Source organism: Nelumbo nucifera, chromosome 3 (genome assembly GCF_055504915.1).
Source record: "Nelumbo nucifera cultivar China Antique chromosome 3, China Antique-T2T, whole genome shotgun sequence".
In the NCBI taxonomy this organism is placed as follows: Eukaryota; Viridiplantae; Streptophyta; class Magnoliopsida; order Proteales; family Nelumbonaceae; genus Nelumbo; species Nelumbo nucifera.
The window spans coordinates 22,619,134-22,763,312 of NC_142651.1; the positions used below are offsets into that span (position 1 = coordinate 22,619,134).

The window sequence follows — 144,179 nt, forward strand, 5'->3', positions numbered from 1 at the left end:
GTCATGCCAGGCATAACACAATTGTATGGGTTGTGTCGGGCCTGGGGTTTCAGGTCCATGGGCCGACACAACACGACACAACCCATATGTATAATAATTTTGTAATTATATAATATATTAATATATAATTTTATTTTCAATTTTATTATTGCATATATAAACATTTCCATACATGAAAATTAATATAAAATAAAAATTTAATTTTTTTATTTTTTATCTATTTTGTTAATATACTTAAAATTTTTTGTTTTTTAAAAATATACCTCTCATAGCTTGGCCCAAAAACCAGCCCGACCCATAGCACGGCACAGGCCCACATGGACCATGCTGAGCCAACCCCCTGAAATATCCCAAGGGAGGGAAGCACGACCTGATTTACACCTCTAGTTTTTGGGATGGTTGGTCAAGGTCATTGGTGACTTGGGTATATTTTATTCCATCTTCAACAATGGCGGTGCTTATGGCATGGCCATCTACTTCTCCTTGTGGTCGCACCTCCCTCATTGCCAAACGGATTCTCTCGAATAGAGGTGTTGATGGACCAGTTTTGGATTGGATCCAATCTAATCAAACATTATCAAATCAGATTTGGACAGTCTGCTATAATTATTGGATTGGGCCAATCGAAAATAAATTGGTCCATATTCTTATTCGTCTAAATCGGACCTAAACCATATTCCCAATAATCCGACCATGAGGCCAAACTTTGTCCAATTTGAAAACGATCAAAACTGAATCTAGCATAAAAACACTTCTATGAAAATAATTTTATGAAAGCAACTTTATGAAAACACTTTTACAAAAGCACTTTTATAAAAGTAATTTAATGCAAGTAAAATACTTTTGCAAAAGTACTTTTATAAAATCATTTAAAGTACTTTTGTAAAAGCACTTTTATGAAAGTATTTTTATAAAAGCACTATTATAGAAGTACTTTTGTAAAAACATTTTTTATTAAAGCACTTTTATGAAAGTGTTTTTACAAAAACACTTTTGTTCATTCACTTTGGATTGGATTGGACTCAATCCGATTCATTTGCATTTTAATTGGACTGGATTGAATTGGAACAAGTGTATTGTAATTTTTTTTATATAATTTTCTGAATTTCTCATGTTATTTTGGTGTTTGATTCAATTTGAATTGGATTGGACCCAATCCAGTCCACTTATATTTTATTTGAACTGGTTGGAGTTGATTTGTATGAATTTGGACCAATCCATTTGTAAATAACCAATATTGGATTGGACTGTGTGGCTCTTTAAATTTTCTACCGAACATTTTTTATACAAGCTCTTTGGAAGGATCCCACCTTGTAAAGCCAAAAAGCCACTTGACCTGCAAATGGATCAGATTTAATCCGGTCAGACCTCAAATCTGAATCTAAATCATTTAAGCCGGATTCAGATATTGGTTCAGAAATAATATCATGTTGAATCGGATTGAATTTGAATATTTGTTTAAATTTCTTTGGAATTAAGTAGAATTTGTGATTCAAGATAAATCTATCTTTTATTTAAAGTAGACATATTTTTTTACATTTAATTTTGCAAAGTTTGGTTAATTTTATACAAATTTATTGATATTCTAATTAAATAGGACTTGGATTATTATTGGATCAGATTCGGTTATACCCCTGACCAAATTTGTAGCCCTAACCAAATGTATGCACTTCTTCTACTCCATATATCCTATTCACTTTTAATAGCATGAACAAAGTATCAGACGTTAGGTCATAAAGTAGAGCTGGTCAGATGTATCTGCATGTGCTTAGTGGTTTTGGCCGGATTAATACTATAAATCTGATCTGTACACAATTTGGAATGGACCTGGATCCTTTTAATATGCATTTTCCTTGTACTTAAGGCCTGCTCTGCAATCCAATCTGAAGTTCCAAAAATGTAAATATATCAAGTTCCCCCAGTATCTGGCTCGGATATAGAGTTGGACCCGGACCCAACAAGAACATTATATGGGTTACTTTATTATGGGCATTTTGTGCAATATACAATAATAAGAATCTTAAAAATACTGTCTAAAGGAAAATATTAAAAGCATGCAAAAAATAAAACCGATGATCCTTTTTATTATAAAAAGGGGAAATTACAAAAGAAAATAATTAAAGTGTATGATTTTAATTCTCTATGCCAACTAATTAAAGAGCAAAGATACAGCTAGAAACTGTTTGCACTAACTAATTTTCCCTACTACTACTAGTCCTCCCAATCTAGCACAAATCCCATGTGTTATTTCAATATTTTATCAGTTAAAGCATAAAAGTAAAATGTTAGGAAAAAACAAATTTGCTTTTGTTTGTAGTATAAAGATGTATTCTTATCAAACAACTGCAAAATCCAACAGTAGGAGCACAAACTCACTTTGGTTTTGCATTTGCATTAATTCTTACCAAAAACAGCCTTTACAAAAAAAAGAAAAAAAAAATCATATGAGTCCTATTTTAAAAGATTATCAGGAGTAAAAATCATCTTAAAAAAACTAGCCATCTTAATTATTGTATTTATTTTCGCAGTAGACAAAAGTTTTCTTAAGTCAAATAAATTCTCAACACATGGTTATTGTATTTATTTTGACAGTGGACAAACAAATTCTCAATACATGGTTATTGTGTTCATCATAACACTGCTTTGTTTTACTTCTGAACTTAACCTTTCTAAATATAAATAAAATATAAGGTAAATAAGTTCAGGAAAAAGATGAAATAAAATAGCAGAATACTGTCATACCGATCTGTTCAAATATACTAAAGCACCCTTTGAATTATAATAGTAGAAATCCAAAACTATGAATCTTATATTCCTTAGAAGGAAGGTGATGAGAGTGAGCGCTGGTTCCCCACTGTCAGTGACAACTCGAATAGCACTAGATGAGATTGACAAGTCGGATCTACAAGAAAAAACATGTCAGCAAGGGAGATGATTCAATGAGAGGACTCCGATAGTCAAGTTAGTATCGACCTGACAAGGTAGAAAGAGAGTTAATGGGTAAGAAATCAAAGCAGAGTAAGTGCACAAAGAAGCGAGTATACCTTATGAGGGTGAAGGGTCACCCTTATATAGACCTCGAGAGTGAAGGATCACTCTTATCCACCCATTCTTTACGGTGAATGCCCACACGGCATTGTGGTTGCCCTAATCTAATTCCCCATGAAGCAGAGGGAACTAGGCTTGTCGCTGCTAGATGAGCATCGTATCTACGTGCATTTCAGAGTCGTGAAGTGGTGCGAATAGACAATGGAGAACATGCGTCATAGGTCGAAGTGATCGTTTAGGTCACGCATGGGTTGCCTGCCTAGGTCGGAGGGGTAGGTTGGTGCTCATGGCAGTCAATGGGGACATACGTGGCTAGGTCAAGACTCGTTCATGCTTTATGAGCCGATCAATCAAGGAGTATTCAAGCGAGGTTGTGCCACATATGATGTCGAGGTGTCGTAAGACGGTTCTTGACCACCATGTGTCAGTTAATGATTAGAGGGTCATTTTACTCCTCATCACAGGAGAATAAATAAAATCTTAAGCAAAATTTTGCTTATATTAATAAGTATATAATATCACAACCAAAACATGGTAAGGGATTAAGCTTCTAAAATTATTTGATTCCTTATTTATAATAACTTTTAATTGTAGAGAAGTAATCAAATGTGAACGTTCCCCCTGAGTTGATCCCCTCATCACATGCAAATTGTTAATTATTAAGAACAAATGCATAAGAAGAAGGACAGAAAGAAAGAAAGAAAGAAAGAAAGAAAGAAAAAGATGGTTCTATAATGTAATGTTTCTTTCGGATACATACATACATACATCATACGTTACCCAACTTCAGCAGGTTAGGAATAGGCATTATAAGATGGAAAAATTGACTTATTTGGGACCCATGAAAATAAAGAAATAAATGAAATTAAAGGAAAAGAAAGATAAGAAAAAGAAAAAATGATGATGATCATGATGAAAATGATAAAAGAGAGAACGAAAATTGATAAAGAGAAGAAAATGAAGATTTCCTTATCTGAAAAAAATAATAAAAAGGCATATTTTTTGCTAAGTCACAACTAAAACAAGGTTATAGCAGATTTAATTTCCTCAAGCTTCCGGTGTCAATTGATTCTTCTTTGTATATAGCAACTTTTGAATGCCAAAAAGTCATTAATACATTATCCCTATTGATGTAGGGTCAGGATTTTCTGTCCATGTTTGTTCACATAATATAGAGAATATCTATCTCATCCTCTCACAAAGTATTATATACGATGAGATATTTTCAAATCACGGGAATAATATGTTGGAGGTAGAATTTTTGTGGGCAGGAAATCCGGAATCATCGATGTGATCCTTTCGCCACATGGAAAGTGATAAAGACAAACACAACAAAGAAGATAAAAGAAACAAAAGAGAAAGGAAATGATGTTCATATAGACAAACCCAAAACCCATTAACTTAAAGATCAAATAGGCAAATTGATATTTGTTGTATTAAGGGCGATTTTTTTTATTAGGCGTTGTATACTTGTATTAGGGCTATTTGGAGGTGAGATTGAGATTGGGCCCTCCTCATTCCTTAAAAACATTAATCAGTCAAATAATTTCAATTGACAAACTCACAATGATCATCTCCAAGAGAAACGACAAATTCCTGATTATGTTGCATAGTTCAAGTGAATGATCCAAAACATGTGTCTTCACATGGCCTGAATACCCATTTCTCATTGAACATGTTTGTCAACAAATTGGTCTCTCACGTCACATGAATATGATTGCTGCTTTCCCACGACCACAAGAATTAAGCACGTATTTCTTTGATTCTTTCTAATGCCATACGGGTTTTTTTTTTTTATTTATCCATTCAATATTTTAAGGCTGATTTAACGCATGTCCAAGATTCGGGGACATTGATTGGAAAGCAAGTAAGCAACCCTTGGTTTAAATATTAATAAATATTATTGAATTAGTAAAATAAAGACAATCTTCAATGGTCACAAGGATTAAATACTACCTTTCCTCAACACAATCATGTCCCAAACATCCTCTCATTATCTTTATCTTCATCTTGGGAAGCGGGTTTTCATTCATATTGTCTATGGTATTATGATCTAGTACGCCTCTGTATATAATATTAAAATTAAAAGAAAAATGAGAGAAAATGGATAAATTGTTCATGGCCCAGATATATCCCCTAGATGAGGTGACGACTGACGAGGGAAGGGTAGAGATGGGGGATCTCGGCCTCCCTGTAATATGAGAGGTTGTCCACTGAATCAGAACCCACTCTCCCAGTCCATTAGTCCAACTCTGTGAGAGGGGTTGGGGATTGAAGCCGCGAGAATCACGGTTGGGAGTTTGTCAGGAGATGGCATTTATGTTTCATTTGATGTTAATATGATTCCATGTTTTCATTAAAAAAGAATGTAATCAAAGAGATTTCTCTCTCTTTCTCTCTCTCTCAAGTCTCAAGCCTTGGATATTATTTTCTTGTACATCCTTCAAAGTAATAAAGTCTGTCTAAGGAAGAAAAGAGAAGCCTAAAGTCTCAAGGCTTTAACCAGGTAGGACCTTCGGACTGAACTATCATCACATCTAACCATTACTGTTTACTCGGTTACAGGTTACTCCACAGCATCAAATGCATGGGATGGCCCTTTACCATACTCACCTATTATAAACCCCCACAGTCCAAGCAACTGTCCTCTAAGCCTCTTCAGTCTTCACAGTAAAGATGTTTTCTTCTTCTCCCTGTCCATCACCTCCTCGTCTCCTACCTCATCTTGCTGTCTCTCTTATTCTTCTTCTTCTCTGTGTGAGTGCTCTTGCATCGCCCACTAAGATTGGGCAGGGGTACCGACTAATCTCCATTGAAGAGTCTCCAAATGGGGGTCTTGTGGGTTATTTGCAAGTCAAGCAAAAGACTACCACATATGGTCCTGATATTCCTTATTTGCAGCTCTTTGTCAAGTATATTTTCCTCTTTTTACACTGATTTCTTCTGGTTCTTTTTATGGCCATCTTTTCTTCTTCTTCTTCTTCTTCTTCTTCTTCTTTTTCCTTGGTTTTTTTAACAGACATTGCTGAGAATGAATGCGTTTGCTGTTTGGTTTTCTAGGCATGAAACTCAAGATCGATTGAGGGTTCACATAACTGATGCAGATAAGCAAAGATGGGAGGTTCCGTACAACTTGCTACCAAGAGAACAGCCTCCTCCATTGAAGAAAACTCTTGGCAAGTCCAGAAAACTTCCCTTTGCAGCTTCTGACTACTCCGGAGAGGAGCTTATCTTCAGCTACACGACAGACCCATTTGGCTTTGCAGTGAGGAGGAAATCAAATGGGCAAGTCCTTTTTAATTCAACCATCGATGAGTCAGACCCATATGGGAATTTGGTGTTCAAAGATCAGTATCTTGAAATCTCAACCAAATTGCCTAAAGATGCTTCACTGTACGGGCTTGGAGAGAACACCCAACCAAATGGGATTAAGATTCAGCCCAACGATCCCTACACTCTGTATACCACAGATATATCTGCAATCAATCTCAACATGGACCTATATGGGTCTCATCCGGTGTACATGGATCTTAGAAATGTTGGTGGGGAGGCTTCAGCACATGCAGTTCTGTTGCTGAACAGCAATGGGATGGATGTGTTTTACAGAGAGAGCTCCTTGACTTACAAGATTATTGGGGGTGTGTTGGATTTCTATTTTTTCTCAGGTCCAACCCCTCTGTCTGTTGTTGATCAGTACACAGCCTTGGTGGGTCGTCCTGCTCCAATGCCTTACTGGGCTCTAGGTATGTTCAGCTTCAGCTTTTCTTCTGTGCTATGATACTTATTATGATTCTCCTGCTTATTCTAATTATTACTTTAGCTGAGTGGAAGCTTTTTTTCCCTTTTCTGCTAGTTTGATAAACTGAATTACCAGTAGTCATTATTATCAGTGTCGTACATCATACAGTTATTTATTCCCTATTAGGCTATAAACATAGCTAATGACCTAATTAACCCTCTAATAAACATGGTTGGCTAATTATGCTTCTACATTTCACAAGGCTGTGTTTGGATTTTGGGATTCCCCCATTTTCTGACCCAAACGGAACATAAAAAAGTAGCGGATTCAGGAATACTTTCAGACTTATAATTCAAAGACAGCCTAAAATCAGGATCATTTGATTGGACTTGGACCACCATCCGGGCAGTTGATGATTAATGGTGTGGTCCTCGATTGGGATGAGTAAGGAATTATGAAATGAAGGTTGATAGCGAATGATGCTTATTTTTATACAGACATGGTTGCTGCATTGAACCCAGCTCTATTCATCACTTTCACCATTTTAGCTGGTGTTTCAATTGGTATCTTTTTCTTGAGCATTCAATTTTCCTTTAGAAATACTGGATGAACACTGCACTTCTTATTAAATCCGTGTAGTCTGTAAATAAATATTAGGCTTTAGGCCATCCCTTCGAACCTTTTTAACTAAGGCTGTGTTTGGTTGCAACTTGCAATGCAAATAAATTTGCATTGATGCAAAACTATATCTGTGCAAATGATTTGAGTGTAAATTCTGGTTTATTTTTGTTTCAAATTTTATCTGTGCAAATGATTTGAGTGTAAATTTGCATTGTTTTTTTTATTGCAGTAAAATAACGGGAATTTACATTTTTTTTTTCATTTGTATTCCCATGCATTTGTACTAGTACAAAAAAAATAGATAAAAAAATTGCACTGCATATCTTATCTTTGAGCTCATTTACTTTCAAAAAAAAATCTTTGAGCTCATTTACTTTCACCAAAAAGGGAAAACGAATTCTTTGAGCTCATTCTTGCCCTGCTAGAGCTATCTCCTCCCCTGCATGACGTGGAGATTCAACCAACACAGTTGCAAACTTCCAATATTCACGAGGACCTAAAGGTGGAGGGGAAAAATGATTGCAGCCACTACTTTTGACAAAATAAAAGATAAGTGATATGGGAGTATCCGACTTTTTTATTACATGCAATAATTTGATATTTTTTTGTTATTTTTTATTGCATGCATTAGAAAGAAAAAATACCGATACAATTTGACTTCTATGGTGCTTTTTTTTTGGACTTTTTACTGGGGATATGCCCCATTTATCAACACTGGAATAGTGGAACGTGCCCAAATCTTTTCTATGGATAAAAAGGGTAAATTACATATAACCACCCTATGAATTGCAGCACTTTGCCCCTTGGCCCATTAACAGTGTTAATGGTTAAAAAGTAAAATCACTAAATTGACCATTGGAGACTCTATAGGTTAATAGCAGCAAATGTCAAAATAATAATGATAAAAAAATAGCAATAAATGTCAAAATAATAAAAGAAAACCCTAAAGCACAAAACGTGTTCTCAAGACCATGATGAATCAATTATATTGTTAAGGCATTCTCAAAATGAACTTTGTTGAAAGAAACTTGAAAAAAAAAAAAAACATGTGAGAGTTAGAATTTTAGAAAATCTAATTTAAAAGGACAAAATGGTCTTTGAAATAATATAAGGGTAGTTTGGGATTTTAGAAATATTTAAAAGAATATTCCACTAAATTAACCAATATAATGCTAATAGCAGGGGCAAAGCGCTGGAATCCAGAAGTTCAGTGGTTAAGTGTCATTACTCTGTAAGTATAGAGTGACTTTGTGTAATTAATCCATAAAAAGAAATGGGATGTGCCCTAATCCCTCCTCCCAAAATGAGTTAGCTGTTGGGTGGGGCCCTCGGTTTGGACTTATCCGCACCCCTTCCAAACGACCCACAAACAAAATTGAGCCAATCCTTCTTTTCCCTTATTATGTGTGAAATAAAGATATTTTTCTGTTATATTTTCTTATTGGGGACCGCCGGACCGGGGTGGGGGGATCCCTTGGGTTGTGTTTGGTTCGATGGAAAATAAGATAGAATCAGAAAGTTGAGGAAAAGTTAACAAATTTTGTGAAATTCCTTGAGAAATTTCCGTCCAAACTTTTCGTTTCTCTCTTATTTTCTGTCAAACCAAATATAGCCTAATTAATGCTTAATCAGATGGGATTCTCACATGATACAGTGGATTTAACATTATCTTTATTCTAAACCCTTACCATCCTTGGATTTCACCTTTGACTTTTGCAAAACAAGTCGGTGGATTTCACCTTTGATTGTTCTAAGATAATCACAACTGTCTTGAAACTTGTTTCTGTACTGAAGTTCGTTTCATACCCGTGACCCACTGTTCTGATGGTCCGTCTCATGACTGGCCATACTCTGAAAATCAGATTGACTGGCCACATGTTTCTTGTTCTTGGACCAAATTTCAGCTCCACATAGTATGGTCAACATCCTTGCTTCAGCTCCTATTGATAATTGATATGGTTTTAGTTTCGTCTCATACAGCAATTAATAAAACACAGTGCTGATTAGTCTAGATTGGTGGCAGTGAGTAATGGAACAATAAGTTGCTTACCACAGTTTTTAAATTTTTCCTGTTCCACTCAAACTGAATTTATTTGTTATTACTAGACACCTCCATTGTTATATAGACGTTCACTTCAGCCATGTCCATGGTCCTCCTCCCTTCCACCAAAAACAAACAAAATAAATAAAAAGATATCATCCAAATCATAAAGCTTGCCGAGCTTCTGTTCTCTCTGCTTCATGGTCGTGATCTAGTGATGAGTGAAGGAGATCCATCATCCATGAAATTTTTTTCTTGTTTAGCTGTGTTGTTATTATTCTTATTAATAAGAAGGAAGGGAAGCACTAGCTGTTTTTTGGTGATTAGAAGTTAGAAGCTGGAACACTCTCGATCTCATCATGAATTTATTGTACAGGTTTCCACCAATGCAGGTGGGGTTACCGTAATGTGTCGGTCCTAGAATCTGTTGTTGAGAGGTACAGGAAGGCCCAGATCCCACTCGATGTGATGTGGACGGATGACGATCACATGGACGGGGCCAAGGACTTCACCCTCGACCCCATTAACTTCCCTCGTCCAAAGCTTTCGGCTTTCGTGGAGAAACTACATTCCAGAGGGATGAAATACATTGTGCTCATCGACCCTGGCATCGCAGTCAATTCCTCTTATGGCGTATACCAACGTGGTATGGCGAACGACGTGTTCATCAAGTATGAGGGAAAGCCTTACCTAGCTCAAGTCTGGCCAGGGCCAGTCTATTTCCCAGACTTCCTTAACCCCAAAACTGTGTCCTGGTGGACTGACGAAATCCGACGTTTCCGTGAACTTGTGCCTGTCGATGGCTTATGGATTGACATGAACGAGGCTTCCAATTTCTGCACCGGTAAATGCACGATTCCAAAGAACAGGCCATGTCCTGGCAACCCTGGCTGGGTCTGTTGCTTGGATTGTGAGATCATAAACAAGACCAGGTGGGATGATCCACCTTACAAGATAAATGCATCGGGAGCGCTAGCGCCAATTGGCAACAAAACTATTGCTACAAGTGCTCTTCATTACAATGGAGTGTTGGAGTACGACGCCCACAGTATCTATGGTTTCTCTCATGCCATTGCCACTCATCAGGCGCTCCAAGGACTCATGGGCAAGCGTCCATTTGTGCTATCGCGCTCTACCTTTGTTGGGTCAGGATCGTATGCTGCACACTGGACTGGTGATAACCAGGGCACATGGAACGACCTAAGGTATTCCATTTCCACCATTCTCAATTTTGGTATATTTGGGATACCCATGGTTGGTTCGGATATATGTGGCTTCTACCCACAGCCCACAGAAGAGCTCTGCAACCGATGGATTGAGCTAGGTGCATTCTACCCCTTCTCCAGGGATCATGCCAACTACTATTCCCCAAGCCAGGAGCTCTACGTATGGGACTCTGTGGCAGAGTCAGCCCGAAATGCACTGGGCATGCGCTATAAGCTCCTCCCTTACTTGTATACCTTGAACTATGAAGCCCACACCAGTGGCGCCCCAATGGCCAGGCCGCTGTTCTTCTCATTCCCAAATTTCAGCAAATGTTATGGGTTGAGCACACAGTTCTTGCTAGGCAGCAGTATCATGGTCTCACCGGTACTCGAGCAGGGGAAATCAGAGGTTAAAGCTCTGTTTCCTCCGGGCACTTGGTACAGTTTATTTGATATGACGGAGACTGTTGTATCAGAAGATGGACACTACTTCACGCTTGATGCTCCATTGCATGTCATAAACGTTCATGTGTATCAGAACGCCATCATTCCAATGCAACGGGGCGGTATGACATCCAAAGAAGCGAGAATGACGCCGTTTAGCCTTGTGGTGACACTCCCAGCAGGGGCTGATGATGCAGAGGCCAAAGGAAAGCTTTTCCTTGATGATGATGAGCTTCCAGAGATGAAGCTTGGAAATGGTTACTCCAGTTACATAGATTTGTATGCTAGCGTTAGCCAGCAAAAGGTGAAGGTGTGGTCCGAGGTTCAAGAGGGTAAGTTCGCATTGGCGAATGGGTGGATTATAGAGAAAGTGACTGTGTTGGGGTTGAAAGGAATGGCAGAGGATCTGGCTGTTGAGGTTGATGGACAGCCAATTTCCAGCATCTCAAACGTGGAGATTAGTGCTTCGGACCTGAGGTATTTAGAGGAGGTAGAGGATGGAGGAGATAAACAGAAGACTGTGATGGTTGAGGTTAAAGGTTTGGAATTGCCTCTAGGAAAGAACTTCGCCATGTCATGGCAAATGGGGATCAAAGATTGAAATAAGGCGGAGCCTCCAACTTTTTTTTATCTGCTACAACTGTTGATGTATTAGAATAGTAGTAATGGTTTCAATTGTTGCCATAGGTTGAAAGAAAGAGGATATAAGCAAGAAAACTACTCATTCCTATGGATAACCCTGGTGGCAACAGGATTTAATCCCACGACTCTGCTTCAACGAGTCAGAGATCCTACCAACTGAACCATCTCAATTGGTACTTCCTTTCTATTAAGGTTTCTATATTTGGCTCCAAGTCTTGAAGCTCCAAGCACATTAGTGAAATTGTCAATTTAACTTCAATTCTTAGTAAAATCTTTTTTTTTTTTTTTACTCCAAGCTTTACTCCAACTACCTTAAAATTTTATTAACCATTATCAAAGGGAAAATATAAAGTTACAGGAACGATGTAGCCCACCTTGCCCCTAAACTCAGAGAACAAAACTCTTTTCACGATCTCAACCCCAAGGTTTAAAATATCGATACGTCGGTATGGGTGTATCGGGCGAATCGATACGTATCGGCATAGGGGCATATCGAAAGGGTCCCGAAACAATACGTATCGGCTGATACGTGTTAATACTTTGAACATTGCTAAACCCTACCCTTACAAGCATGCAAAAACAAAGCAAAGAAAAAAGAAATACCATTTTATTCTTGCTGTGGGGAAGGAAGACGATGTCTAGTGCTGGCGAGTAGCTCAGTATTAGTAAGATGCTTGTGACGTTGAGAGTACCCTCCTCAATACCTATATTAGCCAAGGAGTCAGCTGGTTTTATTTACCTCCCTGAAAGCATGAACCAAAGAAACATTCATGATCTTCAGCAGAATGTAATGAAGAGCCCAAGGTACAGAGGAATTGCCATTTAAGACTTCAACCAAAGCTTTGCTGTTGCTCTCTATGATAATGTTAGTTGAGTGAAATTGCTGGCAAAGATACAGCCAAAATTTTGGCTTATGCATAAGTGGCAATGCCATGGGAATTCTATAGTGAAATATAGGGCTTTTTACGAAAAAAATTAACAAAGCTTTATGAATTGACAAAATCCGATATGTTTGAAAACAAATTGCAAAAAGAGTGAGTGGGATAAATAACTTCTTTTGACCGAATTGCCCTTTGTGAAATCACGCCCGAATGAGCCCCGGAAGGCAGAATATTGAAGGGCTCGTCATCGAATCCAACATAGTTAAGAAGCCGATACTGAACCATGATATGGCAGATGGTTGGGGAGAAGTTGCTCATCCCATATTACATGACCCTGGGTATACAGGTGGAGGTGGAGCTTGTGCCGATGACTGGCGAAGGATTAATGGATGAAGGGAGAATTTGCAGGGGTGGTGAAGATGGTAACAGAGATACGATGGAGGAATAGGAGGTGAACAAGGTGGAGGAATAGGATGGTGTGGCCTTTGGACACGAAAGGAAAGATAGCGATATGAAGAGATGACTGGTTAGAAGCCACCTTCTATTACTTCTTGTTTTTCTTACTCGTCACTTTCAGAGATGACTGATATATTTGAGCTTAATGGAGATGACCAAGTTAACTTTTGGTGAAGAACTCCTTCAGAGAATAGAGAAACTGAGGAAGTGCAAGGCAAGATTAAAATGTGCTTAGTGTTAGAGAATAAAACCTATTTAAGGACCTCACTTAAAATTTAAGCTTTTAGGTTGAATGTTTCAAGGACATCAGAGCCACTTTGACCAAGTGGTCTACTATTGGTCACCCCATGTCCCCATTATATATATATAAACAAAGCGGTCAAGAAATTTTCTCTTTTTTTTTAATTTTTTATTTTTTTTATTCCATGTCATTTTTGAAACAACCAACGAGATACACTCTCCCAATAACCTAAATAATCTCTTCTTCTAAATTGTCTCCCCCACTTTCTCCAAAATTATTTATAATTCTTATTTACCTTCTAAATTATCTCTAATTCCTATTTATCTCAAAAATTATATCTAATTTAGTATAGAGTTTCTCTCCTAAATTATCTATAATTCCTATTTATCCTCTCCCCTACTTTTTATCTATATCTATCTAAAGAAAGTTTGGATAAAAAAAATTAAGAATTATTTAAATATTCTAACAAAATTATATAATAACTTTAAAATAATTATTAAAAACACAAAAAATAATTTTAAGTTTTTACAAAATATATCAAAAAATTATGTACTAACAATTTAAATTATGTTTTTCTGGATTATCAATTTAAATGTTTTTCAAATTTTCAAAAATATGTAATCGCTTAATAAAATAAAATTCAAATAACAAAAAAAAAATTAAATATTTTATAGATTTAATAATATTTATCATAACTAGATTTTAAATAGTTTAAATAACGAATTTATGTAATAAACTTTAAAAAATCTTCAAAGTAAAAAAATAATTATAACATAATATTAAAATTAACAATTTAATATATTACAAAATTAATAACGAAATTTTGTAATAATAGTAATAATAGTATAAATTATGATTTTATGGATAATTAAATTCAATAAGTAATTAGTATTTTAAAATTTAAATATTTTACATATTATTTAAGTATCTAAATAACTAATTATTTTAAATAGAAAAATATTTAACAAAACTAGATTTTAAATAGTTAAAATAAAGAAATTATGTAATAAATTTTAAAAAATTCTGAAAAGTTGAAATTATTGAAATTAATAATAATTTAATATTTTTACATAATATTGTAAATAACTAATTTCACTTAAATCAAATAATTTGATAAAATAACTTTCAAAAATATAATATTTATTAATTATAATTTTAATCTCTTAATCTGTATTTATTATATAATTATATATACTAAAAATAATATTTATTGTATTTCAGTAATTATTTATTGTTTTTTGTGATAAATGTATTTTCAATGATTATGTATAAATTTATTTTGTTTTGTTATTTAATAGAAAACTTTCAATAATTATTGGAGATTAAACTACTATTTTTAATTTTTTTTAATTTAATATATTGTACTTATTGTATTTATCGTATTTTTGTTATAACTTATTGATAAATATTTATTAGAAATTAAACTATTATTTGAGATTGTACTATTTATTGACTAAGTTAATATATTTTTAGTACTTATTGTATTTTTTCATTATCATTATATTTTCAATAATTATGTATTTTCGTATTAATTTTTTTATAATTATTGGAGATTAAACTATTATTATTTATGAGAGATAAGACTATTTATTTAGCTGAAATTATGAGTGTTCATTAGTTGGTTCGGTTCGGACGTAGGCTATTTGGCCAACCAAATTGACCTGGTCAGGTTGGAGAGTTGGTCAACTGAAACCGACTGACCTTTTTGTGAAAATCGACCCACTCAAGTTGTATCGGTTTGGGTCGATTTTTTTGTTTGGTCAGTTAGTTCAAAAGATTTAAAGTATAAAATTACAATGCAATTATTAAAAAATAAATTTAAAAATTAGATTTATGATATAAAACATTTTAGACTAAGAAATATGAGAAATTTCCCACTTTTCTATATTAAATTTTATATTTAAAATATAAAATATTAATATATATCCATGGTTAGGTCGTTCGATTTTGGTCAGTTTACAAATGGCCAAAGTGAAACTGATCCAACTTGGTTGAATTGAGAAATTTTTTAACCAAAGCCAACTTAAAATACTAGAAAATTGACCAACTCGAATCGAGTTGATCAGGTTCGTCGGTTTCATCAGTTTGATTAAATAAACCTAACTAAAATTAATCATTATTATTTTTGTATTATAAAAAAAAATTATTAAAAGTAGTATATAAAATATGAATAATTATTAATTATTTAAAAAGTTAAAAATATAAAACAATTGTATAGTCTTATGTGTTTCTATTAGAGTCATTTACTAGAACACACCTTATACTTTTACATATTTACTTAAACTTACCTTATAATTTTCATTTTACTAAAACATCCCATATATTTTACAACTTATTTACTCAATCAACCTTTCATTAAGGAGTGTTTGTTTTGCCATTAGGCCCATGATTTTTTATTTAAAAATACCCTTAACATTTTTTTGTACAGAAAACAAAATTGACCAAATATAGCTAATAGAGTGGTTGTTCGTGTCTTATTAAGGGAAAAATTGTATTTTTATTTTTATTTTCTTTTGATTAAATTTATTTAAATGAACATTAGGGTCAACATTGTCATTTTCACTGTCATCCAATGGAGGATTGATTAAATCCATTGCAAGTTATGAGTGGTGTTTTAGTAAAATACTAACTATATGGTAGATTTTAGTAAATCCATAAAACTATAAGGGGTATTTTAGTAAATGACCATTTCTATTATTTAGTTTTCGCTTAATAAATCCTGTGTATCGCACGGGTCCCCGCTAGCAATTAATTAAGTTTCAGCACAAGGTATAAATGGACTTGTGCTTGTTCACACTTCAAGTCCAATGGGCTTTTATGAGGGGGCATGTTTGAGATTAAAACCTATTCAAGTCAAAGACCTCACTTAACAAGCAACAGCTTAAACTTTTAGGTTGAACGGTTCTTTGAGACTTAGAAGCTCTGTTTCAGAGTTCAATTGTAAGTTCTGTTTTAGGCGGTTTGCTAATGGGAGGGCTTTGGATAGTCAGACATGGCCGGCTTCCCACCTCAACCCAAGACCCAATAGATTCATCTACTGGTGAAAACTGAGTTTGCCTTGTTGTTGTCACCGTCATCTTCTTCCAATGAAGAGGAAAGGGAGGATGAAGAGGAGGAGAAAGCAGCTCTGTATTATGGACTGAGAGAGATCTCACTCAAGTTGTTGAACAACATCACCATTCAGCAATAGTTGTCTTCGTCTTCCTCTTTAGGTTGGACGATGCAACTTTTCAGTGCTTCCTCGATGGAATGTAAGGAAATTTAAGGGCGAGCAATTTGGTAAAAAAAAAACATTTTGTCCCGCTCACTGTTTTTACAGTTTGTTTCTAAACGTATCTCATTTTGTCAATTCATCAAGCTTCGTTAATTTTTATTTTCTTTTTGTAAAAGTCTGTAATCTATGGTGCAGCAGAAGAAAAAAAATTTGAATCAGTGATAGAGCAAAGTTCGAATTGGTAAATCAAGTAATCAACAATGTTGTTACGATGACCTAAGTTTCTTTCAAAATTCTAAGGCTGCGTTTGGAAACGATGCAAATCGAGAGTAAATCCCGATTCAAGGTAAATTTTCACTCTGGTTCATTTTTTGTCGTGTTTGGCAACAATGCATTTATGCATTGACAAATGATAGAAAACATGTTTTTCAATGCATATTTACATTGATAATGAGATGTAAAAGTACATTAATAAAAAAAGAAGTAAATTTGCACTCATGTGGGCTTTTGATAAAAAAGGCATATATTTTATTAGAATTCGTGTTTGCATCCATTACAGCTAAAAGTCTGATTGTTTAAAAATAAACCAACTTTGCAATTTATATAGACCGTTTTACACTCTACATATTTACATTCGCACTTATTTGCATTGTTTCCAAACACAGCCTAAATTGAACTTGAACTCCGGACATCAAGCTATCACTAGTGTAGGCCTTAATTTTATCAGATCTACAGTTGCATAGTGCCCGTTTGGGAGGGTTTTCACACAGTGCTTCTGGCTTTGTGAGGTGAACCCCACACAGGCCATGCAGCTTGAATATAATTATGTTTGGTACCATTGGTGTTTCTACCTGAAACGTTTTTGGTTGATCAGATATGTGTTGTTGGATCATATATATGAGAGTCACTACAGCTACGGTTGCATTTTTAAGGTAGGCCTGTTTCAATTATAAACAGATTCATCAAATAACAGTTGAATGCCAATTATATTGATTAACCCAATATATTTCAGGTAGAAACAGCAATTGTACCAAACAGCAACCTGTATGGGCCTTAAATGGATGCTGGGCCAAAAGGCTCAGCCAAAGCATATCCTAATGTTTTCAATATAGCCCGGCCCCTTTGCAAGCCCATTGAAACAAGATGCATATATCCCAGGTAGATGAAAAATAAGGAACCAAGCTTGAATACCTGGATTGTGTAAGTTGTATGCATGCTCAGCTCAGTTGTTCATGATGGCACAACCCACATCCTATGCAGGGGGCCATGAATGCATCACGTTACATGTTTCTTATTTCAATCTTTCGGCCACCACTTCCCATGGTTTTTCTCTTTTTTTCAGTACTGGTGTTGTAACCCTGTGAGAAGACCACTTATTGAAGCATCAGTTCCAGCTTCCCATGCATTGTATCTGTGGGTACAGGATCACCTTCCTAGATGTACCCTTGTCCCCAAAAGTGAACGTATACACCAACGCTTTCTGTCACCTTTTAACAATCTCCCCTCCGTTTGGACTTGGGACGGCCCCAATAATGAGTTCAGAGTTCTAACCCAATTCCACTGCGGTAGATGCTAAAGTAAACTGGAGCAGCTGCTACTTGATGGGCTTTTTCAAACAGAGCTGAGATCTCCCTGCTTTTTTCGATTCCCCTGGATGATATTGGGTTGGGCTGAACCCCGAGCTAAAGCCGCTCCAGCTTTCTTTGCAGTCCACTAAAGCCTATTACTTGCTTGCAAAAAAAAAAAAAAAAATAGAGAGATTAAAGAGGGGTTAAAGTTGGTTATTTGAATATGATTTCAAATCGAAGCTGCCCTACTACATGGGCCCTTGGTTTGGTCGCCCAGACAAATGTTCAATTGTTATTTTTCTGAACTTTCCCAAATAAAAAGTAAAAACTTGGAACAGACAAGTAGCCAACAGATCAGACTGTGGAAAACAAAGTGAAACCTGTGGATGTCAAGAATGGAGGGCCCTCCTCTCCACATTGGAAGCCCATGGATCATCACATTAAAGAAGCTGAACTTGATACCTTTTCGTCAACAAAGGAGCTGTGACCTGTGAAGGGTCCTACTGAGGATTACCTACTACTCTTTCGCTCTACACTGTCAGATTGAGCTTTGGGCGTCACACACAGGTTCGCAGTTCGTACCCTAAGGAACTAGAGCGTGTACCAACAAAGGACTCCTAATTATTCTCGGCTCTCCTTTAACTTACTCAAGTGGCTATTATACAAAATAAATATACATTGATCAACATTACATGGTTTGAGATAATACCCAGGACCCAGCCAGCCTGGGGTAACTTGGGCCCCGCTTCACAATTTGGCCCAACTTTTTGCATACCCCAAAAGAGGGGGAAAAAAAGAAAATGTCGGCACTTGACCGTGCATTTGAACAGTCAAGCCCACCGTACCTCCATCCTGTCCGAATATCAGTGACAGCTCATGCGTCATGGACAGTACTTCTTTGTAAAATATGTCAATTACGGCATGATACAGTGGTAAACAGAGGATGAGAGAGTGACCATCCAATGGTGGGTCCCATCACGTAAGAGATAATGAGGTATGGACCTTATGGCAACAATGGGTCTCTTTCCCTTGCTTGCTTTACCACGTAAGATATAATGAGGTATGGACCTCGATGTAACGGAGCTGCTTTGCTGCTCTCTGCCTTCCTTGTGAGCGTTCCCGAAAGCTGTGTTTAAAATGTAAGAAAACCTGTACAAATCTTGTATAGTTTTCCGGCCTTTCCCCATCTTTTTCTTTCTTTTCCTACCTTTTCTTTCAAACCAAATACAGATTAAATCACTATGATTTTTCCACGTGGCAAGATGGTTTGCTGGTTGGATTTCTTGATGAGCATCTTTAATTTAATCTGTTAAGGCCAGCATTAACTGCATTACGAGTCTGTCGGTGGTCAGTATTGATTCGAACCCAGGTGCAACCCAAAAGCCCAAGTCAGATGGAATCGTTCAGTAAGACATTCTTGACCTGAAAAATCCAAAAGCCCAAGTCAGATGGAATCGTTCATTCGATTCAGATGTCATATTATTGTTCTCAAGTCTCAATTTTAACAGCTGCTTCATGGATGGATGGCGTAGGGTCAAACCTGAATTGATCTGACCGATCCAATTCTGGTTTGCTGACAGATCTGATCGAACGATTACGTTTGAAAATAGCTGTCCGCCTGTCATTCAATTCGTTGCTGTTGATCTGGTTGAGGGCAATTCTTGGCTGGGCACTGGGCAGTGAGCCCAATTATTTCAATGGTGGATAGCAGATTCTCTGCACGATAGACATGTGGCAATTAAGGGCATAGCTCTGAATTCTTAGGCTGTGTTTGGTTTGATAATAAACTTTTCCTCAAGTTTGTGTTTCCATCTTTAGCCTAGTAAAAAGTAGTGACTAGTGAAGATGTGCTATTTGTTGTTCTTGTTCTTAACAAACCCCACATCAATCCAATCTTAAGTTGGGCCGTATATTACAGGGTGGAGACTGGAGAGCTCAACCCAAGGTCACTGAAGTAGTGAAGCCAGAAAGAAATGACAACTAGGCTGAATTCAATTTGGGAACAGTGTGGGCCGGGTTGGTATTTTGAACCCAAGCCCAAGCTATGTGGCCAAGAACAAGCCCAAACTCAAAAACCTAAAGCTCACGTTGGGTTGGAAGGGAACAGGGCTAGTCCAATCCAAGTCGGACAGCAATTGGTAAACAAGATTTAGCAAAACTAAGAAGAGAAAAAAAAGGGTGATGTACCCATGTCGTCTACTTATAGGTCTTCCCGTGGAAACAGGCAAGCAGCCAATGAATGGGCCCCATTGAGGAGGGCCTTGAGAAAACCACTATCTACAGTCTATTGTTTTGATTGGATGGAGATCCATTGCTCTCCGTCTTCAAGAGTGTTGGAGACACAAAAGTTGACAAAGCGGAAGAAGACGAAAGAAGGTGCGATATGGCAGTGAGTGGGAGAGCTTTTAGAAGATGTAGAGAAACTTCTAAGAAAAAGTTGGCATCCATCACCATTCCCGTAACTGTTCCTAATAACTGATCTATATTAGCTCCTCTTTGGCAATTTCTATTTGCCAACCTCGATGATGAAAAGTCATGGGTTGATTAATAGGAGTGTCCCCTCCAATTCCAAACCTCACCTCATGATCTCAGCACCTCCACAGTCCACAGACCTCGAGCCTTGAACAATCCACCAAACACGGGTGATGAGTTCTAGGCGAGCTCATGGTTAGACCCTAGAACACAACACTAAACGATGCTTGTCTGATCACTACACACAGAAAACTGCTTTATGGGTACATTTGATTTTTTTTTTCTTTCTTTTGAAAAGAAAAAAGTTTAAAATTTTGTAGAACTTTGAATGAGTTAAAGAAAAACATTTGAAATAGTCGTGGTGAGAGAATATCGCTGAGAAAGTATTGCAGCTAATGCCTCGTGAAATGCTCTAAAAGCCCGAATCAGCGCCTCACTTCCTAACTGTTAAAATCGTTTTGGCTTGGTCCAAAGTCAAACAACCAGCCACAGATATGAACCAATGAAATGAGTAGAGTGAGTCATCAACTCAGTTGACTGAAAATAGTATTATTGATTTTTGTTTTTTTTAATCTCAAGGCAATTCATGTCACTTTTGACAGAATCAAATCTTAAATCTGATCGGGTTACCGACCCGCCCACCGTTTCTTCTGTAGGATAGTGATGCGGGTACATCCATTTTTTTATAAATAGGGAATCTTCCAACGAGCCTAAGCTTCTGTATTTCTGGGATATGTCCTGCTTATTAAATATGAAATATATTAAATCAAATTTCTTTTCTTTTTTCCCAGTAACCAAACTCAGTAACTGGCAGTGCAGCAGAGGAAGGGATAGGATGGAGAGAGCGAGAAAATAAATGACAAAAAAGTATTGCATGATCGTCTGGACGGAGACCGGATCTGCTCCTCACAGATGACGGACACCTCACACCGATCTCACGGATATATTTCACCGTATATTATAAACATTTTTCTATACTTATACATTATTATTTACGGGAAATGTTTTTCATGTACGGAGGGATGTGTTTATGAGGCGTGCTGTGCGAGGAGTACATCCCAATTCGTCTGAACGTAAGCATTATAACATTGCGAATAAATCCTCATTTTCTGAGATCAGATCCGCTCTTCATATATGGCGCTTCACACGCACATCCTACCATTAAGAACATTTCCCGTACACGGTGGATGTTCATATGAGGCGCTCATTTGTGAGGAACAGATCCCGCTTTTCATTTTCTCATCGCTACACACTCACACAGCACTAAGCACTAAAAAAAGGGGTGGTCTAGGTCGTCGTGAAGAAGTGATGGTTAATAGATGGAATTACAGTGGAATTCCAACTTCCAAATGGAATTTCCGTAAATTTCCTACGGTCCCTCCCAGTGTGTATGGTCTTCTTCTGTATAATCCTTAGCGTCAGATTGGAATCCATCTGAATAATGCATGTACCAGATTTGTATTGATGTTTACGCCATATACCTCATTTGTCTGACGGCTGAAAAAGAGACAATTCATGGAGACACGGGCTTGATTCTCGGGACTCAGATTGTACACTCCGCTTGAATTCCTACCAATCCAACGGCTAGAGAGCATTCTCCCTAACTAAGCAGGTCATCATCGTAAGGCGTGTGAAAGCGAAGTTACCCCCCCCCACCCAAGACTAAGAGCTGACAACTTCAGCAGAGCAACAGGTCGGCCACCTATAGCCCGGCCCCACGTCATCATTCCTTGAGCTTTCGAATGACATCTGTACTAGAAAATACACGTGTCGAAAACCTGTGAACCGTCGACCGAGAATATAATTCTTTTGGCGGGAAGAATGGGGTGGGCTCCACGTTGGCTTTCCCTCTTTTTGGCGGGAAAAAGAACCCATCCTTCGGAGTTCGGTCCACTCATCTGCAGTTGCGTAATCCACTATCTTACCAAATCCCAACCCGAGACATGCATGTAGAATAGTACGTTATGTTATGATGATGCATGACATAGTATATGCTCCATTATCACCATCATCATCATCAAATAATAATATAATACACCACATGACTTGGACAAATATCTCCACTTTTTCCTTTCTTTGTCTATTTCTGCTTATGTTGATTTTTTTCCCTACTCTAACGTGGCGCTGGCTATGCCTACCAGAATGAGGATTCGTCGAGATAGGGAACGAACTTCTATAATGACACGTGACGTGGAGGAATAATAGCCGTCCAGATTACGGAGATTGCTCTGCGCACAACAAGTGTAAAAGGGAGTAACGTGATAATCCCGAATTTGGAAAAAAAATATACTCGAAGCGTGTGACACGCGTATGAAGCATTGCGTGAAAGTGCGGAGGCCAATCGAGGTAGCACGTGGAACTACAACCTGGTGCCACGTAATTCTGAGTGTTGTGAAAGCTTTGGGAAGAATCTATCTAAATAAAGAAAAAAAACGGTTATGATATTTTGCCAGATACATTGGCTGCACGGATATTCCTTGTTCCTAACCTATCTAATAACCTTTTCCAATCCTATTCTTCCTCGTCTAGCAACCGAATTGGAATCTGCTCCTCACGCAGCAGGCTTCGCTACATCCTTATAGTCACTTCTCATCGTCCACATTTCAATGTGTATTAAAAATATCTTCTTGGGGTGATAAACCGTTAAAAATCGATTCAAATAAATCGAAATTTTAAAAATCAAAATAAAAATATAAAAATCGAACCAAAACCAAATTACAAAAAAACTAAAACCGAAATTTTTGGTTCAGTTTTTAGTTATTTCGGTTAAAAACCGAATTTAATTAATATATATAAAATATTATATATTATAATCTATACTATATAATATGAAATTAAATTTCATTATAATACATTATATATAATATATTAATATATAAATATAAAATATATTATGTATTATATGTTATATATTGTATATTATATATTATATATTACATATTATATAATTACTTTTGGTTTTTTAACTTTTTTGCTTTTTTCAATTAATCGAATTTTTAATTCTAAAAACTAAAATTCCTAAAATCGAACTAACCAAACCGAATTATCTAAAGACTGAAAAAATGAACTAAAAAAATCGAAACCAAAATTTTTGATTTGATATTTCGGTTTTAACCGAATAATGTTCACCCCTAAATAATAACACATAAGTATACAAAATGTTTTCAATATATGGAGGAATATATCTGTAAAATGGTTTGAGACGCCATATGTGAGGAGCAGATTCAGTTCCCCAGCAACCTGCCAAGCCAAGCCCCCACACCCCACATTCCAATTCAAATTGTGAGTTGGATTCGGGTGTACATTTAGTCATAATCGGATCAAATCGAGTTTGAAAATATGATCTTTTTATCACTCGAGCTGAATTCAGATTTCTTGATCTGATCTGATCCAATTATAGGTGGGTATGCAAAATATTATAGGTTTATGTTAATTCTATAAAGATTCATTAATATTTTTAATCAAATCAAATATCTGAATGAATAGATAAATAAATGAATCAAATTCAAATATGTATGGGATTAGATTTAGATAAATACCCCAATCCACAGTGGATTCAATCCTTTGAATTGAAAAAACCATTAATGTAACACATTTTGACAAGAATAAATAGCATTTTGCATGTGGGGGCGGAGAGAGTTTAGATGGAATGGCCAATGATATTAACAGACCATGAAGATATATTTTTTATAAAAGAAAGCAACTTTTTTATTGAAATTTTTTGACCATCATTTTTTCTTAAATAATAACATCTTATGTTTTTAAAAAAAAATAGTAATAGCGACACATAACGGGGCCACCAAATCCCAATTAAAAAAAAAGAGATTGAACATGTCTTTTTCATGGATCCCACCTTATCTATAAGGCGAAGAAAACCAAGAGTTGCACCAGCTGGTTTCCCAGCATTTCTCTACTAGTAAATAGTAATATCCTCCTTTTTTTCAAGGAAAAAAATTAAAATACCCTTTCGGCTTAGTTTTAAGTCTGATTCCACTGAGACTTCTTGATTAATGGATTTGTTTACGGGCTTTCAGAAAAGAAAAAAAAAAAGTAATTTAAACTTGGGATTAAGGTTCAAAGTATCGATATAATATGCTCTATATCGGGCATATCGTATTGTATCTTTTAGTATCAATATACTTATTTATAAATGTTTTGGGATTCCATTTATTTCAATTAAAAAATATTTCCAAAAGTCAAATTTTAAAATAATACTTAAAAAAAACATTAAGCAATTAGTTTTTAGTACCAATACACCCGTGTATCGATACTTTGAACGTTGCTTGAGACAATAATATAATTCTTCAAATTTTAATCTGAATTAAAATACCCTTTATGCATATATACTCATATTTTTCACATATTCCACATATGTTTGAAAATGCATGATTTGTTCCTCTTGTTATTCAAAAAATTTAATAAATAGTAAACGCGTATTTATCTTTAGTACAGCCTTATGCTTATTCAAGGTTGAAAGTATCAATAGATATGAAATTGTCTCGTGTATTATATCATTATCACATGCCTAGGTATTGAGATTATGGGTATTTTAATTGTCTCAAATGTTAATGCTCATCCTGATTCCTGACATGCCTATCTGTGAAACATCATAAAAGAAAAAAAATAGTTTTGTTTAAACTTTGTGCTCAACCAAAGTTTTTGATATACTTTTATTATTAACATACCATATATAAACTTTTATATAAATTATGCATATTTTATATTATATTTAAAATGTCAAATGTACATACCATTTTGTCCTTATAAAGTTCTCCTCTAAACCGTTATTTTCTTTTGCTACTGCAAGTGGAGTAGTCCGCAGAATGGAGTGTGGACCATTAAAAAATGAGCTATAGGTTCCGTTTGAATTTTATATATATACTCTTTTCAAGCTGAGCCATAGGTACTTTGATGATTTATATATAATTTTTGATGTATTATATACAACAAGGGTAGTCCTCCCCAATCCCTTACTCCCCGTGCCCAGGAGTCAACCCAGGTCCCTGCTACAATCAGATAGAGACTTTACCAGCAGGCTACTTTAAATTATGTAGTTAAGACTTAAGAGAGTCAAGATCTGCTCTATATATGCTGTAGCGCTAATAAGAGGCCAGCATTTGTTCTCTCGTGACTCCCTCTATTCCTTTCTTATTCTGCTTGTTTAATCTCTAAGATTGTGTTTGGAAACAATGCAAATAAGTGTGAATGTAAATATGTAGAGCGTAAAATGGTTCATATAAGGCTGAGTTTGGAAGGAGTACAAATGCATATATGTAGAGTGCAAAATTTTATATCTTGTATTATTTTGTATGTATTTATGCTGTATATAGTTGCATTTATACTCTTTCCAAATTGAGCCTAAATTGTAAAATTTGGTTAGTTTTGCACTAACTAATTTATCTTCTTACCAAACAGACTTTTAGCTGTAATGGATACAAACATGAATTCCAATTAAGCATATAGTTTTTTTTTCATCTAAACCCCACTTGAATGCAAATTTACTTCTTCTTTATTGATGTACTTTTACATCTTATTATCAATGTAAATATGTATTGGCCTGTCATTTGTCATGCATAAATGTAATGTTGTCAAACACAGGCAAAAGTGAAGTAGAGTGCAAATTTACTTCGTTACCTTGTTCTTTTTGCTCTTTTCTTTGCTTCTGTTGTGCAGGTAACTTGGTTCAGGGGGTGAACTCTTCAGTCTTTTCTTGTTGGGTGGTGGCCACGATCGCTGCTTTGATTGCCATCCATGCCTGTTTCTCGAATCCCAAATCCATTGTTATATTGGTACAAGGGGTAATTTCTCCACGGTTGCAGTTTTTGGTGGTAGTTGTAGTTTCTTGGTGGCAGTTGCAGTTGCAGATTCTTGGTGGCTATTTTGGTGGCAGTTCCAGTTCACCAACAGGTTCCATAACGAATGCAGTTATTTGGGTTTTGCTGTTTTTTGCGGCTTTCTCAGGTCGTGGTATCCCTGACACTTCGCCCTTTTCTTTGAGTGTCGCTCCTGCCTTTTTTCTCTCTTATTTGGTGGATGGAGTTGCACTAGATTGTTGTTTCTTCTGTTGGTGATTCTTAACTCACCATGTGTCATTTGCATAAGTTCCTTTCTTCTCTTTTATCCACTAATTTTGTATATTTTGTTTTTTCTAAGAATTTGTCTTTGAGCTTTCTCGCTTGGTCCTGTTACCAATTATATGTATTCATACAAGTTTTTTGATTGAATGAAATATACTTTACTGTTGCCTTAAAAACAAAAAAAGAGTGCAAATTTATCCTGAATCAGGATTTACACTCCATTTACATCTTTTTCAAACGTAGCCTAAAAAACTTTTGATTCCATTGTCTTCCATCTTAAAATGGGGAATATGATACTTAATTTATTATCCGCAACAAAATCTTTAAAAAACAAAAATGATGAAATTATTATTGGATTTGATAGGGGTGGATTCACATTCAATTCCATACAATTATAAATGGATTGAATTTGTATCCTGAATTTTGCAGCTCTAAAAATAGTAATTGAGTGCATTTATTGTTATGGAAAAGGACAAAGAAACTTAATGCATACATAGATTTTTTTTAATGCATGTTTCATAAACAGATACATGGACGGGACTAAAGTTTAATATTCTGACAACATTCGTTTCCTCTATTATTTGAATTATCAGCCAAGTAGAGAATTTTCATCAAATACCCACACCTCCAACTCAGATTTTGTGAAGTCACCAGATATTAGTGGGTAGCACACACACAACACATGCTGCATGAATTGTTCTGCATAGAGTTCATAAGTTAGAGCTTCTTCCATGTCAATTAGCCCATTTGTGGTATGTGGATACATCATGCCTAACGATTTGCTGTGATTAAATCAGACATGTAATTAAAAAAAAAAAAAGGAAAATACTACCGTTATCATCATCATCACCATCATCATCATAACCATCATCACAGCCTTTTCTCAAATTCAATTATATGGGACACAACAGCTAGGTTAATCCTGTTTGGCCATTTCAAATGTGATAATCATTGTTAAATTATGAACTCTTAAATCAATCCTTATTCACACCACCCATGTCTTTTTTTTTTTGTGTCTATCCTTGGCTCTTCTAGTTTTATTTAGGGGTATTCAAATTTGGTTATTAAATCGAAAATTGAATTGAACCAAATCATATAAGCCAATTTAGTTTGAGTACTTCAATTTTTAATTCGGTTTGATTTTATGATTTTAGAAATATCAATTTTCAGTTTTGGATTGGTTTGAGAAAAAATCAATCAAACCAAACCAAATTAATCAACTTAAGCAAAATAAATACATATATTTATATTTTAATTATAAATTTTAATGTTAATATGTATTAGCATTACTATTTTTATTAATAATATATAATATATAATATGTATTTTAATTATAAATGTTGATATATTTTAATAATAATTATTAATATAAATATAAATACGTTTATATTTTAACTAACCAAATTAACCGAATCAAAACCAAACCGAACTGATTTGAATTTTGTTCGGTTCGATTTGATTTTCAAATATAATTCGTTTCATGAAAATGATGTACATGACTGAAATGTTGGTTATGTTCTATTTTCAAATCAAACCAAACTGAACCGACCAAATGAACACCCCTAGCTCCATCCACTTGATCAATTCTTTTTCAATTGTTGTGAATGTTGTTTATGCATTTGACAAAACTATCTTAATCCACTTTACCTCATTCTATCATTAAATGTCTTCGGTTCTTTCAAATGAATTCGTTTCTAACTTTGTCACACTTATTTTTTTTTGGACATATTTATTTGTTAACTAATGCACAGTTGCATATATAATATTGTTGGCCTTGAAATCATTTTGTAAAATTTTCATTCTAGCATAAAAGTGATATTTATTTAGCACACAAGACCTTGGATGCACATCTCCATTTTTGCCTATCATTATAGGGGCTTAATTTATGGGGATTTTGAAATTTGAAGGCGTTTTACTGACCAAAATGATGTTGATTGATCTTGTAACAAGTGAGAAAGCGAAAGTTGTGAACTGAAGCATAGTATTAAATGTACTTGTATCTAACATTAATGATTTGCTTGGTTATGGAGAAAACATGTGTGAACAAGGTAAGTTGAGAGAATTTGAATAATTTTTTTATCTATGGTTTTCAAAACTAGACCGGATCAGATGGTTGGATCGAAAAAATTGGGAATTGATCAGGTGATCGGTTTCGGTTTTTCTCAAAAATGGAATTTCCATAAAAACTGTTGATTTTGATCAGCAAATTGTTGACCCAATCGATTAACTGTTCAAATGGTTTTGGTCGATTTTCATTTTTTTTTAATTTTTTGTCAGAATAGGCCGGTCGTTTAGTTCGAATGATCAGACCATTCAACCTGATAAATGGACCCCTGACTGGTTCGATCTCCGAATCGATTTTAAAATCCATGCTTTTAGCACTTTGTCTCGCATGTTTTCAACTTACTCGCTGTTTTTCAAATAAACCAAGAACAGCCCTAGTTATAAAATTTTCTCATTTATTTTCTTTCAATTTATCCCACTCAAATGATGTGGACCTGAGGATCTCTTTAAATAATGTTTGCCTACATCATTTATAAGAGACTCAACAATAACTGATGGTCCAATTGCTGGTTTTAAACCAATGGTTGAAATTATCATAAATAAAAAGAAATTCATAGAAAGGGAAGCTTTGAGAAAATGTGAAAATCTAAAAGCCTACAATGTGCAACTAGAAATATTATTTGTTGTAAATTTACAATTACTGAAAAAAATTGAAACTTGAAAAAGAAAGAAATACAGTTATTATAAGAAATTGGCTTGAAACTTGAATTATCTAGGCCAAACGTCCTCCACCACAATTATTAATTAGTAGACTTCCATATTTGATTCTTCTTCTTCACAAAAATCCCCCCAAAACAAACCTAAAATAAAATAAAATGCAAACAAGCCATTTTTTTCTAGAGCTCAGAAAGGAGTTGCAAGCTTTATCTAGTTTTGTTAGGGCTGTTCATAAGAAGGCCCAACCCGACCAAACCCGAGTCGGTCGGGTTTTCATCAGCATCGGTCGGTTTCGGGTTGGGCAAAATCATAAACCAATATATCGGGTCGGTTTCGGTTTTCTTATGTGAAAACCGAAACCGACCCGAACCAAACCGAATCAATTAGTTTTCTAGTTCGGTAGTTCCTAGTTTCCTACTTAGCTAGTCTTCTACTAGAACTAGAACAGCCCTATTTTCTATTTCCTACTTAACTAAATTGTATCTATCCTAATTTCTCTAGTCTTTTACACCAAATAGGCAACCCATTAGGCAATTACAATTACAATTAGAATTAGGTGTCTTGCTAGTTCTACGCTTCTCTATCATTTTTGTATAGGAGCAAAACCGAAACCGACCCAAACCGACTCAAACCGACCAGGTCAGTTTTACCTTTCAGTGGATCGGTTTTGGTTTCCACCTCATGTACCCGACCAGGTCGGGTCGGTTGGGAAAACCCCTATAAACCGACCCAACCCGACTCGTGAACAGCCCTAATTTTTGTTATTCTTTTTGCTTTTCAAAAAAATAATAATAAAATCCGGGCTATCCCCAAAGGCCCAAAACCCATAATAACCCTCTCAAGCCTGCTTCTGACGGGATTCGATACCAAGTCTCTAACCAACTGAGCCGGTTGGTATCTACGGACTTCAAGCTCAGGTTTGACCTGCAATCTTTCTACTTGTTGCAGTCTAACTGTCAGTCTTGGAGCTTGGCCCAAATATTACAAAATGACGAGGAAGGGAAGGAAAAGAAATCTCAGACTTACACTGACATAGGATGGTTGTGAATTGTGATGATATTTCGTCTTTATTTCTTCTTTTTTTCCTTTTTTCCTTTTTTTTTCTTTTTCTTTTTCCTTTTTTTTTTTTTTTTTGACTTGGACAGTTGGACCTAAAAACGGGTCCACAATCGCTGCATCTCTTCGATGATCCTACGACCAAATGTTATCATATTACTATAGACGAATGGCACAGGAAGCCCATACCGTCAATCACGGCACATTGTGAGCGTGTGATATAAATACATGTTGGGCCGGCTCACCAAAAACAATTAAAAAGATACATGTAACATGTTGGGCCCACTCAGAGTAAAACGATTATGGCTGTTTAGCTGATTATACTTCGCTAGGAACAACTTAGCATTGTCTGTAAGAAAATCTGGTGAAAGCCCAAGATGGCACAATCCACAAAGCAGAGGAGGCCCATGAATGTATTTTTCTTAATAAAGCAAATACTAGGAGGCTAGGAGTAAGAATTGGGGACAAGGGACTTCACTTATATTTTAGCCCTTTTTACAGTCCACTCCACCTCAGAATTATTGGGAAATTATTTTCTCAAATGTATTTATATCTACTCCCCGTGAAGAAGAATAAACTGTTGCCTGAACTCCAACCCTTGGATTCATGGACCTGATAAAGTCAGGCTAACAAACACAAAAAGAAAAAAAAAAAAAAAAGCATTGATTGATTGTATAAATGTAATCTAATGAAAAAAGTCGAAAAGTCGGGGTACTTTTGTCTTTTCAAAGGATGTGCTCCCCATAAAAATGAGATAGCCCCAAATAAGCAAGGGCCACGAGAGGCAATTGAAAATGTGTCCCCCAGAAACCCTCTCTAAGCATAAATCCGAAGATGGAATCGGGAAAGACTGTTTCCGTTTACAAAACTCAGTGGCATTAGCGTAATAAACAAGGGGTTCTAATAAAGACAAATTCGGAGGTGTAAAAGATAGAAAACTTCCACCACGTTCGCGGATCGCGCCACTGCGTTTTCCTTTTGAGAAAACCGTAACAAACTGTACTCCTTCCTTCCTACAGAAGAGCTGCCGCCGAATGGTATGTCATGTCATGTCATGCATGCCATGCAAATGCGATGATGATGGTGGTGAATTATGTATGGGTTGCTAAGACGGAGAGTCATGCATCATGCATGTGCATGCTTCTCCTCCTTATGTCAGCCCATGTCAATTGCCAGCTCATCTGCTTTCCATTTACTTATTTCCTATTATTATTTGACCGCTTGGGAGTCGGGATACTCATCAAGTCATCAGAGAGCCAAACCAAAGAGAAGAGTAGAAACAGAGAGGGAGAAAAGAGCAGTGCAACCGAGCAGAAAGGAAAAAAAAAATCAGAGATTTGCAGTAGACAGAAGCAAACTAGGTATTTATTATTAAGGATTATTTTTTTATTTTCCGGTATTTCTTATTTTCTTGCGTGCTTCTATTGAGATTTGTGTCGCCTCTCTCTCTCTCCCTGCACATCTATTTCTTTGGGCTGTTCTTTCAGTTCTCACAAGTCCATTTCACGTATCTGCAAAAAATCGAAAATAACCCAAAAAAGATCTTTGTCATGTTCTGAGGAGATAAATCGCAGCCATAGATTCGTCATCCTGTTCCCTGTTTTCTTGATCTTTTGTTGCTCTTTTAATGTTTCAGTTGGTTATCGGGTTTCCCTTTCTCGTTACAAGGAGGGGCAGGGGGTTTTGCTGAAGAACAGAGAGGAGAAAAAGGAGGTGGGATTGACGGATTTATGTCGGCTGGTTTTGATCTGTTGATTGGAGCTATTGAGCAGCTCTGGCTTTCTTCTCTGTTCCTTTTGTTCTCAAGCTTCTGCGCTTTCCTCTTCACTCAGTGTCTCTGCATGCGACTTTGGTCCCTCCTTCACTGGTCGAAAAAGGGGCTGCCAAGCGATTCGATGTGCTTGAGGTTAAAACGGTACGTGATGTTCGTAGATGAATCGTTCATATGCAGTTGTTTTTCTTTACTCATTCTGTTTTTTATGACGTGGATTTTTAATGGGTTTTGGGGGTTTTGCAGGACTGGTTCTGGAGTAGAATGCTTTGTGGGTTTTCATATAAAGCGTTGTTTATATCTCTTTTTGTTCTTGAGAGGGGCTCTTACTTGATACTGGGGTTTTGAGAGAGTGATTTCTTTCTATTGTGTTTTTTTCTCTGAAAATTTTTTTGTTCTTTTTTTGTGGAGTTGGGATTTGCGGAAGGTTTTCTTTCGCATTCTTTTAGAAATGCCAGGACCTCAGAGGCCACTCTTGAATCAGGACAAAGTCTGTAAGAAGCAGAAGAAGAAACCCTGCCTAATTAGTGGACTAGAGGACGTAGAAACCAAAACCATGAGAAAAATCCGTGTTATCTATTGCGATCCAGATGCGACCGATTCTTCGTCCAGCGAAGACGAAGCGGGCATGAAGAGGAATGGAAGGGTCCGATGTAAGCGTCTGATTCGGGAGATTCGTGTTCCAGCGGCTCAATTTCAATCTTCTTTTGCTGAAACAGAGAGCTCTTCTCAAGACAGTAATAATGGGGGCAAAACCCTTAACAAGACTGGCAAAAACCCTGGCAGAAGGGTTTTATCGAAGACATCCAGATCCGGTTCTTCCAAGTACAGGGGCGTTCGGCAGAGGAGATGGGGCAAATGGGCTGCTGAGATTCGAGACCCTATTCGAGGGGTTCGAGTCTGGTTGGGTACTTACGGTACTGCTGAAGAGGCTGCTGAGGCCTATGAAGCCGCTTCGAGGAAACTACAGTTAGAAAGTGTATCTCATGCACAGAAGGCTAGCAACAACACATCTTCGTCTTCCGCAGCAGGTTCCATGTCTCAATCTTGTGTCTCGGAAGATTCAGAGAGTCTGTTTTCTCACTCATCCCCTTCTTCGGTCCTCGATGTTTCAACTGCAGTATCACATGTTTTTGGCCCTGGCACCCAAACCAAGGAAGATAAACATTCCACAAGGAATCTCGAGTTGCAGCAGCCTCACCAGCGACAATCTGAAGAGCAAAACCAACAAGCCATCTCTGATTTCTTGGAGGACTCCTTGCCAGTAATTACGTCTCCAATGGTAGAGGATCTTGAGCTGGGGTTCCAACTTGATTCGTTCCTTGTCAATGATTTTGGGCAGGCGTTCGAAGATTTCTGCGATTTCAGTGACATTCCACTGTGTAGATTTGAGGACCGTGACCCCAGTGAACTTCCCAACTTTGACTTCGATCTCAGCACTGAAGAGCTGGCCTGGATCGACGAACCCCTTGGTGTTGCCTGCCCATAAGTTTTGTAGCTAGGAGTTAGAACTATTGTCAATGCAGTTATAGTTTTTCTTTTCTTTTTCTTTTTTATCCGGGTTATGTGAAGAAGTCTCGGGAGCTTGAAGGAAAAAAGCTCTGTGAGAGATTGTTTCGTGGCTGAGTTTGTTTATTTGCTTGTATAGAGAGATGGGTTCACAGAGTTTGAAGAGAGGTCTTGGGTTTTTCTGTGCTTATAGAGCCGTCCCAAGATTTTCAACTCTCCCCGATCAGAGTGATAGAGAGAAGTCAGAGAACCGTTGAAAATTTTGCTCATCCCATCCCTCTGTTTTGATTTTCCGTCATTGAACTCTGTATTTGGATTTTCTATTTTAATATAATATATGGTATATATGCGTAAAGTATTAATGTGGATTTCTATTGTGCTTGTATTAATGTGGTATAATATATGGTATCTATTAGCTAAATTGATGAATTATTACAGGCTTTTCCTTTTCTGAAGTGTTTAAATCCCTGTGAAGGAGATGGTAGAGTTGATTGCTACTGACTACTGGCAATGGCAATCTCTAGTTAAGGCCATTCAGCTATGTCAACTCTGGGTTATGTGTGAGGGAGAACAGCTTTTTGGGGTATTATGAGAGAAGAGGTGGTCGTGCGAGGTACTGAGGTCTGAGGCTGCCTGAGGGTGTACAGAATTGACAGTCATCTGGCTTGGCTGGCCTTGGGGAACTCCTCTGCTCTTTTGACACAGTTGCAGCAGTCTTGCAGATGAGGCACTGCTTTATGGTCGGGTTGGCTTCTTGGGGTGGGGGTGGTGGATCATTCTAGTCTTTATTCCTAGCCGTTCAAATGGATGTACCTATGTTAGTGATAAGATTGGGTGGGGGTGTTGGATGTCTAGGCTGCTGGTTATCTGTCTAATGTGGTTGTGGTTGTGGACCATGGAATGCTTCTTTGTTGAACACCTTTCCACCTCAGCTGCCATGTGTCGAGTTTGTTGTTTTCTATTGAGACCCTTTTTTCTTCCTTAATTAAGCCAGCAGTTGAATTCTTGTGAGACTTTAGAATATGAAATACTTTTGTTAGTTGGTTTGATGATTCATTTCAACCTGTAGGCTGTAGCGTGTCATTGCTTTGAGAAGAGGCAATTCCAAGTTTTCAACGCATGGCCTTGAATCAGTGACTTTTTCTTATTCTTCCTTTGACAGGGCCTCTAACAAATAAATTTCTGGCCTTCTGGGTGGTGGTGAAAGCTCCACCAGTTATCATTGAACTGAGAAAGATATTTAGAGCTGATTTCTGTATCACCTTTTGCTTGTATTTCAGTTCAGGGAGCACTGGGCCAGTATGCTCTGCTCTTCTAATTAAATAATGGAATGTTACTTGTTCATGTGACTCCCTAGTCCCTTGTGAAATGGGTGAAAATTTTTTCATGCCATCTTTACTCCATGGTATTGGTTCACGACTTCACGTCACAAGGAAGATCATCCTCATCAATTTTTTTTTTTTTTTTTTGTTCTCTCTCTCCCTCCCCTATTTCACGTGCAGTTGCACGTGCCATTCAACTAGTTAAGTGTAAAGTGTATGTAATATCAGTATATATAATGGGAAATGGGGATTGGGGGAGGCGCGAGTGGACTGATTTCCAACCAGCATCTGTCCCAGCATTCAATTGTAGAGGAAAAGTCCCAACGTCCGGAAACCAGGGGGGCCCACCGTCTGTCCACCCAAACAGTATAAAGTCGTAAATTCATAAATGTAAAAGAATATTACCGGCGAGCAGTCGTGGACTATTCCGGCAGGGACTCTGGGGCCCTCTTTAATGTGAATCTCGTGAACATGTCGATGATCGGGGAATCAAATCAAGTGGGCGCTAAGACTCCATTGGACATCAGTTGGACCAGAAAATCAACCACAGACAGCTACCTAAGTCTCAACGGTGGAGCAAATTTGTATTAAATCTTTTAATGATGATAACTTTTGCTGTGTACATCTGATCCATCATCGCTTCTTCTAAGTATCCACTGCCTGTGGCCCCAGACGACACAAGTCAGTCCCATTTGTTAAAACGTACCCACTCGAATTTTCCTTGCAACTTCCTTAACAAACAGTACTGTGCATGTGCTTTCGTTGGGTAGAGAGAGAGAGAGAGAGAAAGAGAGCTTGAAAATCAAACACAGAGAAGGGGACATTTGTTGTACTGGTTGGTAGCTACATGGTATCTTCGTTTCTGTGCCAACTTCCACGCTCTGAGAATCCTTAGAATCTTTTTGCTTTGCCGTCTTTTACTATTTACTCAGCTCCCCCGGTCCCCCCCCCCTTCCCTCGTTCCAGTTTGTTAATTATTTTAATCCAAACGTGTGACCCTAATCCTTATTGCTTAGTTTAATTAATTAGGTAATTAATCGCTCTATCACGCCTAATTTGGAAAGCAGAAGGAAAACATCTTACATCTATAGTCATATCATATGGACCACATCCACACCGTTTGGGATGCTGTTAAAATGAAGGGCACATAATATATATCCATCTCCAACGAGGGAACAGTGAGATAACTACGAGTCACCTCACCAGTCACCAGCAGCCTTAATGGTCGGTCGGTCCCAATGGAGTCCGGTTCTGCTGCTTGCCACGCTGTGTCACGACTCACGGGTTACGTAATTAAATCACCAACACAACACGCCATATACATGGGATGGGATCCATACTTGTGTGTATGGAACACTGACGTGTTCACTCATGATTGGTTACACAAATATATCGTGGCGAGCAGCAGATCCCAAGTCGGTCTCATCTCATGCCCCTGACTAAAAAGTAAAAACTAAAGAGGAAGAAGATTATCCGGTTTTGTCCGGTCTGGCCCAGATTGGTATGGCAGGCCATTATTTTGTGGCCCAAAAACGTTCTCAGTCTTATGACTAGCTAGCTAGCTATTCAATATTCTATCATTCTGTGGCTGCTGGGCACGGAGTCGGAGAATTTAGCCCAGGAAAGGACAAACCAATATTACTGGACAATGTATAATTTCAAGGGATATTTTCTAAATGCCGCCTGCATGAAAATAACGTGCTTGGAGTTTGCAGGATTACAGAGATTAGTCTAAATCATGTGCAGGTTGATTATATTTGAGTCAGCATCGCTGTATTAACAATTGAAACGAACCTACATCGATCGTGTAATGTAATAATCCAATTAATAAGAATTTATCTACATATACAATAATTGAAGTGAGCGTGAGAGCCCAAAATGGACAATGTGTAGTGTAGGGCCTCATTTTATGTATATCCATACCAATCGATTGAAACAAGTCAGACTCAATTCAAACTTAGATGTCTGCGGCCCATGACACCCAGGTCTTACCATCCCAGAAACTGAAGCTGACTTTATTCAATAATCCAAAATCATCTCTACATGGACATGGACAGCTTCTTTTATCATCCATTTAATCAGGACTGTTTTGGCTTACTGTTTGGAACAAGCAGACACACGGAATAGGTTGAACCGTTCAATTCAACCAAAGTTTGTTTTGGGCTAGCAGAGTAGCAGATGAATAGAGGATGGCTCCAACGTCCAATCCATACTCTGGGTAAGTGGGCGCCACAAGCACAAGGGAACTCTAGACTCTAGTTAGTGAGCGGTCCTTGTTATGTCTTTCTTTGAATGTGAGAAGGAAGAAAAATGTGTAGAAGATCGCTGTGACTAGTGTTCTTTTCTACTAGCTAGGTATCTACTAGAAATCTAGAGCTCCACTCCAAGGGTGGACTGAATCTGACTGGATTGATGCTAAATCCACGGGCAGAATGCGGTTTATAGGGGGCGGGGGGCTACTAGAGAGTAGGAGGGGGCTGCAAATCAGATTTCCGACTAAATAAAAGGAGAGAAAGAGAGAGCGCTATGTGCTGGACATGCTAACTGCCGTTCAAGACTTTTTGGTTGGTAAACGATTTGACAGGACCAACAGTCCCAGCGTTAGCTTGACGTTGTTGCTCCAGTCAGTGTTCCACCCTATAGGCTATAGCAAATTCTTACCATGGAAGCGGAAAGCTTGGTCTCCACTCTCCACACTCCACAGTCCAAAGCCCTTTGAGCGTGTGCGAATAAGGGGAGGTTAGTGGGTAGGTCAGTTTGACAATTGTAATACTCTACTAGCAAGTGGCAACAAATGCATCCATTGCTAACCTCTTGTTAAGTACACAACTTTCTCTTATGCACTCCAACCCTTACCCAGTAAAAAAAGTAAACAAGAAGACCCATTTGACCAGATTCAGATTCTGATGGTTCACCCCTAAATGCAAATCTTATGTTACAATCCTTATCCTATGCCATGCTCTCTATCCAGGATGTTAAACTTCAAACCTGCAGGCTACTTTCCTCCAGCATATCCAGATGGCGAAGACCACAGATTGTATATATATTTTTTGGATGTGCCAACTCAAGGCCAAAACACAACTATTATCTTGATGCTGACAAATAGAATAACATTTCCTGCATAAATTCCCCAACGATGAAAGCCCTTATATTTCCTCTATTAAGAATGCACCTTACCACGTGGCCAAAGACAACTATGACATCTGTCAGGCAGAGCAAGAACCAGAGAAACCTGGGGGAAAATGAGAAGGGAAAATACCTTTTAACTTCTGCTTATTGTTCCTATAGTAAGTGGAGGAGGTGCAGAGTCGATCTAATTCTAATAGACAGTTTGAAGACACTCCCAGTCCCATATCCTGAACAGAACTTCCATAAAAGTGCAAACTTCGCAATTTTGATAGAACTGTAGTTTACATACTGAAGCTTTCATGGACATGAGACATATTGGTAATTAATCCTGATATCAGATACTGTGACACAGTTTCACTTTGAAGCTTCCGTTAATCCTTGTGTTCGTCTGATGGAAATAAAGTACATAATATACACCTCTTGGGAGTTAGGACTTAGGACCCCTCTCTTTTTTCTGTTACAACAGAAAATGCACCTCTTTAAGTTCTGCCTCTGCTGAAACTGTGTTTTGAGAAGTCTAGATACTCATGACAGTGAATAATTTCAGATTTTAAGAGAAGCCAAACAAATACTGCTGAAACTGTTTTCCTTTTGTGACAACTAAGCACGATGCCTTGACATCATCAAGCATGAGTATTTTGAACGGGTCCATATATAAAAAAATCATAGCAGGTCCAATCAGTCAGAAGTTGGTCATGCATCCTCTGTTAGATATTTTGACAGGATATGCTAATCAAGGCCAATTGCTGTTATCTGCAAATGCCAGTTCACATACCAGAGCAAGGTGATCACTACCCCACTTCTGCAGATAAATAATGTCAAATCCACATGAGAAAAAAAGCAATCTCAAAAGGAAAACAAGAAATTATCTAGGATAAAATATATTAGAGAATTATTTAACTTCGATATAAATGCAAAGAACGCCATTGTCCACTTTTCACATAGATACATCAAATGCTACATGTAGTTATCAAATCATAAATTGAGATAAAGTTAGACCCAGAACTACCTCAATTTCATCCCCATGTATTCTATTTTATTTTGTTTCTTGACAAATTGTTGCATTAATAAAATAAGAATGGAGCTTAGCATATAAGAAGCAAATTTAGCCCACCACTCAAGCCCAACCTTTCACATAATCAGAACCATGAAATCTTTCAAGAAGCTTGGTTTGGGTAATCTATTAAAAAAACATAGCAAAAAGAACTTTCTCGATGCTGTACGATATTAAACACCAAGATATTATAAATGCTATATTGCTATTGCCAGTGGCACTGCTGTCAGGTTGCAACCTCATCTCCCCTCTGGTATTAGTTGAGCCCTTCTCACTAGCGAACTATGAGACAAAGAATCTCTATTAAGCTCCTCGCAAATTCATTATAACACAGACCTCTGAATTCATCAGATGCCAACATCCAAAGATGTAGCATAAAGATACTTGACTCTTTAAAGCTTCAAAGAAGTCTATCCTCCCATGCCTCCCAGGTCACTGCATGAATTATGGTTTTCTAATAAACTAGATCGTTTGAGCCTAATCCCAAAGGTCTCGACCATTGTAGCATTTCTTTTAGACTCCTAGGGGCCACAAATTCCAACCTAACAAGATCCAAGAAAAACTTTCAATGATGTCCACTAATGGTGCAATGCAAGACTAGATATGAGATAGGTTTTTCCTCCCTTAGTCACATAGGATAACTTCAAGGAAGATACAGAAAGGTACTAGCTTCTTCTTGAACAATCTTATCAAGTGTTTTGATATTTTCACAGGTACCCACAAAAAGAATACTCTTGGTGGCACAACAAATGGGAAGATCTGTTTTTTTCTGGGAAGACTATTGGGTCAGAAGATAAACTAGGGAGGAAGAAAGATTTCATTGAGAATACTCAGTGGTCAGTTTCTGGACAAGAGAGAAAGATTTCCTCAAGGGAGTCAAAGAGAATACAGTTTACTTAATTTCAAGGCCTCTTAATGAACTTCTAAGGTTGAGATTCTTATTAACCCCTTAATCCTCCATATGGGTTTTTTATAAAAAAAATAAATATGTTTTTTGAATATGCTCATGAGCAATTAGCAGCATTTGGATACCTAAAGCAAGACATATGTCCCTTTCATAAAATACGCAGTAAACACCTTCTATCATTGTTCAACTGAAATATGAATTACAAAGCCTAGAGAAAAAATACCTCACTTGGGAGCCCTCCAGTTTCTCTCAAAATATTGACTGGTAACGTTTCAATAACTCCTACCGGAATGAGTTCTCGAGAATGCCTGTAAATTATAGAAATAAGAAACAGAATTCCAAATCCACCAATCAAAAAGAAAAGAAATGCTTTTAATGATAATAATTAGGTCACCAAATATAATCAACAGTTCCCATAAACTTGGAATGATATGAAGTTGCCAATGGTTCTTCATTACTGTCTCTTGTTCTGCAACTCCCCTGTATAATGGCAAACATTCTTTTTTGATAAGCAACAGTACTGTGTAATAGTGAACATAATAATACTTAATAAAGGAAAAGTGATCCAGAGTATAGTGACAATTTCTAAGATGAGAAATGGAAAGGGAGGAATTCCTATAACCACAAGTGTTATTACCTGGAAATAACTATTAATAGTCTGTATCATAGTTTTCAAGGCACCAAGGCGAGGCTAGGTGACAGGGGGGCGCCTTGTCGCCTAGTCGCCTAGGCGATGGATTTTTTTTTTTAAGTAAGAATCACATATCCTAGGGTAGTTCCCTAGGTTCCATAACCAACTTCCTTTAATAACTATCCATAATTTTCATAAGAAAATTATAAACTTCATGTTTAAGTCTAGAAAATCAACATATTTATGAGAAGAAAAAGAAGAAAGGAAAGAAAATTCAAAAAATATAGGGGCTGAACCCCTATTTTGTTATAGGAAAAGAAGAAAACAAAAGGTGGAAGAAGAAGATGCGGAAGAAGAAATGTGTTGATTAGACAAAATTTTAAGTTCTTCCCTTACTTATTGGTTCAGATTTTGAAGTCATTGAGGGTTCAATACAGCAGTTAGCAATGCTTGTGTTGATTAAACCCTAACAAATAAGAAAATAATAAAAAGAAATTAGTTTATAAACATAAAAAATGAATAATTTTCTTTAATAATGTCTATTTTATAATTATAATCTCAAAAAATAACAAAATAAAAGTATTTTATTACACAGTATGCAAAACTGCTTGGCGATTGGGTGAGGCGAGCCTCCAAGGGCACCTTGTCGCCTTGACAACTATGGTCTGTATGATAATATTAGGAGAGAGGTGAATTGATCCAAAATATAAGAAAGGTAAAGAATCAACAGATGGGAAAAAATGAGATTCACATGAGCACTTACTGCAACTCCTCTATACACACTGGAGAGCTTTAAATGATGGCGGAGATGAGTGATGCCGTCACAGCCAGTTGCAAGCCGTATTTCTTCTTGGCTCCATCTATATCTCAATGGTCTTAAGATATAGACATTTGAACACCGCCAATATATGTAGATCAACAAAGATAAGTAAGAAACCTGACATGTATTTACTTCATTTTTTTTTTAAATTAGGAAATAAATGAACAGGGAATATTTTCAGCACAGGGGAGTTATAGAGACCTGTATGAATCCTCCCTCTGAGTTTTGAAGTGTTTCAGTCCTATTGGGTATTCAACCTGACCAGAAATTTTTCTGCGATCATGTAATAGGATGTCCAACTGCAATAAATGACAATATCCTTTTTATTCCTCCAGCAAGAATTTTTTAACCTGACATTTTTGGATACCTAAAAAGGAAGATACTGATAGGATAAAGATACAAGCTTCACATGACACTAAGTTACAAATAAAACTTACCTCAGATGAATCCAGAAACCGATATATTGCACTCTGATAAGAAGAAATCACATCTCCAATTGTGTCAGAAATAGTCATATTGGATTTTATAACTTAATCTGAATTTTTTCTGTGGATTGTTAAGTTTGAAGCATTATGAGATACCACCTGTGGTATGCTATTTAGGTCCCCAGCAATTACAACAGGGATGTTGCCCCATTCCTGTGATATTCTGTGGGCATTATCAAGAAATAGTCGGATCTGTGACATTGTGGCATAGATAGTATATAAGTACATGCTACCACCATTTGAATTTGATATAAACAACTGTAGAAAAAATGGAATTCAACGGAAATAAAACGTTCCTGAAGGAGAGACAGCATAAACATTCTAGTACCCTGTTTAGGTTTACATGATAAAGGAAGAGAGCATTGTAGCATGTAATACATTGATTAGAGAAGGTGCACATATGTATTGTCTTGCATCTCATTTGGGCTGCGTGCAAATGCAGGTTCGAGTATGAGAAAAACAAAACTGCCAAAAGTTAGGACCGTATCCAGCCTACCCCTGCCAAGATCCCAGATAGCTGGGACCAACATCGGGTAATGGCCTTTCTAGATTAAGTCAAGGTCCCCCTGACCCCAATGCTGTCTCCTTCCAAATATATGTATGCAAAACATCCATTCAAAATATATGGCCCAAATAACAACTTGGAAGGAGGAATAACAGACTTGGGGATAATTACTGCTAGCCTGGCACAGAAGATCCACCCTCATCGGGGCCAAAAAATTCTGGGTCTGGCTTTAGGTTTTCTGTCTAAGTCTAGCCACCCACATATAAGATGGGACAGGCCTGGGCCTATATTTCAAGCCCAGTGTGTGGGCTGGGTTGTGCCCAGGCTTACACAAGACCCCTTAAACTAGTTGCCAGGTCTAGCCCTGTGGCCCATGATTACCTATGGATCCCAGGGGACCTGATACTGATAAATTCATATGGGACGCCAAGGCTCATATCTATGTAATTAACGTGCTAACTCCTGTGGTCTTCACTACCATTATTAAACATAAGAACAATTTTCCACCAAAATGGGTGGTAATCATTTTGTGGAATGTCTAAAAGATGTGAAGTATATTATTCACAGAGTTCATTAAATTCAAATAGGGAGTTATATCAGTAACCATGCACTGCTAATGTATCTTGTGGAGAAAACATGTGGATCCAAAATCCTATTTGAAACCAAGTGCAAGAATTAGATGACTAGAGATGTGGCATTTCCCAATTATTTGGATGGTCAAAAGAAGAAAGAAAAAGGTAGAAAATACAATATCTACACCCTTTGAATAAGTTCATCCAAATGCTGTGATCTGAACCAAGGTTTAGAATGTCAGTGTCAGTGGAAATATCAAGCATCCAAATATTGGAACTATATTGGAAATGTCAGAAACATCATAAAATATTGTAAAAATTATAGACATTGTGGAAACATTGTGAAACATGCAAAAATCTAGCATGCTATTTTATGTAATGATAAAAGATGCATAGGTAGACCCTTTAAAATATTATCTTCTTCCAAACCATCAAAACTATATGATATAGTGAGTTCAAGCAAAATTTAAACTCATAAGTTGCAATAATTCTAATAAATCAACCAAATAATTTATCATACAACAAAAACTAAGATTTAACTTCATGTTTGAAAATAATTTTCAAGCTGGTTCAAAGTGGTAATCATGTCCGTTAGGTGGAGAATAACATTTTCACATATCTAAAATATTATCAAATATCAACTTATGTTATAATACTATCGCTTGTACTCCACATTGCACCAATAGCTTTCATTGAGGAATATGTCAATTTTAGTAATATTCCGCGTTGGTACCCATGGAAATGGAAATATTTCATGGAAATTTATGGACATTTTAAATCATGGTCTGAGCAAAACATGTTCAGTATAATTGTGCTTATGCCCATGGAAATATTCCGCGTTGGTGCCCATGGCTTGCAAATGAGTAGTCATAGACAATATCATAAAGCGCTTAAAAGAGACTTATCAATTCTTACATCTGAAAGTTAAACACTCCATAAAGAATTTCACAAATTCCAGACAGTAGCTACACCAACTTTTTTTTTATGCACTGCATAGTCCTCTGCATTCTTACTCTCAGATATATATGAGAATATCTGAAACACTAGTTATTGGGAGTATGGAACATGTAGTCTTTTGTAGTTTTCACCAATTCAATGAACAAAGCATAGGAATTAATGTTCCTATCTTTTTTTTTTGTTAAATAGTAATGTCCCTATCATTAGAATTAGCACTAATTCTCCTTCAGTTTTAGGGGCAAAATAATGTAAGATACTATGTATGTTGTTATTTATGGGATTTGGAGGAGATAAATGCTGGGATATTCCAGAACTGAGATGATCCCATGAGAATTGATGTAGAAGATTTTGTTTCCATAAGAGTCATCCAAAGAATCTAAGATTTGGACACTATAGGAGGCATATGACAGATTCTTTACTAAAATGCTGGAAAAATAATTTTTCTAACCTATCTAACCTCATGGGTAATAAGTTTTGAAAGATTACTGAGTTTTTATTTTCATGTTGAAAGTTCAACATTAAATCATTCAGACTTCCCTTGATTATTTAAATCACAAAACACATCTAGATTATAACATATATTCTGCATTACTGCTTGCTGTTATAGCAATTATTATTTATTTGTTTATATGTACATCATGTCCAACTGTCCATGGACCAATATCCAGGCCTAAGCCTCTATATCCTAGGATTTTGTATTTAAAAAGATTCAATTCAGAAAATATACCAGCACTTGATAGATGCACTGGAAGCCATGGAAAATATGTATAAGAGATCAGAAAACATTATACCTGGCCCAGCTTGATATCTCCACGATTTGGATTAAATAGCATGTGTATGTTTCCGACAAGGAGACTTCGAGCAGGTGAAGTCCTATGCAAAATTGAATTCGAATATTGGATCAAAAAAGAATTAGCAATATGAAACTATAGCTCACCAACATAACATAATATCCAACTTAGGTATTTCAATGAGTAGTTCAATTGTTTGAAACTCCTTGAAGTGTAGCAAAAATAGAAAAATAAATCCAAAAGATCATATCGGTTCAAATGTCCAAATCTATTAGACATGCCTAATATGTTGTGAAGTCTGAGGTGATGGGCGGGCAGTCAAGAGATAACATCCAGAAAATGAGTGTATCAGAAATGCAAATGCTAAGATGGATGAATGGAAAAACTAGAAAGGATAGGATCAGAAGTGAAGTCATCCAATATGAACCCAGGAGTAGCTTTAATAGGTGATAAAATGAGAGAGGGTGGACTATGATGGTCTGGTCACATGCATAGAAGACCACTAACAGCTCCAATTAGAAGTGATTTGTTACAAGTTGAAGGGGCTAGAAGATCTAGGGGTAGACCAAAAAGGACATGGATAGAAGTAGTAAGAAATGGTTTAAGCATTAATAATTTAACATGGATTTGGCTTTTAAATAGAACAGATTGGTGAAAGAGGATTCATGTTGCCAAACCCATATAGTTGGGATAAGGCATGATGATGTCTGAGGTGATGGATGCATGACTATATGTATTTTTTTTTTTTTTCTGGATAAGTATGCATGGGCATATGTATAAGATATACATATGGAATGCCATCTTTTATTAAATTATGTTTTATGAATATTTTCTAAACAAATCTATACTTGGAACAAAGGCTTCTCTTTTACTCACTCTGATGCCTGTGCCTCTGACCCATGGTGTGAGCTTGAACAATGGTTATTCATCTGTATTAAAGACCCAAGGAAAGTAAAAGAGAAAAAAAATCAATCTAATTGAGAAAACAACATAGGAGAGAAATGGTATTTTATTACCCTAGAGAAAAATCAATAATTTGAAGCATAATGATTTCCATCTTGCTTTTCTAACAGCAGTTATATGCGTTTATCTTGATGACATATTCTAGGAAAAGGAGAAAACATGGCAGAACAGATATTGGAACTATAGACAACAAATTGTCCACATGGCTAGAATGAAAAAAAAAAATCCATATTCATCCCTCATCCAATCAAGACTAAAAAAATATACCCATAAGATGATAAACATAACAAAAGCTAACAAATGAGATGTACAGTATGGACTTTTTATATGAAAATTATAAACCAATTAAAGAAAAACTCCATGAAAAAAAAACACAACTAAAGGAGCTTAATGTAATTAACAATAACTGGATAAAAACAACTATAATTATATTGAAATAAAGTAACAAGAAATAGTTAAATTTGCAGCATCAACATGCTTCTCTTCCTGCACTTATTTTAATAATCTGCCTTTATTTAATTTCAGCCATTCTGTTTGAAGCTAGAAGATCAACAAAAAGGTCATTGATAATTTACAAGTTGAAGTTGCTACAATAGATATATAGAAATAAAAATGAACACCCAATTATATGGGGTCAGCTACACGAATCCTATTTCACCATTCCATTCTGTTTAATGCTGTATCCATTGTTAAATTATGGGTGCTTAATTCATTTCTTATCACTTCAACCCATGTCTGTTTTGGTCATGGTAAGTAACTTCAATTGATTGGTAATAATCACCCAATTATGTCCTAAGACATGGTACATGCATGGGACATCATGAAGTCACAACAATCTGTACCTTTCATAAATAAATTATTGCTGGTGCATTTTATACTGTATCACGAGATGCTTCAGATTATGCTTGCAACTCATAGTGCATTAGGCATTTCTTGAGAACAGAAACCTCTGGTTGAAAATGTCATGGAGGTCTGCAACTTATCCTTGCCTAGGTGACACAAACAAGAAGAAAACCATACATGATGAAAGGTTAAGCCGTTAAGGTGATGCATAATAATTTGGTAATACATGTATGGTAGGGAAAATTGTAGAAAAAATTGAGACTTAGTTCTCAGAGTCTCAGTTATAAAGAAAAAAATTCCCTTGAAGATTTCATCTTTGTGATAATATCCCAAAGTTCTTTTACCTTTCTTGAAGACACTTCACCTCAAGTTAGGCTAAACCTAGGATTTATTGCCTTCTTTTTGAGCAAAATTAACTGAGAATTTATTCATTAAAAAGGTACATGAGAAGATGTACAAGAGCCAGAGAAGGCTGAGACAAAATTACACAGGTAGAGTTCTATTACTAAACATATTTACTTTATGAACACCAGATTTAGCTAGGCTGTCAGCTGCAGTGTTTAGTTCCCTGGAATCCAAATCAGCTTCACATTCATTGAGTCCATGATATCTCTAGCTTCAGCCACAAAATGGGCCAGCCTCCAAGGCCCACCATCCTTATCCCTAAGCCATTTTATAGAATTGACAAAATCACCTCCAAACCCCTGCGAGTGCAGCCAAGATCTCTGCCTTTGTAGAATCAGAATTCCCTATTGGACCACTGAAAGCCCAACAGATATTCCCCTCTCTTCCCCAGATTACTCCACCATTTCCTGCTGCACCTGTAGTCCCTTAAGGCACTTCCATCAAAGTTTAGTTTCATCACTCCCTCCTCCCTTGAACAATGTCTTGAGTGTAAGAACATGATAGGCCCCCAATTAACTTTACGTATGTCAGGAAGGGGAAAGGTCAGCTTTCGGCTAAGGGGGGAAATAATTGAACATGGGGGCAATTATAGCTGGAGGGAATAAGGAGAGTCTTGAGGCATTTATAGCTCTGTCAGTTAGGAATAAAAAGAGTATGGGCATTTATAACTTGGCCAGCTGGGCATTTATTGAGGGAGTCAGTTATGCTGTGAGAAGAGTATAAGAAGGCACTTTGGGGGATGGGGGAGAGAAGGCTTTTGTTGAATGAAGAATACTGTGAGTGATTGGGAGAGCCGGCAGTCTCTCGAAGAACCAACCAACTGTTAATATTCTTCTTTTCTTCTGAATGAATACCAGTTCCTTTGTTGATGTTCTAGTTGTGTGAATTCTGCTGTGAATCTGAGAACTGTGTGTCAAATTTTGGGACATATCAGAACACTCCCAGGCGAAGAATAGAGGACTTCTACTGGGTTTCTTTGAAGATTATTCAAAGAGATACCTTTGAAATTTCCAGAATTAACTGCCCAAAAGTTACATAAATAGGTAATGAAGGAAATCAGGTCTTCAACATTCCTGGCTTTGTTTTTGTTAGAGTGAGCCGAATAGGGGTAGTTTAGTAATCTCATGTCAGTTAAGTACTTTGCTTATGTGGTTGTTTTATTAGAGCACTCTGCCCCACACTTAAGTGTGGGCAGTTTAGTCTTTGTAAGTGTAATTAGAACCTAATAACATAAGGGGGTCGACTGAATGGGTGACTAATCAGTTTCGACAAAACCCTCCTGTTCTCTCTTTCTCTTGTCTTCTTCCTCATCTTCTTCTTCCTTCTTCACTGGTTCGGATTACTGTAGCTGCTCCAAAACATGGTATCAGAGCGAGGTTTCTGACCTGCTTCCGCTTGCAAAGCATCTCAGCTGTGTTCGTGACACCCTCTTCTTCGTTTCTGGTTAGTTAATGGGGAGAGCTGGTTCGCCCTAGGTCTGATACATCACAGTTCGTTGCTCTCTGCTGCGCACAGTTTTCTTCATCAAGGAAGGTGATTTCAGCAGTGAATGGTTGGCTGATACTCTCAAAGGAAGGTTTGTTATTTAGTCCTTTTGTGTTGCTGGTATTTCTGGGTAGGAACCCTTCAAGAATCAATTAGTACTGATTAGAACCTAGAGAACTAGGTTCATTGTTGCCCTAAGAAGGGCTGTGTGTGCAGTAGCTGAATGGTGTAGGGCTGCTGTGAGTTGTTGAGTGGTGTTAGGGCTGCTGTAGGTGGCCGAGTGGTGTAAGGTGGAATGCAGTGACCTTGCCAAGCTCCTTGTGGTCGTGTAATGCCCTCTTAAGTGTGTTAAACAAATCTGAACTGGGTGTAGCAGTTTGACTGTGTTGTGGTGCTTGTGATGCACAATTTTTTTTATTGTGTGGTTGTAAGAGGGCCTACTGTTGTGTTGTGGTGCTTGTGATGCTTATGTGGGCCGTAGGTGTGTGAAGTCAGCAGTAGTGTGAAGAAGAACAAGTGTGTGCTCCCATTGTTGTGTTTAGGGGCTGCAATAGGTGCTGAAGTATCAAACTGTGAACAACATCAATCAGCTTGTAGCTGAGAAGTAAGGTTAGAGGCAACTGTGAAAGAGTACAATGGCAGCAATAGGAGATGGCTACAATGATCAGAAACCTAATGTGGTAATTTCCTCCGACTACCTAGGGGTACAAATGACCTCAATTAAGCTGAATGGGGAGAACTATGTTCCATGGGCTAAAGCAGTGGAAGTGTTTCTCAAGGCAAAGAAGAAAGTAAAGCATGTAAGAGATGAAAAGCCATCGGAGGACTCTCCAGGGTTTGATGATTGGGAGCAAGAAGATGCTCAAATCATGACTTGGCTGTGGAATAGTATGGAACCCAAAATTAGTGCCAACTTCATGTTTCTTGATACGGCTAAGGATATATGGGAGCATGCTAAGAAGCTATATTCTGGACAAGATAACACAACAAGAGTGTATCAGCTTTATCAGGAGTATTTTGATTTACAACAAGGAACCAAAACTCTAGAAGAGTACTATGCCAGCATGAAGAATATAAGGAATGAACTCAATGTCTATCACCCCCTTACTCCAGATATTAAAGTTCAGCAACAGCAAAGGGAGCAACTAGATGTTACAAGATTTTTAGTGGGGCTGAAGTCGGAATATGAACTAGTTAGAGCCCAAATATTGGGGGAATCTATTCTTCCTACACTTGAGGAAGTATTCTCAAGGCTTCGTAGAATTTCTTTGGGACAGACAGAGAACTCCACACAGTCTGATAGATCAGCACTTGTGACAGCTCGAGGGGTTGGACATAGTATAAGAGGGGGAGGTCATGCTCCCCAAGGGGGCCGTGGCAGTTCCATGATTAGTCGGGGTGGTCGTGACTCAGGGGGAGGCCGTGGCAGAGGGAAGAATAACTCTACAAGGAAATGTACTCATTGTGGTAGAGAGGGACACACAGTGAATTTCTGTTATGATCTACATGGCCCTCCCTCTAAATGGGCTAATCTTGCTGTAGCAGGTGAGGTTGATATCAGTGACAGCAGACCGAACTCCTCCCACATCTACATCTACCTCTGGGAGGGAAATGGTGAGCGTACCGCGTGATGAGTATGAACGGTTCCTTCAAACTACTTCACATCATACCACTGCCACACTTGCCCAATCAGGTATTGCTTGCATGTCATCTAAAACTTCTCCCTGGATTATTGACTCTGGAGCCTCAAATCATATGACCGGGACTCCAGGTGTGTTCTCTTCTCTTTCTGAAACCCCCACATCACAAACTGTTACACTTGCCAATGGGTCCTCATCTCCCATATGTGGTGTTGGTAATGTTGACATGGCTTTTGTGCCCTTATCATCTGTTTTATAAGTCCCTAAGTTTCCATTCAATCTTATGTCTGTTAGTAAAATAACCAAAGCTCTTAACTGTTCTGTTACCTTCTTTCCTTCCACTTGTGTTTTTCAGGATCTCAAGGCGGGGAAGAAGATTGGTGGGGGGCATGAAGCTGGTGGATTGTATTATCTTGACGGTGGTGGATCTTCAATTGCTCTTCAGACTTCACTTACTCCTCTACAATGGCATTGCCGACTGGGACATCCATCTCTCAAGGCTCTCAAGATTTTGGTCCCGTCATTGAGTCATTTGTCAGTTTTGCAATGTGAGTCATGTCAGTTTGGGAAACATCGTCATGTGGCCTTCAGTCCAAGAGTTGAGAGTTGTATGTTGAGTCCTTTTTCTTTGGTTCATTCAGATGTTTGGGGTCCAATCAAAATAGAGTCTTATAATGGGTACAAGTATTTTGTCTCCTTTATTGATGATTGTTCAAGAATGACATTGATTTACTTAATAAAAGAAAGAAGTGAATTGTTTTCCATTTTTCAAAAATTCCATGCTAAAATACGCACACAATTTGGTGTTCCAATCAAAATTCTCCGTTCAAATAATGGTCGTGAATACTTTTTTACTTCATTTCAACAGTATTTAGAACAGCATGGCATTATTCATCAGACATCATGTGCATACACCCCTCAATAAAATGGGGTAGCTGAACGGAAGAACCGTCAGCTTTTTGAAACTGCTCGGTTTATTCTTCACCACATGAATGTTCCTAAACGTTTTTGGAGTGATGCTGTACTCACTGCATGTTTTCTCATTAATCGGATGCCCTCCTTCATCCTTCATGGTCGGTCCCCCTTCTCTATCTTGTTTCCCACTTTATCTCCATTCCCATTAATTCCTCGTGTCTTTGGTTGTGTGTGCTTTGTCCACAATCTGAGCCCTGGAATAGACAAGCTAGATGCACGCTCAATTAAATGTGTCTTCCTTGGCTACTCACGGACTCAAAAAGGGTACAAGTGTTATAATCCCATTACCCGGAAGTGCTATGTCTGCCCTGATGTCACCTTTTTTGAGTCAGTCCCCTTCTTCTCAAGTCCTGAAGCACCTTCGTCTCCACCCGCACTTCCTCTTCCTCTCCATGTCAGTGATCCAGTTCCAAATGTTGTCGTCGGAGTAGACTCATCACCTCATCCCGTGCAGATCACCACCGAACGTCCACCAATCCGGCAAGTGTATACACGTCGAACGACACCGGCCCCTCCTCTAGCTTCTACCTCATCTGCGGATCCTCTCATGGCTCCTATTGTTGAACCTTCAGACCTTGACCTACCCATTGCCTTACGGAAAGGTAAACGCAGTTCTACCCTCCATCCCATTTCCAATTTTGTTTCATTATCTCGTTTTTCTACATCACATCGCCAGTTTGCTTCCCTTTTATCCTCTATTTCCATACCTAACAATGTTCAAGAAGCTCTCAGTTCACCTGATTGGCGGCGGGCAATGGAGGAGGAACTTTCTGCTCTTCAACATACTCAAACGTGGGAACTTACTACTCTCCCACTTGGTAAGCATGCTGTGGGATGTAAATGGGTGTATACTGTGAAATACTTGCCAAATGGTAGTGTGGAGCATCTGAAGGCTAGACTTGTTGCTAAAGGTTACTCACAGTTGTATGGAGTGGACTACATGGAGACATTCTCTCCGGTGGCTAAGATTGGTTTTGTTCGCGTACTAATTTCCCTGGCAGTTATGTATGATTGGCCTCTGTTTCAGCTTGATATAAAGAATGCCTTTCTCCATGGTGATCTTGTGGAGGAGGTATATATGGAGCAACCACCTGGGTTTGTTGCTCAGGGGGAGGATGGTAAGGTATGCAGATTGAAGAAGGCAATTTATGGGCTGAAACAATTGCCGCGTGCTTGGTTTGGGAAGTTCAGTGAAGTGGTGAAGAGTTTTGGAATGAAGCAGTGCCAAGTAGATCACTCAGTGTTCAGCTATGACTCAGAAGCTGGGAAGATTCTATTAGTGGTCTATGTGGATGATATTGTCATTACTGGCAGTGATAAATTGGGGATTGGAAAATTAAAGGTATTTCTGCAAAATCATTTCCAAACAAAGGATCTTGGAACATTGAAATATTTCTTGGGAATAGAGGTTGCCAGGTCAAAACAAGGTGTAAATCTATGCCAAAGAAAATATGTTCTTGATCTATTGGAAGAAACATGATTGTTAAGTGCAAAACCGGCTGAGACCCCTATGGAACCAAATGTTAAGTTGAGCAGTGATACAGGAGAAGTATTTTAAGATCCTGGAAGGTATCAACGACTAGTGGGGAAGCTGAACTATCTGACTATTACGAGACCCGACATATCCTTTGCAGTCAGTGTGGTGAGCCAATTCATACAGGTCCCTCGTATACCTCACTGGGATGCAATTCTTAGAATTGTGAGGTATCTGAAAGGAGCTCCAGGCCATGGACTATTGTATAAACCAGGAGGAAAACTTGAAGTAGTGGGGTATACAGATGCAGATTGGGCAGGCTCAATGAATGATAGAAGATCTACTACGGGCTATTGCACATTTCTTGGAGGAAATCTTGTGACGTGGAAGAGTAAAAAGCAGACGGTTGTGGCCAGAAGTAGTGCTGAAGCTGAGTATAGGGCCATGGCACATACTACCTGTGAGTTAGTGTGGTTGAGGAATCTTCTACAAGAAATTGGGTTTCACATGGATAAACCTATGAGACTGTATTGTGACAACCAAGCTGCACTCCATATCACATCCAATCCTATATTTCATGAGAGAACAAAGCACATAGAGGTTGATTGCCACTTTGTGAGGGAGAAGGTCCTTGCTAGAGAGATAAACACAGAACATGTGGGCTTGAATGATCAATGGGCAGATTTGTTTACAAAAGCTCTAAACTCAGGGAAAGTGAACCATCTATGTAACAAGCTGGGATTATATGACATATATTCTCCAGCTTGAGGGGGAGTGTTAGAGTGAGCCGAATAGGGGTAGTTTAGTAATTTCATGTCAGTTAAGTACTTTGCTTATGTGGCTGTTTTATTAGAGCACTCTGCCCCACACTTAAGTGTGGGCAGTTTAGTCTTTGTAAGTGTAATTAGAACCTAATAAACATAAGGGGGTCGACTGAATGGGTGACTAATCAGTTTCGACAAAACCCTCCTGTTCTCTCTTTCTCTTGTCTTCTTCCTCATCTTCTTCTTCCTTCTTCACTGGTTCGGATTACTGTAGCTGCTCCAAAACAGTTTTCAAATATCCTGTTCCTTTCTTCCCATATGCCCCAAAACACTGCATGAGCCACTGTGCTCCAATAATTTTTTTCCTCTTCTTCCTAAGCCTTTGCCTTGCCATTGTCATAGAAACTCCACAACCTGCTCAGGATATACCCAACTGTAGCCAACTAAATGAGAAAATAACACCAAATCTTCCTAGTTACAAGGCAGTGAAGAAGTAGGTGCTCAGCCGTCTCATCATTACTGAGGCAAAGAGTGCAAACATGAGGCAAAATACACAGTCTGCGTTCTTCTGAAGCAGGTCGCAAATGTTTATTTTCTTATGACAAGCCTCCCACACAGAAAAGGAAAGGGATGTGTAAGCACCAAGCCTTCTTAACTAAGAAGTTTGAACCCTGATCATCCAACACTAGAGCCTTGAAAAAAGATTTAGTTGAGAACTTACTGGCAGGAGTAATTATTATTTTTTTTTATCAGTAACAAGATGCTTTATTAAATAATAAAATTTGTGAAACTTCAAGTACAAGAAAGGGGAGATAAACTATCTTAACTCCCCCACAACAAGGAACAAAGAAGAAAGCTAAAAATTAGCACAAAACATAGATTCCTTAAGCGCCCCTTGCTTGGCTAACCCATCAGCCATTGAGTTAGCGCTTCTCTTCACCCAACTGTACTTCACCTCAATATCCCTACTCAGCCATTTAAATTTTTTCTTTTCATTTCTGTAGCTCCAATTGGGGGTAGAGCAGTTAATCATTGAAGGGGATTCCAAGGTGGTGGTGGGCTGGCTGAAAAACCCCGAGGGTACTATATGGTGCTACAAGAATGAAGTTAAAAAATTTAATTGGCTGACAAGGAATATGCTGGTCTCTATACAGTGGGTGGGGAGATCAGCAAACGCTTTGGCTGATGTGTTAGACAAACAAGGGGCAAATAGGGAAGAACTGTTTTGGGCTCAGCTGTGATTTATGTAATTTATTACTAATTTACTTGGAAGCTATTGGGAGAGGCTGCAGCTCGTGCCTCTCCATGGGATGTTGTATGAAATTACAATTTTAAATCAGTTTCTGAATTAATAAAATTTCTATTATTCATAAAAAAAAAAAAAAAAAAAAAAAACTTAAGTTTCCAAGTCCTCTGGTCAGGGGTAGCAGGAAAGATGTAACCTCACTAAGAGAGTTTAACAAGTTTACAATTTCTGCAATCTCTACCTCTCTCAAGGGCTTTATGAGGTTTAGGTTCCAGTTAGTTTCTGAAGGTGGGTGAAGAAATAAAACACAAGGAAACAGTGGCTTCTTGGGTTTGAGAAAGGTTGAAGATTCTAGGGTAAGTGCTAGCTAGGGTACTCTCCCACCAAAGATCAGTCCAAAATTTTATTTTGTTTCCGTTTCCCACCTGATACCTAACAAAATCAATGAAGAGGTCATAGCTAGAAGAGATACCTTTCCAGGGGTTAGACAGTTAATCGCCTTCACCTGGTTCAAGTGGACCTTGCTTTCCCAACCATTGGCATACCTTCTGTACTTGCTGTTAATGATGGTTGTCCAAGTGGCTTCAATCTCAAGAGGGTATCTCCACAACCATTTTCCGAGAAGGGCTAAGTTCCTTTCCAAAATGTGCCCTATACCCAGCCTACCAGCTTCCTTAGGTTTGCATACCTGATTCCAACTAACTAAATGACTTTTCTTCCCACCACCTCCATCGCATGGTATTCTACTTGGAATACAAGCTGAAGTTATCCTTCCGAATCTAAAATGGTTATATTGAAACTTACCTCACTTATGGGTTCAGACTGGATAGAATACGTTAGGCTGCAATCCTGAGATGGTACTCTTATGTGGAAGCATCTTGGCACTGGAATATTCTATTTTGCATCACAGGGCTACTTTCCTGGTAATGAAAGCTAAATAAATTCTATTAGATTACAAGTCCAAATCTAACACTTATAGCCTAAGGAGGATATCATGCATTGTTCTCTTAGAGACATGCCATTACAGCCCAAAAAGAAATAGTATTTGGTCATGGCCCAGTGGCTAGTAATGTATAGGTAAAATGGCCAGAAATTCGAGCTGTTACATGAACTGTACTTTCAAAGTTAGACTAATATGATAATGCTTACCCAAAAACTAGCTTAGTAACTTCATTTAAGAGGTAATGAGGTATTATCCAAAGAAAAGTGTGCCATTGTTATTATCATCTAACCATTACATGGAAGGTAAACTCAGTTTTATTAAAATGCATGTCAATAAGTGCTCTTGCAAGTGCATGGAAAACTGAAATACAGATCCTGTTGCAAGCACATGTGTATAAATGCTCTTGTTCTTTTGAAAAGATGGTATGTTCATTCATTTTGATAAATATTGCTCTAACACTTTTGATTTAACCAGAAGCCAATTTTCATTATTACAAATACTTGTGGAGTTAATTGCATGCCATTTCAACCTAAATACCCACTTATGATAAGTTGGATATACTAGAGTGAGATAAAAGGAAACGTAATTAGTAGGCTTATTTTATAGCTAAAAAAAATACCAATATAGAAAATATATTTCTTTGATTGGTACAAATATAGAAAATATTCTGCATTTAGGAACAATAATTGTTAGGACATCTGCAACTACTAGAACACATGAACACAACCATACTATGGTACTCCACCACATATCTATTAACAATTTGACATCACATATCAGCATTTACAGGATGGTAATTTTAATATCTCAAACTGAGTGAGCTATTTCCTACACTGGAATATTGAAACACTTTAGAACAAAAAGTCCATGACAAACTCAAAAATGAAACATACCTTCAAAACACAAAGCTGTGCAACATTGTCACGAAGGCCAAACTTTTGGAATTCTATGTTCTCTTCATGCAAAAGGGTAAACCTGTATTTACATTTCAAAATAGATAAATGAAGAATAGAAATCGAACTTCAAATCAAACAAGAATGCATTTTAAAATATGTTTTATTGCACCCAATTTGCCAAGTTATTATTTCTGGTCAAACTAAATATAAGACTTCGGCTAAAAGATAAAGTCTATATTGCGGCCTTGAATTCTTTATTGCGGCCTACTCCAAGTTCTGACTCACATTAGTGGAGAAAAACCTGAACGCAAAATTTCGTAGTGGTTTGTGGTGGGAGCAGATGGACCTGATGCATTTTCGGCTTATGAGTCTGACCTGAATATGTTATGTTATGTTCTTGGGGCTTTTTCTCTTTTATGTATCTTTGACTTGCGTGAGAAGATAAGAGCAAGTATTGTGAATAAGAGCTTGGGTGTATTGGGGTGCTTTTTTTTGGAAAAAGGCAACGTAATATTTATTAAATCAAAAGATACGCAAGCAAGCTGAGATCAGTCCCAGAAAGGCCGACTGACCAAATCAGCAATTACATATTCCACCAAGAACTGGAATGAAAATCAACAGACAAATTACAATTTCTGAACTCCTCAGAGACGGACACCCAAGAGAATAATATGCCCACTGCTTTCTGGATTAGCTCTTCTGGACTTAAGGCTTTGTTATAGGAATAGTCTTCCACACTATCTTCCTTTTCTTGTTCAGCCCCTTAACATTCCAGCAACACAAGAGCTCCTTTACCGAACTTGGCATAACCCATCTTAAATTCATAGAGCTGAAGAAATGATTCCACAGCTGAGAAGAAAATGGGCAGTGACTGCACAAATGATCAGTAGTTTCAGAATTGTTCCCACACAAACTGCATGAGATGTCCAAAAGCTGAATGCCCCTTCTCACAAGATTAGCTCTAGCCAGACATTTGTTTAGAACCATAGTCCAAACTAGAAAATTGGCTTTAGATGGGCTAATGGGATTCCACACCTGATGGCAAGGGAAATCAGTGGCACCCAATCTACAAAGTTTAGAAGCCAAAGACTTGACGGAGAAGACACCATCTGAATTCCACTTTCAAAACCACTTATCTCCTGAGCAGAAATCAACCTCTTGGTTCTGAAGAATAGTTAACATGTTCAAAATCTCTTCCAACTCCCAGTCAAAAAGGTTCCTTTTTAAGGAAGGGGACCAAATAACTGAATCTCCAGATAAGCTGCAACACTCAGCAACAGAAGCCTCCTGGTTTGATGCACACTGAAAGAGGAGAGGAAAAGATTCAGCAAGGGGGCCATCCAAGCACCAAGAATCCTTCCAAAACTTTGTCCTACTACCATTGCCGACTTTAATTGAGATCCCAACAGCAAGAGCAGAGAAATGTTCATTATCCCCTTCCACAGAGAGTTTTCCCAACTTGGAGGAGGGTCCCTAGTTCTCCAGTTGCCCCACTCCACTCCATACTTACCGGCAATGAGAGATCTCCACCAGGCATCATTTTCAGCTGCAAATATCCAAATCCACTTACAGAGGAGAGCAGAATTAAAAGATTTCAACTTCCTTATGCCTAAACCACCTTCATCCTTGGGGAGGCAGACTTGATCCCAACTAACCAGATGGATTTTTTTTCTCCTCTTCCCAACCCCTCCAAAGAAAATTCCTTTGAAGTTTTTGAGCTTTCTTGCAACTTTGTTAGGAATAGGGAAAAGGGAGAGGAAATAGGTAGGTAAATTGGAAAGTGTGTTGCACAACATTGTATTACCCATTGCTGATTTTGTAGTGGATTTCTGCTCCTTTGCCCGTGGATGTAGGCTAGCTATAAGCCAGACCACGTAATTTGTGTGTATGTGTGTATGTGTGTGTGTTTTTTTAGTTCCTCTGTTTTGAGTTTTCTTTTTGTTTTCTCTATTCTTTTCCAATCAATTTCGGTCTTGGGTTTGTTTTGTCGTAACAAATAGTTGTAAGGCCTAGCTATGTTGTATGGAGTATTGGGCAATTAAGAAACAAGCAACATGCTAAAAAATGAGTGTGGTAGATATGTGAATGATTAGATGGATGAGTTGTAAAACTAGAAAAGACAAGGTCAGAAATGAAGTCATACAAAGGAACCTATAAGTAACTCTAACAGGTGATAAAATGAGAGAAAGTAGACTGAGATGGCTTGGTCACATGCATAGAACACCATGTACAGCTCCTGTTAAAAGAAGTGATCTATTACTAGTTAAAGGGGATAGAAGAGCTAGGGACAAACTGAAAAGGACTTTAGTGGAAGTAGTATGAAATGATTTAAGCACCCATAATTTAACAATGGATATGGCACTGAACAGAATAGAATGGTGAAGCAGAATTCATGTAGCCAACCCCATATAGCTGGGACAAGGCTTAGATGATGATGAAACTAAACATAAGACTCCTAACAAACCATGCAACAGAAATGAAGCAATTATTTCAGGCAATTTGCCTTACGTTTATTGGCATATTTAGAATTGTAAGAGCATAGACATGCCTTACATAAGACTCCTAACAAACCAATGTTCCAATGCTCATGAGGCGTGATCATGTGTGAATCCAAAACAAACCTTGTCTCTTGGCGTGCGATGACATAATAGTCTCAACAAAATGTAGGATGGTGACAAGTGGGGAGATTGGGAAAACCATGCTGGTTAGTACCTCACATCTTCACTGCAACTATTTATGCTGAGCTGGCTTAACTAACTAAGGAACTGATGATGTGCGATCTGGTCGCTCCCTGCTGGAAGGCAGCTCGGACATCGGACTAGCTACGTGGCTGGGTCGAACTGCAAGGCAAGAAGATCAAAGTGTTCCAGGGTACTTTACCCGGTGTGGGCACTCCGATGCTGAAGTTAGCGAAGGAGGTTTGAGAGAACTGATAGCTTTAGAATAATAGAATGCGAGAGCTAAATCATGTGTACCTTGTGAGGCTGGAGGTGAAGCCTTTATATAGGCAAGCTGCCTTGGACCTCACGATGCGTGTCTGAGATCACTGGCCCGTCTAACCCGGAGTTAGTTCTGCACTCGAAGATGGACTTTGAGTAAGTTGATAAGGCTTATCCAGGTCTGTCCGATTCGATTGGGCTAGAGATAAGATCCGTTGACGTGCGTCGTGATCCCAAGGAGATTGGAGACAGCTGGCTTGCTTCTAGAAGGAGGCTATGTGGCACCTTGGCAGGTCGATGAATGTGGCGAGCTGTTCGGGCCTCGGCCTAGCTGGGTGATCTAAGGTGTCCGAGGTGACTAAAACTGCTGAAGTGTCGCCAAGTCATTGCGTCGCTCCACGTCTCATCACGTCCTTGGACGGGCCAAATTATCCCTCATCAATTGCCCTCACTCCCGAGCCCGACGTAGTCAACTCGGGGCGGGAGTCTCAATGGGCTGAATGGATTTGGCCCGATCTTTGGTTCAGCTGAGGTCCAACCAACGGTTCAAACTTGATCAACTCAATTGGATCGACCTTAAGGGGCGAGATTGCGTCTCAGGCACACATGGACGTCGTGAGAACTATAAACTCCGCGGACGTCAAAAACGTGCTCAGCCGAATTCAGCCTCAGAATATGAACAATCGCAACCTTGGGAGCCATTAGATCTGTTTGATCTGGACCGTCTGTGGTCGTTTAAGGCAGCTATAAATAGGGCACTTTTTACTTCATCCCATTTTGAGCTCTGGTGCGTTTGGAGATCACGGAGCGTGTTGTCGTCAGTGTCTTCAATCCGGTCGACGAGGTCAGTCTTTCCTTCTTGTAGGTGAGTCATCTTCCTTTGCTCGTTTCATTTCTTTTCATTCCTTTCATTATGTCAAGTAGCGAGCCCGATGAGGTAAGGGTGTAGTCCGGTCTAGCCGAGGAGGGGACCTCGGTTCAAGACCAACGAGGTTCCCACAAAGGGGCTTCGTCTTCCCACCAACCATCTAGGCCCAAGATTTCGGACCACTTCGGTCCTACTGAGTTGTCCGCAGAGGAGATCCATAGTCTCGCAGCTCGGTACAGGTTCCCAAACCACTACAGCTACTATCTTGCTATAGGGGGTTTCCCTTGGGAGCATGATGAGGACGAGGTGGTCGTCTTCAAGGAGGCTCTGGAGGCAGGTCTCCAGTTTCCACTTCACCGCTTCACCCCTGCATCCGAACTCCATCCATACCCTGGTCGGTACAATTTCTCTTTTCTTTCACCTCGGCCTTCCCCTTGACATCAAGACCTTTGTCGGCCTCCACCAAATCAAACAGAACCCTGCTAGTACCTCGGGCAAGGTCAGTTACTACCTGTCTTACCGGCCCGGGTACAAACCTCTTCAAGGCTTTCCTTCCAAAGTCCTATCTTGGAAGAGTAAATATTTCTTTCTTAAGTTGTCCGGTGGGTGGCCCTTCCAGACGCACTGGAGAGAGGGAGTGAAGGACGTTAGGGAGGAGTTGAACGAGCAGATGCAGGCCAAGATGCGGAATCTGGTAGACCACCAGCTAAATTTGAATGACTTCAGGTTCGGGTACTTGTCTTCTTTACTTCGTGTTGACTTGACTAATTCTTGGGCTTTTTGTGCAGTAGACATGTCGGGTGTTGCGACTTCGTGGTTCCTCCAAAACATGAGGAAGAGGAAGAAGAGAAACGTAACCCACAAGGATGCACCTCGAGCATCCACTCCTGAACTCGTTGCGCCAACTGTTGTCGAAGTCCCAATGATCGACCTGGTCGGGGAAGATCAGGCGGAAAGGTCTTCACATGAGACCGAGGTGGCCCAAACGTCTGAGGTGCACACTTTGCAACTGAAGGGATGAGAGATCCATCATATGGATGGCCGAACCCTGCAAGAAGGTTGAGCGAAATTTCAAAAATTTCTCTCTCCCATGTGGGAATCACATTCCCTATATTAGAAAACTGCATTTTCAATGATCAACCTTGAAACCAAACCGAACCAAATCTGAAACCAAAAGGGAGTGGAGGGATATACATGATACGAAGTAATAATAACCTCCAATGAAGGTGTTCACGCCCAAGGAAAAATCCAAAGATTGCTTCCACCGAAGATGACACGGTGCAGGATGAAGCAGAATCAGTAGGACGGCTCTTCAGCAAGAACCGAATTCTTCAGCAAGAATGTGATGGAGGGCTAATGAGCATGACTTCAGATTACCTTTTCTACCAAAAGGTAATATCAAGAACCCTTCTTGATCGCTCCCACAGGTGGAGATCGAACTGGTATGGCGGTAAGAGCAGGAGAGAAGGAGACAGTGCAGTCAAACTGTGTTGTCTCTCTCTGGAATTCAGCAGTCTGTTAGATGATCTAAAGGTTCGCCCTGCTCTTCTATTTATAACCTTAAAGAGAGGTTCTCCTAATCCCATTAGGAGTTTCCTAATCCAAATCTTTTATTTGGATCTGGACTCTCTTTAAGAGATAAGGATAATCTCTTATCTTATCTGCAGATAAAGATCAACCTTCCTAATCTAATTAGGAGTTTCCTGATCCAAATCTTTATTTGGATCTGAACTCTTTGAGTGGATAGGGATGATCCCTTATCCTATTTGTTGATCCAAATCCTAGAACCGCCATCTTTTAATTAATCTTATTAAGCCAGTTCGAATTGGGCTTTAGGCCCATTAAGTCTATCTGCTCACTAGCCCCTCAATCTGCTGCCTAGTTAGTTATCCTTGAATGGCGTGGAACCCAAACATTGATCTACACATCAGCCACATGAGTTCAGCCCAACCTCTGTTACAAGGCCTGGCCGAATTCACTGTAGGAGACAATGAACCCCTGAGTCCATCACCATGGGCTCTTAATGGGCCCAACATTTACACTAAATGGTCATTGGGTCAAGCCATCTTATAAAAACCCAAGGACTGTGGGCAGATGCAAGATTAGCCCATCAGGTATTACCCCCAATGGTCTTACACTTAACCTCTCAGCCCATAATAATCAAACACTGCCCGACAAGAGATGACCTCTCCCTCGGTTGCGAGGTACAGTGTTGCACTCTCTACTCACATGGATCCCGGGAATTAAAACCTTTTGCAAACATTTTGAAACCAAAATATATATGTATATCTCTATATAAATATATTTTGCAAAAGAAATTTCAACGGTTGAAATCAACTGCCGACAGTTTAGGTTTCCATCAGAGAGAATGCATCCCCAATCATTCACTTTGTCCGACAAAGGGGTTGATCCTGTCACTATGATCACCCACTCAGATGAATTCTCGGACTGTCCCAACATACCCAAGTTTTGACCCCTTCTGAGGATCTCACTGATTGGCATATCAAAGACAATCCAATCCGACACCTAGTGTAGTATCATAATCGAGTCTAGGGGTCAGGTGTAACATTCCAGTTTTGTCCATCTATCTCCAAGATCTAGGGCAATACTGGAATTCAGGTCCGGTTCAGGCTTTCAAGAAAACCCACACTGCATATACCTCAGGTCTCACCCTGGCAGCTGAGACAAGCCACCCCAACCAACTTGGCGGCACATCAGTGTCAACCTTGGCAGGATAAATCTCCCCAGATCTATCCAATGACTGTGAAGATTCTAAACTAACACGAGTCTCATATGTGTCCAATTTAAGGGTATTATACAGAAGCATACCATAATAACATGAATCAAATATGTACTTTATTCATTTACATTAAATGTCATAATGTACATCATTCTGATTGGAGCTAAGGGCATAAACGTCTAACACTTTGCAACCCAAGGCTCCAACATCCGAGGAAGCTCCAAAGGGGAGGCAGTCCATCATGGACTTCCGGACTACCCTGATCAAAAGCAAGGAGGCTATCTTCTCCGAGGAGGTTTCCGACTTGTCCGAGATGCGGTCCGACCTGAACCCGCTGCACCAGCTGTTGTCGAAGTCCCAATGATTGACCTGGTCGAGGAAGATCAGGTGGAAAGGTCTTCACAGGAGACCGAGGTGGCCCAGACGTCTGAGGTGCACACTTTGCAACCCAGGGCTCCAACACCCGAGGAAGCTCCAAAGGGGAGGCGGTCCATTATGGACTTCCGAACTACCCTGATCAAAAGCAAGGAGGCTATCTTCCCCGAGGAGGTTTCCGACCTGTCCAAGATGCAGTCCGGCGAGCTCGGCACCAAGGCCATGTGTTTCCTCATGATGGTAAGCTTCCGAGTTCCTCAGTGTGCTATTCTCGAGCTATATCTTTTTACTTAGCTTATTCTTTCCTTTGCAGACGAACACCATGGTCCACTCCTTGGTCAAGCAGTCTACGCGGCATCTGGCGAGGGCTGAAAATGTTGAGGCAACGGTTGGTGAGTATCAGTCTCATGTGGAGCAAGCTGTCAGCATCATCGGCAAGTTGAAGGGCAAGTTGGTGAATGAGAGGAACCACATTGGGGAGCTTGAGCTTCACGTCGAGAAGCTCAAGAAGGAGCTTCAGGAGAAGGATGCTCACCTCGTTGAACGCGAGGTCCAAGCTTCCAAGGCATGATAACTACACATCATGCTCCCGTGGTGTGTGCAAATCACACCAACAAGTCAGTCAAGAGAACTACCCTGATACCAAAGATAAGACACAATTGGACAAAATCGTGGCAAGAAGCTTATTTGACAAATAGGAAGGGAAGACCAACTCCAACAATAAGAGGGAGGAGTCCCTAGGGTTTGCCTCCATTACTGCCATTGTTCTTGTGCACAAAGAAAGAGGTACTTATTATCATGAAAAAAAAATGAAAAGATTCAGCAACCACAACCACCTCAACTGCCCAGAAGATAAAGCAAATGCTGGTGTGGATCTGAAAAATAGAGGTCGCAAAGAGGAAATTGCTTAGGAACTTCAACAAACACACAAACAAGTACAAAGATGTAACGGTGAAGGTGACTAACCAATAAATCTCTTAAACATGGGATTTTCTCCCAATGTGCAATCATTACTTTCCCTAAAATACTAAATGCATTAACCTGAAAACAACACTTGGTACCTCCTCACTTGCTGCTATTAGTCCACATGCTGAATATGTTGCATTCCATGTAAAATACATTTTAAATATTCCTTCCAAAGTTCTTAAGCAAGGAAACTATGGTCTGTTGAAACTAAGATTTGCAAAACCTCTAAATTCACATACCCCACACATTTATACTTCAAAACCCAAGACAGGAATCATATTACAAGGACTCACAAACCATAAACCCTTGGGGCTGTTTTCCAAATCTTTAGAGTCTAAAACCCTTGGGGTTGTTCCCTGGGGGCTAATTTTCAAAATTTCTAGGGTATTTACTTAGGGAAAGTTTTCAGAAAATTCTCAGAATTTTGAGGGTTAATTTCACTAAAAAAAATTTGAAACCCTATTTAACAATCAAATAAGCAGCCTTTCTAGGGGTCTAATTTTCAAAGTTCATAAAGTTTGTTCATTTTCAAATGATTTTGAAAACAGTATTTCTATGATTTCGTTTTCAAAATGGGGGCTAATTCTTGAGTATACAGTGCCAAATGTTAGAGTTAGACCCAATCTTAATCAGTTGCTACTCAATAGACAAGCATATCTATTGTTGAGCAAGGGGCTAATGTAGGAGCATAGACATGTCTGACACCACTAGAGCTTACTAAAGTTACCTAGAAAATCCCAATCCTGTGCATGTGGAACCAGCATTCCAATAACCATGACACACAATCATGTACAAATCCAAAACAAACCAATGTTTTAAAGCATGGAAGTGCCACTGCCTGGAGGCATGAGGTATAGTTCAAAACGTAAGAGGCATAAGCCTCCTGTTGAGTTGGGCCTAGTTGTTTTTATTCTTATTTTAAGTTATTTAGTTAGGAAGTTGTTGGGCTTTAGGCCCATTAGTTTATGTTTTTAAGTTGTGACTGTTCAGCTACATTAGTAGTCGCCCTACTAAGGGCATCCTTGTAATATCTCATCCTTTAAGTTAAGTATAAATTATAATGGGGGTTGGCGGCTAGGGTTTATCTAAGAATCCTGGTTGACTTCCTCCTCTTTTCTCCTCCTCTTTTGCTGAAATCTTCATCTTCCTCCTCTTTCCCTTCACAAGAAATTCAACTAAATCTGCAATCAGTGATTTCTACTTGGTATCAGAGCAAGCCAAAGGTTCCTTGAGTTGTTTTCTCATGCAGCCCTAGATCGGCCGACTGCATAGTGATTTAAGAGGCTGATCAAAGATCTCAGGTAAGCCCAGTTTTTGGATCTTTTAGTGGATCTGTTTGCCCTGTAGCTGGTTTAGGGTTTCTCATCAAAATTAGGAAAAACTGGAGAAAGGGGAAGAGTCATGTTTCTGTTGGACTCTTCAATTTTGACCTAGGAAGTGGCGCCCTAATTTTTTAGGGTTCCTTGGAGTTTTCTATAAGGGACGGTTCAAGTCCTGCCTGATTTGGAGGCTTCTAGAGAGAGCGGCTGCCTCTTCTCTCTCTTCTCCTGTCCCGCAGAAAAGGAATCTTTTGTGGGAAGACAGTCTAGGACACCTGAAAGGTGTTGTTGGTTTCAGAAGTGTTTCATTTGATCTTCTTGCATATTTCATTTATTTTCTTTACACTTTTTGAGAAGCATGGAGGGTCACGGAGTTGAAAATAAGCCCGGGAGTGAAATGAGACCAGTGAGAAAAGGTGCTGGAGACCTTTTCGGGACTGGGACCATTACTACAGTTAGGTTGGATGGTGAAAATTACTTAGAATGATCACAATCTACAAAGATGGCCATTGGTGCTCGTGGGAAATTAGGGTATATCACTGGTTAAGAAGTGAAACACGAAACTAGCAACTCCCGGTGGGTACAAGAGAATTATATGGTGATGACTTGGTTGTGTAATTCCATATTGCCCCATATAAGTAAAAAATTTTTATGGGCAAATATAGCTAAGGAAATATGGGATGGGGTTGCGGAAACCTATTCACAGAGGGAGAATGTTGCTAGGGCTTATCAGTTGAGAAATCAAATTATTTTTACAAGGCAGGGAGATAGACCTGTTGCAGCCTATTTTTCAGCCCTTAAAACCCTATGGCAGGAGATTGACCATTTAGAGACATTTGCTTGGGAAACCACTAAGGATGCAACTACCTATCAGAAACATCTAGAGAAGTATAGGGTGTTTGAATTTCTTGTTGGCCTTAATCCTGAGTATGATATTGCAAGACAACATCTTCTTTCCAGGGACAGTGTTACCCTCTCCCAGGCATATGCCTTTGTGTCAGGGGAGGAGAGCAGGAGAGATGTGATGATGAAAACTCCTGTTTCTGATCAGTCTGCCATGGTGAGTACTGTGAAACCTAAACAAAGTGGAGATCGGGGTGGCAGTGAAATCAAGGAAGAAAAAAGAGATTTGATCTGTGACTACTGTAAGAAGCCTAAGCACACAAGAGATACTTGCTGGAAGCTTCATCCACATCTTGTGCCGACTAGACTGAAAAATAAGAAGGGAAATGCTCACATGGCAGTTACTGGAGACATTCCGGCCCCTCCTACTACAGTTGCTCTAGAGTCTGTTGCAACTGTTGTAGTAAGGGCCGAACTTGAGAGGTATGGGCAACTTTTGAACAAGTGGGATACAGCCAATTCCAGTTCAGCAGCAAGCGAACAACAAGGTACAGGTGGTACTAGTGGAGTCCACTCTACTTCCTTTGCTCACACAGGTAGTTCACACGTCACTGCAAATTATGTTTCTACTTCAGGTAAGGAGGGACTTCCTTGGATTATAGATTCTGGAGCCTCAGAGCACATGACCCATAGCTCTACTATTTTTTCTTCTTACCAGCTCTGTTCTGGCAGAGATAGGGTCTCCACAGCTGATAGATCCCATGTTCCCATTGTTGGGAAGGGATCTATCAAGATTAGTGATTCTATTTCTCTACCCTTTGTCCTTCATGTTCCTAGATTGAACACTAATTTGTAATCTATTAGTAGTTTGATTAAGAACCTGAATTGCTCAGTAATTTTTTTCTCCTGGTCATTGTATTTTGCAGAATCTAGATTCAAAGAGGACGATTGGGAGTGGTCGTGAAGTGAATGGAATCTACCTCTTGGATGTGCTTCCTCCTCATCAAAGTCATCATGTCAACAGGGATAGTGAGTCAGGGTCTGTGGGTCAAATTATACTTTGGCATAATCGTTTGGGCCATTTACCTTTTTCTTCTTTGAGTCTTTAGTTTCCAAAACTTTTTGAATCTGTTAGTTTGTCAAGTCTGGAATGTGAAGGTTGTCAACTTGGAAAGCATTGTAGAGATTCATTTAAACCTAGTAATAAAAGGTGTTCTTCTTTTGATGTTATTCATTCTGATGTGTGGGGACCTTACCATGTTCCTTCTATGGGAGGCTATCGATATTTTCTCTTATTTGTGGATAATTTCTCACGATACTCTTGGGTTTACCTAATAAGATCCCGCGATGAAGTACCATCCTTAGTGAGGCAATTTCATCAGATGGTGCTAACACAGTTTGGAACAAGAATAAAGGTGTTCAGGTCAGACAATGCTAGGGAATATTTTGAAAAACACCATGCCTCATATCTATTAGAATATGGTGTTGTCCATCAGAGCAGTTGTCCCTACAGTCCACAGCAGAATGGTGTTGCAGAAAAGAAGAACAGACACATTGTTGAGATTGCAAGAAGCATGATGATCACATCTACAGTTCCAATTCGGTTTTGGGGTGATGCAGTTCTCACAGCAGTATATCTGATTAACAGGGTGCCCTCTCGTATACTTGGATTCAGCACCCCATTCAGTCTCCTCTTTCCTGAGGGGGAGATGCTTCATATTCCTCTCAGGGTGTTTGGGTGTGTCTGCTTTGCACATATCCTTGGTCCTCACCGCTCGAAGCTTGATCCCAAGGCAAAGAAGTGTGTCTTACTTGGATATACAGAAAATCAGAAAGGGTACTGCTGCTATGATCCAGTCTCTGAGAGCCAGTATGTTACCATGGATGTCACCTTTTTTGAATCCACATACTTCTTCTCAAAGAATCCTTCTCAGGGGGAGTGTTTTGGGGAAGTGAGTCAGCAGTCTATTCCTCTCCCAGTTCCAGTCCCTGTGTCTACTCCTGTGCTTGACTCTCCTGTGTCACCTACCTTACCACCTCCTTTGTGTCCTACTTCTCAGCATTACTTACGATAGAGACTTCACAAGGAGGTTGATTCCACTACAGCAGAACTCACATCACTTCCTGTCGGTTCCTTGGAGACTCCAGATTCAACTGACATGGATTCAGGTATTCCTCTTGGTCCCGCTACTGTTTCAGTTCCCATTGATTCTACTAACCCTGTTACAGATAACCTCGATCTTCCTATTGCTCTCAGAAAAGGGAAGAGAAAGTGTACTGCTCATTGTATTTCACAGTATTTATCCTACAATGGACTTTCTCCTTCCTACCGTGCTCTCTTCAAACCTGAGTGGAAGACAGCTATGCAGGAAGAGATGGCAGCTTTGATTAAGAATCAGACATGGGACATTGTGGATCTACCAAAGGGCAAGGAGACAGTTGGATGCAGATGGGTTTACATAGTAAAATATAAGGTAGATGGAAGTATAGAAAGGTACAAGGCAAGACTTGTTGCAAAAGGGTACACACAGACCTATGGCATTGATTACTTAGAGACTTTTGCACCAGTTGCAAAGATGACCTCTGTTCGGATACTTCTTTCTCTTGTTGCTTCATACTCTTGGCCCTTGTTTCAACTTGATGTGAAGAATGCTTTCCTAAATGGGAATCTGCAAGAGGAAGTGTATATGGATCTTCCTGTTGGCTTTTACAGTGATGCTGAAAAGGGAAAGGTATGCAGGCTTAAGAAGTCACTTTATGGCTTGAAACAATCTCCCAGAGCTTGGTTTGACAGATTCAGAAAGGCCTTGATTGGCTACACTCAGACTCAATCCGATCATACCTTGTTTGTAAAGCGAAGGAGATCTTTGGTGTCAATCCTAATTGTTTATGTGGATGATATTGTTGTCACGGGGAATGACCTAAGTGAGACTGATTGTCTGAAAAGGAATCTACATAAAGAATTTGAAATTAAGGATCTTGGAGAACGGAGATATTTCTTAAGCACTGAAGTTGCAAGATCAAAACATGGAATTTTTATCTCTCAAAGGAAGTATGTCTTGGATCTTCTTCAAGAGACAGGGAAGCTGGGAACGAAGGCAATCAGTACCCCTATTGATCAGAATTATAGAATCAATGCATCAGAAGGTGAGCTAGTAAAGGACATAGGGAGATATCAAAGACTTGTGGGTCGGCTGCTATACTTGTATATGACAAGACCAGACATTTCCTATGCAGTAAGTGTGGTAAGTCAATACATGCATGCTCCACGAGTCTAGCATTGGGAGGCAGTTGACAGGATTCTTGCTTATCTGAAGGGACACCCATGGCATATTGTTTACTAATCATGGACAGTTGAAACTAGAGACTTATACAAATGCAAATTGGGCAGGATGCCTCGATGACAGGAGATCAACTTCAGGAGTGTGCACCCTTGTTGGGGGTAACCTTGTCTCGTGAAGAGTAAGAAACAAACAGTGGTGGCAAGATCAAGTGTTGAAGTTGAATACAGGGTCATGGCACATGGAGATTCAGAGCTTCTCTGCATCCGTTCCCTATTAGAAGAAATTGGTGTACAGGTAGAAGAACCTATGATGTTGTACTGTGATAACCAAGCAGCAATTAACATTGCCCATAACCCAGTCCAGCATGACCGAACTAAGCACATTGAAGTGGATAGACATTTTATCAGAGAAGAAGTGACTTCTGGAGAAGTTTGTCTTCCACACATTGCTTCTGATTTGCAGCTCGCTGATGTTCTCACAAAAGGTGTTGCAAAGAACAAGTTGGAGCATGACCTACGCAAGTTGGGAATGTGTGACATTTACTCCCAACTTGAGGGGGAGTGTTGAGTTGGGCCTAGTTGTTTTTATTCTTATTTTAAGTTATTTAGTTAGGAAGTTGTTGGGCTTTAGGCCTTTAAGTTGTGACTGTTCAACTACATTAGTAGCCACCCTACTAAGGGCATCCTTGTAATATCTCATCCTTTAAGTTAAGTTAAATTATAATGAGGGGTTGGCGGCTAGGGTTTATCTAAGAATCTTAGTTGACTTCCTACTCTTTTCTCCTCCTCTTTTCTTCTCTATTGCTGAAATCTTCATCTTCCTCCTCTTTCCCTTCACAAGAAATTCAACTAAATCTGCAATCAATGATTTCTACTCCTCCCAAGCACAAGGAGGAGCAAGCCTCCTTAAGAGGAGGGGGATGGGGAAGGAGGAGGGGGAGGAGAAAGAAGAGGAAGGAGGATTTCACTTTTATTTATTTTTAATAGAAAACTTTTATATTAAAACTCGTATAGCTTTCCTTTCCTTTCTTTTCTTTTCCTTTCCTTTCCTTTCTTTTTTTTTCTTTTCTGCCTTTTTGTATGAGGTGTGCATGAGGTACATGAGGCATACGCCTCAGAGGTATCAAGGTATCAACACCTCTGGCATATGCCCTAGGGCATTTTAGGGGCACCTCACCTAGAGGTGTGCTAGTTAGTACACTGAAACAAAACCTTGTCTCTTGACACATGATGAAATAGTTTTAGCAAAATATAGGATGGTGACATGTGGTGAGATCAGGAGAGTTGCACTAGTTAGTACTAGATTCTCTCACATCTTCACTCGCAGCTACTTATGTTGAGTTGGCTTAATTATCTGAGAGAATATTCTAGAATCCTATCCTAGGATGCACACAGGTTGCATGGTAGCCTTTTCCTATAAATAGGGCACCTGAGCCGACTTTGGGGGTCTTTTCCAAGACATTTGATACCCTTTCTCATATATTCCTGCTCACCCTTCTTGACAACCTTTTTCACTGACTCAGATTCCAAAGCTCCAAACCCTAAACCAGAACCAGTCCATTCCTACCCAACTTTCAGAAGTTCATAGACCAAAGCTGCTCAACAGTCTTACATTAACAACTATTTTATAGCAGTCTAATTCTTTAAAAAGGATCATCACTGTATAGATGAGAATAAATTACTTATTCTCAGAATGAGTCCATGGCACCAAATGACAAACCTGATCAATGCACTCATAAAAGAAGAGCATGTTGTATTTGCATCAAGGGGAGCACACATTGACTCTCCTAATTGGGCATCTGTTTGTATAAACTAGTTTGACAACTAATGGTGAGGCATTTGAGGAAAAACAACCTGTCAAAATTACCAGAAAAATCACACCTGAATAGCTGTCCAACAAGAGGGGGCATGAGTTGCCTTCCACCTGGCTTTGCAATAAGACTACAATTCTTCTAAAAGATTGGCCAAATCCAAGTTTGTCAAAACAGATGCAATCGAAGCAGAGACTAGGGCCCTCCTTGAAGGCCTCAGAATTGCCAAGTAACAGCAGCTAAGTTCCACTGCAGTCAAAGGGGACTCAAGGAATGTCATAAACTGGTCTTCTGGGCAGACCCTTGACCTGTGGAAGCTCTCCCACCTGTTGTTAGAAATCAGGGAGCTTGCCTCTTACTTGCAGTGCCATTTTAGATGGATCCTAGAGAGTTAAATCAAGTGGCTGATAGCCTTGATAAATTTGGGTTGGGAAGGAACTTTTTGTATAGTGCACATACATTGCCAAATTATTAGTGAGCTTTCTTTTTGGTTTTTGTTTTTTTCTGACAAGGCCTTGTACATCCCTCCCTTGATTAATGAAATCAGTTAAAATGGAAAAATTAAAAAGTTTCTCAAAATGGATGTACAAATAGATTGAGAATCCTTACAGTTCTTCTTTCCAAAATAAAGCACAGCCATCACATGCTTCTCCTGTACGAGCCTAGAGACAAGGTGCTCAGTGATTCATCAGTCATCAATAAAGAAAGAAAAAGAAAAGAATATAGTTCTTCCAATCCCTAGTACTTAAAATAGAAGATTTCATAAACACCTTATAAACACCCCTGAAACCATCTTTTTGAAGAAGATCAGATAAATCATTAAAACGGTCAACTTCCTGCAGATAAACCAGTGGCTAATGAGAATGAAATTATAATAAACAATACAAGCAACAAATCTGAGTGATTTAGAAAGTCCTTTAAGAAGGAAATTCACAAAAAATACTGTTTGATACTTAATACAATACTTTACCTTTTCAAAAAAAAAAGATATCAACTTAAATGGACTTGCTACCAAAAAACAAATTCAAAAATACTATATAATTTTATTAATTTCTCTGTTTTGAAACTTTTGGGCAATTATGGGATGATATCTCATGATTGATGAGCAATGAAAAACAAAGCAAGAAGAGATGACTGAAAAGAAAATTTTAAGCTTCAGAAAGCTCACCTAAGACTAATTGACAAAACCTCTCCTGTAGTTTCTTAGATATTAATAACCACCTTTGATATTTAATACTTTTTTCACCATCATCATCCATGCCTTATTTCAACATTTAATACTTTTTTTTTTGATAAATAAATATCTAGTATATAACTTCCCACCACCACAACAAAGGGTGTTTAGTCTCTATCAAAAATTGGTCACTTTTAGTTTTAAGGTACTGAAACAAACAAATGTCACATGATAGAATTTTTAACTACTCTTTTATCCTTAGTTTCATGCTTTAAATTGTAATGATAGACTTTATTTAGTCAATGACCAAAGCAAGCACAGAATTGCCTTTAAAATGTGATTTGATGTTTTTGTCACCTGAAGTGATGAACTTTTAGGAGGGGGAATAACTAGATAATAATATAAAAAAATCAGAGGGGATGGTGACCATTTCAGAAGGATCTCAGATAGACATTGTTACCATGTATTGGCATTCAGCACTCAGCACTCTTGGACAAATTATAAAATACACTACAGCAAGGAACTAATATATAGATTTTACAAATTATTTAATTTTCCTTTTTTACTGTTTTACATGTTAAGTTTCTTATTTTACTAGTTACTTATTTCATCATCATCATCATCCAAGCCTTATCCCAACTATATGGGGTCGGCAACATGAATCCTGTTTTGACATTTCATTCTGTTTAATGTCATATCCATTGTTAAATTATTAGCACTTAGATCAAGGTGATACTGAAGATACTTGAGGAGACCTGAACACTTGGCACCTGTGCCATGTAAACCAAGGTGGTGATACTGCAGAAAGGGAAACTACAAAAAATATAGGCAAGGTTCACAACTTAACAACATCCACAGTCTTGTGATTTGATTACTAGAAGCCTAGAACTGTATAACCCTCCAGAACAACAGACTGAAAATTTCTCTGTCATTGATCATAGATGACCAAATACAGAACCAACCCAGACTTCTTTCGATGCCTAACTGATGTATTAGCAAATATGTGCACCTCTGTAGCAGAAGACCCTTATACTTGCCTGGAGACATACAATGCTGGGCATGTAATGATTAAGCTCTTTCCTTATAAGCTTCTTCCGCCACTCCCAGTTTAAAAATTGGGGTGGGACTTGAGGATATAAGTCAGGATGCTTCAACACATTCTCAACACCTAAAATATTATATGAAACAACAACAACTTTATCTGCAAAATGGAGAAAGATTCAATTTGATTAGAGGGGAGAGATAGACCTTTTTATGAGAGGTAATAATGAAGATATAAATAGTAATTGTAAAAAGAAGAAGATGCAAGAAAAATATCCATGATGGACACCAGATGAATACCTAGAGTCCATCAAATGCTATACACCCAAGGACAAACTTTGGCAATGAGGACCCTTTTTCATATCCTTAGTCTTTTGACCTTCAACCTTGCTAATTTGTCAGCAATAGCATTTAAATTTCTGGGAAACAGCCACACAAGACCCCAAAGACCCCAAAAATAAATCTTATCTCATTCAACTTCTGCAATAATCTCCATGAGCCTTTCCCAAAACCCTTAACACATTTTATGGCAATTGAGGTCAACTTAAATAAATAAAAAACTGAACAATGAAAAAGGCTGCACGCCTACACACATAGATTGTACCCCCATATAATATACTCCTAAGGTAGAGGCAATACAAGCTTTCCAACATAATATTTAAAACTGAGTTGATCAAAATTCATAAAAAAAAAAAAAATGAGTTGGTCAAACAAACCAAGCAGCCAAAAAAAATCACAATGAAAAGCTAGATGGAATATATCAGTTTAGCTGCATTTTCAGATTAATCAGATTAATATAATAAAAATTCTCGGGATAGACATGACTATCATGTTTTCACATGGAATATTGGGCATTCTGTGCTACAACTTCCCATAAAAGTAAACAATTGACACAGGAACAACATTTCCAAAAGTGTTTAAGGCCAACCTCAAGCGAGGTTTAGAGGAGGCACCCAGAAAACAGAAATAAGAAGTATGCCGTGCTCATGAGGCATGAATGAATAATGAGTGGCGTGTGGGCGTGAACTATGCATATCTTCTTTTAGTTAAGCCTAGTTGAGCAAATTATTCTCAAATCCAACGATGATCAATGCAAGTAAAGCCTAGTTGGCTCAATGAAACACAAATGGTCCCATTGAAACTCGAGTGGAAGAGTGTCCAAAGTGGTAACAAATGTCTGAATTATACTCAACTGATAATGCCATCGTCTTGGTAAGATAGCATCGTGAAAAATTAATTACGTATATATTGTTTCGTTAAACAGATAAGTAGTTTGAGAATCGATGTAAACATGAAGATAGTTTCATCATCTATCTTTTACTGAGGGAATTCAAATAACAACGCAAATTTTACCAATTTAGAATTTACAAACTTTAAGTTGTAAATTTACAGTGCATTCTCTCCGCAATATAATTTGGGGTTTTTAAAAACTTCGAATGTGCAAAGAAGAAGCACTTTTTGATATCTAAAAGCAATAATGCAACATTATATCTTCACTGATTTGAGCTCCAGCGAAGGAATTAGACATTATTCCCAACTATTTCGTGATGGGTCATTCCAATTAATGCCGAAACTATTTACAACGAACTTTTTTAGAGAACGGCCAAGAAGAGTACCTTTATAACGTGAGCAATCGTGGGAAGAGAAAACCCATTTGCGATAACCGTCTTTGGTTCGTTTCTTGCTCCTACTGGACCTCCTTTTTCTATTCCTAACCTGCCTTACAGACGAGAGCTTCACGTTTCTGCCACTGGGACTTGGGAGATATTCATCTCTACTCGAAATTTGATGCAAAGAGAGGCAATGAACATGGGCTTCGGATTCTAGGGAAGCTAGTCTCCGCCTCTTTATCCGGCTTATTGGTCTTATGAGGGGAGATCCCTCATGTTTGCTTTGACCGGAGACCGGCCACCGTTCCGTCGACATCGTTTCCTTGGCACCGAATTCGTTGGAACTTCGAAAGCAAAATTGTATCTTCAGTTATGCCAAAAAATATCAAATGCTTGTCCTTAGGAGTTCAGATAACCTGCTAACATGGACATAGCGACACGTAACAAGATGCGAAGGCCAAGGCACGCGTGTAACAGAACGTGCACGGCTTGTTTACCACGGACTTTCTTCTTGGGAGAATGACGGTTCAGCCTTGGATCAAAATACGGCTGGAGCACTTGTTAGTTCGGAATTGGTGTCAATTTTTTAGGGCGGGCATTGGTGTATAGAATGGGGGGTGATGCAGCACAATCCGAGCACTCCTAACTGGCTGCTGATTGGTTTCTTGTTGGCAACGAATGGCACATGAGAATATTAAGAAGAAGGATTCTCGAAGACTTGCCCGACGGGAATACTCTGAAGTTTAAGTTAGAACGCTGGGAAGGAATGAAAGAGAGTATAAAAGGCTAAGAGTGTAGATTGCGTTATATCACTATATCTCGATATTAGCTCGTGAGCAAGTAAGAGTGCAAGTTCAAATCTAATTCAAGAGAGTTCGTCTCTCCGCTTAAAGGGCTTTATAGGGGCGCTCTTGTCAAATCAAGCGTAATCGCCATTGGGCTCCTGTCGCAGTCGTTACCTGCTAGGGCTGCGCAGGTGATCGTTATAATGTACTACCCGCTTAGTTGAGTGACACGTCTTCGAAGGGATAGGCACGCCACCATCTGTTGAGAGACGTGGGGCAGACTGTCAATCGGGCAGGGGCTGCGCCGTCAGTTGAGGGACGTGGCGCAGTCTGACGAGTACGGTCTTGTTAGATGGAAGCTTCCTAAGAGCGTCGCAAGTTACTTCGTAGCGAGCTACTTTGTAGCAAGTTCTTAGGGGTACTTCGGGGTGACCCTTATCAAGATTGGTCTTTGGGACAGTTCTTATGCCAAAGTGTTGGAGCGAGCTAGTTTCCCTAGCTCGCGAGCTGAAATAATTTTGTAGTATTCCCTTCTCAGTAGCTCGGAGGACCTGGAGCTTGCGTTGTGGCGAACTCCCCCTATAGCTATGACGTAGCGAGCTGTTCTACAGACTCATTACTTGGTCGCGGTCAAGCCACGCTGCTGAGCTGTTGCTCGTGCTAAGTCAAGTCCATGTGTCATCATCTCAGTAGGTCGGGTCAAATCATCCTCTATCAAGGGGTTTTGACATTTTGAATGTTTTTAGTTTTGCAATAGAATTCAAAAATATAAATTGGGCCTCTCGTACTTTTTCGCTTTCTTCTTCTCCATTAATGGGGTCCTGGGATCTTTGCGCAGGGGGTGGCTGGGTTCGTTTGATCTTCGAGCTTCAAAAGGTCTTCTCAGAATCCTTTTAAATCCTATAATTCTGTAATTCATCCTTTTTTTTTTGTTTCTTGAATTCAGTTCAGTAACCAAAATAGTTATTGTGAATCGTGATGGATAGGTATCGAGCTGCATTCTTATAGAAAATGTCGTTGATGCAGCCTTCTGCTTCTATTTCTTCGACTTCATCGGCTTTTTTGGGCCAAAGCACCAATAATTCCAGGTTTCTTTTCTAATTTCGATAACAAAAACGTTCCTTAATTTTTGTAGCTGTATGTGTCTATAGCGAGCTAAATTTCAATTTCAGGTCTCTGCGGAGCTTAGAAGATTAGGAGGGTTTAAGTTTTAGTGTTGTGAAAATGCAGGATTTCAAAGGTTTCGGTTCCAGCATCAGCAAAAAAGAATGAGATATTCAAATGTATGGCCACACCCCCATCGGACACAACTGGTATTGTTTCAACTTTTTCCCTTTAATTTCTATGGATTCATTTGCATCAAAAATTAAAAGTTGAAATTCTGATTAATTGGTGTAGGGTAAATTGCAGATTATGACCCTGTACTTTGGGGCTAGTCTCACTTTATTTTCCAAACTTCAAAATGTCAGGATTTTGTCCTCACTCCGTCCTCACAATAATTGCATTCGTGTATTGTAAACATCTCCCCCAAAAAAGTACCGAGATGTTCGGTAAATATGAGTTCTCAAAAAGGGAAAGTTCCTATGTACTTTGGGCCTAGTGTCACTTTGGTCCCTGAACTTTAAAATGCGATAATTCAGTACCCAAACTTTTAAAACATGACAATCCAGTACCTACCGTTAAGTGGCATTTGAAAGACACAAATGCCCTTCAAGTGTTATTTAATTTTCTTTGTCAACCATCTAAACATTGACAAAAAATTAACAGTCCCAAATCTTTGCCTTTTCCATTCAAAAAAGTTGGGGTCATGTTTGAGTGGGCATTTTGGTGACCCCAACTTTCTTGAATAGAAGAGGCAAGGATTTGACACTATTAATTTTTTGTAAATGTTTGGATGGTTGATAAAGAAAATTAGATGACACTCGAAGGTCATTTGTGTCTTTTTCAAATGCCACTTAACGGCTGGTTAACAGCAGGTACTGGATTGTCATGTTTTGAAACTTTGGATACTGAATTATCGCATTTTAAAGTTCGGGGATCAAAGTGGCACTAGGCCCAAAGTACAGGGTACTAATCGAGAATTTTCCCTCCCCAAAACTGTCAATTAAAGTAGGGGTTCTAGCAGTTATTATATTAAAATAATACTTTTAATATAATAACTAAAGTAGGATAACTTTTATGAAAATATATCAAATAAGGGCACTGCAATACAATCCCCTCTTTAAACCCATAGATTGTGTGGCAGAGAGGAGGGTGGTGTAGTGAGAGAGAGAGAGAGAGAGAGAAAGTGGTTTGTCTTTATAGGGGTGCCGGATATGCACTCTGTATACCTCGATGGATTCAATTTAGATGCAAATTCTCAATGGTAGAATATCATTGAAATAAAACCAAAAATGATTGGTTTATTCAGTGGTCTGCCCCAAATACAGAGTGTGATGTTTACTGCAAGTGTAGAAGTGTGATGTTTATGGTAAGTGCAAAGGTGTGATGTTTGGAAGTTGTAGTGTAGTAGATTCACCAATTTGTAGTTGTTTGAATGGATTCATACCCAAATCTACGGAGGAGTGGAGTATGGGAAATTGGTCCAGTAGGTGTGAGAGGAGGACTCAATTACAATGTGAGAGAAATAGCAGCAACAGTGAAAAAGAGAAAGCAGATGGATTCTTGGTATGCCAATGATCATGAGAAGCAGTGTAAAGAGTAGTGTTTAAACAACTATTCTTGTATAGCTTACACTTTTGATGACAACATAAGGTGTATGTCTTGGAGCAAAAATTTGATCAATTTGCAGAAATTATCTACTGGCGGAGTGAACCTTTACATTCGTTTAGCTTATTCAGAACTTGGTGGCAAGATCTGAGACTGGAGGTGGGGGAGGTTTGTCCCGCTGTTCGGTACTTCCAGAAGAGGAAGGAGGTGAACAGTGCGGGTGCCCTTATTTGATATTTTTCAAAAAAAGTTACCGTGTTTTAGAAATTATATTAATAGGGTTATTTTTTATTGATATTAAGGGTAAAAAGTATCCACAGTTAGTTGTACGTCTGTTATCTGTATCAAGTGGCGAAAAAAGGATTATAACAACCGCCTGAAAAAAGGATTATAACGATGGTGGTTTAAATCCCTCTTACCCAATAATGATGTCTTCTTCTCCGGCGACGTTTTTCCATGAAGCTTCTCCAACAGGAATTACTGATTCTTCAGCTGAAAGTTTAGGGCATAAAGTGAACAGTGGTACTCAATTGCAGTGAAAAGAGATTTAAACATTTCCATAAAAAAGGGACTTAAACATGGCTATTTTGGCCATTTCAAAATGTTTCTCTCGCCAATTCAAAACTCGAAGGGTATGGTTAAGGATTTTGGACTAAACTGATAGTTTTTGAGAGTTCAAGTGCTACAATGGCACATTTTGAAGTTCGGGTACTAAAGTTAGACTAGCTCCAAAGTACAGGGTTCTAATCTGCAATTTATCCATTGATTTATTTACAAGAATTTGAGATATTGAATTGATTATATAGCTTGGTGTAGCCTGACTATGATACAGAAAATGCATGATTCTAAAAAAATTGGTAACCAATCAACCAGTAACATAAAAGTGGTAATTGATCAACTGGTATTCATCAAAATTCACGGGAGTTCTGCTTGGTCAAAGTTCCTTGGGTATCACAAACCTCCAGCATCATAGAAATTGCCAACTTGATGAGAAGTTTTAGTGCCCTGCTAAAGTGTTCATGTATGTGGCAGTGACAATGCAAATTTGTAAGGCAATTCTATGGCATGGTTTTGGCATTCTGATATTGAATGGTGTAGTGCCATCAAATTAGACATTGCAATTTCTCTTAGACATTTATTAGGGTTCTATTATCCCTGCTACACAAGCAAATTTATATTAAAGACTATGTAAGTAAAAGAACTGTATGCATAAATATTTATTTTTTGTTTGATGTTTAATGTATACACATCCAAACAGGTAGAGTGCAGTAACCCAAGGAGATTCAAAAACCTTTCCTATTTCACAGATGTTTCTTAGTCTCATTTATGGAGATCTCTTTAGTTATCTGACCATCTACTGAACTAACATTGTCATTCATGTGATGTAAAGTTTACAAAACAAAGGTCTCTCGCAATGCAAACATGGCAAAACTTCAAGCTGGTTATTTATTTCCAGAGGTTAGAAATTTGTACTTTCAATTAGTATTGCTGCACTGCTAGTTGATATTTTCTTTTTCTTTCTTTCTTCTTGTTTTTCGTTGTAAGACATTTTGGTAGCAACAAAAATGCTACTTAGTCATTTTTCAAAATTAAAATGCTGCATTTTACCTAATTGCTTATTTGGATTTGTAAGATTTTCTAATGAAAAGGTAACATATATATACCAATTATCAAACTGCTTGAGTTCATTTAACCTGATTGATAATATCTATGAGAATGGACACAAAGAACAAGATGATTCTAAAGAAGGCATGGTGAAACTCTTTTTTTTAAATGAATAACAATGAAACTCAATTCATTAGACTCAAACAATGAAACTCTTTCTTTTTTTTTTTTTTTTAAATTTTTCCACTCTATTGTTGGGAAAACCAGTGAGATTGGTAGAAGCTTGCCATTATAAAAAAAACATTTATTTATTTCTATCAATAAATAAGATAGTGTATTTCAAAACCAAACAAGAGATAATATAGAGAGCCCCATGAGAAAATAACACATATAAAAAAGACATTCAATAATACAGTTACAATCAGATTATAAACAAAACTACCAGGATAAAGGATCCTGTGTAAGGACTTGTATACTATCATCTCACCATTGCCCAAACCATCAGCTATGGCATTACCCAATGGAAAAGCTGTTTGGCCTGGATGTCAGTATGTTCCTCTCTGATATGGTGGATGGACCTCTCTTCGTCCAATCAATCACCACCTCTACTTTGTCAAGTGCTTTTATTCAGTTATAACCAAATCTTATGACTTTGATATGGGTTAGTAGAGCTTTGTGCAAGTGGGGTATTAGTTTATTTGAAATTGTAAAATCATTTACTGTTTCATGATGATATGGTCAGCCTGTAGATAAGAGGAATCCATTGTATTTGATGTAAGATGCATTCGGGTTCCCAAAAACGAAAAAGAGGAAAAAATGTATCATGTGAAATATTTTCTTATATAACTTATGGCATTACCTTTTTTTTGGTTTGTTTGGTGGTGATTCTGATGTATGCCTGAAAATTATTACTATGGTTTATTTTTACTTCCACTATAACAAAAGATATGGACTATGTAGGTGCAGTATTAAAATTCTGGCAGAACTTTTGAAAAGTTTGTTCTAGTCTGGTAGGAACTAAAACAATATTTATAGACAATAAAGTTTACTTCATTCGAAAACTAGAGAATAAATATGTGAAATCAAGACAAATAAAATAGTAAACAGAGGAAAACAGGATGGATTAAAAAAATAGAATGGGGGAAAATAGGAAAAAAATATAAAAAGCTGGTATTAACATAAACAACAATACCTAAAATCACGAAATATACATGTAAACGTAAGAAGCATCTATACAAAATGAAGGAAAACAAAAAACCAAACGAACTCTACTCTTTACATCAATAAATAGGAATCAAGGAGCATTCTGTTTTCATCAGCTAATAGTAAATGCTTGTAATCGAGGAATGCACCAAAAAAAAATGAACTGGCATAAGTCATTGAGAATCACAATCAAACATGAAATTTATCCAAAAAAATAATGAAAGGAGGAGGTGTCTCTCCCCCACAGCATCTCTAATTTTGGCTATCTCGTCTATTTATGCTTTTACTCTTCTCATTCTGTTTTTATCTCTGCCTATCCATGTGCTAGTTTTGTTTAGACTCTGTGATAATTGGAAATTTATTAGTTGATCCTGAACTTTTCCCTGAAATTAGATTGCCAGAAGAAAGGCAGCACACATGATGAAATACCCTGATGCACAAGTGATAAGCCTTGGAATTGGTGATACAACTGAGCCCATTCCAGAAGTTATAACATCTGCCATGGCACAGGTATTCTTGTTCTTAAAAGGAAGATAATAGAAAATAGATTCATTATGTGGCAGGTTTTTAGTATAAATTCTTAACAACTAAGATCTTTTGAATGTAGCAACAACTATTGAGATAGCCAATTCATTGAGAGCAGTAACATGGTTGACCTTTTATACATGCTCCTACTTTTCCTATCTATTCGTAAATCACCTTTATTTGTCATTTTAGCAAAATGTTATATAAGGTCATGTACATTTCATTTCTTTTCTTCATCTTTTGCATTTCTTTTGAGAAAGGCTTTTTTTTTTTTGGATCAGTAGGTTATTTCAAGGATCAGGTTTCTCTCCAGCCATTTGACATCAATCAAACCATAAATAACCTGAACTGCATGCACAAAAAGATCATCGTAGATTGCACTTTTCTCAATTTCCCACTTTTCTCAATAACCTGAACTGCATGTTTGACTGCTTATGCATCTGAGCATACTTTATATGTAAAATCCCATCAATCATGTATCAGGACACACTCCCACCAAGTATCCAACGTGGGACTAATTGACTAATACTGCCTGTATCTAATATTTATCTTATTTGATATTTGTAGAGATCACATGCATTATCAACATTAGAGGGTTACAGTGGTTATGGAGATGGACAAGGTGATAAAGTATGTATTAACTTTTATTCAGAATTGCTTGTTTCATATATTGATTCAAAGATACCTCTGATTTTATTGGTTTTTTTTCTGTACCGGGATCCACTGTATATTTCTCAGATGCAATAATTCCATAGACATCACTTAAGATGCCTACTCAGGATCTGAATACAGGCAATGGTATTCTCTGAGAAGGATATGACTCTTCAATTTTTGACATTGTGATGTGTACATGATACATTATACAAGTATCAGCCAAATATGTTGATATCATGTTATAAGCTATGAATCTACTTTTAGTGTGTAACTCATGCTGAATATGGTTGTCTGATACTTGCAAGATTTCATTCAACAAGGTTTGGTACTATATATCTTAGGGAAAATTTCTTAAACTACCCCTTAGGTTTAGGAATTTGACTAATTATACCCCTACTGTTTCAGTATTGTCTTAAAGTACCCCTACTGTTTTTGACAATTGACTATATCTTCCTTACCATCAGTGTCTGTTAACAGAAGGATTAAAAAAACTACTTTTCCCATCATTCTTCTTTAAATTTTCAAAATGAAACTTTTGAAACCTTATTGAAAGTAAGAACTTCAAATAAAACTCGTCTGAAGATGTTGGAGACGATGAACCAATTCGAACAAAACTTGTCTCTTGCGACTGGGAACCTTCAGAAGGTGTTGGAAATGATGGACTGCCATAGCTGTTTCAAAGCTGTAACGCTGTTGAGCAGTTGAGCCTCGCCGATCACCCTCTAAGTTGTAAAATTGCGACGTTATAGGTGGAGGCTGCGGTGTTGAAAAAGAACCTGACCGATCCTGTTGACGGCTTTGTCGGCTTCTGTGTCCCCTGGCGACGATTCCATGGAGAAGATGAGTAGAGCTCTGTTGGAGACTGATCTCCGGGAGCTTACGGTGTTGAAAAAGAAGACATTAGGGAGGAAACTACAAAAAGACAGCATAAATTAAAGTGGCAAAAGAGAAGATCTCGGCTCTCGACAATGTTCTTTGATTTGTTTTAATCTCAAGCTGGTCACCTCCTTGTTGTCAGGCTATAAATAATGTAAATCATAGACAGCCATCAACTGAATCCAATCAGCCAAAGAGTAGAAAGTGATTCGTTACAGGACCAAAATGAGATCAAATGCAGTGATTGATGACGGCCGATAAAAACAGAGAAGAGCGTGATCATCCCACACCAATCTCCATTCCAATTTAGAACTGTAAATCCAAATCTATTTGGGAACCTATCTTGGAGAAGGTAGACAAGAAATTAGCCTCTTGGAAGACAAAATATTTATCCAAGGGCAGCGAAGTAACCTTAATTAAAAGTGTGCTGGCCTCCCTCCCAGTTTTCTACTTATCCTTATTCCCTATTCCGGCCAAATGGGCTGCCGTGCTAGAAAAAAAGATGAGGGATTTTTTGTGTAGGGGTTGGAGGGAGGAATCAAAATGCCACTTGGTGAATTGGAAGAAAATATGTTGTTTCAAGACAAATGGGGGCCAAGGGATCAGATCAGTAAGAGAGGTAAACACAGATCTTCTTGGTAAATGGCTGTGGAGGTTTAATGAACAGACAGAAAGTCTATGGAGAAGGCTGATAGTAGCCAAATATGGGCTAAGTAGCCGGGATTGGGAAACAGAGGAGATAAGCTCTCCCTATGGATGCTCAATCTGGAAGGCCATACAAAAAATCCAGCCCCAGTTTATTAGGGGAATAAAATACAAAGTGGGAAATGGTAGGAGGGTTCTCTTTTGGAAGGATAACTGGTGTGAAGAGGGCGCCTTGAAGAATGTTTTTCCGGACCTGTTTGAAATCACCACAAACAAAAATGCAACTGTTGCTGAATGTTTGGAAAGGAAGAATGGTCATTGCTCTTGGAACCCTCAGTTCAGGAGAAATTTAAATTATTGGGAGGTGGCATCCCTAATCAGATTGCTCCAGCTTCTGTATGACTTGAACATATCTGGAATAGGGGAAGACAAAAGAGTGGAGCTTTGAGAAATCAGGTGTGTTCTCTGTAAACTCGTTTTTTAAAGCAGTTTCAAAGGAGGAAGCTATCTCTTTCCCAAGTAAAAGAATATGGGTTAGAACCGTGCTTTCAAAGGTAGCCTTTTTTGTCTGGTCAGCAGTGCTGGATAAGATTCTAACCAAAGACAATTAGTCAAAAGAGGATTAGAAGTGGTAAACATGGCATGTCCCCTATGTATTGGGAACATGGAATCATCTAGTCATCTGCTACTGCAATTTTACTCACTGGATGTGGTTAAGAGTGGTAGAATTTTTTGGTGCTAAGCTATTTTTGCTGGCGGATGTTACAGGACTCATAGAGGCTCGGTGGCTGAGTGGTCTGAGTAAAGCTGGAAAGGTGGCTTGGAGCATTATTCCCGCAGCTGTTCTGTGGGCTGTGTGGAGTGAGAAATAACAGATTATTTGAAGGAATTCAAAACTCAAAAGAAGATGTTTTGAGGAAAATTATGGGGATGATTCTCTCATGGCTGACTGTACACCTGTTGTTTAAAGGCAGACATCCAAGTGCTTTTTTTTTAGTTTAATTTTTTGTTTGTAAGGAGTGAGTAGTTTTTTGTTTGGGGGATTGAGGCTGTATGGGGCTGTTTTTGGTTTTTTGTATATCCTCTATTCATTTCTCTTTTTACAGGGGGTTCTTTAGTTGATTTTCAATGAATCACTTTACAGTTTTCAAAAAAAAAAAAAAAAAAAAGAACTGTGCCCCCCCTTCTCTCTCTCTCTCTCTCTCTCTTCTCATGTTCGTGTATGGGTTTTACGTCCATCACTACCCACCATGCTCCATGGTCATGGAGTATCCGTCTGCATTTCTCATGGGGTGTGTTGCTCCGTCTCCGATGATTGAAGGCTACCACCATACAATTGAATTATCGCTTGGAAGACTTTCTCTCACAAAAAGCTACAGCTGTATCAGCTTCAATCTTCCGTTCTAACAGAGACATTATCGATATCACCTTGGGACAAATAGCCCAGGCTCCAACAATGGATCTATCGAGAGCTGTCTGTGTCTGACTCCCGTTGTCTGAAAAGCGGGACAAATGTCGAGAGTTGGGACCTTCTGTACTTTTTTGTTGCTCTGCAGTTGTCTTACACTTTAATTTGTTCTGTACTTTTTTGTAGTTCCTTGCCTAAGGACATCAAAGCCAATGTTGTGGTGGTGAAAGACAGCAACGGAAACTACAAGACAGTGCAGGAGGCGGTGGCATTAGCACCGGATAATGGGTAGAGAAGACATGTGATATACGTGAAGAAAGGGACTACAAAGAGAATGTACAAGTGTGCTGTCTTCAATTTCTTTGGAGCGGCTACTTTCAAGCTCTAGTTTCAGGAAAGCGGTGGAAGCCATGAACAAGGAGTGATGGTGGCCGGATATGTGGAGTTGGTGGAGGAGGAGGATCAAATGGTTGAGATGGTGTGGTAATTATCAAAGGGTATTTTGGGTATAATTTAAAATTAAATTAATGCGTGAAGTCACATGTAAATGGTCTGTGACGGAGACCTCACGGGAAGGGAGCTGTGCGACAATTGTCAGAAACAGTAGGGGTACTTTAAGACAATACTGAAACAGTAGGGGTATAGTTAGTCAACTAAACCTTAGGGGTAGTTTAAGAAATTTGCCCTATATCTTATATATATTTAGTTCACAAAACAAAAGGAAATTGTTAGGATAAAAAAATAAAAAAAATAATCAATTCTTCAATGGTGTGATAGTGTTGATAGACAACTATAATCTAATATGACTTCAATTTCCAAATTATGCCATGTATGCAGGTACAATTATCAGGTTATCACCCAATATGTTTATAGTATGCTTTAATTATTAGCTTTTTTAATCAGGGATGAGGAGGGTAAAGTGTGCATTATTCTCAGGCCCAGCAGGTGAAGGAGACTCACTAAGAGCGGAAATAATGGCAGTTACGGAAGGAGTGCAAAGGGCTACAACCATGACTGCTAGAAAGCTAATCATTGAAGGGGATTCCAAACTGGTAGTGGCTTGGCTACTGGATGAGGAAAGTAGGATGTGGAAGTATAATAATGAGAAGAAAAAATTCAGATGGATCACAAAGGACATGGAACTGAGAATACAATGGGTGAAAAGAACAGCTAATTCAATGGCTGATGCACTGGCCATGCAAGGGGTTGGGAGAATAAAAACATTTTGGGCACAACTGTAATTGTAATTATAACTAAAGTTAAAGGGGAGAGATAAGAGAGCTTGTCTCTCTCTCACTTTCTCTTGTACACTTTCCTTAAAATTCAATGAAGTAATCAGTTATTCATCAAAAAAAAAATTATTAGCTTTTTTAAGCTGAGAATGTACTTTTAGTATATATTCATGCTGAACATGATGAATGTTCTGATTCTTCAAAGTTACATGCAACAAGATTCGGTGTGGTGCCGGTATATCAATTCTACATTTTTTTAAAGAATAACCAGTAATTCAGTAGTAAATCACAGAATTATGATCTGAAGTTATTCCAATGAATACTAAATCATAGAAACATAATCTAAAATTCTTTCAATTAAAGAACTGTTTTCTTAAAGTTCCGGTACTGAAAAGTTTCTTGGCCATTCATTACTTATATTTATTTTCATGTTAAAACACATTCCATGTACAGTCAGTTACAAATTTAGACATATTATAAGACTACTGAATTTGTTTTTTTTGCAGAAAATGATAAAATTTTGTTGGGTAGTATATATCTTCCATATTTATCTTTACATCCCACAGCCCCCCCCCAATTTTTTCTGCAAAATGGTAAGAATTTGATTAAGTTTGTACTTTTCAAAGAAAAATATCCCTAGAAGTTCTGTTTATCATGCCTACAGGTGTATTTGTGGTTTTCTAATATTTCTTAAAGCCCAGGAATAACACAAATTATATAATTTTGCAGCAACTGAGGGCTGCAATTGCATCAGCATTTTATGGAAAACTTGGCATTGAAGAAAGTGATATATTTGTCTCAGATGGTGCAAAGTGTGACATATCTCGTCTTCAGGTTTTTCATATATCTAATAGGATTCTGTCTTGTTTTATCTTACTGTCCTTTATTTGGCAAACTTGTGCTCATTTAGGAGGGCCTTCTCATGTGGTTTTGGGGATTTCTGAGGTGTGACCGATCTGGAAAACCAACAAGCCCTCATGTGGTGAAGAAAAATACAGAAAGTTGGATCTTTCTTTTTTCCTTTTTCTTTTCATGGAATGTTGAATGCTAGATTTCCTGCTTTATAAAAATGCATCAAACATGATACTTTTCTAGGGTTGTCAATGGGTCGGGTCTGACCCAACAGACCTGATGGACCCGAATGGATTGGGCCAGTTCTGGTTCCAGGAACTAGAACCGATGGGCTGGGTCCAGGTCCTGATATAGTGTCCCGATTATTATCAGTTCAGAACCGGTTCCACCCAGTCCCGAACCGATTCAGACCCGGCCCAAGCTATATATATAATGTATAATATATATAATATTTAATATATATTAAATGTATATATTTATTATAATCGGGTCCGTTGGGTCAGACCCGGTTTTCCCAAGAACCAATCGGTTCAGTTCTGGGTCTAAAAATTACAGATCCTATTGGTCCAGTTTGGTTCCGGGTCCTCGATATTTCATGTTAGGTCGGTTCCGGTTCTAGCTGGTCCTGGCCTAGACCCGACCCATTGACAGCCCTATACTTTTCCATAGTTCTGAGAAAAATGGCTGAGCCTTGAAAAGTGGATTAAGTTAAGCTGAATAACAATAGCCTTCCCAAACAAGGCCTTAGGTTTACTTCTTCGAGCAAGTTCCCATTGAGATTTACATGTACATGTACTGTAGTTTGTTTAACATCCAGCACATGTTAGGAGAAACTCTTGGATGCTTCCTTTCTCAGAAATTGATTTTGACATTGGTTTCCTTTGTGGCAGATATTACTTGGTTCTAGTGTAACAATGGCAGTGCAAGACCCATCATATCCGGTAAATCTTCTGAACTTTATGGATGAGTTTTTCGTTATACCATCTTGATTTGATATTTCCTTTTCATGTATGTTGAAAGCTAAATTACTGTAGACGAAGTAGCAGAAAAGAGAAGAAGAAGAAGAAGAGATGCTGGAATGTCGAACTGCACTGCTCAGTCGACAGTACTATTATTTATATTATGGTGTAGTACAATGATACAGGAAGTTACTAGAATGCCCCTGATTAGTGATGGGACACCCAGACAACTTAAAACATTAAACAGGATTAGGCCCATTAACAAAGGCCCAGTACAGGACAACTTAAACTTAAGTATAGGCTAATAAGAACTCTTATCAGCCGAATACTCGTACATACAAAGACTTCAATCCAACACTCCCCCTCAAGCTAAGCATGGATATCAATCATGTTTAGCTTGCCAAGCATGTCCCTAAACTTTGCTGCTGCCAGCCCTTTAGTCAGTACATCCGCAATTTGCATCTCAGATGGAGTATAAGGCACACAGAGTTCACCCGAGACAATTCTTTCTCTAACAAAGTGCCGATCAATCTCAATATGTTTTGTCCTGTCATGCTGCACGGGATTGTTGGCAATGTTGATGGCAGCTTTATTGTCACAATACAGCCTGAGAGGACCTTCAGCCTTAATGCCAAGTTCATTAAGAAGAGTTTTGAGCCATAAGAGTTCAGCAACCCCGTGGGCCATAGCTCAATACTTTGCTTCTGCACTTGATCTAGCCACTACATTCTGCTTCTTACTGCACCATGTGACCAGGTTTCCTCCCACAAATGTACAGTAACCCGAGGTTGACTTCCTGTCTCCAACAGACCCAGCCCAATCTGCATCAGTGTAGGCTTCAATTTCAATTCTATTGTTTTTCCTGAAGAGAATTCCCTTCCCTGGGCAAGTCTTCAAGTACCTGAGAATCTTTTCAACTGCTTTCATATGAGGAATCTTTGGAGAGTGCATAAATTGACTGACAACATGCACAGCATAAGCAATATCTGGCCGAGTGCGGGATAAGTATATCAACTTCCCTACCAATTTTTGGTATCTCTCTTTATCACAGTAGTCCTCCCCTACTGATTCCTGCAGGCCATGGTTTTGTCCCATTGGAGTATCTGCTGTCCTGCACCCCATCATGCCTGTTTCCTCTAGGAGGTCAAGAACATACTTCCGCTGACATATGTAGATTCCCTCTCTTGACCTGGCAACTTCAATCCCAAGAAAATATCTCAAATGACCCAAGTCTTTGATCTCAAATTCAGAAGCTAGAAACTCCTTCAGTCTTTTTATCTCTTCCAAGTCATTCCCGGTAATTACCATATCATCCACATAAACAATGAGTGCAGTAAGTTTGCTATCCTGTCTCCTTATGAACAAGGTATGGTCTGCACCACTCTGAGTGTACCCCACTTTCTTCATGGCCCCACAGAGCCTCTCAAACCATGCACGGGGAGATTGCTTCAACCCATATAATGCTTTCCTCAGTTTGCACACCTTTCTACTAAAGTCATAGCCTGGTGGAGGTTCCATAAATACCTCTTCATGAAGGTCACCATTTAAGAAGGCATTCTTCACATCCAGCTGATGAAGTTCCCATGAAAAATTTGCTGCTAGTGACAATAGAACCCGAATTGTGTTGAGCTTTGCTACCGGGGCAAAGGTTTCTTTGTAGTCAATCCCTTCTTTCTGAGTAAACCCCTTTGCCACAAGTCTGGCCTTGTACCTTTCAATGGACCCGTCCTCCCTGTGCTTTACAATAAACACCCACTTGCACCCAACAGTGGTCTTCCCCTCTAGCAGATCCACTAATTCCCAAGTTCTTGCTTTCATTAGGGCTTTCATTTCTTCATTCATAGCTTCTTTCCACCTTGGATCAGACACAGCCTCTGAGTACCTAGAAGGAACACGCACAAAGGAAAGAGCAGACACAAAGGAGTGATAGGCAGGAGATAAATGTGAGTAAGAAACAAAATCAGCAATGGGGTGCCGGGTGGTGCAAGAGCGGATAGGCTTACGGAGAGCAATAGGAAGATCCAAATCAGAAGTATGAGAGTTGAAATTACCTTGGATTGTAGAGACAGATTGATCCGAGTCCAACTGGTTGCTGTCATGAGGTTGAGGACCCCTTTTTCTTCTGTTGTATGTATCTCTTTTTGTTGCCTACTGGGGCCTTCAAGAACATCTGCAGCATCAGGAGAGGTAACCGGCACAGTGGGAGCCTCACTGGGTTGACCCGGAATGTCACAACAAGGAGTAGGAGGAGAGGATGGAAGACCCGAGGCAGATAGGGGAACAAAAAAGGAGGGAGAATGAGTATCCTCTTCCATCCCACTAGTCTCCCCCTGAAGAGGATTCTGAGAAGACTGAAAATAGGGTTGAGACTCAAGGAACACCACATCTCTGGTGACATACTTTCTCTTGGAGACAGGGTCATAACACTTGTAACCCTTTTGTGTAGGAGAGTACCCCAAGAATATTCCCTTTGTAGCCTTAGGATCCAGCTTAGTCTTCTTTGGGTCCTTCACATGTATGAAACATATACAGCCAAAGACCCGAGGAGGAAGGGGAAAGTCTGGAAGAGTGGGGCACAAAACAGAGAAAGGGGTTTTCATACCCAACACCTTAGATGGCATCCGGTTTATCAGATATGATGCAGAAAGTACAGCTTGAGACCAGTATTGCTTAGGGACTTTGTGTTGGAATAGTAAGGCTCGAGCTGTCTCCAATAGATGTCTATTCTTGCGCTCAGCAACCCCATTCTGCTGAGGAGTATAAGCACAGGATGACTGATGTAGTATGCCAGCATCTTCCAGGAATAAGTTCAAGGATTTTTCAAAGTATTCAGCAGCATTGTCTGACCTGAATTGCTTAATCTTCTTATTAAACTGTGTTTCAATCATCTTGCAAAATGCCATGGTTATCCGTGGTACTTCATCCCGTCCTTTTAACAGGTAGATCCATGTACAACGAGAGTAGTGGTCAATAAAACTGATAAAGTACCGGAAGCCATCAAAGGAAACAATGGGTGAAGGGCCCCAGACATCAGAATGAACCAAATCAAAAGGAGCACAAATTTCATTGCTGGAAATTGGATACACAGTTCTACATTGTTTTGACATTTGACATACTTCACAGGTTAGACTCTGACTTGGAATGCCCTTAAACAATTCGGGAAACAACATTTCTAATGAGGAGAAAGACACATGACCTAGCCTAGCATGCCAAAGATGCAGCTTAGCTATTGACTCCACACTTTCCGGATTACTAGCAGTAGATGCTTGTAAGGCTGAGCCGATGTCTGCATCAAGGTAGTAGAGGCCTCCATACTCATGACCGCACCCAATCGTTCTCCTTGTCAATCTGTCCTGGAAGACACAATGAGTAGGAAAAAAGGTTATACTACAGTTCAAATTTTTGGTAAGTTTTGAAACAGACAAGAGATTTGAGGTAAGACTGGGAACATGTAAAGCTGATTTAAGAGAGAGGTCCTTGCTTAGGTCAACAATTCCCTTTCCAGAGATAGTGGAGAAAGACCCGCCAGCAACTCTCATCTTATCCTGACCAGACAACAAATGATATGAAGAGAATAGGGAAGACATATGTGTCATATGGTCAGTAGCACCGGAATCAATAACCCAAGAAGTAGAGTCAATAGAGCCAGTGGCACTGAAGGCAGAGGCTGTACCTGATCTAGCAAGAGATGTAGAAGCAAAAGAATTATTTCTTAGACGGGCTAATGCCCTACTAAGGATCTCAACCTCACTAGCAGTGAAGCCCAATGTACCAGTTCTAGAGGAATCAACAACCTGTCCCATAGGAGAAGAAGACACTGTTGGTGTATTTTGTGAGTTGTCATCATTGTTGCTGGCGACAAAATTCCCACTTGCCGCAGGCCTGTTATTTCTAGAAGAAACATCTCTGGGTATTGAAGACATCTTGACTGCAGCCACTGTGTAGGTGACACTGATTGAGACTAGCCGAAGCAGTTCAGAAGGCTCTGAACCAGTTCTGGAGCAGATCTGATTAGCTGAAATGATCACAGCAGGTTCTGACAGCACTCGACACAGTTTCAGACTTGCCGAGACTGTCACAGTTCTGAAACAGTTCAGTTACAACAGCAAGCAAGGAGTTCTGGGCTGGTAACCGACCTGAAGCTAAGGGTTCTCAACTATTGTGCTATGCAGACTCCACTTGAACTTTGAGTACTGCAACTGTAAAGAGAGTGCCCTTCCTTGCGGCCAATACTAGGACTGCTGACATCAGTCCTCAACTAGGGTTCACAGTGCTGAACAATCTGGAGCTGGCAGCTCCCTAGGTAATCTCACAGCAGTGGTGAGGGGTTTCGGACTGATAACCACCCTGAACTTGGAGCTGTTTGCCACATTGCAATGATGGTAGAAGTGTTCACAGTGCTGGTCGAACACTAGATAGACTTCACTTGGGCTGAACAAAAAACTGCAACAGTTCGGGTACAGTAGTGAGTGAACAGTTCGAGGCTGCAACAGTAGCAAGTGAACAGTGGGCTCTGTAGAAGAAGCTAAGTCTGTGCGAGTCTTGCTGGAGCACCGAAGCTGCAACTGTAGAAATAGCTAAGCCCTTTTCAGCTAGTGCTAGGACTGCTGAAATCAGTCCTCAACTAGGTCTGTCCTACACAGACCTCTCTTAGTAGCCAAATAGCTACTATTTGCTGGAAATAACCTAGTAGGACATCTACTTCTGGGTCTTACTTCCCTTGAGTCCTACAACCAAGAGAAACCCTAGGTTCAAACTTGCTTTACTCTCTTACACCCCTAGGTCTTCACTACAGCAACCCAGAAAAGGAAGAGAGAAGATGAAAAGACAGCAAGAGAAGAGAGTGTGTGCCGGCTGAAACCAGGAAGAAGCTAATGCTCTGATACCATGAAAACTAAATTACTGTAGCCGAAGTAGCAGAAAAGAGAAGAAGAAGAAGAAGAGATGCTGGAATGTCGAACTGCACTGCTCAGTCGACAGTACTATTATTTATATTATGGTGTAGTACAATGATACAGGAAGTTACTAGAATGCCCCTGATTAGTGATGGGACACCCAGACAACTTAAAACATTAAACAGGATTAGGTCCATTAATAAAGGCCCAGTACAGGACAACTTAAACTTAAGTATAGGCTAATAAGAACTCTTATCAGCCGAATACTCATACATACAAAGACTTCAATCCAACATATGTTTCTCTGAATGTCCACGTAATGTCAATGGGCAGTATTTGATAACAGACTGCAATATAAAATTCACTTGTCTGTCTACATTTCTGTACATGGCAGATATCCAGGTGGATGTAGTTGATGCATTGACCCCCACTTAGGGAATATCAATAATTAGATCAACTTGGTATTCCTGTCTTGATGGACTCCACATCTTTAAGGAATGTCTATCAGAAGGTCCTGTTATGAAATACCAATAATTTAAGTCCTAATTGACCCATTTTGGGGTTTGGAGAGTATCTTCTGTGCTTCTGGAGGTTCTATACCATTTACATGCATGTATTTTTGGTCCAAGCAGAAATGACAAATGTATGCAGCACTGCAGCTTAATCTACTCATCTTAGATATTTATCTTATCTGCAAATCTAAGGAACATATGTTTCTTGACTAAACAGATAACTTATTCTGCTTCTTTGTTTTTTATTTATTTGAACCAAAAGAATGAAGCTTTTTTTATATATACAGGCATATGTTGATTCAAGTGTTATAATGGGTCAAACTGGTCAGTTCCAAAAGGATGTTGAGAAATATCGTAACATCGAGTATATGAGATGCAGTCCTGAGAATGGCTTCTTTCCGAATTTATCAACTGTTCGGCCAACAGATGTTATCTTTTTCTGTTCACCAAACAATCCTACTGGTTCCGCTGCAACAAGAGAGCAGTTGATACGGCTGGTACAATTTGCCAAGGAAAATGGATCTATCATAGTCTATGACTCTGCATATGCCATGTACATATCAGATGACAGACCTCGGTCTATATTTGAAATTCCTGGAGCAAAAGAGGTAAGGATGAAAATGATTAGTTGAAACCCTCCCAACTGGATCAACTCCTTGGGTTCTTTTTTTCCCATTTCAATTTTATGTTTATCCATCCCATTTACTACAAAAGACCAATCCTAAAGCTGTTTGACAAGGCTAACTTCACTAATTAAAACATTGCATTACCTTGAATGTTAGAGATTAAAATTGAGTCTGGTTTACATAATTGTATGACACTATGACGTGACCAATTACCTGCTTTATATGCTGTAGAGTGGACATATATCAATGTAATGATTAGTCTCATTACGAGGAGTCACCTATACTGAACACTTCCACAGTTACATGTCTTTGCGAGAAAGAACTCTGCTATTAGTGGACATATATAGTTAGAACATAATTCTTATGTTGTATAAACATGGGACACAGGCTTTTAATGTTGAACCTGGTCATAGGAGCTCCAGCAGTACCGTAGTAGTCCATTAAGTATCTTTTCATGTGCATAGGGTTCCTATAATGTAAATATATTTTGGTTTTATTACTGTGGGAGGGAAAAAGAGCTTTGTGCATTGTAAATGCCTCAGTTAAAAGATATGTTTTTCCTCTTTGTCAACCACAACCTATGTGGCTGCAGCCCACCACTTGTGGAAAATGCAAAGTTAATAAATTTAAACATAATCCTAACTCTACGTTTTTCTGTTGGACCATTTCTTTTATGTCTAATGAATTTTATCTTGTATGTATTATGTGAAGAAAAAGAAAAATATAATGGAATTGTGCCAACCTTAATTTTTTTTCTCAACAAGCATGCCAATAATGTTCTGACAATTCTAAGTAGTGGAGTGGTTGGGACTATAAGGGTCTTCCTATTGGGTCCTATTCTGGCCTAAGACATTCTTGTTGGCAGGATTAACCAATCAGTGAGTCCATGCTCCTCTGCATGTGATTCTATTTGCGTATAATGGGTAGGGAGGAAATTTTCTCCCTGCGCTTCCCACCTGATGCAACTATATATATACATCATTCATATGTGTCTAACATGTTAAGATATTTGTTGCAGGTTGCTATAGAGACGGTATCATTCTCAAAATATGCTGGGTTTACTGGAGTCCGACTTGGTTGGACTGTGGTTCCCAAAGAGCTTCTTTTCTCTGATGGGTTTCCTGTTGCCAAGGATTTCAACCGTATTGTCTGTACATGTTTCAATGGAGCATCTAACATTTCTCAAACTGGTGGACTGGCTTGTCTTTCTCCAGAGGGTATCAAAGTTAGCTTCCATGGTATTAGTTTCTACTTTCTAGTTAACGTACAGAACTATCTCCTATAGTTCTTAACTGATTGCTAAATCCTGCAGGCAATGCATGATGTGGTTAGTTTTTACAAGGAGAACACTAAGATAATAATGGACACCTTCAACTCCCTTGGTTTTAAGGTGCAAGGAGGGGAACATGCACCTTATGTGTGGGTCCACTTCCCTGGTCGAAGCTCATGGGATGTATTTGCCGAGATTCTTGAGAAGATCCACTTAGTTACAACTCCAGGTAGTGGGTTTGGACCTGGTGGCGAAGGTTTCATCAGGGTTAGCGCCTTTGGTCACAGAGGCAACGTCTTAGAGGCCTGTAAAAGGTTAAAACAACTTTACAATTAAGCCAAGGCATTCCTTCATCTGGTGGTTTTCAACAATCTATTTATCTGCCTAATTGATAGCTTGAGACCTCTGCAACATCTTAAAGCTTGGCCTTTGTTGTGGTCAGCAGATCCAGACTCGATTCATCCTTTTTCCAATGGAGGATTAATGCTCCAGTTCATTTAACTTACACTAATTGAATTATTACACCTTGACTCATAAGTCAAAAACTGAAAGTAGGAGTCAAAAGCTATGTACCAGAACTTGAATGATACATGTTGGTGTCAAAGCCTGGAATCCTCACATTCACATGGCCTGAGCAAAAGAATGAATAGCCTACTATCATGTGGTTAATGCACAGTTGAAAAGTCCATGGAATAGAGACGATGGTGAATACTTCTATTTTATGTGTAAAGTAAGTTAGGTGATGTTTGGCATGGATGCTGATTTCAACAAAAATCAGTGCCATGTTGGATCCATATCAGAAATTGAAGTATCAGTGGTCTTTTTCCTTGTTTGGTTGGCCGATTATGCCGATTTCTGGGAAATCAGCAGAAAATCGATCCATGAAATCGGATTGGGTGAGGGATCACTACATTTGCTGATTCCCTGATTTTCAGGTGATTCCGATTTTTGTTGGGTGAGGTGGCATCCTATGTGGTAGGGGCAAGAAGGTGGTCTAGTGCCCAGTGCCTCAACGAAAAATAATCACTCTTGAAAATCAATACCAAACAATCTTAAAAGTGATTTCTAAAAAATTGGTTGACATGGAGGAAATGATACCAAATAACAAAAAGAGCAATTTTTGGGAAATCACTAAATTCAATGATCATCGATATTAAAAAAATCAGGTATGAGGAATTATCATCGATGCCAAACATCACCTTAGTTAAAAGATAGAGAAACTCGATCTGTTGAAAGTAAAAGTGTGTGAATACATTAAAAGCATCGCCCATATGGGGGTACAACAGCCTGAAAATTTACACGGGTTGTGCTTTGATTTTCGGTCATTGAGATGGGTTTGGGTTAAGAAATCAGGCTTTTTTATTTTTTGGACCGGGCCCGCGCCTAGATGTAGGTAGCCCGAAAATTATACATATATATATATATATACATACATACATATATATATATATATATGTTAATTTTGCATCTCTCTCTCACTATCTATCTATCTATCTCTTTCTCTCTCTCTCTCTCTCTCTATATATACGTGTGTGTGTGTATGTGTTTGTGTGCAAAATTTTAGAATGAATTCATTGATCAACCCAAGCCCAATCCAAATGCATCAAATTATAGTACAGGCTGAATTCGGGTTGAAAAAATCAAACTTGACCTCAGGCTCGGACCTTAAGCCCAAATCGGATGCTTCATCTCAGCGTGGTTGCATGCTTTTGGGTTTCAGGAACATTTCCTATTTCCTGACTGTTTGGAGCGGCTTTCAATTCATTTCCCCATGAACTAGGATATCATTAGGTGGGGTTAGGTTGCATGTAAACTAAAAAAAAATGATTTTTTTTTTAAATCATGTTTAATAGGAAAAATTGATTGGTTTAATGTTAAAATCTCAGGCAGAAAAAAGTTAAAGTTTGAAAATGACCAGTTGATCACTGTTATGAAGGGAAAAAAAAATTAGGTCCATATCGAATTCAACCCTCCTCGCTGGAGCAACTTTAAATGATGAACCATTTTCTGCAAATGTGAAAAGTGATTTTGTTACAGGTTGAAGGGTCCAAAGGGCTGGGGCAGACCAAAAAGCACATGGGTTGAAATACACAAAAATGATTCAAGGGCCTGTATTGTTAACAATGGGTATGCCACGAGAAGATGTAGGAGGTAAATCAAACCACACCTCCAGACCTCCTGACCATCACTAGATCACATGACATTAGGTAAGTTGTGTCATTAAATCGTAACAAACTTCAAGTAAACAGGTCCAAAAGAGCTACAGTTTTCCTTAATTTTATCTTAAATGTTGAGGCTTTTTGATGTTACATAACGGGACTTGTGGGATAGGGACAGAGCATGATGCACGTGAGTGAGGTTCACTGACCTTACCACATGAGTTTGGCTTCGTCAGGGCAACGCCCATTCGATCAGTCTTTACAGTCTTGCATTGGGAATATCTCTGTACTTACGTGTTTTATTTTATAGGGAGATATTCCTGGTGCAAGGTTGCAAGAGGTTATTGGCACAATGTGAACATAGGCTTGCCTTGACCGAAGCTGATCTCTTACCACATAGAGCCTACAGTTATGCGGGTTTGATCCTGTGCCTTTTCTTTTCTTCTTTGAGTATGCTAGGCCACCATTTGAACAATTCACCAATTGGATCATCTGCACAAAAATGTGGAGACACTGCCATGAAACCGCACCACCCAGGAGTGCTGATAAAACCAATGTTTTAAAAACTGAATCGGAGCTGAAACCGTTTTGGGGACCAGTTTCCAGGTCAAATGGTTTGACTATCCGGTTCGAATGGATGACCCATTTTGATTAAAAAAATAAAAAAATAATTAAAATAAAAAAGACAAAAAATTGTTGTCTGGGTCGATAATTCAATGGTTCAACCACCTAGGTTAGTGGGTCACTAACAAACCAACGTTTTTTGGCCCAGGAGTGGTTTTAGGGTGAAATGGAACCGGTTGCCTAACCAATTTATGGGTTAACCGGTCCGATCATCTAGTCCAGTCCGATTTTCAAAACCATGGATATAACCACTATGAATCAGATCATATCATGATAGGACTCCATCCCTTTTCTTTGGCACACAAAACAACTTTGAAAATCTTTTCCACGAAAAAAAAAATAAACAATACCCATAGTTCCCAACTTAGGTCTTGGTAATGCCATCACAATTTATATCTATACTATTATTAAAAGTAGGAATGAAGGTGTGGAACTTTTTTCGACTAAAATGCCCATATTTGTGTATTTAGTCTATTTCTAATTATGAGGGTTAAAAATGTAATTTCAATTATTGTTTTTCACTTCATTTAATCCTCTCTCGTTAAGTCTTACATTTAATGTATTAACTCTCATTCTATATTTAAGTTATTTTTTACTAATAAATGCTAGCAATTATATCTATGTCCAATAATTTTAACAATATAAAACTATATATTTTAAAACTTACTTAAAAACAAACTCATTCTTTATCCAAGTGATGACTAATCAATTCAACCACCAGAATCAAATTGGTCAACCCATGAAGTCATAGTTAGATAATAAAATTTTTAAATAAAAATAAATATAGAAAATTGCAAAATTGTAGATTGATGATGAAAATGATATACACAATTTGAAACTAACCAAAAAGGAAATTATTTTCCTGTTTGACAAAGATCAATAATTCAACTTTTGGGTCAAAATGTGTTAGCCTTTAATGTCATAATTAAATAATAAAATTTAATTAAATATAAAAACACAAAAATAAAAAAAAATAATAAATTTTACAAAAAAAAAACATTTGGCACATGTACAATATCATATATTTATCATATTAAACAAAAAGTTTATTTTTACACATAGAAATAAAATATTATAGAAAAAATTGAACACATCTATAGTTCTATATTTACACTACTAATAGAAATATGAATAAAATTATGGAACTTTCTTTTGACTAAAATACCCATTTTTTGAATTTAATCTCTTTTTAATTATGAGGTTTAAAATGTATTTGAAGTACTACTTTTCACCTCATTCAATTCCCTTTCTTTAAATCTTGCATCTTTTTATAAATGAACAAAAAAAAGAGATACACTAAGAAGATAAAACATTACAAAAAGAAGAATCCAGCCAAGTAGGCTTATCAATGATACCCGAAACTTTACAGCCCAATATAAGGTGTTTACATAATCAGATTTGGATTTTGCAATTTGCATCCAATTAATAATAAAAAAACAAAAAATTAAAAAGTACATGAATTTTATCAAAAATTTTGGATACATTATCATTATCATCAGCTAGAATTGCCATTGCAAAGCATGTATATACTTACTAGTGGATATAATATCCATCGATCCTAGGTCTTTGAAATTTGAATAACCTCTCTTTGTTGTTCCTTTGGAAGAGTGTTTGTAAATTTGAGCAATTCATTAACTTTACTTGGTTTGTAGTTTTGAACAATCCAATTTGACCTCCAAATTATCAAGTAGGATTCCTCTAGAGTTAAGTTGAGGCCTAAGGGAAATGAATACCATTCTCATACTTTTATGCTATTAGGGAGGCTAACCAGCTTGCAGATTATTTAGTCAATAAAAGGATCATCAGTTAAAATGATGTGGTAGAAGACGTCTAAATTTAAGGGTAAAATACAAAAACCTCCCCTGAAGTTTCTAACAATCATAAAAACCTCCCTTGTAGTTTAATTTTAACAAATACCTCCCTAAACTTTTGAAAAAATCAACAGAAACCTCCCTTCTATCACTAATCCATATGGAAAACGTATAGAGTTACAAAATTACCCCTGACTAATTCTCGGGACATCATTGAAAATATATTAAAATTCAAAAAATGCTCTCATTCGATTAACATCACTCTTGCGATTTTATGAGTTTTTTTAGAGCAAAAGAATAGAGTTTAAACCCTAACACCACTAAACACTTACATGACACCATCATTCAAAATATTCTATTCACCTAAGAATATTTCCCATTTTCTGGAAATTGTTCTTAACTAGCCACTATTCTTTACCGGCAATTGTTCTTCACCAGCAGTTGTTCTTCATTGTCTGCAATATCTACTTCCCCCTCGAGCAATTTCTCAGTAGAGCTTTTTTTTTCGTTTCTCTTGCTATGAGGATTACATTTCACAAATAGATGTGAGTTTTCTCACCAATACCACATGGAAAAATAAATGAGGCTCTCAAGGACAAGAAATCAATTTCTCTTCTGTGCTGTAATTTGTTGACGTTTTCTTTTGAAGGTGTTACTAACACCTTTGGTGGCTTGCAAGTTGAGTAACCAACAACCAATCGATAAGAAATTGGGGACCAAATAGAGTTATGCTTCATCGAATCCAAAAACGAGAAATAATAAAAGCACAAGTTCATTGAAGCCCACAAAAACCAAATCAGAGATTCAATAAATGACATTTTGTATGACCCAAAATGAGAAAAGAAGATGCATTCAATAGTGTCCATAAATACATACAACCCAAAAGCAAAACAGGGGGAAAAGTTGAATAGTGTAATGTAACAATTAGTTTTATTTCTGATATGCAATCAAAACCAAGAATTCATCATTTGGCATTTCCGCTATAAAACCAGTATCGTAAATCCAAGATGTGATTAAAAGATTAGGTGGCCTTTAAGTTGATTAACACACTTCTCAGCCAACCTTCCGGTGAAGAACAATCACTTGCATCAGTTCACCTTCTAATCTATGGCTAAAGTTCAAATTTTATCTGCGTTTTCCTATGCATAAACCAAAAACGTTGCCTCACTTCTCCACCCGGCAATCTCTGGTGGTCAAATGTTGTTTCCCTTCTTGACTGGAGTAAGTTTCAGGGCTGAAAGAGTTAACGGTGTAGAATGGGTATTTGAAAAAAACTTATGTATTGGTCTAACCTTTTTTGTCTGGGTTAGTGAGGAAAGGGTTATTTCTGTTGATTTTTTAAAAGTTCAAGGGAAGTGTTTGTTAAAATAAAACTAGAGGAGAGGTTTTTATGATTGTGAGAAACTTCGGGGGAGGTTTTTTTATTTTACCCTAAGGCTCCGTTTGGTTTGTGGGAAGATTTGGGTGGGATGGGATGGGAAAGTGTAAAAACTTTACTTTCCAGTGTTTGGTTTTATATATGGGAAAATAATAGGAAAGCATTGTCACGACTAGTTCTTCGCCGGATTCATGTAAGATGAAGAAGAAGAAGAAGAAGGGGAGGGAGGAAGACGGGAAGAATAGGAAGAAGAAGAAGGTGAGGGAAAAGAGAGAAGAGGAAGATGGAGGGAGAGACAGAGAACGAGGAAGGTAATAGATCGCCGCTGCCCCTCGCACTGGTTCTCTTGCCACCGCCGCCTCCTCTATTCAAACGGGGAAGGCAATGAACAGTGGTTCCTTACCAGTATTTTTGGTGAAGAAAACAATGGAGAATAGATCGGGTCACACTGTTCGTCGCCTTACTCCAGTTGAAGAAAACAATGGAGAATAGAAAACAATGGTTCATTTGCCATTCGTCATCGCTGGTTCGTCACCTTACTACAGTTGAAGAAGAAGGCCCATCTCATGAATGAAGAAAACTTGAATTTTCTCGAGTTTTTCCACCGGGGTCGTACTGTTTTAGTGCGATCCCAATTCCACGATTTTGGGATCTCGCATCCCACATTTTTCTCATCCCATCCCTCTATTTCCCTCAAAACAAATAAGAAATAAAAAGAATATTTTTAAAATATTCCCTTTTCTCATCTCCATCCCACAAACCAAACGGAACCTAAATTTACAAAAAGGGAAGGGCTAACCATGTATTGCATGCGTTAAGTGTAACCCTTGTTTTCCTCTTATTTACCAAAAAAAACCAATACATGCTCAAAAAATTGTCTTATATGGGAAAAACTAAAAGTAAATGTTAGTTTCCTATAATTAGTGAAAAATATTTTTCCCAAAAACATTGTAAATACAACCAAAATAAATATAGAGGAGAATACTCGATTTCTTCACAAGAAATTTCTATCAATTTATATGTGTCCATATATTTTATATTAAGACATGATCGGATCATATCACAAACAACGCATGCAGTAGTATATACTATTATTTTTTCACCCTCTGAACGTGAAAATTACACGACAAGGGGAAGCTGGGGGACCGCTTGTTAACTGTTGAGTGGCCATGTTCTTTTCTTCAGACCAACAATCAACATGCTTTAATTTAAAGCAATAAGTCCTTTAAAAATTTAACCCCATATCTTCCCTTCAAAGCCTCACCAGCCAACCCTCACCCTTCTCTCCCCATTTATCTGTATAGATACTGCAGATTCCAGAGACCTACCCGTCTTACTCATCCAAATTAGAAAAAAAAAACCAACACAATACATCTCTTCATTGCTTCTCTTCTGTAAAACTATTTATAGAATTACAGTTATAGAGAGGAGAGACAATCACTGATACGAGATCATACGATGGGAATTCTAGTGCAACCACTTGCTATTCTACTCATCTCCCTCTTCGTTGTCTTCCTTCCCAAAACATGTGCAAAATTTGTGATTGAACCATGTAAGTCCTCTGACTCCTGTACCTCTCTACTCTCCTATCTCCTCCCTTGGGACTCCAAGCTCTCAGAGATTGCATCTAGGTTCCAAGTAAATGTACTTGACATCTTAGGCTCAAACTCGCTTGACCCAACAATGGCATTCCCTGAGAACCGAATCCTCCCCAAAAGTTCTCTCATCAGAATACCCATTTCGTGCTCCTGCGTAGATGGCATCCGTCGTTTTGTATTGACATCTTATACAGTTCGAGCTGCAGACACAATTGAGTCTATATCGATTGGTTATGGTGGGCTGGCCAGTGCAGAGCAGATCAGGAGCTTTAATGGGGTTGATGGCCAGGGACGACTGTGGAGTAGTCAGAGCCTTGTAATTCCGTTGCCGTGCACATGCTTCAATAACACTAGTAATGGCATTACGGCAATTTACTTGTCATATTTAGTGCACATAGGGGAAAACTTAAACAGCATCGGAGCGACGTATGATACGACTGTAGCAGAGTTGGTGACCGTTAATGGCCTGTCACAAGCGGTAGTTGATCCAGGAGATATTGTAGCAGTTCCGATTCCAGGTTAGTATAATTAACCGTACCACTTAAATTCTTCATCTTACTTCTCTACAGCTCACAATTGGTAGTATTGTTTCATTATTTGGGCTTTTGCATCATTAAGCTTTGTAAATTATCTGAGGAATTTCCATCTAACCCAAAACAATGAGTTGAGTTACTGAGTTGTAGCTCTTCGGAACTTCGGATGGTCAATTTCACCTAAATTTCCAACTAGAAACTCAACTGGTAGTTGGCTAGATGCCTAGAAATTATAGTGCTGGGCCCAGAGACTAATGTTTTTAAATGGGTACTGGTACTGGTACTGGACCAGCCTAGCTGGACTTGTTTGAGTTGCTTCTGACTTCTGAGAATGTTTGGCAATCATAGACCTGAATAATGGCCTATTTTGGGCCCATTAAGTAAGGGAGCAATTCCGAAAAGGTAAAGGCCTGAAAAGCGAAAACCCAACAAATTGTTGAATTGACAAGAAATATAGAGTATCTGATAGAGTGTGGTCTCATCTCAAGGGAAAACTTCGGTCATCTCTAAGTAGTTTCTTTAATCAACCTAGATCTGAATTCGAAGAAGATAATCTAGTTTGGGAAGTGAAGCCCAAAGGAGGATCCACAGAAAAATGTGGTTATGCAAGCTTGAGTAGAGATGCGATCCTGGACTTAGACCATTTTAGAATACTAAAGAAAACCATTTTTCCTGTGGGTTCGTCAGATGGACAAATTGCCAACTAGGACAAATCTGGTCCATAAAGGCATGAGCATATATCCTGGCTGTCCATTTGGTCGTGACGAGGACACAAATCACATTTTCATTAGAAGCACGTTGGCGAAGCAAACTTGGATGATTGTGGAGGCCCAGATTCCAAGCCCAACATTGGACATGAATAAATGTCTTAGAAATTGGTGTGTTGGAATGGTTGTGGAGAATATAGTAAAGAGATTTTATTGGTTTTAAGAGAAAACAAGCTTCCTTCTATGGCTCTTGTAGAGTGTAGACAAATCAAAATAAACTTTGATTAGTCCATGAAGATGGATGAGAAATGTGCCTATGGATGCAACGCAAGTAACCATAAAGGAGAGATTCTAGGGGCAATTGCTGCTCCACTTTGAACATCGACTATCAAACAGCTGAAATATGGGCTGCTCTGAAGGCCCATGAGCTTGCTCAACGGCTTAACTGTAATGAAGTTTGCAAGGAAGGAGACCATGACCACCCTAGATGTTGAGAAGCGGACTGGGATTTTGGCCTGACCCACGAGGAAAGAAGGGAAGTGAGGGGTCTTCTCACCACATAGCTCACATGTACCTCCTCTTTCCTTTTTTCATATGTACATATTTTTTTAAATTAAATCATTAAAAATAATTATATATAATAAATCAAAATTAAATTAAAATGGGTCTTTATATCTCTAGGGGTGTTCATGGGTCGGGTTGGGTCGGTTGGAGTCATTTTCTTCAACCGACCCGACCTATCCAGTTTACTTATTGACTAAACCGAAACCGGCCGACCTTGAAGCAAAACTGACCCAAACATGAAGGGTCAGTTTATATATATATTAAACTAAAATATCTATTTATATTTAAATTTATTTCTTTTTAATTTTTATGCAAAATCAAAATATATATTTAAATTGATTAGTTTTTTTATGCAAAACTGATTTTTTTGTCAATATATATTTAAATTTATACAAAAATGAATTAAATATTGTACCATTGTATTATATTTGTATTGGTTTTACGTTTTACATTTTTATCATAAATAACCAATTGTTTTCGAAGTTCAAACAAACACAAGTAAAATATATCAACCTTTTAACATATAGGGTAGGGACTAATTAATAATTACTTAAATAGTAAAACATATAGGATCGGTTTGGTTCGGTTTGGTTTTGGTTTTCATGTATGAACTGAAACCGAACTGAGTTGTCCATTTGTTTTTTCATACAAACCGAAACCGACCGATGGTTTTAAAAAATCAAACAACTCGGGTTGGGTGGGGCCGGTTTGGTTGGTTTGACATTTAATGTGAACACCCCTAATTATCTCTCATAAAATCCATATTTACTATCTAACAAGATCATTCCTAAATCTCTCTCTCTCTCTCTCACACACACACACACAATTAAATCCCTCTTTTCCTCTTAAATCTCTTGATCCCTTTTGGCTCTATCTAATAAAGTAGGGGTGTAAATTAAATGGATTGTGTTAGGTTAAGGGCCAACTTTAAATATGAACCCTAGGCTTGGACCCAAATTAATGTCAAAATTTAAATTTGCCCACCTAATACTTGGGGTGAACCAATCTTCTTCTTCTATATAAGTTTAAAGAAACCATTGCTCCTTTTCATGGGTTATGAAGTTCTTCTCTCTTTTTTTATTGGATTAATATAGATTTGTTTCATGGAGTCTAATTCAATAATAAAATGTAGTAAGAAAGCACTTAACATGAGAAAATGCTCATTATAGGGGTGTCAATTGGACTGGATTTGGTCCAACCCGGTCCAATCCAATGTGAATCCATTACAAATGGATCTGGTCCAATCCAGTCCAATGAATATTTTGGACCGGTCCAAAGACTGTTCAATTTGTTCAAATTCCTTTTAATTTATATTGGTTTCAACTCAAACCTGGTCCGTTGACAACTATGTTCTTATCTTCTATCAATGGACCAGATATTGGCTCAATCCAATATAAATTCATTATGGACGGACCGGGTCCAATCCAATATGTCATATTGGTCCGTCTAGTCTGTCCAAATTCAATATGTCTTATTGGTCCGTCCAATCCGTCCAAATGGATTTTGATTTGGACATAGTCCAACCCAAAACCAGTCCATTGATACCCCTACATTATAAGGCTAACCAAATGCTCATTTGGTTATCTTTGTGAGTTCAATTTTAAAATTTGTTTTCTAACTTGGTTATTGATCTCATGCTAAGCATAACACTTTTAGCTTTATAGGGCTATAGAAGTGAATGAGCCTACCAAGTAAGCTACCATCAATTGGTTTATTTACTTTTCATAATATATAAGCTATATAAAAAGGAATAAATTTGAAGCTCAATAACTAAAAAAGAAAAGAAAACTATTACAACAGCTCATATGAACTTCCTTCTCTCATTTCTCACAAATGTGGTTATTTATTTTTAAATTAAATTATTAAAATATAAAAAATTAAAATAAAACTCTCTTGAGTCTCAATTGTCTTTGCTAAGGTCGATCATTACTCTGTCCAATAAGATCATTCTTAAAACTCTCTCTCTCAGTCTCATGCATATGCATGCACACACGCACACATACACACATAGACAAAATTCTCAATCCCTTTTGCTCTCAATAAATTAGATGGATTGAGTTAGGTAGAGGGCCGGTCCATGACCAACTATAAAATATAGACCTTATCCTAAACCCAAATTGATGCAAAAAACCTTAATTTGCCAATCAAAACCTAATTTGTGCCCAACTCTAAATATGGACCTTAGCCTCAACCAAAATTGATAATGAAAACATAAATTTTCAACCAAAACCTAACCTTTTTCCCAACTCTAAGGTGGCATTTAATAAATCTGAAATCTGAAAAGTTAAAAAGATATTAAAAGTGTCTAAAATCTAAAAAGAGACATAGTTGCTTTTTGACTTTTTAGAGGCTCTGAATAAAGAATGTTGTTTGTGTTGGATCAAACCTTCAGCATCCGAAATTCATTGATTTTACTATTTTACACCTAAACTAGGCTATTTGGTAATTTTGATTTCAATTTGCATTGTTTTATAAAAAAAATTATTAAATTCAAAATAATATTAAAAAATATGAGTAAATTATAAAAATAAAAAAAAATAATTTATTAAAATAAGAATAAAATTGAAAAATACATATCAACTTATAAATTAAAAATAAATTATTATGAGTTAAAATAATAATGAAAATACTAATAAAGACCATAAAGCAATAAAAAAATTAATAATTATCAAATTAATATCTTAAAACTATTAAAATATTTAATGATTAATAAAAAATAAAATAATTAATAATTAATGCAAATATAATTTATAAAAAATAAAAAACTTATTAAAATAAGATTAAAATTGGAAAGAACCACCGATGTTGTTGAGAGTTGCAGCGATGGTGGCGGGAAGATAGGAGAGAGAGAGAGAGGGAGAAAAAATGGGGTAGGGGTATTTTTGACTTTAGGCCATGTCTGAAACGCATCTGAGCGCATTAAGTGACAGGCTTGGGTCTTACAATTTCAGATCTCAAAAACCTTTTCAAATCATATTTTAGATGCAACACCAAATAAGCATTGCATCTGAAAAGCAAATATTTTAGACTTTAGATGTCTGAAAAGTGTTACAAAATGCCACCTAAATACAAACTTTAACCTAAACCAAAGTTGACAAAAAACTAAATTTGTCAACCAAAACCTAACTTTTTCCCAACCCTAAATATGGATCTTAGCCTAAACCCAAATTGACGAAACAAACCTAAATTTGTTAACCAAAACCCAACTTCTGCCTTGTTCTAAATATGGACCTTAGCTTAAACCCAAGTTGATGCCAAAAACCTAAATTTTCCAACCAAAACCTAACTTCTATAATGCCAAAAACCCTCTCATTTTTCAAACATGTGGTTATCTATTTAGTTAAACTATAAAAAATGTAAGTTACAAAAAACCCTCTTGAGTCTTAATTTTTTCTAATAAAATCCATCATTACTCTCTAATAAAATAATTCTTAACCCCTTCCCCTGATAGTTAATGTTTGTAACATCCCCCCCCCCCATTAAATCCCTTGTTTCCTTTTAAATCTCCATTGACCCCATTTGACTCTCTTAATAAAACAGGGGTACAAAACATATGGGTTTGGATTAGGTTAAGAGCTAACTCGACCTTAATCTAGAATTGAGCCTGGACCCAAATTGATATCAAAACCAAAATTGCCAACCCAAACCTAACTACTCTTCAACCCATGCATTTTCATGGATTTACTTGCTAGTCTATACCACACACACACACACACACACACACACACACACACACACATGTACTAGTAAGTGTGCATGTGCTTTGCATGTGGCATTTGTAGATGATGATGATGATGATGATAGTGGTGGTGGTGATAATAATAATAATAATAATAATAATAATAATAATAATAATAATAATAATAATAAATCCAAAATTTTCTATAAACTTTATGTATTTTTATATTTTGTTTTTAATGATTAATTGGATGTAGGTTGTCAAATCCAAATTTGATTATATAAACACCTCATCTAAATATGTGATAATCAGATAGAGTTGTGGGGTTTCAAGTATTATTGACAAGTCTGCCTACTTGGCTGGACTCTTCCTTTTGTAATGTTTTATCTTTTTGGTGATTTGAATAGAGGGAATTGAATGAAGTGAAAAGTAGTAGTTCAATTTACAATTTAAACCTCACAATTAAATGGGGATTAAATTCAAAAAATTAATATTTTAGTCGAAAGAAAGTTCCATAATCTTATTCATATTTTTAATAGTAGTGTAAATATCAATTTTTTAATTTTTTTATTTGTGTGTAAAAATAATTTTGATATGCCACAATTACTTTTTATTTAATATGATAAACATATGACATTATACATGTGCCTAAATGTTTTTTTTTTTTGCAAAATCTATCTATTTTTCATTTTTTTATTTTATTATTTTTAATTACTTATTTATGACATTAAATATTAACACATTTGACCCAAAAGTTGAATTATTTATCTTTGCCACATAGTAAAATAATTTCATTTTTTGTAAGTTCTAAATTATGTATATCATTTTCATCATCAATAAAAATAATTATTGTTTATTACACTTTTTTTAATTTGATTAATAAAAATATCATAAATGTGTCTAATTTTTTCTACATTTTTTAATTTTCTATATTTGTTTCTATTTTAAAAATTTTATTACCTAATTATGACTTCATAGGTTGATCAATTTGATTTGGATGGTTGAATTGTTTAACCACCACTTGGATAAACAATGGTTTTGTTTTTAAGTCAATTTTAAACATACAGGTTTATATTATTAAAAATATTGACATAGATCTAATTAGTAACATTTATTAGTAAAAAATAACTTAAATATAGGATTTAATAAGAGAAAATGGTAGTTAATGCCTTAAGTATAAGAGTTAATGAGAGGAGATTAAATGAGGTGGAAAGTAATAATTGAACTTACACTTCCACCCGAGATAGACTAAATACACAAATATGAGCATTTTAGTTGTCATTAAAGCTAACATTAAAACTATAATAAAATAACTTTTATATCCTTTCTTAGACAAAAAAAAAGTGTGTGTGTGTGTGTTAGGGGTGAGCAAAAAAATTGAAAAACCAAACTGACAGAAACCGAACCGAAAAATTGGTTAATTGAACTAGTCGGTTCGGAGTTTTTAAAAAACTGAAGGTATTGGTTCGGTTTCGGTTAACCAATATAAAAAAAACCGGCGATTAACCGAACCGACCAGTATACATGTTTTTCTATATATTTATGTATATTATATATATTTTATACATTATAAATTAATAAATATGCATTATATATAAATATATATTTATAATATATTATATTATTTATTATTTAAAATATAATATTATATATATATAATATTTTTTATTATATATTTATATATATTTTTATAATATATATTATAAAAACTAAAAAACTGAAAAACTTGTGAACTGAACCGATGGTTAACCGAACCGATCAATTGATTAACCAACTGGTTTCAGTTTGGTTCCAGTTACCAGTTTTCAAAAAATCGGTACTACCGGTTCGGTTCAAAAAAAGGACCACGGTTCGGTTACCCGGTACGTGAGCAGTGAGCACCCCTAGTGTGTGTGTGTGTGTATAGTCCACATCATCATGTATTTCCATTTTCCAAACCCCCTTTATTGATTTCTCCCTAACTCTCTCTCTCTCTCTCTCTCTCTCTTTCTCTCTCTCTTCCCTTTTCTATCCCTCTTATTACGCTAAGCCTCCAGGGGGTTTAGCTTATCTTATTAAGCCACATCATCATTTCCTCTCAACAATTCAAATCTTAAGAATCTAAATATTAAAATTCTTCCTAAGATTCCCCCCTCTCTCTCAAGTCATATCCTAAACTATCTCTCGCACCTAAAGTATCTCCTAGTCTATCTCACATGCCCACTAAACCATCTACTTCTAATGCTTCTTTCCCTCCCCATTTCTCTCTCTCTATTTCTCTCTATCTCTCTCAGCATTCCAAATGCATGCATTTAATTTTTTATCAATGTATTGAAATACTAATGTTTAACTCGAAACTTAAATATTGAAATAAGATTTTAATATTGACATTATAAAATAAATAATACAATAAGACAAATAATAAAAGTAAAGTAATATTTTTTAATAATTAATTAAAAATCTTATTATAATTGTAAATAATATTTTAATATTGACATTATAAAATCTATCTCTCTCCATGGGACATTTTGGGCCCCACACATCACTATTTGTATTGATGCTGAAATTTAGTGAACACTATAGCAAAAGGATGGGCCAAGAAAATATAAATTTTTACTTACCAATTTGAACATATCTTGATTGACCCAGTTTGGTCTACCAAATCTACTATCTAAATTTGTAGAAAATATGTCTTGAAAATAAATATTAGAAGCACTATTAATTAACATGTTTTTATTAAAATATTAATTAAATATTGAATAAAATATTTTTCTATTATATTTTCAAAAATATTATGTTAAAATTTGACATTATTTATCTATAATTTATGTACAAATTTCATTGCTATATTTCTAAAAATATTTTTCTGTGAACATGAATTGTTCCTTTGTCTTATAGCCCCATTGCAACGAACTTAAGTTGTGAAAGAATTGAGTGGTAGATCAAATAGCTATGAATCAAGAAGACATGGGTTGGGTTATTTGAATACAAAACCATCTAACCTACTAGCTTCAAGTGCCAGTTCATATTAAAATGGACTGATCTGGTTTGATTGGTTTAACTTGGTTATGCAATTTTGAAAATAAAAAGAGCAAATATGGGGAATTTTCACTAAAATTAATTTTATTAGTTAGAAAATATCAGAAAAGTAAGGGAAGATAAAAGAAAAAAATATTACCAATTTTGTAAAAAACAATAAAATAAGAAGATAACAAAAAAATTAGAAACTTATTTTTTAGTTAATTCATAAAATATTTACTAAAAATAACGGAATATATATATATATGAAAGTAATATTTATTGAGAAAATATTGAAAATCAGAAAGTAACATAAAAATATAAATAAAGAGAAATTAAAAATCTGAAACTTACTTTACATGATTAACTTTTTAATTAAAATAAATTTAATAATTTAGTTTTATCAACTTACTCTAAAATTAGTAAAATTAATTTTATAAAAAATTAAATTTAAATAATTAATAAAAATAACATATTAACAAACAATTAAAAATTGTTAACAAACTTAGCAAAAATTATTTTATTAGTTAAAAGTGATACAAATTAATAAAAACATAATTTAAATAGAATCAATGCAAATTTATTTTTCCATTTAACTTAATAAAAGTGTAACTCTCCCTCTCCCTAATCCCTTGTAGATTTTTGTTTATTTTTTAAAATTTATTAGACAATACATAACCCAAGAATAATGCTAAGATAGATAGGTTTCAGCTTTTGGCTAAATTGGAAATGTCCAACAAAGCCTGTGCATTGCATTTAAGAGTAATAAAACTAATAAAATGTAATAAAACAATACAATAAAAATTAAAAGAAATAATAAAATTAACACAACTTTATCTAACAACATGTGACCCAGAAAAAAATATCTAACAACGCATAACGCAAAAATAATTTGGGTTAGACTTGGTACCATTTGGCCCAGTTGATGTTGTCATAAGTCTCCTACTACAAGTTCTTTTAGCAACTATGCACGGGCTAGACTAGAGTGGTAAGCTCTACTCATACCATAAATCCGACCCTTCTTGACATTTTCTATGACAGCAACAAAATCAAATTCCTATTCATAAATTAATTTGCAATTTCCTTCCATGGATGCAGCCTGTTCATCTGCTAACCTGAATTGGCACAATGAAAGTTTGATAGTTCCAAACGGTAGCTATGCCCTAACTGCAAACAATTGCATCAAATGCAATTGTGGTCCAAACAATCTCGAGTAAGTCCTCAATCCTGTTACTATATATTATATATTATACTTTCTCCAACTGACTATTGTGGTCCAAACTCAAATGTTTCATTTGAGTTTCTCCAACTGACTATTGGTTGATAATTAATTATGTATTATACTTTCTCAGCTTAACCTGTTCCCCATCCTTTGTTGGGTCCTCTTGCTCTCATCTGCAATGCAAAGGGACAGAGTTCTATGTAGGTGACATCCATGAGGAGAAAACAACAACAGGTTGCAATGTCACTAAGTGCTTATATCGTGGCCACTTAGGCCAGAAGATTTTCAAAAGGTAGCTTTGCCACTTTCAGTGTTAGACGAGTTTACTTATGTATGTAGAGAACATTTAAAAAGTGAACTTAGTATCTCAGATAATGCTTTTTTTTTTTTTTCTTTAGGCTCCATTTGGAAGGAATACAAATACAAATACGTAGAGCACAAAATCTTGTATTTTGCATGTATTTATATAGAGTGCAAAACCTTATATTTTGTATTACTTTTCATGTATTTGCAGTATACATATTTGTATTTAGTCTTTATTCTTTAATCTCTATCTGTTTGGTTGATATTGCAGTTTAGTGAGTTCTTCTCAGATGCAATGCTCAGGTAATAAATTTCATCAATGATTCCAAATAGAATATTTCATTCTAGTCATCAATCGTTCAGGATATATAGCTGACATTTTCTAGTTATACTAATTATAATAATGCAGGTAACCAAAGTAATTATACTTCGGCATCGCCTACATCATTTGGTTCTGTTATCCCGTTAACAAGTTTGTCTCCATCTCCCTCTCCCTCTGAGGCTCCACCACAAACTTCTGTTTTTAATGGCTCTGCTCCAGTTGTCACATTGGCTCCGACAGATCCTAGTAATGGCGGACATGGGGTTATTTCATTTTGGGGTTTATCGTGGTTTCAGATTATATTTCTTTCGGCAATTCTTTTTTATTTTCTGGAGCCTGGAACCATAACCTGCTAACTACATTGTCTTGGACTCTTGGGTTATTGATGTTTATACGGTCATCTACATAAGAAGATGCATAGCTAACTTAATTGCTGGTAAATAGACATTTGTGTTCTGGAAAGGCGGGGTTTGGGGGTGGGGATGACAACCCCTAAACAAGGCAGCCGAGTTTGAGAGATTATAGTATTGGGGATGCTTCATATAAAGCTGAAATTGCAGGAATATTAGAGAGGTAGACGTAGACTGACGAAATGTCACAGAGGAAGCTTGTTACTGCCTTTACCTAGCAAATTGGAAGGCAAAGAATGAACCTAAACCGGGTGCCAACTGATTATCTGATTCTTTGAAGTCGAATGCAATCTTCTTTTGTCCTGTCAATTAGTTCAATGACTTGAATTAATGGTCCACCTTTTTTTAGTAATCATGGAATATAATTCATCGATCAGACCAGAATGAACGGGAGTTGAACATTACCAACTGGGGTTAATACAAAAAATACTTAATTAATATCGGGATTAATACGAGCAATACTCTCAGCAACCTCTTTAATTACTAGACAACAACCAAAACGGCGGATAACCCATCCATCAGCCAGAACTGCAACCAGAGCTCGGTAAGAAATGAGTAATAGAGTTTTCAGACCTGTTTTGACGTGAGCCCACACAACTACGGAGCAGATTTTGCACAGTTATTGTTTATTGAGTTGATTTTGCAGAGTTCTCAATGGGTGGCCAATCTCAAACCTAATTAAAAGGACCGCTTAAGCTAGCTTCAGAAAACACTGCCGGACATGGGACATCTCTCTGAGGGGGGGGGGGGGGGGGGGGGGGGAGAGAGAGAGAGAGAGAGAGCTGCTACAAAACCCTGTTGAGAGTCACGAATGAAAACACCATAACCAGCAGAATATATGTCGGCAAAACATGAGTTGGGGATATGAGGGGGCAGGAGGCAATCGGGCTCCTCCATTTCGGCAATAACGTTGTTAGCTTAACATACAGTACGATTTATCACGTACGTAAGCCGAGGGAGTTCGGCTTCAGTCGGGGCAAAGCCCGAGCAGCCTTTACTGCCTTGCATAGCCTTCCAAGACCAAGAGAAAATAAAGGTATTGCATCATAGCGAACCAGGCCCCAGATTGGATAGCTCGTGAAGTTCAGATTGCTACTTCAATTGGGAGTTTTTATCTTTTAACTTTTCTTTTTTCCTTCTCTTCTTTTTATTTGTTTTGCTGAGAACGCACTATCCTGTTTGTTGTAGTGTTCTCTGGTTTTATTCAAAAACTCACAATGCTCCAGTATTTGCGTCAAGAATGGTCCAACCTTTCTTCAATCAATGAATCCTGTTAGTTTCTTTCTTGGTTTTTCCTTTATTTTGCCAATTGAATCTGTTCTAGTTCTTTTTTCCTCACCCTTATTATTATATTTACCATTTATGGTAGATAACTAAGTAGACTGCAAAATGGTATGACTTTATATTTGAAGTCCAATCCAATTAAGGTGTTTTGAATTCAACATATATTTATAATTGGATCAAGTTGGGATCCATCCCAATCTGATCTAATATGATATGAATATGACAGTATTTATTAATGAATTAAATTAGTTTTTATGTTGTATTTACATGTTCAGGTCTAGTAGAAGCTTTTTTTTTTTATATAGTTTTGTTCATGAGATATGATATTAAATTTATTTCTACTCATTTTATTAATTTTAATTTAATCTATTAATGATATGCAATTACCAGATCACATCTATATGAATCTGACGAATAAATTAAATTTCAATTAATTCAAACATTTTGTGGTAGAAAATTTTCAGTACAAATTTAATGGATGAAATTAATTTGGATATAGGGATGTCTAATTCAATCTCATCTAGTTTCACCCTTAGATTAGAGATCAGATTTATCATTTCATGGAAAGAGAATGATAATGATTGCTTAGCAATAGCAAGGATATTATGATATATTCATAGAAGGAATTCATGGTTCACACCCCAAACCTGAAATGCCCGGACCATCTGATTGGCAAATTTTTGGGCCCGAACCAGGGCTTGAAATATGTAGGTTGGGCCTGGGCCCAATACTTAGTGGAGGAATTTCTGGTGTTTTTGAAGCCAAAGGCGAATTCATTGCATCAAATCTGCATCTCGTCCAATACAAGAAACCTGACAAAATCAGAAGGAGATGACCAGGTCATTGATTTTTTATGCCTGAAGGCTTAGCTGGCTAGCTCGTGAGAAACCTATTACAGGAGCGAGATGTGAAAAGGAAGCTTGGCGAAGAGAACAGAGAACTCATCAGGAGCCTGCGTTCAAGAATAACAATAGCATGTAGCCTCCAAGGTGGATCTGTGTTTGAAGAAAGGAAAGCTTCAGCCTGTTCAGGAGAGGAGCAACTTAGGCTTAGAGCCCTCCCAAGGATGAAAGATCCACTGTGGTCCCTAATGGCTAAACCAATACCAGAATGAGTCAGGCACCACGCCCCATCAATGTTGATTTTGATAATGTTAAAAGGAGGCCTAAGCCAATGAGGCTGCAGAGGGGAGGTGATTGTATTTACAATTTCTCCACAGTGCCTTAAAATCCCAGTTATATGAGCACTAATGGTGTAAATGGTTTCTCAGACGCCAGAATTAAAGAAAAAAATAGTGTGCTTCAATGAAGCATTTCATTAATTATTTATAGTATTTAAGCCAGGTGGCTTATAGTTACAACTGTCAAGTGGTTCAAACAATTCGGCTTTTGAAGATGGTAGGGTGGGACATATGTAGTCTTATTGGAAACGTTTAGGAACTCTAGTGATCCTGGTGGGCCGAGAATGTGTTTGAGATAATGTTGGGAATTAGAAAACCATTCCTTGATCTGATTTGGCTGTAATGGTTCAGATGAACTAAATTCATTGGTTGTGCCAATGCCAGGGTCAGTTGTGGGTTGGGTGGGTATGGATATGGAATTAGTGGGTCAAATGTCATCCCACAAAACGGGGCTAGAATCAGGTGGGGTTGTCATATTGGGTGTGTTTGGGTCAAGTGGCCTATATTCCTCAAGAAACGGGAATTCATGCTCATAAAATTGAACATCTCAGGATGCAAACGCCTATTTAGTTTTTAGGTTATAAATTCAAAACCCTTTCTGACCATGTGGGCATCTAAGAAATATGCATTTGATTGCTCATGGGGAAAATTTGTCATAAATGCTACCACGAATTCGAACATAACACAAACACCCAAAAACCCATAAATGGCCATAATGAGAAGATTTGCCAAACAACACTTCATATGGAGATTTACCAATAGTAATGGAGTAGACATGTAGTTGATTAAATAACCTCAGAGCGCGTGCTACTTACCCAATTCTGTTGGGGTGTGTCAACACAAGTTTTCTGATGTTCGATCCCATGTGCAGCATAAAATGACCCCATTCTTCCAGAACAAAATTCCAGTCTGTTATTTGATCGATACATCGAGCTGACGTCTAAAATTGAGTTTGAACATAAATACAAAATTGTTGAAGATAAGATAAGGCCTCTGATTTATGTTTAAGCAAAAACACCCAGGTTGCCACCCCCAAAATGTCACAATGTATAGTAGCAAAACAAGTGTTGGACTTAGCTTGCTTGACAGGAAATGGTAATCGTGTCAACATAGCTTTATTGCATGCATCACTACAAGCTGAATTTGAAGACTTAACTTGCAGCTCAGGAATGAGGGAATTTTAACGTGATTTCATCCCTAAAACCTATCTTAACCATCAAGACACCTTCCACATTCTAATAATAAATGAAATAAATTATCTTTTATTAAAATTAATTCTTATATTTAATCTAAACAAATAGTATATTCAATAACTCCAAGTACAAATTAATAAGAATAATATTCAAAATTATTATTTTATAAACCAATAAAATAAATAATTTATCAAACCCACATATATATAAATGATTTTTAATTTCAATAAATTTATACAAATAAAAATATTATTAATAGAATAACTATTTTAATACTTAGAATTATTTATGTAGACTTGATAAATTATAATAATTATTTTATAAATTATTAATTAATATTTTAATTTGCATTAAATAACAATATATTTATTATTACAAAGATAAAACATTGTTTACAAAATATTTGAGAATATAATATAAATTGAATCTATCAAATCCACTAATCTACATTTAAATAAAAATGAAATTTTTATTTTAAAAATTCATAAAAATAAAAATATTAGTAATGAATAATTATTTTAGTAATTAATATATTTATGAATTTTCAAATGATATGCATCTTCAAAATTTCATTTAAATTTTATATAAACATATTTATTGTTTACAAAAGTGAAAGTGTTATTTACTGAACACTTGCAAATTAATTTTTTGATTTTTTTTATTGGTTAAAAATTGAAAATAGTAAATAAAAATAATTGATATAATAATGCAAGTATAATGGTTGCATATTTTTTGTGCCTTGGATTTTAATAAAATTGTATAACATCTATGCATCCCGTTATATCAATAGTGATATATTTCTTCAGATATACCATTAAAATATACAATTCCTATGTATTTATACATTATTTATAGTTCTTTTGACATTAAATTTGAAGGTATTAATATAATTATTGAATTTATATGCATTTCCTTAGTGTATCCTAGAATTTTTCATATTTTTTGTCCATATCAATGTATTTTCCAAGTGTATCAATATCCACATCCAACTTGTTTGATACGATACTTGATAGTGATACTTTAATCCTTGAATGTGAAAGGCTGATGGAGAATCAAGGAGAGCATGTATAGACCATTGCGAAACTTACCCACTTCAATTAGCTTCTTGTGGGTCAGGTCCTGTATGACACAAAAGGTGGAAAGAGGAGCACCGCACCAAGGATTAAAGTATCGGTATCAAGTATCGTATCAGATAACTCGGATACAGATATACTTTGGAAATGCATGGATATAGAACCCGGCAGCCCCAAGCGAAACATGAAAATACTTGGATGCTCTAGGAAAATGAATATTAATTTCATAAATATATTTCTAACAATATGTTTAATGTCAAAATAGCAACAAATAATGTATAAATACATAAGAATTGTATATTTGATGGTATATACGAAGAAATATATTACAATTAATATAGCGGAATGCGTAGATATCATACAATTTTTTTTATATGCATCAATCAAGATCCCAAGAGACATATTATATAGATTTTTACAAATTAATATATAAATAAAGCCAATATTATCTTATTTTATATTAAAGTTCAAGGCACAAAACATATGTAACTATTATATTTCAATTATTATATAAATTTTTTTCTATTTTACTAATAATTTTTAGCTTTAACAAAAATGTCAACTAAAAATTAATTCTCAAAATTTTGGTAAGCAATATTTTCATTTTTGTAAATATTAAATATATTATTATAAAATGCAAATCAAAATATTAATTGATAGTTTATATAAGTGTATAATCCTAACTTAAAATATACAAATCTGTTTAAATTTCAAAGATACATATTATATGAAAATTCATAAATTTTAATTACCACAATAATTATTTCATTATTAATATTTTTATTTTTATAAATTTCTAAAATAAAAAATAATTTTTTAATATAAATATAGATTATTGGATTTGATAGATTCAATTTATATTACATTTTAAAACATTTTATAAATAATATTTTTATTTTTGTAAATAATAATACATTCTTATTTAATGCAAATTAAAATATTAATTAATTATCTATATAAATTTTGAGATATATATCATGTGAAAATTTGTAAATGTTAAGTATTAAAATAATTATTCTATTATTAATATTTTTAAATTTCTTTAAATTAAAAATCAACTTTTGATATAAATATGGATTTGATAGATTATTTATTCCATTGGTTTACAAAATATTAATTTTAAATGTTATTCTTTTTAATTTTTTTCCATTGTTGGGATTTTATGTAGATATTAGATAATAAAAATTAATGTATTTTATTTAGTAACATGAAATAAAAGTTGACTTAGTGGTTAAAGATGCATTGCTTTAGTCTAGGGTGCTGAGTGAGTTGGAGTCTTCGGTTTGAATCATGCTAATAGCATTTTTATATATTGAATGTGGGTTTCGGCCTTTGTAATCAAACTAAGGTTCGATACACTTCTGTAATGGTGTTATCGGCCTCTAATCCTTGCACTGCAATTAGGTGCTCTGAGCCGAAGAGGGTGGCCATGTACCCTATTTCTTCTTGTGACATGTCTCCGAGTGTTGGATAACCGACTAATTCATAACACCTCTCTTTAGAATGACCAATGTGTTTGCAATGGTCACATTTTAATCTTGGCTTTCCCAATTATGTGAGGTTTGAACACCACCGACATGGAAAGTTGCTGCTTCAGAGGGAGCTCCTTGGTTCACGAACATCTAATGTTTTCTTCTTGTACTAATAGTGCATAAACTCGACTTGCTCCCGGCAGCGGATCCAGACTTAAGATATTTGAACGGATTGTATTGTAGCAATCGTTCAATCCTAGAAGACTAAGGGTTGTCAATTGGAAGAGCGACGAACTAAATATACTGAAGATTTTTGCACGTGGGCAGAGTATGAGCAAGAAAAGGGCAAAAGTGCCCTTCCTTCTATAAAGAGGGGATTTGAGCTATGTCGATGCCGCTGCCTCAAGTCCCTCCATCCCAACTTTGATTTCGGTAACCTATCTATTAGGCCGGTATCGGACGAACTAGCCGTGTAAATCGACCAAGAGCCTTTAACTCCAGACGGGGAAGATGGCGAGGTCGGCAACAGACGAGGTTGACGATGAGCTTCAATGTGACGAGGAGTAGCTTCCGGTGGGGAGTTGTTGGTCATGTTCTTCAAAGATCTATTGTACCTGGAGCCTGCGTGCTCCTGAATGCTTCTTTAGAGCTTGTGTGCTCTTAATTATTTCTTTTTGGAGCCTGTGTAGGGGTGTCAATTGGACTGTATTTGGTCCAATCCGATCCAGTCCAATGTGAGGCCATTATAAATGGACCAGGTCCAATCCAATCCAATGAATGTACCAATTTGGACTGGTCCAATTCAATGTCTGAACTGTCTAATCTGTTCAAATTCATTTTGAATTAGATTGGTTTCAACCCAAATCCGATCCATTGACACATATATATTCTTATCTTATATCAATAGACCAGATATTGAGTTAAGCCAACCCAATCTAATATAATTTCTTTTTTTTAAAGGACGGACCAGATCCAATCCAATCTAATAAATATTTTGAATTGGATTGGTCCAATCCAATATGTCTTATTGGTCCATCCAATCCATTTAAATTGATTTTGGACTGAACGGGGTCCAATCCAAAACCGGTCCATTGACACCCTTATTGGTTGCATCAGCTGCGAAGCTGTCACACATACATTCTCTCCTCCCATGCAGTTCTAGTAGTCACCGCTTCCAGATTCTCATTCCAAGTAACTGAGTAAAAAATTTGTAAGATGAGGAACCTCTATTTGGATGATGCAAGATCAAAATTTTAGTAGAATTACAAATATGTTGTGAGGATTTACCTACCCAGCAAGAAATTCTTCATCTATTACGATATCCAAAATCCAGTCTAATCTTGTGCAGCAACGTAACTAGCCCTTCATGTATCCAAAATACTGTGAGTTATCTTAGGATGTAAAATTGTAAATCATGTTTTCCACTAGTTTCTATATATAACATCATTACTAGTTCATTCAACTACCCTGTTGACTTAATCTTTGATGGAGGGTGATTTGATCCGACCTTCTAATCAAGGGATACGTGGACATGACTCGACGTAAATGACAGTTTGGTCACAACTCGGCGTAATGAGCTCGCTGAAAACCTAGCATGAATAGCTTGCCACAAGACAACTCACTACAGCTCGCTACAAGGCAACCGCTATTGGAGCTCGCTATTGAGTAACCTGGAGTCTTCGGGAAACTTCTTATCCGACGAGACTGTGCCTGTCAAACTGCTCCCACGTCTCTTGTCTGGCGGCGCTGTACCTGCCAGTCCAGAGGACTGCGCCCACATCTCACGTCAGGCGGCGTCGTGCACACCAGCTCTGCGTAACATCTCTCAATTGATAGGATCGTACTCTGCGACGGTTACCTGCACCAATCGAATCAGCCTGGCGAATAACATCTGTAGCAGAGAATCAGAGGCAGTTACACCCGATTTGACAAAGCATCAGTATATAAGGGCTCCGACCCCCAAGGAAAGGGTAATTGAAAATTGTGCATCTTCACTCTTAGCATTTATTACTTCGCAACTCTCTCAATTTTCCACCGAATTCTAATTTAAGCATCGGAGTATTCTCGCCGGGCAAACTCCCCGAGAATCCTTCGTCTTCTTCTCATTCTTAGGTGTTGTCCGTTGCCAGATAAAAATGAAACCCCTGCTAGCTAGGAATGACCAGATCACGCTACATCAATCTTGTTTTGATGGGTGTATTTTGTTCTTAATATCCATGGTCATGAAGAACTCTCTATGTATTTAGGTGAAGATCCTTCATGCCATTAATTACTTCTACCTACCTTTTGTATATGCTCCTTATGCAATCAAGAGGAAAGAAACAAGATATATACGTAAAATATAAACACGAATGGTTCCTTGTGGATTTGTGTAATTTCTTTTATGTTGACCTTTGGATCATTTTTTTTATGAGTTCTTTAGTTGTTCATTTTTCTCTCATGAATTGAACTGTATTTTGGGGGGTTGGGGGAAGTGGCCTGGGGAATAATTAACTGCAGGATTTGTCTTCCGACCCCCCCCCCCCCAACCCAAAAAAGAGGGGAGGGGATTGGATTCAATCCTAGTGGCACTTCGATCGAAAAGGTTGTAGCTTATAAAACACATTACATAATGGTAGTATATATATTACCCAAGACAGAGACAATGCAGGACTTGAAACCCAGACCATCACTAAGTACCCTCTCATTGATCAGGTAGCTTCTGCTTTGGACTGTTATAATTCATTAATCTGTTGGTTTGTTGCAAATTTTGTTGTTGTTTTTCTGTCTACGGGTTATTCCTTTCTTCCCCCTCTTGCCTCTTGCTTTGTTCAATCAAAGCCTTCAATTTTTTATCCTACTACGTACAGTACTACACATGACCCTGAATTAATTCAATCTATTTTGAAAACGCGTGCAATTAAGCCCCCCCCATTAATTGAAAGAATTTGGAGAAGATATGGCGAAGGAACTCAAACAAGGCCTTAACATTTGGAGGACTTCTGAAACTGGAGAGGCCTAGGCCCCAGGTGATTCATATTGTGAGCATCCAATCCATGCTATATATGTGGGTTGTCATCTCCTTTCTGGGTGCGGGTGGTAGTGGTATGCAATGCAATGGCAGCCGCTTAAAATGAGTCCGGATCTATTCCTCACTGCATATACCAGTCGCATATCGGGAATATCTATTCTGGGAAATGTTTCAGTGAGAGCTGAGAATTATATATATATATATATATATATATATATATATATATATATATATATATATATATCCCGATTGCACTTAAATAGCCCAGACATAAATACGGCCCTATCACCCAATACAATCCCCTATATGTTAAGATGACTTGAGTCTGAGAGCTAGAACTGGCTCCTGGCTGTTTAACCATTCTCATGACTCATATGCCATGATTTAATTCATCTTTATTTTTTATTTTTCAAGTGGACATGATGGGCGTCTTTTGACCTTAGAGCATCATCTCTATGATTTCTGACCAGTGACAGTGAGCAACTATGCTTGGATGAACATACGTATACTCGCATCTACCCCGTCAACTAATGTGCACAAATCCCAGTACTGTAGCTTTAGGATGCTCACCTATCTAACCTACTAATCGAACGACGAACGATAGAAATGAGTGACTCGCATCATTATTGATTACAACAGGCTGAAGCTAAACAAAATGAGGTGGTAAGTAAGAATCAAGTATATAGCCCATGCTTTATAAATACAGATGAGCGACGAGCCGACGATTTTCAACCTAACCTTTTGAGTTTCTACTAGTATCATTTGCAGTGTGTGCTCGTTGGTTGTGGTACAGTCAGGGGGCCCACGACAAAAGATGCGTCTCAACCACTAGATCAATGTCGTTTTCCTTCGCCAGCCAGACCTCCTGCTCCACTACTACTCATGTCTTAGGCTCTTAGCATAATTGTACCACAACTACAAGCTACGCGGGTGGGGACCAAATGTGGCCACTAGCCCTCTACAATGAAACAATGAATCATGTACACGCAAGGATGCAACTTGGGTCGGATTGGGTTAATTTATGTTAATGGCTTTTAAATGGGCCCAAACCCTAACCTAAGTTGCAGTGTTGTACCCTTATAGACACGTGACCGTCAGTTGGGTTTGCTGAGCCTATATGCTCTCAGCTAAAGGTGATTGCTGGTTCAAAATTTCATGTCCGGTCTGATTAAAGGGGTGGTTTCCCCTCTCGCCACGTTTTACCTTGTGCATGTTGATTATTTTTGTGTTTTTAAACGGTCAATTTTTAAGAAATCAATAAATTTATCAAAAAACGATTATTAAAATCAGTCTTAAATATAAATTTTTAAGTAAATTATAATTATTTATTGAATGAAATAGCATCTTACATCTTATCTTAAAACCGTTATGGCCACCGGTTTTTAAGTTAATGGTTTGATCGTTCGATTCGAACAAACGATTTGTTCTGACAACAAAAATTAAAAAATATATATATAAAAAATGACCAAAAACCATTGAACGGGTCGATGGTTCGACCATCCGGGTCAATGAGTCATTGACCAATTCAACGATTTTTTGTTAGGGACAGGAATTGGGGTAAAATGGAATTGGTTGCCTGGACGGTTCCCAAGTCAAACAGTCCGATTGTCTGACCATCTGAGTCAATGGCGATTAAAAAATCATGGTTTTTTTTATGCTTTTGAATTTTCACTATTCAAAGGTTTCTTCTATTATAGGCTTTATTCAAGCGTGTGTAGTTTAAAAAAAGTATGTTCCTTTTTTTTCATTTTATACTTTTGTTTTTTTTTTGTTGGTCTTCTTCTTTAAGATCCTCCAAAATGGTCTATGTTTACCATCATTTGGGTTTTCTTGTGTGTGTGTGTGTGTGTGTGTGTGTGTGTTTTTTTTCTTACAAGGCGATTTGCTCTATCTCTTTCTTTGCTTGCATATGTGTTTAGCTCCATCTCAAAGCGGAACTTTGGACTTGATTTTCTAATTTTTTTTCCTTGGGTTTTCCAATTTGGTGGATTTACCACCATTTTTTTTGTGCTTAAGGTCAATTTGGATTTATCTTTCAAGGTTTTGGAATCCCTCGCAATGTCCACCTTTCCCATAACTATGACTACAAAGTTATTTTGTCTAATTATTGACATCTAGAAAAAATGACCCGGAAATGAAACCATTCTGGCCACAGGTTTCTAGGTCAACGGTTCAACCATACGATTTGAACAAACAACCCGTTTTGACAACAAAAATTAAAAGATAAAAAATTGCCAAAATCGTTGAATGGGTTGAAGGTTCGACCGCCCAGGTCAGCAGGTCATTGATCAATTCAACGGTTTTTGGTTAAGGATCAGGCTTGGAGTAAAATGGAACCAATTGCCTGGACGGTTCTCAGGCCAAACAGTCCTACCATCCAGGTCAAGTAGGAGTTCTCAATGTGAAACAAAGAACAATTATAAAGTAGAACTCAAAACTATCACTATATGACTATATTTTTTTATATGAGATGCTTTGTTAAAGTAATATTTAAAAACCAAGCAAATAATGATTTCTTTTAAGTCTTTATATGAATTTCAAGACTTGATTATTTATAATTACAAGTTTCTTATTAAAAAACTATTATCTTTTTTAATATAATAAATAACAATGTTACAATTTCAATATAATTCGTGCAAACTAGTGGAGACAACTGGAGATGTTGTATTGGAAGACATCATCTACGCCCTGTACAATTTCATCACAGGTGCCTAGCTTCAATAATTGTATCAACTTTTATCTTTCCGTGGCCCCACTCAACTCCCACCATGGCCCCCCTGACAGAGGGATTTGATCCCAAGCCAAAGAACTCACAAATTGAGCCACCTATCACTTGGATGTTGATGTCTATCGCTAAATTTAAATTCCAACTACTCCATTCTACACAAAATTGATATGTCGTGGTCTTTTGGTCTTTTCGGATTAGTGGACTCCATTTTTAATATTCAAATAAAAACAATTAATAGCAGTGTGAACTTGAATTTCTTAGGCGGCCTTTATCCTCCATAATGAAGATGGACCAATGTTGAAATGTATAAACTGAAGTAATTTATTAATCAGTTAGTAAACTAATTAATATATATACACAAGGCAAGTTGGTGTTGACTGCAGCTAAAATATTTAGAATGGGCATCATCTGGTGTACTGTTATTATTTGATAGATCGCATGAAAGGAATCAAGTGGGTATTCGGCATCGACGCTGGTTTTTGAGAAAACGGCGTCATATAAACGTTACATTAGAGAAAGCATTGTTTCAAATAATGCACTTTTATTTGATATTGTGTTTTTAGAAAAATGATAAGACCGCGTACATCTATCTCTCCCCACCCCGGACCCATATTGGCAGGAATTTCAAGCACTGGGCTGCCCTTAACAACAATGAGATGGTGGGTCCTTGCTCATAGTATTTGATTTCACATTTTACATAAAAATTGTGGGACATTAATGATCCATGATAACCAGTGTTGATAATGAGAAATTCTTCTTTTTTTTTGTTTTCTTTTTCCTAGTGCACAGGACAATTACTTAATAATGCATGTCCTCCCAAAAAATAAATGGAGTCAAGATGGAACGAATAGTAAGATTAAATGGAAATAGTCATCGGGACATGGCCTCTTTAGTCATCAATGGCTATTGGCTAAAACAACTGTTCACACTTCGCATAGTAGGTTGCATTAACCGAGCGATGGGTCGAGGAAAGTTCATACCAAAAGTTGGGTCCCATAATATTAGGAGGGCTGGGAAGTACAAAACCATAATTAATTAATTGGAAAGGCATTAATTTTAGGTATGAGATTAATTGAAAAAAATTGCAAATAGCTAGTGACAATAAATATAAAAGAAAACTACTTCATAACTAACAGTATTTTTTTTGAATAATTAAGCACGACAAACATGGAGGGAGGCATGTATTTAAAGAACGAGTGCCCAAGTGATCATAATTCATCAAGTGATGAAATGATGACTGATATCCCAACGTTTCCATATGATCAACAGTTCTATGAAAATGCCTCCTCCATTGAATGCTCATTTATAAGAGATTAATGCTAGGGGTGATCATAGGCTGGATCCGTTCCGAGCTTAATTTCAGGCTAATGTTACTCATATCTAAAATATTATATATTTATATATTAAATGACATAACATGTATATAAACTTATTTTATACATTATATAATATAAATTATATATGTCATGTTATAATATTTATATATAAAATATATAATATAATATAAAAAAATATGTATACATATATATATACACATTATACACAAAATGTGTAATCTTAAATATATGTAAACCGGGCTTGAAGTATTAAACTCAAGCCCAGCCCTAAAATTTGTTGGCCTAATGTCAGGCTGGGCCTGAACACAAAATCCAAACCCAAGCTCAGAAATCTGATCAGACTGGACAGTTTGACCTGGGAACCGCTTGATTGTTCGGTTCTGTTTTATGCTTGACCCAGAATTTTTTCAAAAAAAAAAAAAAAAAAGTCATTGATTTGGTCAGTCAATCACTGACCCAGATGATTAAACTGTTAAAACATTTGACCTGATGAACAATTTTGAGGTCATTTCATTATTTTAATTATTTTTTGTATTTCTATATTTTTAAACATCACAGGCCGATTCATTTGAACTGGACGATTGAACCGTTGGCCCAGAACCAAAGCAGCTGTTTTTAAAACCTTGGTTTGAATATATCAGATTTTGGGACAATTTATTATTATTATTTTTGGATGCGAATATGGAGAGAGAACACGCGGATAATGCAGGTAACTTCTCTACTGATATCAATATAAAATTAGAAAATATATATATAAGCATAATTTTCAATCTATAAAACCGTTTTGATAAATAAGCTTCAAGTAAACTAAGCTAGGTAAACATTAAACAAAGTTTGCCTATGATTTAAGATAAATAACTTACAACAAGATTAAAGATCGATCCATACATGATAATAATAGATTAAAGATCGGTCCAACAAGCTTATCATCATCATCATCATCGTCAATTATTCTAAGGGACTGTTTGTTAACCATTGAAATTGCTGAACTGAAAGATTTATTATTTTATATCTATTAATTGTTAAAATAATTAAATAAATAAAAATTTCAGGGGCAAAGTAATTTACCCAACTTTAATTTCAGCCATCAAAAGAGACTACAACCGCTCCTTAAATATTTATTTACTAAAAGATCAATAAGTTTTTCATTTGAACATCGATCTTTCAGCTGTTACCAAACGTATGCTATAAATAGAGAGAGTTATGAGTTTAGTTGTACGAAAGAGTGTATGGGTTGACCGGGTCCACTTGGAAATCATGTGCATTGCTTTTTTATAATTCTATCAATTATTGTTTTGTTTCATGATTGGGATGGGTTTGAAGTTGGTGGTGTGTTGTTTTTATGGTAGATCATGAATCAATTGATGGAGTAGAAGTCTCAAGTCTGGTCCATTAATATAATAAGAAAAATGGGCTTACTCGTGTAACTTTTGTTATGAAGAATAATATTGGCAAAGCAAATGTTAGCGTGATTATTATTTTTATAGAATGAAAAAGGGGTTATACGAGGTTTCAATCACAGTCAATAATGATAGGATAACCTTTAAAATTAAAGGCCAAATTATGGGCTTCCCAGCAGTCCAAGTCTAGAAAATTTCTCCTTTTTTTTATTTTTTTAATCGATATCATTTTTAAAATTATCAATCCCTCAAAAAATCTTCCTAAAATCTCTCTATCTCTATCTCTCTCTCTCTCTCTCTCCCACTTCCAATAACCTAAATAATTTAATATCCTAAATTTTCTCCTAAACAACCTCCCTTACTATCCCCAACTTTCTCCTAAGTTATCTCTAATTTAGTAGAGAGTTTCTCTCCTAAATTATCTCTAATTCTTATTTATCTTCTCCCCAATTTCTATCTACATCTATCTAAAGAAAATTTGAATTAAAAAATTTAAGAATTATTTAAATATTCTCTTAAAATTATATAATAACTTTAAAATATTTATTAAAAAGACAAAAAAAATAATTAGAATCGACTTAATAATATTCATATTATTAATAATTATATATTTTTATAAAATTCATCACTAAATTATACACAAACAATATAACTTAAGATTTTTTGGATTATTCAATCTAAATGTTATTCAAATAATAGAAATCTAACATTAAAAATGAAATATTATTTAAATATTTCAATAAATAAATATCTTAAATAATAAAACATTAAAATTAATATTTTAAATAAATTTATAATATATTTTAAATAGTTACTACATAACTTTCAATTATAATAATAGATTAATATTTTAAATATTTAGTTAAATAACTAAACATTTTAAATAACAAAATATTTAACATAACTAGATTTTGAATAGTTAAAATAACAAAATTATGTATTAATACTGCTATAATTTTATGGATTATTAAATTCAACAAGTAATTAATGTTTTAAAATTTAAATAATGATATTATTTCAATAAATAAATAATATTGTAAATAACTAATTTCATTTATACCGACTAATAATTCTATAAAATTTCAAAATAACTATTGTTTATTAATAATAATTTTAAAAACTTAATCTTTACTATTATATATGTATCCGTATTAAAATTAATATTTATTGTATTTCAGTAATTATTTATTGTTTTTTGTGACAAATATATTTTTAATAATTATGCACATATTTATTTTTGTTTTATTATTTAATAGAAAAATTTCAGTAATTATTGGAGTTTAAAGTACTGTTATTTATCTTTTTAAATTTAATTAATTGTATATTTGTGCTATAAACTTTTAATAATTATTGGAGATTAAACTATTGTTCACAGATTGGTTCGATTTAGTTTTAGGTTGTTTGGCCAACCAAATCAACCTGGTTAGGTTGGGGGGTTGGTCACTTAGATTATATCGATTTAGGTCAGTTTTTAGTTTGGTTGATCAGTTCAAAAGATTTAAACTAAAAAATTAAATTTGAAAATGAAGTTTAAATTTAAAAAATTACAATGGAATTATTAAAAAATTAAATTTATGATCTAAACTATTTTAGCCTAAGAAATATTAGAATTTTCCCACTTTCCCATATTAAAAAAATATATTTAAAATATAAAATATTAATATATATCAATGGTCGAGTTGTTTGATTTTAGTTAGTTTACAAATGGCCAAATAGAAACTAATCCAACCTAGTCGGGTTGGGAAATTGTTGAACCAAAGCCAACTGGAAACACTAGAAATCAAGTTGGTTAGTTTCATAAGTTTGATTTGGAATGGCAATGGAGCAGGGCGGGGACGATAGCCTCCCCCGATCCCCGTCCCTGCTAACGGGGACAAGGTTATCCCCATTCCCGCAGGATTCCCATTCCTCGTGATTTTTTATAATGTTAACCATTTTGTTTTTGTTTTTGTTTTTTATTTTATTTAAAAAGAATAATAATAAAATAATTAAAACTTACAATCCTATTAGAAAATATTCAAACATATTTAACCACGAGGCGGGGATCGGGGTCCCCGTGGGGTGGGGAGTGCTTTCCCCGTCCCCGCGAGGGAAAATCATCTCCATCCCTGCCCCATTCGGGGTGGATCCCCATGGGGATTGGGGAAAATTGCCATCGCTAGGTGAGGCAGGGACAAGGAGCCTCTCCCCATCCTCGTCCCCCCCGAAAATCCCCATCCACATCCCCGTCCCCTCTAATGGGGACAGAGTTATCTCCATCCCTGTCTTCACGGAAATCCCCATTAAACCTATTCATGGCATAGGCTTGGGCTTAGCTTTTGCCAAAATTTGAATGGGGCTCGACATGAAGCCTAAAGCCCAGCCCATGAACAAATCTAATCCCCATCCCTGTGGGGATTCCACTCCCTGTGATTGTTTTTAATGTCAAGCATTATGTTTTATTTTTTTATTTTATTTAAAAAATAAAAATAAAATAATTGAAATTTACAGTCCTATTAGAAAAGATTCAAACATATTTACCCATATTTTTAAAAGGGAAAATTCCTAATCAATACCTTGTACTTTGGCTCGAGAGACAATTTAGTCCCCGAACTTTTAAAATGCGACAACTCAGTACCCCAACTTTCAAAATGTGACAATCCAGTACCTGTCGCTAACCAGTCCATTAATCAACTGTTAATTGACATTTAAAAAGTAAAAAATACTCTAAGAATGCCATCTAATTCTCTTTATCAGCCATCCAAACATTGACAATAAAATGAATAGTCCCAAATTCTAGATTCTTCTAAATAGTCATCAACTTTTTTGAATAGAAGAGGCTAGGATTTGGGATTGTTTAGTTTTTTGTCAATGTTTAGATGGTTGATAAAGAGAATTAGATGGCATTCGAAAGGTATTTTTAACTTTTCAAGTGTCACTTAATTGCTGATTAACAAATTGGTTAACGACAGATACTAGATTGTCACATTTTGAAAGTTCATAGAGAAAATTGTCATCCCTAAATTTGATAAATAACCTTACATAAAATTAATAATTGTTATTTTTATATTATAAAAAAAGTATTAATAATATATAGAATATAAATAGTTATTAATTATTGTATAAAATAATTGTTTATCTTATAAGTCTTCATGTCTAATAACACTTTCCTGAAATGTTAGCGTGATTACGTGATTCTAGGAACCAGATGAGAATTAGTTCCCTCGATTCTTGGAATATCTCTCGTTTTATAATGACAAGTATGTAGACACTTGTCAATATATATACTTTGGAGTTTTGAGTGGAGGACTAACTTAACATCTCCGGTTAAATGCGATCATTTAAGCTCTAGCAGTTTAGCCTTTACGTGTCTGACCAATCAAAGCTGTTGATGTTAAGGTAGTCCCCCTAAGCAACACTTGGTTTCTAATTGCATTAAATAAATTATAGTAAAAAATCTGCCTACTGCGTACAATCTTTTCTTCCTTCTGTATCTGTACTTCTCAACATTGATGCTCAAGTTCAGTAAATTCCTTGTTGAAATATCAACAAATAAAATTCTCTCAAATTTCTTATAAATTTGACTTATATTTTTGGAACAAGTAAGAATGAATACAAGAATAACAAAGACGTGTGTCAATTTGCTCTGTGATTCGAAGACTATAAATAAGTAAATTAACTAGTCAAACCTCTGGTGTATGGGGAAGAGTGAGTTACCGGCTACGTCAGTAGAATTTCTGAACAGGAGACATTTATGTTATTTGACTGCCACTTATTTAACAGAACAAAAAAGTTGGCTAAACTTAATTGTCTGCAAACTGCAACAGCACATTGAACCTTTATAGATAATCGGATTACTAATAAATAAGAACATGTTTGCTTCCATTGTGTTTTTCTTGAAAAAGAAACCGGAAAAAATAACTAGATGAATCTGGGACAAAACAGCTTAATAGCTTTACCCCTCGATTGTTTATATCAAAGTTACATTGAGACATAAACAGTTTAAACTTTGAATCTAAGAAACACCAACTGATTGCTGAAAATGCAAAGTTGTGCATTTGACAAAAAGATTCTCGATACATGAACGTACCATTTCATGAATTAAGGGGTCCTAATGGTTAGTGCATGTGGTCCTCTCTCTTCACACCAACTAATGGCTAATCCTTAAAATGTAATATTACCTTATTGAACCCCCCCCCCCCCCCCCCCCCCCCTTTTTTTTGGGCTTAATTAGAGCGAAATGTTAATTTCAAACTGTCATTCAATGCTAACTACTATAAGTGACAAATAGTAATATCATCTGATGACCAGTTGCAAACCAATAAAATGAAGTTGATGCCCTCGAAGTACAAGTGTTTATTGTTTATATGTTACAGGTGAAGAAGTTGATGCCCTCGAAGTCATGGGAACATATGGAGATTTCATTGGAGCCTTTTTAATTTCGAGCTTCTTATAGTTTCTCTGATGAAGTTATCATTGAGCAAAATCCAATTTGCTCCTATTGGATTAGCCGACATGCTTAATACCATCGATGCCATGCATTCAATCACTGGAGTAGGATGACAAGACAAGTTCGGTTCGAATTGGAGTGAGGGGAAACAGAGAGAAGAGGTTGTTTGCATAAAAAAAAAACCAAAGGTTTGTTTGATTGATGGTGAAGAGGTGCCATTTACATTCGAGGAACACATGGTTGTGGTTCAAGTTCCATGGCCTACTTCTATGTTATCTATAATTGATTAACAATTTTAGAATTTGGGATGGGGACCGGATCCACAAAAATGGATGTTTGTTTGAAAGCCACAAAAAATGTATTTATGTTTTATTTTTATTGAACTAAATTTATATAAATATGAATAGTAGTAAAGTGTGCTCTGTTATTTGTTGTTTGTCTTGTGCACTGAACAGTAGCTTATATTCATTTTTCACAAAACGACCAACTATGATATCGAGAAAACTTGGTAGCCAATGTAAATGAACAACTACTAGTATGATAAGCGTGAAAACCTTTCTTCATCTTCTGGGGTTACCTATTCAACAGTGAAATTGGTGAATCATTAAGTTGAAGGTGGGAACTCAGTAAAATAGTGAAATTGCCACCGGTAGTCTCCTGGTAGAAGAAGAGGAAGGAGGAAGATATTAAGGAAGAGGAATGCTTACTGCCAATTGACTATACATCATTAGAGCATGGTGAAATTGCCGTTAGTGGTCTCTTGCTCTTGGGCTAGGGTTCAAGTGAAAATGAAAAAGGGGAATTCGAACGAATGAGAGGCAAAAACACTTGTTTCATCTGATTTTATCTTTTTCTAACTAGTTGAACTGGATTAATTGACTCGCTTAACAGGAGTGTGAACCAAACGTAACTTTAACCAACGGGTTCATTGGATTCGCCTTCATTCTTTTGGGATCATAAGCAATGATCATTTACCAAGTGGACATTAATTAATGCACACAAGGTTGACATGCATGCAGTACTATTACACATTATGATGCTTATTAATTGTATTGCCACATATTATTACGTGAGCTATTGTGACTTGTCTAAGTGAAATGTCGAGGTCTATTCACCTGTCTTATATTTTAGTACCACTCAAACCGGTTCTTTTAAATTGTACGAGGAGCTTAGGTACATGAACTTTGAATTAATTTTAGAAAGTAAAAAAAAAAGGAGAAAAATAGAAAATAAAAGTTCAATTTTCTGTTTTCTAAAGATTGAGCGTCTGTTTGGCATTGATGCCATTGCTCCAAAAAATGGTGAAACATCAACAATACGTCGGAAAAAATGGTGTTCCAGGAAATGTCTGTTTGTTTGGAATAAATTTTCATAAAAAATAGTGCTCCAAGCCATGCCTTAGAAATTATGAAGGCGTGATTTTGAGCAACGCCGAATTTGACATTTTCTCATATTGAAGCTCGTTGCTGTTAACGAGGTCGTGATGTGGCAGTGATATGAGCTTCCTATAATGAGTGCCAATGCTGAAAACAGATATAAAGCACCAGTACCAAAAAAAAATTGTTGATGTTGCTCTAAAAAACATTATACCTGACAACAATGTTTCCAAACAAAAAAAAAAGACATCATTTTTTTAGAAAACGGTGCTTCCAACCAACACATCAACAACACCACTTTCTGCTGTATCTGCAGCATTGATGCCAAACATATACCAAATGCAAAGATAATGTTATTTTAATTTAAGATATAAAATTTTGGTTTTGAAGAAAGCACAATTTATAATGTATGAAATAGCATTTTTAACGTTGTTAAAGTCTTAATAGTAAGCATATAGACCTTATAACTTAAACATAAATCAATAAAAAGTAAATAAATAATGTTTTTAATGTAAATGGTTGGAATCTTGATTCAACATACAAAAATACTTGTAAAATGCACCATATATAGTTGCACTTCACCAAAGAATGACAACATTATAATGTAGAGTTTTTAATGTTCTTTTTCATTTTAATATTTTTCAAGAGACTACGGCCATCCCCCCAATCTCATTTCATGTATGTAGCTATAAGGAGTTTCTGAGTGCTGCTGACCACTGTCAACCTCTCAAAGAATATCAAAGAGGTCGGCAGGATACATTCAGTTGGTGATCATAAATGGTTGATGCCTTGGTTAGCTAGCATTTCACCAATTTTTGTAAAATTACCAAACCCTAAGACACAACATGCCCTGAAGTACACAAGCTTCTTCATTATAACAAACCAAACAGTACTTACGTAACAATCCCGACTTATATACAACAACCCCAACTGTCAACATATTAACCTAAATGTGTGTGTATGGCGTTGGCGGTTCAATTGTGGGGCCCGTATGTCAGAAAGGGCTCGCTCAGTCAACCCTATATTTTGTTTCTGATGGCAAGATAAAGGTGGGGTCATGTCCTTACAATTGGTAGTTAGCATGCTTCGGCCGGCTAAGTAGGAAAATTCTTCCACAAATCCAAGATCAAGAATCCGGCCTGCTGCTTTCGCCATTATTGTTCCTACTTCCCTCCCGAGTCTGTTCATGAACCGGTTTAAACTTAAAGCACTGCTCCAACCTGTTTCCATAATAGCCGTTAGGGTGCAAAATTACACTTTACTTCATTGGTGCAGGGACATATATATAAAGAGATAGAGATATCCTTCCTTCAACAGATAATGTAGTAAAAATAGGCAATAAAAATCAAGCCCAGGCCACCCTAATGAGTGCACTCTGGTTTGATTCATAGGATTTTAGGTTTTATCAGTTGTTTAGAATTTTGGGGTCGGGCTACCTCAGAGCTGTCAGCTGTGTAGCGTTTAATTTCTTGTATCTTTAGATTTTATCAAGAAAAACAACAATAATAATAATAATAATAATAATAATAATAATAATAGGAAGGAACATGTGACTTCTTTATATCCCACTTCCTTCTAAGGATTTATGGGTCCTCGGTCCCACACTTTTATTTATTTTTTCTGCCAACTCTACCCCACAAATATTTTGAAAACCCAATATAGTTACAACTTACAACATTTAAATCTTGGAAACAGCGCCCTTTTTCTCTGTATGTGCTAAACTGTTAATGTGTAGGGGGGAGGCCCAGCATTGGGGGAGCCTACACAGGATTTATCCACTCATAAAAGTACGTACCACTCATAAAATTACACACGGATGTCTCAAAACCAGCTGCTAACTGGAAACTGTTCCAAGGCTTTGTGTTTTCTTTCTTCATTAATATATTTCTTTAATAAATATGTTTGTGGCTCACGTCAAACCCATCCAACCCTTTTATCCATCTTTCAGTCAATCCACCACAGCAAAAAAACAAATAAATAATGCATGCTGCATTTATACTTCGCCCCTCAACTATGTCAAAGCTAACCGATCTCATCTTCCTTAATTACCTTCAACAACCCATTAAACATACCAGTTGCCGCCATAATAACGTCATACCATATCTCCCCCTTATCATACCTCCATGATTCATGAAAGAGGGTCAAGAGCAATACAAACGATAATATTTTAAGCCGAAACAACTAAATCAAAGCCTTTGATTTATTTTAATCATAACCCACTTTGAATTAGATGAAATGACTTTTTGCTGAGATTATTGCATTATATCTAAGATGATCACGATTTTCTGTTATAGCCTTGCATACAACATAGCATATATAAGCCTCCATGTCTAAGAGGAGGATTTCTCTCTTTCTTGAATTTTTTATTAATGATTTTGGATTTGGGTTGGTCAATGTTTTGGAATTCCATTCCATTTGCCCCTTCAATCATATTGCAGCAGGATCATTAGTCTCTCTCTCTCTCATATTGTGTTGTATTGCACCGAGTCTGAGAGTATGTTTCCATTGACGATTTCTCTACTTGATTTATTCTAATTCTAAATTTCTAATTGTTCTTTCAGAATTCAATTTTCTATTCTAATTGTTTAAGTACGTATCGGCGCAAATAGTCCAGGTTTGGCTTGCCCTCTGATTTTTGAACACCTGCTAATTAATGCTAATCGTTTAAGTTAATTTATGATTGTTATTGGGAGTTTAAACAGTGCTGGGCATGCATATATAAATGAGTCTTTTGCTAGCTTGCTGTTTCCCATTTGCTAATTTGTTTCTTTCTCCACAGTCACACATGAAAATATAAAAATTAAAGGATGAAGTAAAAGAGTTTAGCTAGCGTTAAATGAAATGATGAAATGGTTTGAAAAATGGATAATAATAAATAGCATGTTTTGGAGGGTGTTACCGTGTTAGCTTATTAGCTAGGGGAAAAACAAGGTCCAGCTAAGAATGGCGTTGGGTGACGTGAGAGCTTCATTTAATCCTTCCATCTGCCTTCATTCATTTCCCCTCGGCAGCCTTTAAATCCTCACCTCCCTCTCCAACCTATTAAAACCCCAAAACCTTTCTCTACTTCACCAATCCAATCTAACCCATCCATCCATCCATCTCTCAGCCTCTCTCTCTCTCTCTCTCTCTCGGTTACGTTCTATCCAGTCCAGTTGTAAGCTAGGATGCCACCAACAGCACTCCCGAATTTCTCCAACTCTGTCAAGCTCAAGTATGTCAAACTTGGTTATCAGTATCTTGTGAATCATATTCTCACTCTTCTCCTCATACCCATCATGGCAGCAATTGTATTAGAGATACTTCGATTAGGGCCGGATGAGATTCTCGGACTTTGGAATTCTCTCGAGCTTGATCTGGTGCAGATTCTTTGCTCTGGTTTCCTCATCATATTCGTGGCCACTGTCTTCTTCGTGTCCAGGCCTCGACATATCTACCTCGTCGACTACTCTTGCTTCAAACCCCCTGTTACATGCCGTGCCCCGTTCTCCACCTTCATGGAGCACTCTAGGCTTATCAATGGATCCAACACCAAGGTGGTCGACTTTGAAATGAGAATTCTCGAGAGGTCCGGCCTTGGTGAGGAGACTTGCTTACCCCCGGCCATCCATTATATTCCTCCCACCCCCACCATGGCCGACTGCAGAGCCGAGGCAGAGCTTGTTATCTTCTCGGCCATCGATTCACTCCTAAAGAAGACCGGAATCAAGCCCAAGGACATCGACATTCTAATCCTCAACTGTAGTATGTTCTCGCCGACACCCTCGTTGACGGCGATGATCGTGAACAAGTACAAGATGAGAGGCAACATAAGGAGCTTTAACCTCTCCGGGATGGGTTGCAGTGCCGGGCTTATATCCATTGATCTAGCTCGAGACCTGCTTCAAGTCCACCCCAACTCTTACGCACTGGTAGTGAGCACGGAGATCATAACCCCGAGTTATTACAGTGGTTCTCAGAGATCCATGCTACTGCCCAACTGTCTATTTCGAATGGGCAGTGCAGCTATCCTTCTATCCAATCGGAGAAAGGACAGTTGGCGCGCTAAGTACCGGTTGGCTCATGTGGTTCGTACCCACAAAGGTGCAGACGACAGGGCCTACCGCTGTGTTTATGAAGAAGAAGACCCACAAGGTATAAGGGGTGTGTCCTTGTCCAAAGAACTCATGGTGATCGCCGGCGAGGCTCTCAAATCCAACATAACTACCATTGGGCCGCTTGTCCTTCCAGCGTCGGAGCAGCTGTTATTCCTTTTCACCCTTGTCGGCAGAAAACTCTTCAATCCCAAGTGGAAACCTTACATTCCTGATTTCAAGCAGGCCTTTGAGCACTTCTGCATCCATGCGGGAGGGCGCGCCGTGATCGATGAGCTGCAGAAGAACCTCCAGCTTTCGGCGGAGCACGTTGAGGCATCGAGGATGACACTCCACCGCTTTGGGAACACTTCGTCGTCGTCCCTCTGGTACGAATTAAGCTACATTGAATCCAAAGGTAGGATGAAGAAGGGAGACCGCGTGTGGCAGATAGCATTCGGAAGTGGGTTCAAGTGTAACAGCGCGGTTTGGAAGTGCAACCGCACCATTAAGCCGGACCCGGAAAGTCCCTGGTTCGATTGCATCAACAGATACCCGGTGCACATCCCTGAAATCGTTAAATTATAGCCTGTTTTAATTCATTTCGTGCTCACTGCAGTCTCTGCTTCTGTCTTCTCATAAATTTACTCCTTTATTTCGCATTTACTTGTGTTATTAAACGTTCCCTTCCCATTCCCCCTCTTCTCTTCTCCCTCCTGCACTTATATATTTTCCAATAGATAAATAATTTCTTTGTATTAATTAATTTCTGAGATACTACTCAGACTCAGAATGAAAACATGCATATATATATATATATATATATAATCAGAAGTGTGCATTCTCCGGCGACAAGCCGATCGATGAAGCAACAGTTAATTAAGGAGAGGAGATATATGGCTGTGGTCTGTGTGACTCACCGGCCGAGTCTGTATTGCAGATGTATACAGGGCAAAACTTGCTTTTCAAACTCTAAAATCAGAAAGATTGATTGAAGTTGAACCTGTAAAAGGTTCCAGTTTGTTAGGGGTGCAATAAAGCCTATTTATTGTGAAAAATGTTGGACGCCCTTGGAGTCACAGTCTCTACTCTCTAATATAGCGGACCGGAAACGTTACATTTGAACGATTTTAAGTAGTTTGTCCAGCAGCTTAACTGATCATCTACCATTTGCCAGGCTTCATTGCTTGCCACATGTAATATTAACCGCTGAACAACCATGAACCATACGTGATACACCACTGACATGCCCTCTTTGAGTTGGTTAGCTTGGAAAGAAAAGTCCACTTGCCGGGCCACAATCCACGTGTGGGTGTGATAAAAGATTTGCCAATTTTGGAGCCGGGATCGGTTCCTCACGAATGGGCACCTCACAGGCACATCCCGTGCATTGGAAACATTTCCCACGTCAATAATAATTAATAAGTACAGGAGATATTCCCAATGCATGGTAGGATATGCGTGTGAGGCGCCAGGTGTAAGAAACAACAGTTTTGTTGATGGAACATCTTCTAATTAAGGTGAATTTGTTGAAGCTTTAATGCCCGTTTGGAAAAAGGTTTTGAAGCAGGCTTGAAGGTAGTAGTAGCATAGCGTCTTCTCGCCTTTAAATTATATTTGGTGAAGCCCAAATCGGGCTACCAGTCACTCATATTTTTGAATTCAGCCTCTTTCCAGCGTGAATGCGTGATAGTCAGAGCACCTCAAAAGGAGTTCAAGCGCTGACAAAAAAAAGTATTGCGCATGTGATAGCATCAATTCTCAATTCTGGATATTGGATGTATTGATATTTTAATTCTTTATTTTTAGTTTAATTAATGAATTATATTTGATATATATCCACCTTAAATTTGATGGATCATATTCATTTTAATTTGATTATCATTGAATCATATTTGGATTTAGGTAATACTAATTTGTAAAATGTAAATTATTATATAGGACAAAATTGTGAAAGGTAAATTTTTTAATTAAAATTCATTGGAAAAAAGATATATTTAAAATAAATAAAAATTTATGGATAATAATATATTTAATTTAATAAATAAAACAACAAATAAATAAATAATCATGATCATTAGGCAATGGAGTGAAAGAGGGAGAGATGACTTTTGTCATTGCATTTTTGTTTTATATAGTGGAATAAATTTAGTAAAATAAATAGACAATCAAGTGAGAGAGTAAATATATATAAATATATACACGATTCTATATCTTACTTTGCTAGCAATAATAATTTGTTAGATTCTTAAATTATTAACTAATTAAATAATTTATTAAAATAAGTAAATAAATAAAACTTTATGTATTGCCAACACAAGATTGGTAAAGGTTATCTCAAATTATTTAATTAAATAATTTAGCATTGGTAATGGGTTGGGCTGAACTATCAGGCTACTGAGCCCATGAACAGGCTTAGCTTGGTTTGTGGCCTAGCCTGGCCTAAGGCTTGGCCCGCGGGCTCGGGCTAAAATAAAATTTTAAGATCTTTTTTTTTTAATTTTTGTCTATTTTTGTAATTTATGTTAAAATTTTCATTATTTTTTTTAAATAGCTTAGCCTAGTTCATGGCCTAGCCTGGCCTAAGACTTGGCCCGTGAACCAACCCGGCCCACAACACAACACAAACCCGTGCAGGCTTGGGCTAAAATAAAATTTTAATATCTTTTTGAATTTTTTTCTATTTTTAAGTTTATGTTAAAATTTTCATTATTTTTTTTTTCAAAATTAAAAAAAAGCATGGCTTAGCCTGGTTCGTGGCCTGGCCTGGCCTAAGACATGGCCCGCAGACCTGCTTGGCCAGTGGCACAGCACGTGCTTGCACGGGCTCGAGCCATATATTATATACAATAATTATAATATATATAATTTTATTTTCAATTTTATTATATTATATTATTTTATTATTGCATATATAAACAATTGTACACATCAAAATTCATATAAAATAAAATTTTAAGATCATTTTTAATCTTTTTGTCTATTTATTTTAATTCATGTTAAAATTTTCATTATTCTTTTTTTAAATTTTTAAAAAACATGGCTTAGCCCAGTTCATGCCTGGCCTGGCCTAAGATTTGGCCTGTGGCACAGCACGGGCTCGAGCTGTATACTATATACAATAATTATATAATATATTATTTTATTTTGAATTTTATTATTGTATATATAAATAATTATATACATCAAAATTCATATAAAATAAAATTTTAAGATATTTTTAATTTTTATCTATTTTTTTAATTTAACTTTTTCATTAGTTTTTTCAAAATTCTTTAAAACACATGGATTAGCCTGGTTCGTGGCTCGGCCTGGCCTAAAAATTGGCCCGCGGACCAACACGTCCTGCGACACAACACACGCTTGTGTGGGCTCGGGCCAAGTGTTGTGCCGAAGTGACCCCTAAAGTATCTTAGGGGAGAGAAGCACGACCCGCACAACATGGCTCAATATGGCCTGATTGTAAATGAAATGAGAGATAAAGACAATTTTTAACAAATATGAAAAAGGGAAAAGTTTAGTGGCATCATTGTAAATAGTTAGTAGTGGCACCATTGTAAATAATTACATGTTTAATATCATATATGAAAGAGGAAATGGAGAAAGGACAAGTTATGATTTTTTTAGGGGTAATAGCATATAAGGGCAACTTTTGGGGTTTAATACCAACAGTAATATATTTTAAAAAAATTAAAAATAGGTTAACTTTTTAAAAATAATATCAATAAAGGGCAAAAGCATTATTCATTTTCTTCTTCTTCCCATTTGTTCAACAGAGTTGTCGTCCGTTGCTGTCCGCCACCGCCGTCCACTACCGCTTGCCGCCGCCTCTGCCCACCTCTGCCTCCACCTCCGGTAGCGTTGCTGGAGGTGGCGGCTCCACCTCCGCCAACCACGTTGTCGAAGATGGGTGGAGGTAGAGGTGGCGGTGGCGGAGGCGGCACTAGTGGTTTCTCTATCAAACGCCGCCACCTCCACCCACCTCCGCCTTCGCCTCCGACAACGTTGTTGAAGATGGGTGGAGACAGAGGTGGCGGCAGCGACGGGCAGAGGAATGACCACCAATGCCGCTACTGCCACCTTTGCCTCCGACCACCTCTAGCAATGTTGCTGGAGGCGAAGGAGGAGATGGGTGGAGGCGGCGGCGGGCGGCAGTGGACAGCGGTGGCTCTAGTGAACAAATGACAAGAAGAAGAAGATTAACAATGTTTTTGCCCTTTATTGATATTATTTTTAAAAAGTTAACCTGTTTTTGAAAAAAATTTAAATATATTACTTTTATTGATATTAAACCCCAAAAATTGCCCTTATATGCTAGAAACCCTTTTTTTTATTGAATGGCATCATTTATAGTTAATTAAATTTGTAATGATAATGGTTAAAAACACACAAAAAAAAATTATAAAATTATAAGATTTCATTTAAATAAATATAAAAAAGATTCCATTTAATAAATGCTCAATGCATATAACCTTTGGCTTTTAGAATCCAATGCGTTGTACACTCTCTCTGGTGGAAGTAGAATCCAAAATAAAGGTAAGATTTAAAGAGGAGTAGCCATTGAAAATGAATCTTCGGATATTTATTTTAGAATTTGGATTTGCTTTTCACATTCACCTTACACTTGCAGTCGTGTATTGGGAATATTTGATAGTTCTAACAAAGACTAGTAAATATAAATAGGGGAGGCCAAAAGTTACTAAACATGAATATGGGGACCAAAATATAGGTGAGGGTACACCTAGCAATTGGGTTGGGTGGGTCGGGTTCGGATTGGGTCAAGATGCTTTGGGTTGATTTCGGATTGGGTTATCAAATGCTAGACCCTAATCCTAAATGTTCGGGTTAGGGTGGACCCATGGGTCAATTTGGGTCATCCTCAAAAATAACTGAAGTTTAAAAAGAACAAAGAAAAACTACATGAAAATTTCCAAAATTAAAGGAATTAATCTTAAAATTCCAAATATAAAATAAAAAATCTTGATCATTTAACAATTTAAAGAGTAAACAATAAAGAGTAAAGACTAAATATAAAAAATTAGAGAGTGGAAACTTCTAACAACAATAAATAGTCCCAAT

General features: G+C 37.1%; 5 protein-coding genes and 2 pseudogenes across 14 annotated transcripts; 6 read left to right on the forward strand and 1 right to left on the reverse strand.

Annotated features, from left to right (window-relative positions):
- The first annotated feature begins 5,200 nt into the window (after positions 1-5,200).
- Positions 5,201-12,035, forward strand: XYL1 (alpha-xylosidase 1). The gene is made up of 3 exons (XM_010265276.3): positions 5,201-5,960; positions 6,109-6,791; positions 9,826-12,035. Exons 1-3 carry the CDS (start codon positions 5,725-5,727, stop codon positions 11,697-11,699), a joined length of 2,793 nt encoding a protein of 930 aa, XP_010263578.1. The 5' UTR covers positions 5,201-5,724; the 3' UTR covers positions 11,700-12,035.
- Positions 12,036-31,647: 19,612 nt separating this feature from the next.
- LOC104601805 (ethylene-responsive transcription factor ERF119-like) lies at positions 31,648-34,061 on the forward strand. Of its 2 annotated transcripts, XM_010265290.3 has the most exons (3): positions 31,648-31,787; positions 32,063-32,341; positions 32,444-34,061. In XM_010265290.3, the coding sequence occupies exon 3, from the start codon at positions 32,649-32,651 to the stop codon at positions 33,684-33,686; it is 1,038 nt and encodes a 345-aa protein (XP_010263592.1). In that variant the 5' UTR covers positions 31,648-31,787; positions 32,063-32,341; positions 32,444-32,648; the 3' UTR covers positions 33,687-34,061. The 2 variants fall into 2 exon arrangements, with proteins under 2 accessions (XP_010263592.1, XP_088757448.1); XM_088901322.1 differs by lacking the exon at positions 31,648-31,787 and having other exon boundaries at positions 31,879-32,341.
- Positions 34,062-38,381: 4,320 nt separating this feature from the next.
- LOC104601841 (DNAse I-like superfamily protein) lies at positions 38,382-76,239 on the reverse strand. 5 transcript variants are annotated; one of them, XR_016083850.1, is made up of 16 exons: positions 75,489-76,231; positions 73,869-74,032; positions 72,428-72,493; positions 72,267-72,319; positions 56,511-56,592; positions 45,756-45,808; positions 44,880-44,961; positions 42,154-42,246; positions 42,007-42,039; positions 41,771-41,868; positions 41,513-41,624; positions 41,341-41,414; positions 41,146-41,215; positions 40,513-40,598; positions 40,342-40,426; positions 38,382-38,959 (listed from the first exon to the last, which is right to left on the reverse strand). XR_016083850.1 is itself a non-coding variant. In XM_010265338.3 (14 exons), the coding sequence occupies exons 1-14, from the start codon at positions 75,796-75,798 to the stop codon at positions 38,887-38,889; spliced, it is 1,341 nt and encodes a 446-aa protein (XP_010263640.1). In that variant the 5' UTR covers positions 75,799-76,219; the 3' UTR covers positions 38,382-38,886. The 5 variants fall into 5 exon arrangements, 2 of the variants coding, with proteins under 2 accessions (XP_010263640.1, XP_010263633.1); XR_016083849.1 differs by lacking the exon at positions 38,382-38,959 and having other exon boundaries at positions 41,343-41,414; positions 75,489-76,239; XM_010265338.3 differs by lacking the exons at positions 41,146-41,215; positions 41,341-41,414 and having other exon boundaries at positions 38,382-38,910; positions 75,489-76,219.
- A 400-nt stretch (positions 76,240-76,639) lies between these two features.
- LOC104601815 (LL-diaminopimelate aminotransferase, chloroplastic-like) lies at positions 76,640-96,955 on the forward strand. Of its 4 annotated transcripts, none has more exons than XM_088900463.1 (13): positions 76,640-76,960; positions 77,106-77,143; positions 77,294-77,355; positions 77,498-77,580; positions 80,367-80,434; positions 82,178-82,294; positions 82,877-82,939; positions 87,631-87,717; positions 87,854-87,958; positions 88,867-88,917; positions 94,630-94,950; positions 95,987-96,193; positions 96,281-96,955. In XM_088900463.1, the coding sequence occupies exons 4-13, from the start codon at positions 77,553-77,555 to the stop codon at positions 96,572-96,574; spliced, it is 1,341 nt and encodes a 446-aa protein (XP_088756589.1). In that variant the 5' UTR covers positions 76,640-76,960; positions 77,106-77,143; positions 77,294-77,355; positions 77,498-77,552; the 3' UTR covers positions 96,575-96,955. The 4 variants fall into 4 exon arrangements, with proteins under 4 accessions (XP_088756589.1, XP_010263607.1, XP_010263623.1 ...); XM_010265305.2 differs by having other exon boundaries at positions 76,643-76,960; positions 77,254-77,355; XM_010265321.3 differs by lacking the exons at positions 76,640-76,960; positions 87,631-87,717 and having other exon boundaries at positions 77,021-77,143; positions 77,254-77,355.
- A 6,538-nt stretch (positions 96,956-103,493) lies between these two features.
- LOC104601856 (lysM domain-containing GPI-anchored protein LYP6-like) lies at positions 103,494-114,897 on the forward strand. Its single transcript, XM_010265349.3, has 5 exons — positions 103,494-104,326; positions 113,387-113,501; positions 113,641-113,802; positions 114,085-114,116; positions 114,223-114,897. Exons 1-5 carry the CDS (start codon positions 103,669-103,671, stop codon positions 114,489-114,491), a joined length of 1,236 nt encoding a protein of 411 aa, XP_010263651.1. The 5' UTR covers positions 103,494-103,668; the 3' UTR covers positions 114,492-114,897.
- A 23,174-nt stretch (positions 114,898-138,071) lies between these two features.
- LOC104601864 (3-ketoacyl-CoA synthase 6 pseudogene) lies at positions 138,072-139,934 on the forward strand (annotated as a pseudogene). Its single transcript, XR_016084710.1, has one exon. The product of XR_016084710.1 is annotated as a 3-ketoacyl-CoA synthase 6 pseudogene (transcript).
- Positions 139,935-143,006: 3,072 nt separating this feature from the next.
- LOC104603488 (uncharacterized) overlaps positions 143,007-144,179 on the forward strand; it is a 6,200-nt pseudogene continuing 5,027 nt past the window's right edge.

Bases quoted from the DNA above. Each gene is read 5' to 3' on its own strand.
- XYL1 (XM_010265276.3), top strand. From the start codon at position 5,725: ATGTTTTCTTCTTCTCCCTGTCCATCACCTCCTCGTCTCCTACCTCAT. The intron at 5,961-6,108 runs GTATATTTTCCT...TTGGTTTTCTAG, and splicing joins TATTTGCAGCTCTTTGTCAA to GCATGAAACTCAAGATCGAT. The intron at 6,792-9,825 runs GTATGTTCAGCT...TTTATTGTACAG, and splicing joins AATGCCTTACTGGGCTCTAG to GTTTCCACCAATGCAGGTGG.
- LOC104601805 (XM_010265290.3), top strand. From the start codon at position 32,649: ATGCCAGGACCTCAGAGGCCACTCTTGAATCAGGACAAAGTCTGTAAG.
- LOC104601841 (XM_010265331.3), bottom strand. From the start codon at position 75,798: ATGTCGACGGAACGGTGGCCGGTCTCCGGTCAAAGCAAACATGAGGGA. The intron at 42,040-42,153 runs GTGGTATCTCAT...TCTTCTTATCAG, and splicing joins ACCTAAATAGCATACCACAG to AGTGCAATATATCGGTTTCT. The intron at 40,599-41,512 runs GTAAGTGCTCAT...GCCATTATACAG, and splicing joins GTGTGTATAGAGGAGTTGCA to GGGAGTTGCAGAACAAGAGA.
- LOC104601815 (XM_010265305.2), top strand. From the start codon at position 77,279: ATGTCGTTGATGCAGCCTTCTGCTTCTATTTCTTCGACTTCATCGGCT. The intron at 87,959-88,866 runs GTTTTTCATATA...CCTTTGTGGCAG, and splicing joins GTGACATATCTCGTCTTCAG to ATATTACTTGGTTCTAGTGT. The intron at 96,194-96,280 runs GTTAGCTTCCAT...TAAATCCTGCAG, and splicing joins TTTCTCCAGAGGGTATCAAA to GCAATGCATGATGTGGTTAG.
- LOC104601856 (XM_010265349.3), top strand. From the start codon at position 103,669: ATGGGAATTCTAGTGCAACCACTTGCTATTCTACTCATCTCCCTCTTC. The intron at 104,327-113,386 runs GTTAGTATAATT...CCATGGATGCAG, and splicing joins TGTAGCAGTTCCGATTCCAG to CCTGTTCATCTGCTAACCTG. The intron at 113,502-113,640 runs GTAAGTCCTCAA...ATACTTTCTCAG, and splicing joins TGTGGTCCAAACAATCTCGA to CTTAACCTGTTCCCCATCCT.